The sequence below is a fragment of the Coregonus lavaretus genome, assembly GCF_964263955.1.
Source record: "Coregonus lavaretus genome assembly, chromosome: 7".
Lineage (NCBI taxonomy): Eukaryota > Metazoa > Chordata > Actinopteri > Salmoniformes > Salmonidae > Coregonus > Coregonus lavaretus.
Genome location: NC_139994.1, coordinates 34,647,794 through 34,791,029, shown reverse-complemented (window position 1 = coordinate 34,791,029; position 143,236 = coordinate 34,647,794). Strand labels below are relative to the sequence as shown.

General features: G+C 42.8%; 7 protein-coding genes across 9 annotated transcripts; 4 read left to right on the top strand and 3 right to left on the bottom strand.

Moving 5' to 3' along the window:
• Window positions 1-7,255: 7,255 nt before the first annotated feature.
• rnf115b (ring finger protein 115b) lies at window positions 7,256-16,305 on the bottom strand. Of its 2 annotated transcripts, none has more exons than XM_084165324.1 (9): window positions 16,168-16,305; window positions 15,418-15,476; window positions 15,085-15,151; window positions 14,759-14,991; window positions 9,204-9,272; window positions 9,012-9,084; window positions 8,813-8,906; window positions 8,376-8,491; window positions 7,256-8,007 (listed from the first exon to the last, which is right to left on the bottom strand). In XM_084165324.1, exons 1-9 carry the CDS (start codon window positions 16,243-16,245, stop codon window positions 7,882-7,884), a joined length of 915 nt encoding a protein of 304 aa, XP_084021450.1. In that variant the 5' UTR covers window positions 16,246-16,305; the 3' UTR covers window positions 7,256-7,881. The 2 variants fall into 2 exon arrangements, with proteins under 2 accessions (XP_084021450.1, XP_084021451.1); XM_084165325.1 differs by having other exon boundaries at window positions 15,091-15,151.
• A 1,932-nt stretch (window positions 16,306-18,237) lies between these two features.
• scamp3 (secretory carrier membrane protein 3) lies at window positions 18,238-24,373 on the bottom strand. Of its 2 annotated transcripts, none has more exons than XM_084165942.1 (9): window positions 23,751-24,373; window positions 21,727-21,807; window positions 21,405-21,527; window positions 21,011-21,131; window positions 20,740-20,868; window positions 20,141-20,300; window positions 19,918-20,019; window positions 19,609-19,726; window positions 18,238-18,860 (listed from the first exon to the last, which is right to left on the bottom strand). In XM_084165942.1, the coding sequence occupies exons 1-9, from the start codon at window positions 23,802-23,804 to the stop codon at window positions 18,708-18,710; spliced, it is 1,041 nt and encodes a 346-aa protein (XP_084022068.1). In that variant the 5' UTR covers window positions 23,805-24,373; the 3' UTR covers window positions 18,238-18,707. The 2 variants fall into 2 exon arrangements, with proteins under 2 accessions (XP_084022068.1, XP_084022069.1); XM_084165943.1 differs by having other exon boundaries at window positions 18,626-18,860; window positions 19,717-19,726; window positions 23,751-24,347.
• Window positions 24,374-42,196: 17,823 nt separating this feature from the next.
• Window positions 42,197-45,398, bottom strand: crabp2b (cellular retinoic acid binding protein 2, b; the record flags this gene model as incomplete). The annotated part of the gene is made up of 5 exons (XM_084165786.1): window positions 42,197-42,257; window positions 43,190-43,254; window positions 43,373-43,489; window positions 43,888-44,066; window positions 45,392-45,398. 5 exons carry the CDS (start codon window positions 45,396-45,398, stop codon window positions 42,197-42,199), a joined length of 429 nt encoding a protein of 142 aa, XP_084021912.1.
• Window positions 45,399-52,638: 7,240 nt separating this feature from the next.
• mrps21 (mitochondrial ribosomal protein S21) lies at window positions 52,639-57,198 on the top strand. Its single transcript, XM_084165436.1, has 2 exons — window positions 52,639-52,738; window positions 56,581-57,198. Exons 1-2 carry the CDS (start codon window positions 52,656-52,658, stop codon window positions 56,759-56,761), a joined length of 264 nt encoding a protein of 87 aa, XP_084021562.1. The 5' UTR covers window positions 52,639-52,655; the 3' UTR covers window positions 56,762-57,198.
• Window positions 57,199-70,737: 13,539 nt separating this feature from the next.
• LOC311132259 (uncharacterized protein) lies at window positions 70,738-73,878 on the top strand. The gene is made up of 5 exons (XM_084165492.1): window positions 70,738-70,972; window positions 71,845-72,206; window positions 72,321-72,475; window positions 72,599-72,743; window positions 72,868-73,878. Exons 2-5 carry the CDS (start codon window positions 71,847-71,849, stop codon window positions 73,297-73,299), a joined length of 1,092 nt encoding a protein of 363 aa, XP_084021618.1. The 5' UTR covers window positions 70,738-70,972; window positions 71,845-71,846; the 3' UTR covers window positions 73,300-73,878.
• Window positions 73,879-81,014: 7,136 nt separating this feature from the next.
• Window positions 81,015-110,475, top strand: rprd2a (regulation of nuclear pre-mRNA domain containing 2a). The gene is made up of 10 exons (XM_084166258.1): window positions 81,015-81,218; window positions 91,017-91,146; window positions 93,294-93,442; window positions 93,666-93,718; window positions 94,003-94,129; window positions 94,448-94,623; window positions 96,556-96,901; window positions 97,250-97,480; window positions 104,964-105,143; window positions 107,359-110,475. Exons 1-10 carry the CDS (start codon window positions 81,026-81,028, stop codon window positions 109,212-109,214), a joined length of 3,441 nt encoding a protein of 1,146 aa, XP_084022384.1. The 5' UTR covers window positions 81,015-81,025; the 3' UTR covers window positions 109,215-110,475.
• Window positions 110,476-119,617: 9,142 nt separating this feature from the next.
• On the top strand, window positions 119,618-135,963 carry celf3a (cugbp, Elav-like family member 3a; the record flags this gene model as incomplete). The annotated part of the gene is made up of 11 exons (XM_084165785.1): window positions 119,618-119,762; window positions 120,316-120,398; window positions 130,402-130,450; window positions 131,452-131,580; window positions 131,949-132,028; window positions 133,990-134,133; window positions 134,311-134,446; window positions 134,656-134,796; window positions 135,010-135,069; window positions 135,471-135,614; window positions 135,836-135,963. 11 exons carry the CDS (start codon window positions 119,618-119,620, stop codon window positions 135,961-135,963), a joined length of 1,239 nt encoding a protein of 412 aa, XP_084021911.1.
• Window positions 135,964-143,236: the final 7,273 nt, after the last annotated feature.

Genomic DNA, 143,236 nt, shown 5'->3' with positions numbered 1-143,236 from the left:
CTTTCTACCTTCTCTCTTTTACTCACTTGGAAAGCTCTAGGAACAGCGGACAAACTAGAGTCACTGTTTTCCTACTAATCAAAAACACATGTATTTCCCCACACCCTCCCCTCTCTCCTTTCCCCATGTCCTTCCTTCACTCTGTGACAATCATTTCCCTCTTTCTTCTATACTCGCTGCTTAAGTGTTAGTGTGTGTGTGTGCAAATTCATTATGTAGCTTCCGCTGATCTGAGTGCTGGTATGACAAAAATAATCTGCTGTGGTAGCAAGGGATGTAAATGGCTACTGACACAAGACTAGAGTTAACCCTGACAGTGAGTCAAAACATCTCTCCCACAGTCTAACAAGGTGTTTTGCTTGAACAGAATGACACTATGCCCGTTACCTAATTCAATATTTCCAAACATACTGACCAAAGATTGTACTTTTTTTATTTCTGCATATTAGGCCTACATCTCAATATATCAAAATGCTGATGGAGAGCAGCTTTAAAGTGTCCACGTCTGCCCCTGGTAATTCTCAAGTTAGTGGGACAGTTATTCTCAGGACAGTGAAATAATGTGTTAGCCTACTACTCTAGAGATACAATTAACATTCAGAGAGAGTACTCCTGAGGTTACAGAAGGAAACATCACATTATTTCTATTTCAATGTAGAGCCAATGTCATATGTACATAGAGGTTTAGTAAAGTCATGTGGGGAATATCCCTACTCAATAAAAGGAGAAGTTGGAGATCAAATAATCGTTTCCAAACAGGAAACAGCAGGCGACAAGACGGCAATGGGGAATAACAGAATTTGCGGGAGTAACGCTTGATAGAATGACAACGACCAAGGAATACCGTGAAATGGGAACATTGTAAACAACTTGGCGAGCCCCCTCCACTCTCCCCAACTCCCTCCCCCCTCACTTTTGCACACGTTGTTCATAACTTCTTATTTCCCAATGGCCAATGGAGTAGTATTTAAAGCAGCCTCGATAGCATACTCAGGACAGGAGGACCACTCTCTAAACGTTTTCATTTTCAAACCATCATTGGCCGCTGACTCAGTCAACTATTGTACATCTTTTCAAACTGTTATTAGCATCAGTTATTACAATAAATGAGACCAAAGCCTCAACCGCAGGTGAATCCATCTTTACCCATGTGTTGTTGATAATAGATGGAGTAGCTAGACTGCTTACTTCCTAAATTCACAACAAACGCTACGACTAATGATCGACTTGACAAAATCAAATAGGCTAGAGTTTCTGATTTGTCTGAAGAACCACGATAAATCAGGGTCCCAAACAGCTGTAATGCCCTAACTTAAAGGCCAACTCCACCACTTTTCAACCTCATTTTCTTTATCTCCACCACAATACCAGTGGAAACATGTGGAAACGGCACATTTCTATATTTTGTAGCAAAAAATATCAAGTTAAGTTCTAACCGATAACATAATCAAAAGTTAAAACATTTTTTAAACAGTGCAAACACAGATTTGCGGTGATGTGGGGAGCAAGAAAATACCCTCCCTTGGGCTACAAACTCGTTGCAGGTTTTGAAAATCACTTTACTTTTAATCCTACCCTGTGTTGTAACAGAAGCATTCTTTTTTACCTTTCTTCTTGTCTTTAACCACAGACCATAGATTCCAGCTGTTTTCACATACACTATATATACACAAAAGTATGTGGACACGGCAATTTTAGCCTCAACCGTTGCTGACAGGTGTATAAAATTGAGCACATAGACATGCAATCTCCATAGACAATCATTGGCCTTACTGAAGAGATCAGTGACTTTCAACGTGGCACCGTCATAGGATGCCACCTTTCCAACAAGTTAGTTCGTCAGATTTCTGCCCTGCTAGAGCTGCCCCGGTTAACTGTAAGTGCTGTTATTGTGAAGTGGAAATGTCTAGGAGCAACAACGGCTCAGCCGCGAAGTGGTATGCCACACAAGCTCACAGAACAGGACCGCTGAGTGCTGAAGCGCGTAAAAATCGCCTGTCCTCGGTTGCAACACTCACTACGGAGTTCCAAACTGCCTCTGGAAGCAACGTCAGCACAATAACTAATCTTCGGGAGCTTAATGAAAATGGCTTGCCATGGCCGAGCAGCTGCACACAAGCCTAAGATCACCATACGCAATGCCAAGCGTCGGCTGGAGTAGTGTAAAGCTCGCCGCCATTGGACTCTGGAACAGTGAAAACGTGTTCTCTGGAGTGATTAATCACGCTTCACCATCTGGCAGTCCGACGGACGAATCTGGGTTTGGCGGATGCCAGGAGAACACTACCTGCCCGAATGCATAGTGCCAACAGTAAAGTTTGGTAGAGGAGGAATAATGGTCTGGGGCTCTTTTTCATGGTTCGGGCTAGGCCCCTTAGTTTCAGTGAAGGGAAATCTTAACGCTACAGCATACAATGACATTCTACACGATTCTGTGCTTACAACTTTGTGACAACAGTTTGGGGAAGGCCCTTTCCTGTTTCAGAATGACAATGCCCCTGCGCACAAAACGAGGTCCATAACGAAATGGTTTGTTGAGATCAGTGTGGAAGAAGTTGACTGGCCTGCACAGAGCCCTGACATCAACCCCATCGAACACCTTTGGGATGAATTGGAACACCGACCGCGAGCCAGGCCTAATCGCCCAACATCAGTGTCCGACCTCACTAATGCTCGTGGCTGAATAGAAGAAAGTCCCTGCAGCAATGTTCCAACATCTAGTGGAAAGCCTTCCCAGAAGAGTGGAGGCTATTATAGCAGCAAAGGGGGGACCAACTCCATATTAATGCCCATGATTTTCGAATGAAATGTTCGACGAGCAGGTGTCCACATACTTTTGGTTATGTAGTGTATGTAGACACTGGTTTGGTGCTGGAGATGATAAAGTTGAGGTTGAGAAGTGGCGGAATTGTCCTTAAACCTACTAGTAAAATATAGCCTTGCTACACATAGTCATGGAGTTAAAATTATTAGATTGCCCGTTTTCAACATTGCTTGGCCATATCATCACATCCTCATTGCAAAGGGTCCTTGCTATCCGGGATCCTTCAGACTTCCCTACCCCCTTCATGTTGAAATGGTTAAGGTTAGGTAAGGGTTATGGTTAAGGTTTATTTAGGATAGCACTAACCCATCTCAAATGTAGCCTATTATGGTTTCAAAACATATCCGTTTGACGATTTCCGGGGAAAATATAATAAATATATTTTATGAAAAAGGGCAGAACATCTCTTTACAATATCAAATCACCTCGTGCGAGAACGTTTGATCGTCATGCGTTGTAACGATGGGTGCTGCAGGGCATTGTGAGCACAAGAGATATACATCAAAAGATATATTTCATAATAAAGAATGACCATAAGGATTGACAATGTCAACAGCTACAATAGTCCGTAAATCTTTCAGATTATGCATCCACTCACCTCCGAAGGATTCCAATAACAGTGTTCACATTATGTGGATCGAAATCCCCCCTTCGTATGTATCAACATGGTCGCCACAGTATATGCCCCACTGCTGGTTTGCCAAAAACGCAAAGATTAGAGAAATTTAAAAATTATACATCCATTCCGATTTTGGGAGATCAATTATGAATTCTGACATGTCCCAAAAATGTTCCCATTTCAAAATAATTTGCATCAACTGACTATTTGACTTGATAATAGTACTGTTGTTCTAAGCAGTGGTCAGCTATGGCTAAACTGCTAATTCTTATTCTAGTTATAGCTTAGTAGTGACCCCAACCGACGTCCTAACACATGAGAATATTGCTTACGAGAGAAATATAACAAAAATCAGAAAGTTATTATACAGACGCCAAAAGGCGGTAAATTCTTACATTGTTGCCAATTCTAGAATGACAATTTTTGGAAAAAGGCAACAAAATATCGCGCGTGCGGTAGCGACTACATATAATGTACTCATTCGTAGAAGGACAATGTTTATTTTGTAACAAGCTATGGGTCGTCCAATAATAACCTACGCTACATTGTATCAATGGTGCTCGCTAGCATGCCATCATCTGTGCTGCCTTGCTATGATAACTTGGATTCCAGCAACGTGGCCGTACTTGTGGGAAATGTATCCATCTGACAGCTTTACATAATTTGATAGTCTCCGTTTAGTTACATAAAGTTCACAAATAAGGAAATACAAACTAAACCAAATAACGGAATAACCTGTCATTTTAGCGTAGCGACTCCTGCTAGCTTTGTAGCTAAAGCTAAACTATGACGGCTAACGATGCAATATTATTCAGCTAGCAAGATAGACTATTCTAAGTCATGGCTGACTCTATATCGAAGAAGTAAAGACAAATGCAACAGCAAAACAGCTAACAATATTTAAAGAAGCAGATAGATTTAAATAAAATAGATGCAGCGCTGTGCACGTTATTAAAAAAAGACGAACTGTCAACAAAATGGCGGCTGCGTTGAATCAACAGAGACCCGAAATGGATCTCCCTCAATTTCTTATCCCTCGCCCTGTTTTTTTTCCTCACAGCAATTGGTATCCTTGATATCTCCAAACACGACTGAACTCTTCTCCAAGACAACGTTAGCTGAGCCGAGGCGTGTCGGAATGGGCCTAGGTCATTAATCGGGCCTCCATGTCTGCTAAGCCCGTATAGTCTGTCAGTACAACACGGGCATTCTCAGTCACACACAGTGAGGGAGGGGAGGAACGGGGGGGGGGGGGGGGGGGGGGGGGGGGGGGGGGGGGGGGGGCGGCGGCGGCAGTTATAAACCCCGCCTATAAAAATACATTCCTACAATTTATCTTCTTAAAATCTGATTTTAACCCTAACCTTAAATTTAGACCAAAAATATAATTGTTGTTTTCATGAATTTTTACAACAGACAATTTTGACTTTGTTATCTAGTGGGAGCCCGGGGGGAGGAGGCAGATGTCGTATGTCTCCTGTAAGTCGCTCTGGATAAGAGCGTCTGCTAAATGACTAAAATGTAAATGTAAATGTATGAAAATGTGTATGCACTCACTAACTGTAAGTCGCTCTGGATAAGAGCGTCTGCTAAATGACTAAAATGTAAATGTGTGGTATGCTACTGGACACTCACTCCAGTCGGTGTTACAAAAAATGCCCCTATCATTATCTTATTTTTGTGTTTTGATAGTGAAAGTGAAATGAAAAACTGCTGCAACAACGGCGTGGCATTGCACTACATGAACTGGCAGAAGAGGTTACACTTTCATGCTCTCTGTGTAACAGCCTATTATTATGCATAATTGACAACCTTGAACAAGAAAACGAATGTGTTTGTGTGCGATCGTGGCTATGTTTACCCACAGTGAAGGATCTAGACTCCCGTGGGAATAAAATTGAGAGGCGGGATGTCAATATGTCTGTTTAGAATTATAATCCAATCGCCTTTGTTCAAAATTCAGGAAACGTTTGTAACTCGAATTGAATTTGTCAATTTAGTTCTACCATGCAAACTCTTGCATATCATTGGTCATTGTCTTAAAATAGGCGGGAATGGTAGATAGCCCTTATGAAGTATTGGGCAAATCTATCCTGTCTATCTCTTGAATGTACAGTATGTCTGTAAATGAGTACATGAGCAGAAAGTTGGCAGAAGATCAAATGGCCAAGGATGCAGGGTTAATGTGTCTCAAATGGCACCCTATTCCCTATATGGATCCTGGTCAAAAGTAGTGCACTGTGTAGGAAATAGGGTGCCATTTGGGACACACACAGGGACATTTTGGCATTCAATGACACTGCTTTTCACTTGTGCTTTATGAATTTGACCATTTTTATTATTATTGTCAATCTTATCACCTCATTGCCAATCAGATGTATTCGTTAACAAACATATACATGTATATACACATCTATACATATATACATAACAATACATATACAGTTGAAGTCGGAAGTTTACATACATTTAGGTTGGAGTCATTAAAACTAGTTTTTCAACCACTCCACAAATTTCTTGTTAACAAACTATAGTTTTGGCTAGTCAGTTAGGACATCTACTTTGTGCATGACACAAGTAATTTTTCCAACAATTGTTTATAGACAGATTATTTCACTTATAATTCACTGTATCACAATTCCAGTGGGTCAGAAGTTTACATACACTAAGTTGACTGTGCCTTTAAACAGCTTGGAAATTTCCAGAAAATGATGTCATGGCTTTAGAAGCTTCTGATAGGCTAATTGACATAATTTGAGTCAATTGCAGGTGTACCTGTGGATGTATTTCAAGGCCTACCTTCAAACTCAGTGCCTCTTTGCTTGACATCATGGGAAAATCAAAAGAAATCAGCCAAGACCTCAGAAAAAAAATTGTAGACCTCCACAAGTCTGGTTCATCCTTGGGAGCGATTTCCAAACACCTGAAGGTACCACGTTCATCTGTACAAACAATAGTACGCAAGTATAAACACCATGGGACCATGCAGCCGTCATACCGCTCAGGAAGGAGACGCGTTCTGTCTCCTAGGGATGAACATACTTTGGTGCGAAAAGTGCAAATCAATCCCATAACAACAGCAAAGGACCTTGTGAAGATGCTGGAGGAAACAGGTACAAACTTATCTATATCCACAGTAAAACGAGTCCTATATCGACATAACCTGAAAGGCCGCTCAGCAAGGAAGAAGCCACTGCTCCAAAACCACCATAAAAAAGCCAGGCTACGGTTTGCAACTGCACATGGGGACAAAGATCGTACTCCAAATGGACAATGACCCCAAGCATACTTCCAAAGTTGTGGCAAAATGGCTTAAGGACAACAAAGTCAAGGTATTGGAGTGGCCATAACAAAGCCCTGACCTCAATCCTATAGAACATTTGTGGGCAGAACTGAAAAAGCATATGCGAGCAAGGAGGCCTACAAACCTGACTCATTTACACCAGCTCTGTCAGGAGGAATGGGCCAAAATTCACCCAATTTATTGTGGGAGGCTTATGGAAGGCTACCTGAAACGTTTGACCCAAGTTAAACAATTGAAAGGCAATGCTACCAAATACTAATTGAGTGTATGTAAACTTCTGACCCACTGGGAATGTGATGAAAGAAATAAAAGCTGAAATAAATCATTCTCTCTACTATTATAAGTGGTGATTCTAAGTGACCTAAGACAGGGATATTTTACTAGGATTAAATGTCAGGAATTGTGAAAAACTGAGTTTAAATGTATTTGGCTAATGTGTATGTAAACTTCCGACTTCAACTGTATAGGCCCATCATAATATATTAAATATTAAAAACATGTTTTTTTTGCTGTGACTTGTACTTATTATTACAAATAAAACGATAGAAAGAGGTAAAAGACTAATGCATTAGGAAAGTGCATAATGTTAGAACAGGAAGGTGGTGGATAGTTTTAAGAACACAGCATTAGGCTTTAATAGGGGACATAAAGATAGGTGGACATTATTAACGAATACTGCTCTGTGAGATTAAGAGGAAGCGGGAGACAGGGGAGAATTTCAATTGCATACTCCTCGCGTCCTCTCTCCTCGCCTCCTTCTCAAAACCCATTGGATGAGAAAGCCAGAGGTCCCACCCCTCTGATCTTCTCCTCCAATGGATTTTGAGGAGAGAGGATGCAAGTAGCAATTGAGATTCTCCCTGTGCTTGCGTTCCAATAACCTCTCCTTCCTCCAGAAGTGTACATTCGTTCACTACTCTAAGAAATGTATAGGGATCTGTGGGTGAAAACGTTGTCAGGTGAATTTTAGAAGAGAGTAGAATTTTGACAATGAGGCACAGTTTAATTGAAATCTGTCTCTTCAATAAATGCGTGGTCAGGATGACGAGGCATGAGGATAGAGGTGAGCCTCGTTCAGGAGAAAAAAAGGGAAGAAGATATGCCAGAGGGGTAGAAGAGAGGGAGACCTAAACCTCAAATAGCCTGTCTCTCCTCCTGAGGGTCTGTCCTGATGGAGGGGGGCTCTGGGGGTTCTGGTGGGGGCTGGATAGTCTGGTCGACGCCGTCAAGACTTTTACGACACACAGGACAGGTATCATGCTGTGGGAGAGATACACAAACATGTGAGACGTGACAAAACATGCTTAACATTACACGTTAAGTCTCAATACTTCTGGGCACTGTTGGCCGGTTTCCCAGACCCAGATTAAGCCTAGTACTGGACTAACAAGTGCTTTCAATGGAGATTTTCTATTGATCTTGCTTTTTAGTCCAGGATTAGGCTTAATCTGTGTCCAGCAAACCGCCCCTGTGTGTGGCACAAGGTTACCTCCAGAGCAATATAACCAAATACTCTACCTCAAGTCAGGATATGTGACCCCAATTACACACTAACTAACCTTCCTTGACAAATGAAATAGTGGTGTTGTAACCCCTATTGACCGCCAGCCAACACTCCCCCTGCTTACCAGTTCGAGCCATGGCACTATACAGTCACAGTGGAAATAATGGAGGCAGGGCAGCTGTTTGACAGACTCTCCCACGGAGTACTCCTCCCTACATACTGGACACCCCAGTCTGCTGTCTGTGAAAGAGGTACGGGGGAGGGGGGGGGGGGGGGGGGGGTTCATTAAATTGTGTACATTTTAGAATAAAGAGAGAGAACATTGACTAGTAGTGCCCACATAGGTGCCTGATCTGGGTAAAGAACATCTTAGGGGGAAAAAATGTAAGCCATCACATTTTATTTTTCAGAATGAAACAAAAATATTGTCACCATTTTGAGAATCTATTTGACAGGTGGTATACTGCACACTACTACTGAGCAAGATCCACACCCTCTACTCCCATAGATGCTGTGAGTGTTAGCCTATGGGTTTGTTGTTGCAGCTTGGTTGGAACCCACCTGTCTGTTCTTGAGAGACGCTGACTGAGGGGAGGGTTGAGATCATCTCCTTCTCTGCAGGAGGTGGACCTGTGCTCTCAAATTGACCTAACAACTAGAGGAGTGGAGGAAATTGAGAAATTAAAAAACAGAGATGGCTTTAATCATGGCAGCACGCTGAGTCACAATCTAAGATTTTGCGCCTGGTGACATCACTGACCTCTGTGATAACTGCGTCTAGACCTCCCTGACCCCAGGCATAGTCCCCTGGATTTGAATGGAGCATGCCAGACCTGAGAGTGAGTGAGTGAGTGAGTGAGAGAGAGAGAGAGAGCGAGAGATGTTTAGAATGCCTTAAAAGAGGCAAAGTAATGAAAACAATAATTATGAGGTTAAAAAAATACTTATTTACAGTGCAGCTGGTGCGACGCCTGGATTTCCATTGTTGGCAAACAGACCAGCCAAAAACTGTTGCACAATACTAAAGAAAAAGGTAAAGCAATTCAATCTTTTTTGCACACACAGTGCCTTCAGAAAGTATTCACACCCCTTCACTTTTTCCACATTTTGTGTTAAAGCCTTAACATTTAAAATTGATTACATTTAGATTTTGTGTCACTGGCCTACACACAATACCCCATAATGTCAAAGGGGAATTATGTTTTTAGAAATGTTTAGAAATGAATAAAAAATGAAAAGCTTTAATGTCTTGAATCAATAAGTATCCAACCCCTTTGTTATGGCAAGCCTAAATAAGTTCAGAAGTAAAAATGTGCTTAACAAGTCACATAATAAGTTGCATGGACTCATTCTGTGTGCAATAATAGTGTTTAACATGATTTTTTAACGACTACCTCATCTCTGGACAAATCCAACAACACATCACTGAGTACCACTATTCATATTTTCAAGCATGGTGGTGGCTGCATCATGTTATGGGTATGCTTGTCATCGGCAAGGGAGTTTTTAGGATAAAAATAAACAAAATAGAGCTAAGCACAGGCATAATCCTAGACGGAAACCTGGTTCAGTCTGCTTTCCAGCATACACTGGGAGACAAATTCACCTTTTAGCAAGACAATAACCTAAACACAAGGCCAAATATACACTGGAGTTGCTTACCAAGACAACATTTAACGTTCCTGAGTGGCCTAGTTACAGTTTTGACTTAAAATCGGCATGAAAATCTATGGCAAGATTGAAAATGGCTGTCTAGCAATGATCAACAATCAACTTGACAGAGCTTGAATAATTTTTTTAATAATAATGTGCAAATATTGTACAATCCAGGTGTGGAAAGCTCTTAGAGACTTACCCAGAAATACTCACAGCTGTAATCGACGCCAAAGGTGATTCTAACATGTATTGACAGGGGTGTGAATACTTATGTAAATTAGATATTTCTGTATTTCATTTACAATAAATTTGAAAAATGTTCTAAAAACATGTTTTCACTTTGTCATTTGGGGTATTGTGTGTAGATGGGTGAGAAAAAAACATATATTTAATCCATTTTGAATTCAGGCTGTAACACAACAAAATGTGTAATAAGTCAAGGGGTATGAATACTTTCTGAAGGCACTATAGACAGAGAATACCTATTGGAGTTTAATAACAATGTAATATCATGTAACAGAACTTTGTAATTCAGCGGTTCCCAAACTAGGGGTCGCCTGATATGAAAATGGGGTTGTGGGAATCCTGGAGAAAAAAGAAAAATACAAAAAAAAAAATGTATATCGTCTTTGTATCTCAAAATCATTGTAATGTGGATAACCTTAAAAAATCTAAATGAAAATTATTGAAATTTACCGTTGCACTTTTTATTTTTTTAACTAGGCAAGTCAGTTAAGAACACATTCTTATTTACAATGACAGCCTACCCCGGCCAAACCCGGACGACGCTTGGCCAATTGCCCTATGGGACTCCCAATCACGGCTGGATTGTGATACAGCCTGGAATCGAACCAGGGTCTGTAGTGACGCCTCTAGCACTGAGATGCAGTGCCTTAGACCGCTTCGCCACTCGGGAGCCCTTGAATCCTTCCCACGGTCAATGGCTAGGCCGGCTAAGCTATGAAACCACACACTATTGCAGAGATTTTATATATTACCGACTGCAACTGATATGGTGAAAACAATGTGTGGGGAGGCAGAAGCACAGAAACTCACATCAATACTTTTGGCAGATAACACTGAGAATATACAGCTCTGGGAAAAAAACAAAAAAACATTTGCAGTGGTCTCTTAATTTTTTCCAGAGCTGTATGCTATTGCTAGCAATCAAGAGGAATCTGACTGAACGACTCAAAAACTCCCCAACTTATGCTCTCCAAATGGACGTTAGCTGTGAGGGCCGAGATGCCCATGCATTGACTTTTGTTCGCTATACATGTCGGGGGATGCTATTCACAATGACATACTGTTATGTCTCACAATTCCCAAGCATGAAACGGCACAGGGGATGTTCAGTGAAAAACAGATTCCATGTGATCAAATGGTGGGCTTTTGCATAGACGGCGGGACGGCGGGCAGGCCTCTGCACTCTAGTTATGAAATGTCTCCCTCTGACATATGGACGCATTGTATGATACACCGAGAGCAACTGGCGGCAAAAGAGCTGAGCACAGATCTTGAAGATATAATGCAGCAGGTAGGTCTAACTTCGATTGTAAACTACCTGTGGCAACCCGTCGTTCAGGGCAGGTAGGGCAGAGCCACCTGTTTAGCGAAATTATTATTCTTATTTTTTTGTTGCCTGTTTTGCATGTTATTTTTGCATTAATACATGTCACATATCAGTTTGCAACCAATGTAAAAAAATAATAATAATAATTGAGTTAATAAAGCCGCATACAAACGTGGTCTCTTTTTTGCTTTCTTGAGTAAGGCATCTCCAAAATGCAGGTGTTTCAGCCTAGCTCAGTGCTTGCTGTGGTGGTGGGGCAGCCAGCAGGAAAATACGGAGCATAGGTGTTGGTAATGTTCTCTAGTTGCGCCGTGATGGGCTCAGTGTTCTGTCACTCATGGGGACACTACGTCACCGCCAAGTCTAAGGGTAGAGCTCGAAAATTCAAGCCCCTTGGGTGCTGCCATAGTTACATTAGAAGTGCCCATCCAAGAAGGTTCAAGGACATTGGCCACAGACAAAATGACGTCAAATCACGTTATAATCACGTAGCTTTGATTGGAATGATAATGTCAACATCATACTTTCAAAATCTTAGCTAGCAGTCATCATCATGAATCAATTCAACAATCTACTGGCAAATCCTTTTCAATCCTTGTCATATGAAGAGAAATTATAGATAAAACGTATCAGTGCTCATCGGCCATTAACATTACACAACAAGTTGGAAATCGCAAATTCAACAATGAGTGGTTTGGAAGGAATCAGAGGCAAACAGCAAGCATTGCAAAGCAATCACTAGCCTGCTATTCAGTGGAGTGGGTGTGTGGTCCAAGTCTGCGTTTAAGGGTCTCTTTTCCAAGCTTAAAAGGATAAACATTCAACATTGGCCATGCTGTCAATCCAGCATGACTTCTGCCGCGTTCAAAACAACTGGAAACTTGGAACTGGGAAATCTCAGACTTCAGTGAGTTCAGTGAGACAACTGGGAACTCTGGCAAAGAAGATTATTTTAAACGGTCATCCAACTCGGAATTCAGAGAATGCCAGACTTTGATGACAGAATTTGCCACGAAGGACCGCCGCGCCACCTTCCTGTTCAAGTGAGCACAGCACAACAAGGTGAGTCCAAAAATGTATTGCATGCTGCTGCATAAATGATGTAATATGCCAGGGAGATATGTATACTGTAGCTATGGAAAGTAATACTAAATGTATGTTGTGTAGTAAGCTGTTAGTAGCCCATGTGCCTCACCCTAATAATTTGCTCCCTTTCCCCCTCATAATTTAGCCTACTGTTCTGACTTGGTGGTGCACATTTAGCCTATAGCCTGTTTTAGATAGCCAGGTATAGCAATGGTAAAGTGTTGGGACTCTGCTGTTGGGACAGCTTTCTGTAGGCCCTAACAGTTTGTGGGCACCGTTTGTCACCGTTATAGTGCAATGAATGTATTGTTTAGTGTTGTGTAGTGGCTTTGCTGGCATGCATCTAAAACATTTTTTTTAAAGTTTGCCCCACCAAGATTTACATGCTAAAATCACCACTGTAAACTACATCAAACCACATCCACTGCGTGCATGCCTGTTTGCAAAACTATGTGGAGATATGGGATCAGAGGATGACAATATTCTATTTCAATACCGAGGCTTGATGGTTATCGAGGGGGAGTGTTGGAAAGACTTGACTTTCTGTGTAATGAAAAGGAAATGTGTCTCCTTGCCTATGCAACTGACATATTTTGGAAGCTGAACGAACTGAACGCAAGCATGCAGGGGAAATACAAAAACATTCTACAGATGAGTGACTGAATCAGTGGATTCAGAAGAAATAATTATTATTGGAGAGAGAGTCTTTCAAAAGAAACCATGCCCCCTTCCCTCGACTGTGCATGTTTCTAAACAGAAAACAGCATCAGTAAGTGTCCCACACGAGTGATGACTGCTCACCTCCAACGCTTGGAAGAGCACTTTGGGAACTATTTCCCAATCCATTTGACTGTGATCCTGGCTCAGTTGACATGCCGGTAAGTGAAATTGAGCTGTCATGTGACCGAATGCCTTCACGGGTCACTATGGAGGAGTTTTGGTTCCAGACTTAAAGGGAATACCCTGCCGTCTCCCTCTGAGCATTAATGCCGTGTTCAAAACAATTGGGAACTCGGAAATCTCCGACTTCCGAGCGTTCAAGACAACTGGGAACTCTGGAAAAAAATGAGCTCCGACAAAGAAAATTATTTTAAACAGTAATCCAACTCGGGAACTCGGGCCTCTTTCCGACCTGAAGATCACTGACGTCATGATTTGACCTCGTATTTTTCAGAGTTTCCAGTTCTGTTGAAAGCATCATAAAACTTGTGGTACCCTTCGCCAGCTCATATCTATGTGAAGCTGGATTCAGTACTCTCGTCTGCATTAAAACCAAATATCGATCCAGGTTGGATGTGACTGCAGAGATGATGTGTGCACTGTCAACATGCATCAAGCACACCCATCTCATTAAGGGTGGTGAGATAAGATACATTATGTCAGACTAATTTTCAATTGACTGTCATAGCCCCACATTAAAAGTATGTGACAGTGAGTTAAGAAGACAATCAGAAATACTGTTCGAATGTTTTTCAATTGACTGCCATAGCCCCAAATTAAAAAACATTGGCTGTTAATTACATACTTATTTTTCACATGATTGGGGTCGTGAGAATTTTCTGATATCAAAATGGGGTCGTGGGCCAAATAAGTTTGGGAACCCCTGAAGTAATTACAGTGTAGTAATAACTTTTAGGACCAAATAGTATAATAGTGATTGAAATACATTATATTGCTGTTAATATGTGATAAATATGTGGTCCTCTGTAGCTCAATTGGTAGAGCATGGCGCTTGTAACGCCAGGGTAGTGGGTTCGATCCCCGGGACCACCCATACGTAAAAATGTATGCACACATGACTGTAAGTCGCTTTGGATAAAAGTGTCTGCTAAATGGCATATTATTATAATTATAAACTGATGGGAAAGATTACATTTTGGACAACTTTGATTATATAACACCATTCGTGTAATCGTGTTTTTATACAACAGTACAAGGACTCAATATCAATACAGACTCTTGAGTAGAGTGAGAATAGCTTCCTAAAAACTGGCATGGAAAGGAAGATTACTGTGCAAAATCAGCGGTCGTTGCCACTAAGGTGGCTTTAGGTCCAACTGAAATAAAAGCCATCAGCTATACCTGCCTGGCACTTGTAGCATGGGGCAAAACCATGATAGAGAGTGAGTGGATAAAGATAATAACGTTACACCGTAGACAGATCAAGATCAGTGATGGGCATCTCCACTAACCCCTCCACTGCTGGCGCACGGGACTGTCGCCTCCCCTGGCTAGGCGGGCGAGAGGGGCGTTCCGGTTCCGGCTCCAAAGGCTCTGTGCCTCCCACAGGGTCCACAGAAGGGCCCTCCAGCTCTTCCTCCACTGCATCACTGGCTGTGGCAGCCTGTAGAAGGCTCTGGTCAGACTCAGAGGCGGAGGGGTCCGAGAGAAGGGCAGAGCGTTCCATAAACAGCAGCTGCCACAGCTTGGAGGAAGGAGAGCAGACCAGTAAATTCAGATTAAAGTTTGAGACTGGGAAAAGGATAGAAAAAGACAAAGAGAACTTGGGAGGACATACAGGTACCTCTGAAAAGAGTGTGCCTGCATCATCATTGACCTCTGCAGTGCTGCTGTTCTCCAAGAGACTGAAGGACAAAGACAAAATGTATATCATAAACGTAGTTATTTAATTTATTGTAAATTAACACATTAAGAGAAATGCAAATACAATATTTTTTAATTGAAACATGTATTTTAATTGAATATATCTAATGTATATTATATCAGATGTATCAGCAACTGCACATAATACTATACCTAAAATACTCCAGCTATGATATTGCAATTCCAGTATAGGCCCACTATAAGCAGAAAAGCATGCAAACAAACAGCACAGATTTAAACATCTTACCTGGAGTCTTCTGTCAACTCCTCAATGAAATCGGACTCACACCTGGGGCACGTGAATTCCTTGAGGAAAGTAAATAAATGTATATTTCAAATCATGATGACATAACATGAAAATACAAAGGAACACACTTGCCGCAGTATCAAGTCCCCTAACTTCAAGATGCGCGTTAATGTCAATGTAAAAAAAAAAAAAGCTGCTCGTCAAACGCGCTGGTGCGCCTGGTGGTGTGCGGACAAGGGACACCCTGCCACAGCACCCATCCCCTTTTTATGCATATGCCGCGTTCATATGCTAGTCGGAACTAGGAAACTCTGATATTTCCCACTTGCTAACTGGTTGTAGTAGGCTACACGTTCCGCGTTCAACCAGTACCAAGTCGATAGTTTTACGTGTTTCCTAGTTCCCACTAGCACTTGAATGGGGCAATAATGTTTGTCACGTGCAGTTGGCGACACCGTAGTGCTTCTAAATATGGCAAAGACGCAAACTCGAAAACTTGGTTCACCAGATTTCTTCGCAACAACGAATCTAACGGCGCGCTCTCCATGCAATGACACTTATAACGTCTTATTCTAATAACGACAATATTCTATTCTATCAGTCACATTCAGTTTCAGATTAAAATGTTTGTATATTTTCTTATAACGAATTTCGGAAGGCGTAGCTACCTAGCCCTACTACTGATTAAAAAAAACGTCGGTCCAGAACCGGACGGGAAAGGAAGGAAGAAAGGCACTTGAGCCAACTCACCGGGAGTTTAGGGTCGATTTCACCTTTACAGCAGTGACAGAAAAAACGGTGTTGTGGTGCCGCCGTTGCCTCCGCCATCTTCACGGTAGCATACAGTCAATGACGTCGGTATGGTAGCTCAAGCCAACGGAAGGCGTAGGGGCGTTTGTCTAAAGGGTAATGTAAGTCCATAGGCTATAGGCTACTTTTGACTTTAAATAAGAAAAACATTTATTCAAGATATGTTCCCGATTTTAAAATAACTTATTTGCTAGTGAACAAATTGTTCTTATTGCTCTAATCATAATTCACCGAGGTTATAAATGCATTACTACTCCAATTTCAACCAAGCGCTGCTGTTAGAAGATCGCTGCAGTAATATAACATAGCAACACTTAGTTGAAATTGGAGTAGTAGCCTATACATAGGACTAGGATTCCCTGTCAAAATGTACATGACTAATGTAACAAGTAAATAGCACAATAGGCTTAGTGCCTTACTGTGTAAACTGAACCGATTTCAGTTGTTGCACAAATGACCAAAAGGCTGAATCTATAAATAAATAGTTGAAGCAAAATCTGCAATTGTAACAATGAGACTAACCAAAACAACAGAATATACTGGTAATCTAAAAACTGGTTTTACTGGTCACAGATTAAGCCTAGTAGTCCTGGCCTAAAAAACTATTTAAATGGAGATTGTCCATTGAGCATGCTCTTTAGTCCAGTATTAGGCATCAGGTAAACTGTTGTATTAAACACACAAATTACAGTAATAACAGAAGCATGCTAAAGTGATGACTAAAAGGACAGCAAGAATTGCATCATGGATGTAGTTTCCCAGGAGTCTCCCGAGTGGCGCAGTGGTCTAAGGCACTGCATCGCAGCTAGCTGTGCCACTAGAGATCCTGGTTCGCATCCAGGCTCTGTCGTAGCCGGCCGCGACCGGGAGACCCATGCGACGGCGCACAATTGGCCCAGCGTCGTCCAGGGTAGGGAATGGCCGGCAGGGATGTAGCTCAGTTGGTAGAGCATGGCGTTTGCAACGCCAGGGTTGTGGGTTCGATTCCCACGGGGGGCCAGTATGAAAAAAATATATTTAAAAAATAATGAATGCACTCACTAACTGTAAGTCGCTCTGGATAAGAGCGTCTGCTAAATGACTAATTTTTTTATTTTTTTTATGTAAATGATCTATAGGAAAGACTACAGTACGTTTTACGTTTACGTTTTTACGTTTTAGTCATTTAGCAGACGCTCTTATCCAGAGCGACTTACAGTTAAGTGAGTGCATACATTTTCATACTGCCCCCCCCCCCCCCCGTGGGAAACGAACCCACAACCCTGGCGCTGCAAGCTCCACGCTCTACCAACTGAGCTACAGGGGACATAATGTTCAAAATGCCTGTATCGCAAGAATCAAGTTGTTTTTAATTAGCATTTGACTTTTTGGTCTTCACCACACTGACACCAGGCCTCTCACCCTGCCACTCACAGATGAAAGATCACTTCTTCCTCTGACAAGCAGTTTCAACTCATTATTTGCATCTAAGGTTTGGTCCAACCAAGGTTATTATAGTAAACTAAAACTAAAATCATAAAAACCAATTTAGTAAACAGAAATAAAATTAACAAATAGTTGAAAAACTAAAGACTATCGTCGACTCCAAACCGAAATAAAATAAAAACCATGAATTATGTTCAGCTTTAGTTTCTTTCCTTCAATTTTGGGCAAAGATTTGAATGGAGTTTAAGCTTTTTCCCCCCCCCCGAATGGGGTTTTCAAGCTTCTGAATCTGGCACGTTGAGATTGACTTGAATTTAAAAGAACGTAGACTCAGCGAGATGACGTTGCCACGAGCAGCAAGTCGAGTTCCCCTGCTCAGATGTTGCATGCATCAACCAACAGTACATCTTATTCAGTCCAGTGAAGAGGTCATTGTCAGAAACGGTACATTGTATACAAAGCTGAATAACATGCTTTGTCTATATTAGTTTTATAAGTAATAGGCCTACAATATTTTAGGTTAGGCTACTGACATGACTAATGATACTCTATTGGTGAGGTGACCAAAGGGAGGTTGAAAATATGGAGCATATCAACTGATTTTATTAAAACCAAAAAAGAACAACAATGACGATCATGACAACCACATACAGCATCAACATAACATAATAATAGCAATAATATTACAACCCAAAACAAAGTGTTTTTCTCATTTAAAGTTATAATTTTGGCAAAGATAGTGTGTAAATAGGTAGGCATTCTCATTTGGGATATCAAAACAAATGACTTGTTAGTGCTCACTTTAGCAAACATGATAGCATCGGCAACAGATAATTGAACCGTTCAGCTGTTAATTTAGTGTTAAATATGCAGCATCACTTCAGTGCATCCATCACAAACTCAAGTCCCACCCCTTTCCAGAACTTTCACTTACTTTAATGTAACAATTCAACAAAACACCCAAATCTTGCATACTTATTTTGTACTGTACACCCTCATACATACCTACCCCTCTCTCCCTACCAGCTCCCTTGCCCTACTTGCCTGCCTTCCCTCTATCGAGACACCCCAGTAAAGGCCCCCTGGGCGGCAGAAGCAGTGGCGTTGGCAGCTGCCTGGCGAACAGCCTGATTGGACATCACTCCAGTGGCAAACTCAGCCTGAGCCTTCACGAAGCTGGCACCGGTCTGCCTGTACAGAGAGTGGACCTGGAGGGGAGAGGAAGAAGGCTTTGATACATGATACATATGGGCAACTCCACGATAACAGAGTGATGCCGAGACTCCGTTTTTCATTTTAAATTGTAGCTCAAACAAAAACCAATGATTGCAAAGTTAAACAAACTATGGCACTCTATGCACAAGGACTACTTTTAACAATTTCCACAGCAAACTTCACAAAAACACAAGAACAGTGCAGAATGACGGCACAAACCATCATTCTGATACCAAATGTTGCATCTGCACTGTTTTTTATTCAGTGGAAATTGATAAAAAGTAGTCCTAGTGCATAGAGTTCCATAGTTTGTTTAACTTTGCAATCATTGGTTTTTGTTTGACCTACAATTTAAAGTGAAGAATCTGAGTCGCAGTATCACTCTGTTACCATGGAATTGCTCATATCTCAACACCATACTCGCTACCAATCTGAAAACAATACAGTAAATAATACTAATAATTACTCTCTAATAATTACTCTAATTTCTGTGGACGATTCTAAATGTTAATTGACATACTGGTTCAAGATGAAAAAGATTTGAGAAGCTGAGTGTTTATGTTGTTGCCTTTTTACCCTCATCCTATTCCTTCCTCCCCCATGTTGTACTTCATTCCAAACCATTGTCTACCTACTGTAATTACTCCACAATGTCCTGATTTGCCCTAGCATACAATACCCTTTAGCCTGGTTAAACTAGGCTAAATTCCCCTCCCTCCTATGCCTTCATTTCAGGTTTACCCTTTTGAGCATGACAACCCCCATGGCAGCCTGGGCAGTAAATAGGATGGCATTGAGCATCATGATCACACCAACAGGCACACTAGTCTTCAGAGCAGCCAGACTCACAATCCAGCCGCTGAGTGGAACAGGGATCGGGAGGGAAGGAGAGAGAGAGAGAGACAGAGGGGGAGTGTGACGAAGGATAGGTGTGTGAGGAATGTACTTTATAGGAGATTTAATAGTGTAAAAGTAACGTAAATCTATGATAGTAATTGTAACAGTCATAAGATAGTCCTTGACAATGGTTGGCTTGTTTGTGGCACGTACCTGAAACCCCATCCAGGAATGCCAATGGTCATGATAACATAGACAATCACTTGGACGAAAAAAATGAAGAAGAAGGTGAAGAAGTTGAAGGAGCTGTCACTCCTGAAACGAAAAATGCATTCATCGGTTCATTGTAACCTGATATAAACAGAAGAAATCTAAATAGAGCATGTCCGTTTTGTAATGACAAGCCCCTAAACTCGAATTGTGCAATAGTACACACCTGAAGGCTTTGTACACAGGCCTGTACCAACAGACAAAGGAGCAGGGGGTGAAGAGGAGGACCCAGAGGATGGCCAGGCCCAGCCCAACACCACCAGAAGAGTCCACACAGAACAGACTCAGGCAGGAAATTAAGTTAAACGCCAGTGCGCAGGCAGTGACTGAAAGAGGGGGAGAGAAAGAAGACAAAAGGAAGAGCGTAGGATGGGTGAAGTGATGAGGAAGAGCAAGGGAGTGAGCGAAGGGAGTGAATGAGAGCATGAAAAGTGAGGGGAAGAAAGGGAATAAAGAGTAGATAAAGGGGGTAAAGAGAAAGGAGATAATAGAGGTTATAGAGATGCAGACCAGAGATGGAGGGATGGATAGGTATGTAGGCAAAATAAGAAGAGAAAGGTAAATTGGTGTAAATTAATTTGAGAAATCTCTACGTTTCAACAGTGTCATTAACTATTAGGTAACATTCTTAACAAACTGCTAAACATTTTCGTTAATCATTTAATCTGAGCATTACTACCATCATTCTTTCATGAAATTGTTCCTTGTTACAGATGACTTCACCAGACAGGCAGAAGACAGCCAGGCACAGACGGGGAAACTCACACATCCAGTAGTAATACATGATGGAGACAGTGCGTTGGAAGCTCTGGCTGATCTCCATGTTGATGTCTTGGTAGAAGCATGGTCCCACAGGGCAGAAAGTGGGCAGGGGAGGCCAGTTATTCTGACGAGCTGACAGAGAGATGAGGCAGTTAGGAACCAGTGTAAGGTAATCCTACCATCTCCGATCCTCCCTTCATTAACACAACCCCCCCCCCCCCCCTCCATCATTTCATATCAGACTATCATCACCACCACCACCCCACTCTCTTACTGGCTCCAGGGCCGAGGGCGTGAGAGTTCAGCTCCCTCTCCCTCCTCTCCAGCTCACGGGCTTTCTTCTCCAGCTCTTCCTGCTTCCTCAGGAGCTCTGCTGTGGTGGCGTTGACCGCTGTCTGCGAAAAGGACAACATCAGGCTTTAATGCAGAGCTGAATATAGCTCCATATACCTTAGTAGATACAGTAGATGAACTTGGTTTATTAGAAATGAGTCTGATAAGTTCAGGTGCTCCATGTCAAGCTAGTAAATAAACATGGGGCAATTGAATTATCACACACAGAGATATGTGTTGCTTGTCTATGAGTATTATTTCTAGCTGTATAGGGTTTGTTCTATAACCTGCACAGGTGACTCCTGACAATTGTGTAATACATATAGAACAAGTACCTGGGGGGTGAAGGAGGTGCCATAGTTGCGGGGCTCTGTAGGCGTAATCCTGCTGGGTGGGGTTGTTGCAGGAACAGGTTGGGGGGCAGATGGGGAGGTGGCTGCATAGGCTGGTGGTGGGGGCTAGAGAGTGCATGACAATAATCAACCTATATCATTACCAATAACGTTTATAATGATCACAAACAAAGTGGCTATCCTGGCATGTTACCATGTCCAATTGCTTGGAATGTAGTGGCATTCCTGCTACTCTGCCAAAGCACATACTGCATATTATACTGAATCTCCAAAGCATTCATATTCTGAAAAACACATCTCTTACCCCATTTTTATTGTCAAATGGGTTGTAAAGATCCAGCGTGGCATACTCAGTGTTGCTGCTGTGTTGGGTCACTGCAGGGTCCTGACATAGACAAGATAAACATCACCAACAGAACATCATAAAAGCAATCACTCTTGGGCTACGTCATAGAGATCCTCTTAAATTACTATTAATAAACTCAGCAAAAAAAAAGAAACATCCTCTCACTGTCAACTGCATTTATTTTCAACAAACTTAACATGTGTAAATATTTGTATGAACATAAGATTCAACAACTGAGACATAAACTGAACAAGTTCCACAGACATGTGACTAACAGAAATGCAATAATGTGTCCATGAACAAAGGGGGGGTCAAAATCAGAAGTCTGTTTCTGGTGTGGCCACCAGTTGCATTAAGTACTGCAGTGCATCTCCTCCTCATGGACTGCACCAGATGTGCCAGTTCTTGCTGTGAGATGTTACCCCACTCTTCCACCAAGGCACCTGCAAGTTCCCGGACATTTCTGGGGGGAATGGCCCTAGCCCTCACCCTCCGATCCAACAGGTCCCAGACGTGCTCAATGGGATTGAGATCCGGGCTCTTGATTGGCCATGGCAGACCACTGACATTCCTGTCTTGCAGGAAATCACACACAGAACGAGCAGTATGGCTGGTGGCATTGTCATGCTGGAGGGTCATGTCAGGATGAGCCTGCAGGAAGGGTACCACATGAGTGAGGAGGATGTCTTCCCTGTAACGCACCGCGTTGAGATTGCCTGCAATGACAACAAGCTCAGTCCGATGATGCTGTGACACACGGCCCCAGACCATGACGGACCCTCCACCTCCAAATTGATCCCGCTCCAGAGTATAGGCATCGGTGTAACGCTCATTCCTTCTACGATAAACGCAAATCCGACCATCACCCCTGGTGAGACAAAACCGTGACTCGTCAGTGAAGAGCATTTTTTGCCAGTCCTGTCTGGTCCAGTGACGGTGGGTTTGTGCCCATAGGCGACGTTGTTGCCGGTGATGTCTGGTGAGGACCTGCCTTACAACAGGCCTACAAGCCCTCAGTCCAGCCTCTCTCAGCCTATTGCGGACAGTCTGAGCACTGATGGAGGGATTGTGCGTTCCTGGTGTAACTCTGGCAGTTGTTGTTGCCATCCTGTACCTGTCCCGCAAGTGTGATGTTCGGATGTACCGATCCTGTGCAGGTGTTGTTACACGTGGTCTGCCACTGCTAGGACGATCAGCTGTCCGTTCTGTCTCCCTGTAGCGCTGTCTTAGACGTCTCACAGTACGGACATTGCAATTTATTGCCCTGGCCACATCTGCAGTCTTCATGCCTCCTTGCAGCATGCCTAAGGCACGTTCACGACCCTGGGCATCTTTCTTTTGTTGTTTTTCAGAGTCAGTAGAAAGGCCTCTTTAGTGTCCTAAGTTTTCATAACTGTGACCTTAATTGCCTACCGTCTGTAAGCGGTTAGTGTCTTAACGACCGTTGAATAAGCATGGGAAACAGTGTTTAAACCCTTTACAATGAAGATCTGTGAAGTTATTTTGATTTTTGCAAATTATCTTTGAATGACAGGGTCCTGAAAAAGGGATGTTTCTTTTTTTGCTGAGTTTATATAATCCTATTAAATTATTGTAATTGCTCATTCTATGAGTTACGTCCTAAATGGCACCCTATTCCCTATATGGTTCAGTACTTTGGACTGTAGATTCAAATATATATAGTGCCCTTTGTAGGGAATATGGGCCCATTTGGGACTTAACATTGATCCCATAAGTATCAATATGGCAGCTTTCATTCAATGAGCCCTTTGGAACATGTTTTAATGTACAACTACTAGATATATTCTTAGAATAGCCTGGGTTAGAGCAGGGAGAGAGTAGCATCACATGTCATAAGTAACAGCACGTCTGCTATTACGCTAGTGCAACAGGCAAAACATCAAACACCTTTTTCATCAACATTGTAGCTAAATAAATAAAATAACAGTAGCTAAATATTTGCCGTTTGCATTTCATATCACCTGGAATGGGTTGTGGTCGTCGCCTGGTTCAGGAAAACTTGTGTATTTTGACATTTTTTACAGCAATTGTGTATGCCCTACTCCGTTCAAATAGAAAACCTATCTACTGACACTACGCTAACAGTTAGCTAGCTAGCCAACAACCTGTTTCACGTTATTTGAGGCTATACAGCTGGCTATATTCTGCTGACTTGGTTAGCTAGCTAACTAGCTAGTAGTAGCAAGCTACAGCAGCTCCCTAGCTTAAAAACAAAACAAAAAAACAGTTAAGATATCGTATCGAGATAGTCATCGTCTAACTAACCGGTTATTAATAGATTTTTGTTGAAGATTTATTGCCAAATATAACACAACTGTAACCTAACTAGCAAACTAACAACATAGCTAGATAACGTTAGCTAGCCAGGACAGCTATCTGTTATCGACCGAAGACGTTGCCGCAATCTGTCAAGATATTGCCGAAATGTGCATCTATTGATTTAATTGACTTGGCTAGCTATATCCTTATATATTAGTTAACGCCGTTTCTCCTTCAATCGTATTTCTTTTGGCAGATTCCCTTTGTTATTGCCTGCAAAAATTGGCCACTGCACACACAAACGTGATCCAGGAAGTAATATCATGTGACCATGGCGACAGAAGAAGCACGTGCGCAGTGAGGGGGGCGTATGCTTTTGTGCGTGGCCAAAGTCAATCATATCCAACTAATTTTCGAACGCTTTTAAAACACAGAAGCCAAACGCGTAATATCATAATTCATATGCGCGCCACTAGAAGTCCCTACATTAGCATGTTTCTGTTGGCTGATATACAGCGCATTGGGAAAATATTCAGACCCCTTACAAAAAAAGATTGCCGTTTTGAAACTGCAGTAAAAGTGCAGCAACTGCAGTCGACTGTGGTATTTTGGACGCAGTAATTGCAGAATAACTGCAGTTATACTCTACTCTGACTACAATCTTTTTTTTGTAAGGGACCCCTTGACTTTTTCCACATTTTGTTACTTTACAGCCTTATTCTAAAATGGATTAAATAAATAAAAATTCCCCATTAATCTACACACAATACCCCATAATGACAAAGCGAAAAACTGTTTTTAATTTTTTGTTTTAATTTTGTTAAAAAATACACAACAGAAATACCTTATTTACATAAATATTCAGACCTTTTGCTATGAGACTCGAAATTGAGCTCAGGTGCATCCTGTTTCCATTGATCATCCTTGAGATGTTTCTACAACTTGATTGGAGTCCACCTGTAGTAAATTCAATTTATTGGACATGATTTGGAAAGGCACACACCTGTCTATATAAGGTCCCACAGTTGACAGTGAACCTGTCAGAGCAAAAACCAAGCCATGAGGTCGAAGGAATTGTCCGTAGAGCTCAGAGACAGGATTGTGTCTAGGCACAGATCTGGGGAAGGGTACCAAAATATTTCTGCAGCATTGAAGGTCCCCAAGAACACAGTGCCCTCCATCATTCTTAAATGGAAGATGTTTGGAACCACCAAGACTCTTCCTAGAGCTGGCCGTCCGGCCAAACTGAGCAATCGGGGGAGAAGGGCCTTGGTCAGGGAGATGACCAAGAACCTGATGGTCACTCTGACAGAGCTCCAGAGTTCCTCTGTGGAGATGGGAGACCCTTCCAGAAGGACAACCATCTCTGCAGAACCCCACCAATCAGGCCTTTATGGTAGAGTAGCCAGACGGAAGCCACTCCTCAGTAAAAGGCACATGACAGCCCGCTTGGAGTTTGCCAAAAGGCACCTAAAGGACTCAGGCCATGAGAAACAAGATTCTCTGGTCTGATGAAACCAAGATTGAACTCTTTGGCCTGAATGCCAAGCGTCACATCTGGAGGAAACCTGGCACCATCCCTGCGGTGAAGCATGGTGGTGGGCTGTGGGGTTGGTTTTCAGCGGCAGGGACTGGGAGACTAGTCAGGATCGAGGGAAAGATGAACGGAGCAAAATACAGAGAGATCCTTGATGAAAACCTGCTCCAGAGCGCTCAAGACCTCAGACTGGGGCAAAGGTTCACCTTCCAACAGGACAACGACCCTAAGCACACAGCCAAGACAACGCAGGAGTGGCTTTGGGACAAGTCTCTGAATGGCCTTGAGTGGCCCAGCCAGAGCCCGAACTTGAACCCGATCGAACATCTCTGGAGAGACCTGAAAATAGCAGTGCAGCGACACTCCCCATCCAACCTGAAAGAGCTTGAGAGGATCTGCAGAGAAGAATGAGAGATACTCCCCAAATACAGGTGTGCCAAGCTTGTAGTGTCATACCCAAGAAGACTCGAGGCTGTAATTGCTGCCAAAGGTGCTTCAACAAAGTACTGAGTAAAAAGTCTGAATATTTATGTAAATGTCATATTTCAGTTTTTTATTTTTTATAAATGTGCAAACATTTCTAAACCTGTTTTTGCTTTGTCATTATGGGGTATTTTGTGTATATTGATGAGGGGGAAAACAATCCATTTGAGAATAAGGTTGTAACGTAACAGAATGTGGAAAAAGTCAAGGGGTCTGAATACTTTCCAAATGCACTGTTTCATGACAAAATATTGCTGATGCTAAGTATTGGCCGTTGAGGGCTTTGAAGCCTCCGGTCGGCCATATTGGCACTCCCCAGTAGGAGTAGTCCTCCATAGGAATGAATGGAATTCTACTGTATTTCAATTAAATGTTTGTAGGACAAAATTACATGTATTTAAGTATTTATGTTGTTGTAGTGGGAACAGTAACATCAGTTTTTGTATATATGTTTTATGTTTAGCTCACATCATATAATTTAAAAGTATGCATTAAGGTGTCTGTAATATAATAAATGTGGCAAAAACGAATGTAGACATTAATAAATGCATTTCTATAGCTTCCTAAATATGTTTTACGACGGTGGGGGAGTGCCAAGATGGAGGCACGGTGGCTTCAACACGGCGTCTCCTATTAGTCATCTAGTGTATATGTAAACGATTGGTCAAAACCCCTCTTGACTGCTGCAGGACACATCTATATTTTTTGATTCTGCAATCAATTTTATGAAATCCATGCCACTTCATCACGAAAATGTTGTTTCCCCCCGCTTTTAATTATGCCCAATGTGGAAGCCACACATGGGGGTAGCATACCTGAACTAGGCCATCCTTTCCTCCCCTCTCTGTATGACACACAACTACTTATTATCTAGTTTGAATCATGATAGTGGAAAGGGAGAAATATGCAATGTAAAATGAGAAAAGAGGTTCCATTCAGGACAAATTAAGAAAAAGTCTGACCACCACAGGGTGTCACTGTCGCTCCTAAAATTATTAGGCCAGTTCTTGCCTTGGCCCTGGGACAAAAGGAAACCACAGTGGATTCACTCAGATTCGGTGTTTAAATTGAGCTGGAGCTACCTGGAGCCGGGCTCCTGCACCTTGGGTCAAAGAGGACTAGGATAGAAAGTAGGATAAAAGTACTAACCTTAATCCTAGAATTGTAATCAGTGCTTGACTTGGACTGAAATAGGTGCCGGTACTCATGTTGGGTGCCGGTATGGTGATATTGCTGGCGACCCTAGAACAAGACGTTACGAACGCAGATTTCAAAGAGCGCTCGGGAAATCACGCCCCAGTGGGCGGAGCAGAGGCATTTTCTTAATCGTGCACTGGGTCACATTTTAATAGTGATATAGGCCTCTCATTTTCCACTAGTCTGCGGTTGTTCTCTGTAGTTATGCTAATATATTTCAGACAAGTTTATTGCAGTAAATGTTATCTATGACCTAATAAGTAAGATACAGTATCTTTGAGTACAGCCAGCCAGGGAAACGAGTCCCACTTCTTAATAGAACACATTCTGCCTGAGGGTGGCGTTGTTTACCTGGTGTCACTGGATTATCTAGTGACCAGAGTCACAGATTATCCATTATATTGACCAGATACTCAACTGGCTGCTCTAACAATGAAAATAAATGTTTATATGTACATATTACCTCAACTAGCCGGTGCCCCGCACATTGACTCTGCAACGGTACCCCCTGTATATATAGCCCCCCTACTGTTATTTTATTTTACTTCTGCTCTTTTTTTTCTCAACACTTTTTTTGTTGTTGGTTTATTTTTACTTTTTTTGTTAAAAATAAATGCACTGTTGGTTAAGGGCTGTAAGTAAGCATTTCACTGTAATGTCTGCACCTGTTGTATTCGGCGCATGTGACCAATACAATTTGATTTGATTTGATTTGAAATGTAATAAGAAATGGAAGGCGTTCGGGAGGAGGAAAGATCAGGTGGGACAATTCTAGCCAATGACAGAGTACAACCGATATAAAGTGTTTTTTCTCAAAGTTGTCACGTGTCCAATTTATATTAGTACACACGTAACAACCTAAGCATAACGAAACTTCTATTCGATCAAATAAACCACACGTAGCAAATAAGACGTACATTTTCTGTTAACCAAATTCGACACTCTCATTGACCTCCATACAAAAATACCTTGCTTCATGAGCGAAAAAATACTTTACAAACGCCACCTGCTGGTGAAGAGATTTTAGGCCCAGTTATCACTCTCGCTTCGCCGCTTCCTCTCTGCCAAAGTACATAACATGAAGCAATCTAGATCTACTCAGGCTCCAGTTAGCTTCACATTCCACCTCAGGTTTAATCATACATCATGAAATCAAAAATATATTGCAAATTCAGCAGGCTATGGTGTGAAATAGGCTATTAGAAGTGCCTTTCTTTTATTACTTATCAATAATGCTGTCTTTAACGTGCTTATCAATGCAAGGTGTCACGTAAAAATCGTCCCAGCGTGAAATAGTTCCCAATCGTTCTGATGTGTTGTGATTGTGATGTCATGTTGTAAAATGTCTCGGTCCAATAATTGCACCTGGGTCTCTTTATGTGGATGGCTGAGCTCGTGCGGATGTTTGTCACACCCTCCCGACCGCTCAAATTTTTGTAATCGCAAAAATTCTCTCCTCACATCAACCCTCAGCACCTTGACGCACGAGTCCGGGGTGTTCATATACTGACCTCACGCCTAACAAACAGATCACCAACCATTTCGAATCACACCGTACATGCAATCCGGTTTCCGAGCTGGTCATGGGTGCACCTCAGCCACGCTCAAGGTCCTAAACGATATTATAACCGCGATCGATAATAGACAGTACTGTGCAGCCGTCTTCATCGACCTGGCCAAGGCTTTCGACTCTGTCAACCACCGCATTCTTATTGGCAGACTAAATAGCCTTGGTTTCTCAAATGACTGCCTCGCCTGGTTCACCAACTACTTCTCAGATAGAGTTCAATGTGTCAAATCGGAGGGCCTGTTGTCTGGACCTATGGCAGTCTCTATGGGGGTGCCACAGGGTTCAATTCTTGGGCCGACTCTTTTCTCCGTGTATATCAATGATGTCGCTCTTGCTGCTGGTGACTCTCAGATCCCCCTCTACGCAGACGACACCATTTTGTATACATCTGGCCCTTCATTGGACACTGTGTTAACAAACCTCCAAACGAGCTTCAATGCCATACAACACTCCTTCAGTAGCCTCCAACTGCTCTTAAACACTAGTAAAACTAAATGCATGCTCTTCAATCAAACGCTGCCGGCACCCGCCCACCCGACTAGAATCACTACTCTCGACGGGTCTGACCTAGAGTATGTGGACAACTACAAATACCTAGGTGTCTGGTTAGACTGTAAACTCTCCTTCCAGACTCACATTAAGAATCTCCAATCCAAAGTTAAATCTAGAATCGGCTTCCTATTTCGCAACAAAGCCTCCTTCACTCATGCTGCCAAACATGCCCTCGTAAAACTGACTATCCTACCGATCCTTGACTTCGGCGATGTCATTTACAAAATAGCCTCCAACACTCTACTCACCAAATTGGATGTAGTCTATCACAGTGCCATCCGTTTTGTCTCCAAAGCCCCATACACTACCCACCACTGTGACCTGTACGCTCTTGTTGGCTGGTCCTCACTACATGTTCGTCGTCAAACCCACTGGCTCCAGGCCATCTATAAATCACTGCTAGGCAAATCCCCGCCTTATCTTAGCTCATTGGTCACCATAGCAGCACCCACCCGTAGTCTGCGCTCCAGCAGGTATATCTCACTGGTCATTCCCAAAGCCAACACCTCCTTTGGCCGCCATTCCTTCCAGTTCTCTGCTGCCAATGACTGGAACGAATTGCAAAAATCTCTGAAGCTGGAGACTCTTATCTCCCTCACTAACTTTAAGCATCAGTTGTCAGAGCACCTTACCGATCACTGCACCTGTACACAGCCCATCTGAAATTAGCCCACCCAACTACCTCATCCCTATATTGTTATTTATTTTGCTCTTTTGCACCCCAGTATCTCTATTTGCACATAATCTCTTGCACATCTAGCATTCCAGTGTTAATACTAATTGTAATTATTTTGCACTATAGCCTATTTATTGCCTTACCTCCAGAACTTGCTACATTTGCACACACTGTATATATATTTTCTGTTGTATTTTTTGACTTTATGTTTTTTTACCCCATATGTAACTCTGTGTTGTTGTTTTTATCGCACTGCTATGCTTTATCTTGGCCAGGTCGCAGTTGTAAATGAGAACTTGTTCTCAACTGGCTTACCTGGTTAAATAAAGGTTAAATAAAATAAATAAAAAACAAGCTTCTGATTGTTCAGTGTCAATACTCCTGGCCACCATTGATTAGCAGATGTGTAAGCAAATGCGCGTGCCCACAGAACAGTTTTTCGAGGAAGGGGTGTGAGAGAAACATCCGCACGAGCTCAGCCATCCACATAAAGAGCTGCGCGTGCAATTGTTAACTGGGCACATTTTCAAGCTGTAAGAAATGTTACAGCATGACGTCACAATCACAACACAATCAGAATGATTGGAAACTATTTCAGGCTGGGAAGATTTTTACATGACACAAGGCACCTTTTTTCCCACTCCTACCGATAAAATAATTATATAAAGTCATACAAAAGTTTTACTGTGCGTGAAATTTCAAATGCATCCTGTCATTGCTAAATGTGTAATGTGATTGGTATTTTTACACAAAAACATTTGATTAATAAACAAATTATTCGGATGTCTTCCTCAAATTAAGACGATGATGATGCAATCTTTGCAAGAGGGAGGGTTTTCATTTGTCCTCAACCCACGGCTCAGTCATTTAATTCAGGGAAAGTGGAGTTAAACCTGTCGCATGCTTCCCAGTCAAAACAGTTCACAAATACTGTATATTCTGATGAAATTGTAGAAAAGGGTGCAATTGCTGCCCACAATTCAGGGTGTTCCTGTATGTGGGCATTCCCGCATCTGCAGGACCCCTCTTTATACTTCTATTTAAGTTAGTAACAGGTGCTCCAGTACAGTAGGTGGCGTTAATATACAATAACATTGGATGCTAGCCGCCGATAAACCCAACAGAAGAAGGGGCGGGGGAGACAACGGTAGCTAGCTAGCCATAATTCAAGCCCCTTGGGTGCTGCCATAAATTTACATCAGAAGTTCCCATCCAAGAAGGCTCAAGGTCATTGGCCACAGATAAAATGACGTCAAATCACGTTATATCTACCGTAGCTTTGATTGGACTGATCATGTCAACATCATGTTCAACATTTTGTTCCAAGATGGCATAGCAGTGCGGTCGTGTACTCTGTGTGTGTCTGTGTAAATAGCCTGTTTTTTAGTATTTTTTTTTGTATTTTTCGTACATATTTGCCTATCACACTTTTCATCCTTCTACTAAAATGTACTTTCCTGCAACCTGCCTCACTCAATGTGGAACGGATTCTATTATTGACTTACCTTTTATCTAGAATCTACAGTTGAAACTAGCTAGCCAGCTAACTAGCTACTTGCTATTAGCCACTGTTAGCGGTTTTCACCCAGAACATCGGATTTTCTGCTGGAATAACTGAATCACTGGACATTAACACCGGATCGCAACTAGCTAGCCGCAACCGAATGGATGTCGCTGTAGGCTAATCACCACTGCCCCCGAAGCAATCACCAGTTAGCCTTGAGCTAGCCTCGAGCCAGGCCCATATCCCGGCTATCTACCTCTCTGTCTACCGGACGGGAGTAGCCAGCTAACTAGCTACTTGCTATTAACCACCGTTAGCAGTTTTTCACCATTGTCCGTGGCCTGCACTACCTACCAGCCAGCTCTAGCCTGGACTATTATCGGCCAGTCTGCACTGTCTGCACAGCGCGTCATCGACCCAGAACATATCGGTTTTTCTGCCGGAATCACTGAATCACTGGACCTTTAACACTGGATCATCGCAACTAGCTAGCTGCAACCAAATGGATGTTGTTGTTGGCTAATTAGCCTTGAGCTAGCCTCGAGTCAGGCCCATCTCCCGGCTATCTACCTCTCTGTCAACCGGACCTCCTAGAGTCGACACGGAGCCCCGCCGATCCATCATGACTGGTCTGCCGACGTAATCGTCTGTGGTTTCAACAGGCTTCCCGTTGCGACGACCACGAAGATCCATCTGCTAGCCCCAGCCCGCTAGCACATGCAAATAACAGCCGTGCTTCCTGCTAGCCTGTGCTGTAGCACCAATTCAAACTGCTCTCGGACTCACATATTGCTGTTCACTGGACCTTATGATCACTCAGCTGCACAGCTGATGTCTGCTGGACTGTTCCTTTACACGGTACCCTTTGTTCCACCCCCCATACACGCAGAGACCGGCTCAATCGGTACCTCCAGTGATGCTATCTCTTTCATTGTTACCCAACGCTTAGGTTTACCTCCACTGTACTCATATCCTCCGATATCCTTGTCTGTACATAATGCCCTGAATCTATTCTACAAAGCCTGGAAATCTGCCCCCTTTATTCTCTGTACCCAACGCACTAGAAGACCAGTTCTTAAAGCCAAGTTAACAAACAGAACACCGACCATTTCGAATCACACCGTACCTTCTCCGCTATGCAATCCGGTTTCCGAGCTGGTCATGGGTGCACCTCAGCCACGCTCAAGGTCCTAAACGATATTATAACCGCGATCGATAATAGACAGTACTGTGCAGCCGTCTTCATCGACCTGGCCAAGGCTTTCGACTCTGTCAACCACCGCATTCTTATTGGCAGACTAAAAAGCCTTGGTTTCTCAAATGACTGCCTCGCCTGGTTCACCAACTACTTCTCAGATAGAGTTCAATGTGTCAAATCGGAGGGCCTGTTGTCTGGACCTATGGCAGTCTCTATGGGGGTGCCACAGGATTGGCTGTCTTGATTGTAATTTGTATTGAATACAATTGACACATTGAAAAAACATTAGCCCTCTTTATTCACCATGCATTTCAATAAGTAAAGGGTAACTATTAGTTTCCCATTCAGTTATAAATCAAAGGTTAGTGGACCAAGCCTAGGGGATACCACAATTTCCAACTGGCACCAGTGGTTTCTTTGAATAGTACAAAGTGTGCCTCAACGTGTGTCTCTGTACACAATGTACAGACACAGGATAATGGTCAATGACAATAATGTGAATGTCTACCAGGTCTGTCTTGTCAGCTGGCACAATTTATTTCAAGCACTTGTGACTAGATAATCAAAAGAAACCATGTAAACAACACCCCCCTCAGGAAGAAAATGTTATATTGGGATTCCTTGTTTCCCTGGCTGCTACTCAAAGATATCTTACTAATTAGGTCATAGATACAATTCTCAAATATTCGGAAGGTATTCAGACCCCTTGACTTTTTCCACATTTTGTTACGTTACAGCCTTTTTCTAAAATTGATTAAATTGTATTTCACCCTCATCAATCTACACACTATACCCCATAATGACCAAGCAAAAACAGGTTTTTAGAAATTTTTGCAAACAAATATCACATTTACATAAGTATTAAGACTCTTTACTCAGTACTTTGTTGAAGCACCTTTGGTAGCGATTACAGCCTCAAGTCTTCTTGGGTATGATGCTACAAGCTTGGCACACCTGTATTTGGGGAGTTTCTCCCATTCTTCTCTGCAGATCCTCTCAAGCTCTGTCAGGTTGGATGGGGAGCGTCGCTGAACAGCTATTTTCAGATCTCTCCAGAGATGTTCGATTAGGTTCAAGTCCGGGCTCTGGCTGGGCCACTCAAGGACATTAAGAGACTTGTCCCGAAGCCACTCCTGTGTTGTATTGGCTGTGTGCTTAGGGTCATTGTCATGTTGGAAGGTAAACCTTCACCCCAGTCTGAGGTCCTAAATGCTCTGGAGCAGGTTTTCATCAAGGATCTCTCTGTACTTTACTCCGTTCATCTTTCCCTCGATCCTGACTAGTCTCCCAGTCCCTGCTGCTGAAAAACATCCACACAGCATGATGCTGCCACCACCATGCTTCACCGTAGGGATGGTGCCAGGTTTGACGTGACGCTTGACATTCAGGCCAAAGAGTTCAATCTTGGTTTCATCAGACCAGATAATCTTGTTTCTTATAGTTTGAGAGTCTTTATGTGCCTTTAGGTGCCTTTTGGCAAACTCCAAGCGGGCTGTCATGTGCCTTTTACTGAGGAGTGGCTTCCGTCTGGCCACTCTACCATAAAGGCCTGATTGGTGGAGTGCTGCAAAGATGGTTGTCCTTCTGGAAAGTTCTCCCATCTCCACAGAGGAACTCTGGAGCTCTGTCAGTGACCATCGGGTTCTTGGTCACCTCCCTGACAAAGGCCCTTCTCCCCCGATTGCTCAGTTTGGTTGGGCGGCCAGCTCCAGGAAGAGTCTTGGTGGTTCCAAACTTCTTCCATTTAAGAATGAGGCCACTGTGTTCTTGGGGACCTTCAATACTGCAGACATTTTTTGGTACCCTTCCCCAGATCTGTGCCTCGACACAATCCTGTCTCGGAGCTTTGCGGACAATTCCTTCGACCTCATGGCTTGGTTTTTGCAAATAGTCTGGGTAGCCATTTGATTAGATGTTCAGGAGTCTTATGGCTTGGGAGTAGAAGCTGTTTAGAAGCCTCTTGGACCTAGACTTGGCACTCCGGTACCACTTGCCGTGCGGTAGCAGAGAGAACAGTCTATGACTAGGGTGGCTGGAGTCTTTGACAATTTTTAGGGCCTTCCTCTGACACCACCTGGTATAGAGGTCCTGGATGCACTGGGCCGTACGCACTACCCTCTGTAGTGCCTTGCGGTCAGAGGCCGAGCAGTTGCCATACGGTGCAGCTGTAGAACCTTTTGAGGATCTGAGGACCCATGCCAAATCTTTTCACTCTCCTTAAGGGGAATAGGTTTTGTTGTGCCCTCTTCACAACTGTCTTGGTGTGCTTGGACCATGTTAGTTTGTTGGTGATGTGGACACCAAGGAACTTGAAGCTCTCAACCTGCTCCACTACAGCCCCGTCAATGAGAATGGGGGCGTGCTCGGTCCTCTTCTTTTTCGTGTAGTCCACAATCATCTCCTTTGTCTTGATCACGTTGAGGGAGAGGTTGTTGTCCTGGCACCACACGGCCACGTCTCTGACCTCCTCCCTATAGGCTGTCTCGTCGTTGTCGGTGATCAGGCCTACCACTGTTGTGTCATCGGCAAACTTAATGATGGTGTTGGATTCGTGCCTGGCCATGCAGTCATGAGTGAAAAGGGAGTACAGGAGGGGACTGAGCACGCACCCCTGTGGGGCCCCCGTGTTGAGGATCAGCGTGGCAGATTTGTTGTTACCTACCCTTACCACCTGGGGGCGGCCCGTCAGGAAGTCCAGGATCCAGTTGCAGAGGGAGGTGTTTAGTCCCAGGGTCCTTAGCTTATTGATGAGCTTTGAGGGCACTATGGTGTTGAACGCTGAGCTGTAGTCAATGAATAGCATTCTCACACAGGTGTTCCTTTTGTCCAGGTGTGAAAGGGCAGTGTGGAGTGCAATAGAGATTGCATCATCTGTGGATCTGTTGGGGCAGATTGCATCATCTGTGGATCTGTTTAAAAGAAACTAAATATACTTCTCTGCATCTCTGCTCAAATCTGGGTAAAAGATTGAAAGGAATGTGAGTCTTATTCAGTAGATGTAATTATTGCTTGCTTTTCTTAAGTCTACCAATGTTGTCAGCAGGCATGCCAGCTAAAATAGTTATACAAGTTAGCTACTCTAACTTGGTAGCTACACTGAACAAAAATATAAATGCAACATCCAAAGTGTTGGTCCCATGTTTCATGAGCTGAAATAAAAGATCCCAGAAATGTTCCATATGCACAAAAAGCGTATTTCTCTCAAATGTGTTTACATCCCTGTTCGTGAGCATTTCTCCTTTGCCAAGATAATCCATCCACCTGACAGGTGTGACATATCAAGAAGCTGATTAAACAGCATGATCATTACACAGGTGCACCTTGTGCTGGGGACAATAAAAGGCCACTCTAAAATGTGCAGTTTTGTCACACAACACAATGCCAGAGATATCTCAAGTTTTGAGGGAGCATGCAATTGGCTTGCTGACTGCAGGAATGTCCACCAGAGCTGTTGCCAGAGAATTGAATGTTCATTTCTCTTGCATAAGCCGCCTCCAACGTCATTTTAGAGAATTTGGTAGTACGTCCAACCGGCCTCACAATCGCAGACCACGTGTAACCACCCCAGCCCAGGACCTCCACATCCGGCTTCTTCACTGCGGGATCGTCTGACGAAACTGTGGGTTTGCACAACCGAAGAATTTCTGCACAAACTGTCAGAACCGTCTCAGGGAAGCTCATCTGTGTGCTCGTTGTCCTCACCAGGGTCTTGACCTGACTGCAGTTTGGCGTCGTAACCGACTTCAGTTGGCAAATGCTCACCTTTGATGGCTACTGGCACGCTGGATAAGTGTGCTCTTCACGGATTAATCCCGGTTTCAACTGTACTGGGCAGATGGCAGACAGCGTGTATGGCATCCTTTGGGCGAGCGGTTTGCTGATATCAACGTTGTGAACAGAGTGCCCCAAGGTGGCGGTGGGGTTATGGTATGAGCAGGCGTAAGCTACAGACAATGAACACAATTGCATTTTATCGATGGCAATTTGAATGCACAGAGATACCGTGACGAGATCCTGTGGCCCATTGTCATGCCATTCATCCGCTGCCATCACCTCATGTTTCAGCATGATAATGAACAGCCCCATGTTGCAAGGATCTGTACACAATTCCTGGAAGCTGAAAATGTCCCAGTTCTTCCATGCCCTGCATACGCACAAGACATGTTACCCATTGTGCATGTTTGGGATGCTCTGGATCAACGTGTATGACAGCGTGGTCCAGTTCCCGCCAATATCCAGCAACTTCGTACAGCCATTGAAGAGGAGTGGGACAATATTCCACAGGCCACAATCAACAGCCTGATCAACTCTATGTGAAGGAGATGTGATCAAATGGTGGTCACACCAGATACTGACAGGTTTTCTGATCCACGCCCCTACCTTTTTTTTAAGGTATCCGCGACCAACAGATGCATATCTGTATTCCCAGTCATGTGAAATCCATAGATTAGGGCCTAATTTATTTATTTCAATTGACTGATTTCCTTATATAAACCATAACTCAGTAAAATATTTGAAATTATTGCATGTTGCGTTTATATTTTTGTTCAGTGTAGTTATGAGGTTGGGAGATTGGGAACCTATCTGGGCTAGCTAAAGCCAACTTCATAAAATTGCTAGGTGGCTAGTAGTATTACAGAGAAACAATAACAGGACAAATCTGGCGGGGCACGTGCCCCTGTGCCCCCTATGGGCATGACGCAGTGCATTCAGAAAGTATTCAGACCTCTTGACTTTTTCCACATTTTGTTACGTTAAAGCCTTATTCTAAAATTGATTAAATAAAAAAAGTCCTCATTTTTCTACACACAATACCCCATAATGACAAAGCGAAAACAGGTTTTTAGAATTTTTTGGAAATTTATTAAAAATAAAAAACTGAAATACCTTATTAACATAAGTAGTCAAACCCTTTGCTATGAGACTCAAAATTGAGCTCAGCTGTATCCTGTTTCCATTGATCATCCTTGAGATGTTTCTACAACTTGATTGGAGTCCACCTGGAAACGCACACACCTGTTTATATAAGGTCCCACAGTTGACAGTGCATGTCAGAGTGAAAACCAAGCCATGAGGTCGAAGGAATTGTCCGTAGAGCCCCAGGACAGGATTGTGTCGGGACACAGATCTGGGGAAGGGTTCCAAAATATGTCTGCAGCATTGAAGGTCCCCAAGAACACAGTGGCCTCCATCATTCTTAAATGGAAGAAGTTTGGAACCACCAATACTCTTCCTAGAGCTGGCCGCCTGGCCAAACTAAGCAATCAGGGGAGAAGGGCCTTGGTCAGGGAGGTGACCAAGAACCCGATGGTCACTCTGACAGAGCTCCAGAGGTCCTCTGTGGAGATGGGACAACCTTCCAGAAGGACAACCATCTCTGCAGCACTCCACCAATCAGGCCTTTATGGTAGAGGGGCCAGACGGAAGCCACTCCTCACAAAAGGCACCTAAAGGACTGCCAGACCATGAGAAACAAGATCCTCTGGTCTGATGAAACCAAGATTGAACTCTTTGGCCTGAATGCCAAGCGTCACATCTGGAGGAAACCTGACACCATCCCTACGGTGAAGTATGTAGTGGAAGCATCATGCTGTGGGGATGTTTTTCAGAGGCAGCGACTTGGAGACTCGTCAGGATCGAGGGAAAGATTAACGGAGCAAAGTACAGAGATCCTTGATGAAAACTGCTCCTGAGCGCTCAGGACCTCAGACTAGGGCGAAGGTTCACCTTCCAACAGGACAACGACCCTAAGCACACAGACTCCTGAGTGGCGCAGTGGTCTAAGGCACTGCATCGCAGTGCTAACTGTGCCACTAGATCCTGGTTCGAATCCAGGCTCTGTCGCAGCCGGCCGCGACCGGGAGACTCATGGGCGGCGCACAATTGGCCCAGCGTCGTCCAGGGTAGGGGAGGGAATGGCCGGCAGGGATGTAGCTCAGTTGATAGAGCATGGCGTTTGCAACGCCAGGGTTGTGGGTTCGATTCCCACGGGGGGCCAGTATTTAAAAAAATATGTATTCACCAACTGTAAGTCGCTCTGGATAAGAGCATCTACTAAAATGTAAAATGTAAATGTAAGAAAACACAGGAGTGGCTTTGGGACAAGTCTCTTAATGTCCTTGAGTGGCCCAGCCAGAACCCGGACTTGAACCCGATCGAACATCTCTGGAGAGACCTGAAAATAGCTGCGCAGCGACTCTCCCCATCCAACTTGACAGAGCATGAGAGGATCTGCAGAGAAGAATGGGAGAAACTCCCCAAATACAGGTGTGCCAAGCTTGTAGCGTCATACCCAAGAAGACTCAAGGCTGTAAAAAAAAGAAGTCAACGGGTCTGAATACTTTCTGAATGCACTGTATCTCTCTATTATGCATTGGAATACTTTGTAACAGATTTCCAAAATTAAGATCACTTGGAGCTGATGTGCTGGTGTTTTTACAATATTTTATGTCCCTCCCAAAAAATAAAAAATAACAAAAGTTTATATATTTTATTTTCCAGAAAACTTGAGGGGCCAAATAAAATCACCTGTGGGCCAAATTTGCCAGTTGGGGAACCCTGCCCTATATATAGTGCAATACTTTTGACCAGGGACAGAAGGAATAGGGTGCCATTTGGGACGCAGACTAGGAGTCGGGTGCCTCCCGTCCGGTCCTAAAACCTCTGCATTCCATGGCCTATCAAGCAATGTGCGGTCCCATGACATCATCGCCTGTGGAATGAGCTGACATAATCACTGTGTTGAAAGTGACCTCAGTAACGTGGAAAGATTGAGTGAACTGGGCACTTTCTGTGGTTTTAACTGTCCCTATAAACACAACAATCATTTATCAAAGTTGACATTCGATCCGAATTAGACTTGAGATACTGTATGTGTGTCTTTCTGTGACCTTGTGGAGCTTTATTGAGCAAACATCCTCCTATTTTCCACAGTTAAGTTCCTTTCAGACCAGAGCGGAAGGACTGCGTTTAAAAAAAAACACATCTACGCATATATACACTACCAGTCATAAGTTTTTACACAATTACTCATTCAAGGGTTTTTCTTCATTTTTAAAAACTATTTTCTACATTGTAGAATAACAATGAAGACATCAAACTATGAAATAACACATATGGAATCATGTAGTAACCAAAAAAGTGTTAAACAAATCCAAATATATTTTATATTTGAGATTCTTCAAATAGCCACCCTTTGCCTTGATGACAGCTTTGCACACTCTTGGCATTCTCTCAACCAGCTTCATGAGGTAGTCACCTGGAATGCATTTCAATTAACAGGTGTGCCTTCTTAAAAGTTAATTTGTTTAATTTATTTCCTTCTTAATGCGTTTGAGCCAATCAGTTGTGTTGTGACAAGGTAGGGAGGGTATACAGAAGATAGCCCTATTTGGTAAAAGACCAAGTCCAAATTATGGCAAGAACAGCTCAAATAAGCAAAGAGAAACGGCAGTCCATCATTACTTTAAGACATGAAGGTCAGTCAATACGGAACATTTCAAGAACTTTGAAAGTTTCTTCAAGTGTAGTTGCAAAAACCATCAAGCGCTATGATGAAACTGGCTTTCATGAGGACCGCCACAGGAATGGAAGACCCAGAGTTACCTCTGCTGCAGAGGATAAGTTCATTAAAGTTACCAGCCTCAGAAATTGCAGCCCAAATAAATGCTTCACAGAGTTCAAGTAAACAGACACATCTCAACATCAACTGTTCAGAGAGGACTGTGTAAATCAGGCCTTCATGGTCGAATTGCTGCAAAGAAACCACTACTAAAGGACACCAATAAGAAGAAGAGACCTGCTTGGGCCAAGAAACACGAGCAATGGACATCAGACAGGTGGAAATTTGTCCTTTGGTCTGGAGTCCAAATTGGAGATTTTGGGTTCAAACCACCGTGTCTTTGTGAGACGCGGTGTGGGTGAATGGATGATCTCTGCATGTGTAGTTCCCATTGTAAAGCATGGAGGAGGAGGTGTTATGGTGTGGGGGTGCTTTGCTGGTGACACTGTCTGTGATTTATTTAGAATTCAAGGCACACTTAACCAGCGTGGCTACCATAGCATTCTGCAGCGATATGTCATCCCATCTGGTTTGGGCTTGGTGGGACTATCATTTGTTTTTCAACAGGACACTGACCCAACACACCTCCAGGCTGTGTAAGGGCTATTTTACCAAGAAGGAGAGTGATGGAGTGCTGCATCAGATGACCTGGCCTCAACAATCCCCCGACCTCAACCCAATTGAGATGGTTTGGGATGAGTCGGACGGCAAAGTGAAGGAAAAGCAGCCAACGAGTGCTCAGCATATGTGGGAACTCCTTCAAGACTGTTGGAAAAGCATTCCAGGTGAAGCTGGTTGAGAGAATGCCAAGAGTGTGCAAAGCTGTCATCAAGGCAAAGGGTGGCTGTTTGAAGAATCTCAAATATAAAATATATTTTGATTTGTTTAATATTAACAATTATTATTATTGTTATTATTATTATTATTTAACACTTTTTTGGTTACTACATGATTCCATATGTGCTATTTATGTGTGTTATTTCATAGGTTTTTATGTCTTCACTATTATTCTACAATGTGAAAAATAGTAAAAATAAAGAAAAAGCCTTGAATGAGTAGGTGTGTCCAAACTTTTGACTGGTACTGTATACACATATCAGTTACAGTATGGATTAATGAAGTTTGGATGAATGCATAAAAACACTTTTGGCTGAACTCTCTGTTTGAAACGGGAGCTATGCACCTGAGGTTACATAACCCACGCTCACTTTCATTCATTCACTCACTCACTTACCCAGTGAGTTTATTGAGAGAACACATCGTTTGGAGAAATGAAGCCCAGGAAGCCTGATGCTGGCTCAGCACAGAGTGAGTAAATCTGAGGTGGACCTCAGAGGAGGGCTTGGCTGCGTTCAAAATGGCACTCTATTCCCTACATAGTGCACTACTTATGACCAGAGCCCTATATAGGCAATAGGATGCCATTTGGGACTCTTGGCAAACCATCTGCAAATCTGGAAAAACCATTACTGCCTTTTTTTCAGTCATTTTTAGCAGACACTCTTATCCAGAGCAACTTACAGTTAGTGAGTGCATACATTTTTCATACTGGCCCCCAATGGGAAACGAACCCACAACCCTGGCGTTGCAAGCACCATGCTCTACAAACAGAGCTACAGGGGACCTTGGATAGAGCAAGCATTCTCTCTCCTCAGGAAGTGCATGGGAGACCCTGCACTGTTCAATCCATTCTTCAATCCATTATTTTCGAAGAACTGATCATTCCTCCCAAGTTTGTGTTAATGTAGGTGTGACTGTATTTTGTTTTGGCTGTCCAGTTCAGAGGTGTGTGGGAGAGTGGGAGAGCAGCTACAAGCTTCTTCACACAAATCAGAGGCAGTCATTTTACCCTTTGTAACTGGGTGTGGGCCTAGTCCAGGGAAGAGGGGGTGGGGAACCTTTTATTGAGCTCATACTGTAAGTAGGTGCAGCTGGGAAGGAGAGCGGAGGGAATAGTACCGTTTTCAATATGAAATTATTTTCAATATGAAATTATTTTCTTGGTCCCTCACTCTCTCACACTTTCCCTACCACTCCCAGTTTTTCCCCTTTTCTTGCCAAATGTCTCTCAGACACGGTGTTGTTCATAAAATATGGATTATCTTTGGGAGTTTAAAAACTCTAAATTAACACATGGTGAGGGCACATAGAGGAAAGGGTGTGGAAGAAGAAGGGCACCTGGGGAGCAGTTGTTGTTGGGGGTTAACTGCCTTGCTCAAGCGCAGAACAGCTGCTTTTTTCCACATTGCCGGCTCAGGGGTTCGAACCAGCAACCTTTCGGTTGCTAGCCCAACGCACTTAACCGCTAGGCTACTTGCGGAAAAGGGCAAGTAGCAGGGAAGTGGCAGGGAGGGATGGAAAACAAGTGAGGGATGCATACAAAGATCTTAGGCAGGGGGACAGGAGAAGTAGAAAGGAGGTGGTATGGAGAGAGAAAGTTAGAACAGCGGTGATGGACAAGGTCTTGGTTTAAATCAGTTTGTTTCAGAAAGCTAATAAAATCAGGTTTTGGAAATACATTATACATTTGTAATTCTTTTAACAACAGTTTGAGGATGGTTTACAGTTGCTTTGGTAAAACATTTTGAACAAAAATACGGATAGGGTTTTCATGCGGTATACTGAGAATAAATACAGCTTTGGTTGTGTAGGAACAATGATACCATTACAAGCTAATACGAGAACATTATACATTAAAATAAACTGACACAAGGCTTTCACAACAGTCAAACTCTGTCTGACAAAACACACACAACTGAAGTCTTGTTAACCACAATCTGAATGACTGGAAGATTAAATAAGCAAACGGAACAGGTAGATATTAAGAAATGTGAAAAAAGAGGCACAAAATGAAATGTTTGACAGTCTTGAAAGTTTCCATTCTCGTTGATACACTCTGGTGCACACGACGTCCCCAGCACTCATTATCTGAAAGAAAATTATAACAGAATTAATACAAAACTCAAATATATCAAACAGATACTTTGTCCCCAAACACAGTTAAAGACAAACATGTCAATACAGGAATAGGATTACCGTTTGTAGGCAAAACCAGTTCGCCATCATTGGTCACTTCACGGGTCCAGGCAGTCTTAGGGCCCTCCCCTTTCTGCAAAATCTGCTCACAGCTGATCTTGCTATCTGTCTCCCAGCGAGGGGTACTCTGGAGGTCATAGGAGGAAGGCCATGCAAGGATTTAGTAGATAAATGACACTGCATGTTGCAGTGAAGTGGTTAGATAGAAAGACACAGTAGATCTGTGTGTGACCCTGAGGCTTCTCATTTGGTAGTCAGTACTGTTGCAGCATGTTACTGCTTCCTCAAGTATGTTAGATGTTATGTTTGCTGCCCTCTACAAACCATAGAGAATATTTGAATACTAAAACATCACCAAGACCAACTATCAAGTTACACACTGATTATTTCCACATGCTTATACAGACCTCTGATTTTATACACAGAGTCCTGGCAAAATATGCACGTATAGTAACAAAAATATTTTCTGCAACATATGTGGAGATGAAGATGATGAAGATGAAGAGTGTGGAAATTGAGTATTACTGTGCAGAGGCGTCCATCCACTGTGGTCTCATTGAAGGACTGTCCCACGGCGAAGGAGACATGGGTGGTGCGTACACTGGTGAAGGTCTGAATGGAGAGGCTCTCGCCCTGCTGGGTGTTCTCTACTGCAGGCCTGGAGGCTGCAGCCACAGCTATCTTCCTGACAAACACGTTCACACCTGGTCATAGGGGACCAATAAGGTATCACAGGAGTAGATGGAGACATTGGATGCATCCTAAATGGCTCCCTATTCATTACATAGTGCACTACTTTTGACCAGGGCCCTATGGGGCTTTTGAAAAGTTGTGCATTATATAGGGAATACAGTGCTATTTGGGATGCATCCATTGTGATGAAAAGCCATATCACAGCCATCATTCATAACCATTTATTTATGGGTAGTGGGAAAGACATCAGACAGAGCTCTCATTCATTCAACTTCAAGGGATGATTAGCATAGATGTCATACAAATAACAGGATGTTACTCAACTGAATGAATGAAATATCAGACTGACTTTCATTCCTCTCGGATATATAAAGTAACATTCTTATCCCTGAATAAAAATCAGACAAACCTTCTCATTGGAAAGTTTATTTTTGCCAGGAGCAAAATTGCTCTTTGGAGGGATATATTGCTGTTACCCACAGAGAAACCCCCGGAGCGAGTTAGTTGAGGAGTCCCAGGGTACTGAGGTAATGTCAGTCTCAGTACTCGCTGACTGAGGGGGGCCATTTGAGAGAGCCCATTTCAGAGCATAGTTCCATTTACACTGGCTTTAATTTCAATCTCATGAGGACTTGGTTTGAAACTAGGTAAAATATAACATTCCTCCACAGGCTATTTGTCTATACATTTTAATGGATGCCACTGACTGGCCCTCCTCTGACCTTTCTGTGCGTGTGTGCGTGTGCGTGTGTGTGTGTGTGTGTGAATGGGTGTGTAGGTGGAAGGGTGCCTCAAAATATAACCAAGTACTTTTAAAACAATAAATAAAGCAAGAAAATTATTATAAATACTATGGATAGCTCATAATTCCCCATAAAACCAAACACATGCACAGAGGAGAAGAACACTTGAGTGGTGTGTGTGGCCACAGACCAAGCTGGTTTAACATTTCACCCCATAGCCCAGAGTGGGATGCTGCTCAGGTTGCTTTGGTCATTTCGTGCCTTTGCTCCTTTTTGCCAAATTTCTGACACATTCTTGACATATGCCTGACAAAGGCTTGGGCTCCATAGATTGAGAAAAGCTCATTGCAATTGCATAAATAAGTGCAACAGTGATTTGTAGAATTTGTGATAATCTGAGACTACATCAAAGTGTCGATACATTTACAGACATGTCTACTACAAATATATTTATAGATAGGGTGCATTAAGACATTCGAATGTTCGTTATGATAACCAAAAGGCTCCGTGCATGTTCAAATAGTATGAAAATACTCACCCAACGTTTTCAGAAGTCTTTATTTTCCACATCCCAGAGAAGTCTGCAATTTTACAGTCCATTTCCGATGTAATTGTTTGTTATAGTAGTCGATAACTATAGAAAAAGATAGACAATGTTACTATTCAGTTCTCTGCTGACCCTGTTAAAATAAAATGTATGCCGCTCCTCTGATTTTCCTTTGCGTCTCTCAGGTTGGGTACCGTTACTTGGTCCTCTCTCTCTCTCGCTCTTTCAATTTCAATTTCAATTTCAATTTAAGGGCTTTGTTGGCATGGGAAACGTATATTAACATTGCCAAAGCAAGTGAAGTAGATAGTAAACAAAAGTGAAATAAACAATCAATATTAACAGGAAACATTACACTCAGAAATTCCAAAAGAATAAAGACATTTCAAATGTCATATTATGTATATATACAGTGTTGTAACAATGTGCAAATAGTTTAAGTACAAATGGGAAAATAAATAAACATAAATATGGGTTGTATTTACAATGGTGTTTGTTCTTCACTGGATGCCCTTTTCTTGTGGCAACAGGTCACAAATCTTGCTGCTGTGATGGCACACTGTGGTTTTTCACCCAGTAGATAAGGGAGTTTATCCAAATTGGGTTTGTTTTCGAATTCTTTGTGCATCTCTGAAATCTGAGGGAAATATGTGTCTCTAATATGGTCATACATTTGGCAGGTTCTGGGCAGTGTGCACATAGCCTGTCTTCTCTTGAGAGCCAGGTCTGCCTACGGCGGCCTTTCTCAATAGCAATGCTCACTGAGTCTGTACATAGTCAAAGCTTTCCTTAAATTTGGGTCAGTCACAGTGGTCAGGTATTCTGCCTCTGTGTACTCTCTGTTTAGAGCCAAATAGCATTCGTAATGAATAGCAAGAATCCATCATGGAACCAAAGAGCACGCTCCACCCAGGTGCCTGTTCCTCTTCTCGAGCATTGGTGGAAGAATCAAGAATTGTTTACTGTATATTCACGTTAAATAGCCTACTGAGATATCTAGACCCTAGATATATCTATTACAGTATATAATATTGCGTTTTGTAAGCTAGGCTACATACATTTTTATTAGGTTACAATGTAACCTTTTATATAGTGCCAGTTCTATCGAGTGGGCTTTTATTGCCAAACAAACTGCAAGAACATAACCCCTAATTAAGAAAGTATGCTTGCACTTTGAAGTTGAATGGCGCCAGCGCGATAAATCTGGTTGTGGACCTCAGAACAAGAATTTGGGCAAGTGAGTGATGGGATAAGAAAGGGGTTTCATCGGTCCTATTGAAAACGTAAAGTTTGTTAACCTTTTAAATGTAATTTGGGGACCCTATTAGATTGTTTTATTCAATTCAGTCTGGTATGAGAACTGTAGCCCCAATCTACAAAAGCAGGGTGTCTGCGGAAAGCTGAGTATCTTGGCTATTGATCTGTGCCTTAAAGTCTTTGGTGTGACTTACTACCAAATATGGGCATACGAATGTATAAAGGCAGGCTGAGCCGATGACCTTATTTCAAGATGGCTGCTACCTACATTCTGGTTAGCGTTGTTAAGCATAAAGGAAATAAACACGGAATACGTCGATACACACCTAAAGCCGGGACTCCACAGATGATGAGGATGTCTTATTTGTCTGCCTGTGACCTACTGTTATTGACTACTGTGGGGATCTATTTTCTTACAACTAGATGTGATGCCTAGCTTAGAAAGAATACATTAATGATTAAACATAATAGGTTTGTGCTGTACTGATATAGATTGTTTAACATAACAAGCTGTGATTAATGTGAGGAACTGTTAGGGGGTAGGCTGAGACAGGCTTGTGACTCACACACACTGCCTCTTTTGTTAAACCGCTCAAGGACATGTGTTCTGCTACAAAGAAGAACAAACTATGTCTGAGGTTGCTGACTCGAGACAAGTTGTAAAGATAACAACTAATGCCCGGCAACAGTGAAGCGCCAAGGGGCTGGGACCAGCCTGTGCACCATCGATAGGTTGGGTAAGTTTAAACCACACCCAGCCTCTACTCTGACAGGCCCAGCAGGGAGCGGGAACTATCTCTGTCAGAGTATTTAAAGAACTTATAACAAAAGCTCAGTTCTCTGACTGCCCTGCATGGTTTTTCAGTGGGCCCGTATATACGAACATCGTATTTACCATTCAAGTGTTTGCATTAATTAAAATACTAGTCTATTTTAGAAGATGTGTATTGACCTCTTTTTGTTCCTATACCAGATTTGAATTGACGCAACTTGACACTACCAGCCCCGAGAGTCAAAATGTGTATTTTACGCAACGTTTTCACCGAACATCTTACAAGGTAAGCTTCGATTTGGTCTGTGTTTGAGCTATAACTACATGGGGGGTATGACATTAATCCTTAGGTTGGTAGGAACAAATCTAGCCTATTGCCAATGTTATCTGATGATGTATGACTGAATGGAAACATCGAATGTCCACGGAGTGACTATCTTTGTGCATAACAAATATGACGTTGCCTGCTTAAGCGCTGAAGGCATCCATACACAGGGGATTGGCTACTATGGCACCTTGACAGTCTTATAGCCAATGAGATACATTTTCCAGGGATATGCAGTTGACCTAGGTGGACAAAGCAAGGCCTAGAACCTTTTATGCGTAATGCGAACTATTGCTACCTGCCTCAGAGACGCACCAAGCACGCTACATTACATTGTAAACAGATTTCAACGCTTTATTAAATTGCTTTAGCATAAAAGATGGCTTCTCAAAGGGGGGTAACTAAGAATATCGAACAAGAAGCTAAAAATAAGGCAGCTATGAATAAGTATACCGACATAGAAACTTTTAATAAAGTACTGGTCGGACTCGGATCAGGGGAGCGATTTTGACAACATGTAGTTAGACGAAGATTGCTTTCTACAAGGATTGGATCTCTAAGTAACATATTTTCATGAATTTAAATTGCTAATTTACTTTATGTATTTCGTTTTTTACAAGTTGTCTGCTTTTTGTGCTTTGGATTTAGTTAACGTAGGCCTATGTAACAACTAATTTCAATGTTATATAATTCCAAAGTAGTTCTTGTCTGCTTCATATTAGTTCACTGTTTGCTGTTCTAAGTTTCATCCTTGTAACTTTGGAGAGGCCACTGAACTCTCATGTCCATTGTTTATTTGTGGTTCTCACCTCTGCCTTTGTCTCCAAAGTGTTACAGTGTGTGTGCTTCACACCTTCTATGTGAATCACTGTACAGATAAAGTTTAGGCTTGGTGTTTTTACTTTACAGTAATGTCGTTTTGTAAATGTTGTCAAATGTAATTCTGTGTGTCTTAAAACAATATATCCCTTTATTTTTTTCACCACTGAGTGGAGGATGCAGAGGATTTGGATGATGACATTTGGGAGCCACCCGTCCCCAGCAAGCGCCCCCGCCGGTCAAGGTCTTCACCCCCCACTGCTATGTCAATCACCCCATCTGATGGTTATACATCCACTTTTCATAGACCTCTTGAAAATGAAAATAGGGGCTTGTGGCACCATTTGTTTACATTTTAGTCATTTAGCAGACGCTCTTATCCAGAGCGACTTACAGTTAGTGCATACATTTTATTTTCATACTGGCCCCCCGTGGGAATCGAATTTGTTCTAACAGAATCGGTTTTCCCAAGACCAAGGTAAAAGACATGACAAAGACAGCGGAGAGGGGGACCATACGTTGTATCAGGACTAACACTTTTTGTGAAATGGAAGGACACTAGGGAAGTAACCATGCTCACCACACAGCATAAGGCATTCAATAACAACCATGTCTCATGGAGGGTGAAAAAGGAAGAATGTCCACATTCCTGTTTCTGTGAAGGACTACAATGCCAGCATGGGGGGGGGGGGTTCGACCTATCTGATGTTCTGATAGGCTACTACCAGGTCCTCCACAAGACCAGGAAGTGGTATAAGACTTTTTTTTGTACCACTTTGTGGACATTGCTACAGTAAATGCTTTCATTCTCCACAAGCAGATGGCCAAAGCAAAAGGTCAAACCCCTCTCTCCCATTTGGCCTTCCGATAGCAGCTGGTGTTGGAAATGGCGGAATTGGGGGCCCAAAGCAACCTCACAACCATCACAAGACCTCCCACTCAAGGTGAGCGCCACTATCCAACACACATGCAAAAAGACAAAAGGAAGAACTGCAAGCATTTCACAAAAAGGGGGGGGGGTGAATTGCCAGATTTTCTGTCCGAAATGCCAGTTCGCTTTTTGTTTCCTGGCAGAGAGGGACTGCTTCAAAGACTATCACGACATGCACAAGCTACGGTGAAAGTGAAATCTAATCATCTACACCTGGGATCTAAAATGAACACGAATGCCATTTGTAAATTGTTCAGCTTATTTCTATTTTTGCACCTTTTTTAGTGAAGGACACGTGTGTAACCAAGTTTGTGTTTGATAAGACATTTTTATATATTTTTATGTATATCTGTTGCTTTTTATATTGTTTTTTTAACAGTTCATTTGTATGTGGGACCAATACATTGGATATGCCTAGGCTAAACGTTCAGGCACTTTGGAGAGGTTGAAAAAACACTTGGATATCCCCTGTATGTCCCCCGACACCACCACAATGTTTGAGGGAGGTTGGTGTTGTACAAATTTAGTTTTTATAGTGAACAATAATTTTAAGGCACATCCAGTGTGCAAAAACAATGCAGTTACCACATTCAGACACTTTGGAGAGGTTGAAAGGACACTTGAATGTACCCTGGATACCCCATAACACCACCACAATGTTTGAGTGAGGTTGATATTGTAGAAATTGTGTTTTTATACTGAACAAATAGCATTTAGGGATTGCAAATATGTAATAGCACTGGAATTATCTAATTTACAGACATATGCCACTTTGGAGAGGTTTAGGGACACTTGGAAACGTCCCGTGATCACACCTGACACCACTTACTAAAACATCTACCCATTTCTAGTTGTTAGGTCTATCAATCCCATTTTTTCCCCTGATATTGTTCACATGTTGTGGAAGCCATCTGATGTGTTTCCAGCTCTGGGAATCAATAATTCACTTATAGCTTGTCAATGAAAGATGACTTCCAAAATAAATAAAAAACTGTTATTTTGTGTGTGCTTGATCTTGTGTTTTCTGAACTATGTAACTCCTATCGATCTTCTGATCATTTCCTCATCTCCCAGATGTCTTATTTCCAAATATACCAGGTTTTGTCATGTCAGAATCCTGTAATTACACATGAATAGCAGTTACTTTTGGGTATGTCTATTTAGGTGGAAATCTAAATTTTGCCATTACGTTTAAGAGGTTAAAGAGGAACCCATCCTAAAGAAGATTAAGATTTTGGAATGTGAAATCAGATAGGTTGGGTTAGCTCCTGTAGAAAGAGGAGAGAAGGAAGTGCAGAGGGCAATGAGATGAGATGACACCAAGATAAGTGGAGTGAGGTGATGTCAGTCAATGACCCATGGCAATCATCTATATGAGGATATTTCCTATCATGGGCTGGCTCTTATCAATGAGCACATTAGAAAATTGCATATTGCCAAAATATCAATAAATAAATCAAAACATAATATTCCCCAAAGAGTTCATACAATATAGGGCCAATGGGGTACAAGTCCTTCACTCCCTTTTACTGATTTAAATAGAAATAAATATTAATAAATATTTGTAATCATGCCTAATTACATTCACCAATTGATTAAATAATATATATATAATACTATATTTCATATAGTAATAAGGAAATCTAAGGGAAAGTGAGCATATGAGTTTGCGACCATACAATTTGTCAACCTTTAAAGGTGTTGCATATTTAACAGAGTGAGAGATCAAAGTCAAATGGACCCCAGCAACAGAGAGGAGACGGGGTGAGGGTGTTCAATATCAATTCAAAGGGCTTTATTGGCATAAGAAACATATGTTTACATTGCCAAAGCAAGTGAAATAGCCCCTCTCTCCCCCCTCTATCGCTCACCCCCTTTTCTCTCTATCCCTATCCAAATGTCCAGAGGTAATTATGAGACGCCCATCTCTCTCTCCCTCTCTCTCCAAATGTCAAGAGGTAATTACCAACCAATTCTGTCCCACTGGTTCCGTCTCCTCCACAGCCTCTTACAATCCCCCTCCCTCTCCTCTTCTCTTCCTCTCCCTCCTGCCAAGAACATTTCAACAAGTCTGGATCAGAACTAATACCCCTGGAAACCTAATACTGTGTATTCTACCAACCAAAACAATTAAACCCAAAACATTTATCTATGTTGTTTGCTAAATAATCTAGTGGTAAACATCCCCCCCCCCCCCCCCCCCCCATCCCCCCCCCAGCTCAATAACATACTTCATAATTTGAATGAGATGTACAGTCCTGCACGCACTGTTGGCTCACCTCACCCCCTTTTATCTCTCCCTGAAGAATATGTTGAGTCTGAAATCGAACCCTATGCCCTACATAGTGCACTACTTTTGACCAGAGCCCTTTTAAAAAGGAGTGCACTAAATAGATAATAGGGTGCCATTTGGACATAACCTATGAGGCTAAGAGGCCCAGCTGAGGACTGAGTTAGAGAAAGGAGAGGAAAAGGTCCTCTGAAAAAAATGTGAGGATATCTAGTCCCTGTTGTTATGATGACCGGTATCCTTTCAAATCTCTTGATTTTTCATGTTTCCCCTGAATGCATTCTCATTTTACAGGACATAATCACAGAGGAGCAATTGAGGGTAACAGTCATTCCCAATGTATGAATGTGTGTTTCTGTCTTCATAGGGGTCAATTCCATTTCAATTCAGATGATGTGATGATTAACATTCAATTCAATAATTATATATTTTTTAACAAAAATACAAATATTATTTTCATGATTTTTATTTTTATTAATGGATGACCTGAACTGATGGAGTTAAAACGAAGCTGAGTGTAATGAATTTTGCTACATTAATTATGCACTCCATATGGCCATTTTGTGTTGAGAAAATGTGACTGTCTGTGGTGGAAACAGGGAAGAAATGTAATGGAATAAAAACAACAAGACTAGTACCAACATATTGATATGGCTTTTATAAAACAAAGCTACCTGGTTAGTAGTAATTCAATATTTATTGACATGATTATGAAATATGAATCTTATTCTGTCCAATTTAATAAAATGTATTTATGTTGAGTGCATGATAAAAGGAAAGCTTCATCACAGGATAGGATGTTGATGTAGCGCCATCTAGTGTTGAATGCGATTTTCTGATTACAATTTCCTACTAGTGCGGAACATAAGATTTTCTAGTGTTTCGCTTCCACCCGGACGACTGCATCAGTCACAACATGGCGAACCACCTTCGTTTCGTTGCCCGGACGGTGATGGTCCAAGAGGGCAATGTCGATGCAGCTTACAAGGCTCTAAACAGGTATCGTATTTCCACATGTATTTTTAAGTTACTGATATAGCTAGCTATTGTGAGTCTGCTTATTATTTGAACATCGTCGTTCAAACGTAGCTAGCTTGCTCAATGTCATTCCGACATGACTTCCGGTGTAGACAGACACTTTTGTTGTTGAACCAGAATCTGGGTTTACAGTAGACGTTGAATATGGCGATTGTCGGTATGTACTTCCAAAACAGCTCTAAATAAAAAGTTGCATGCAACAGAAAAAATGCCTCTGGAAAGAATCAACGAATTGTTTTTGACTAAGTGAAAATCCTCTTCTGCAGCTCCAATAAAATCCCTCATTACTGCTACGCACAGGTCGGCGGATCCAACAGCAGGAAAGGTCATTGATTTCATCGCCTAGAACAGTGTATGAACGTCATATAAATGTTTTCACCCGCGCTACACGGAATGCAATAATATGTAATGTAAGTAAATTAGGTATACAATAGGGTACGTCTTTACAGTGATTGTACATTTCTAGATACGCTTTATTTAGTGTATTTTATTGCAGGAGGTGGAGAATAGTTGTATTTGGCGCATGCGCACTTGGTCAAAAACAAGCATTTCGGTTGTAAACTTTTTATTTAGACCTTTTTTGGAGGTACATACTGGCCGTAATGGGAGTAATGACGACGGCTGAACAGTGAAACTCCATTCGTTGCTATGTACCGAACGTATTTTTACATTATTCAGCTTAAAAAGCTGGTGAATGGCAAGTTGAATGACTGCTTCCTGGGTTTAAAGGAGAATCGCCACATTCAACGTATCCTGTAAACCCATATTCTTGGTAGTTGTCATACAAGTAGCTAGCACAGATGAATATGGGCTGTCCAGTGCTTAATTTGTAAATTGAAAGGTGCCGGAACAAAAAGCGATCCGAGAGGGGGGTGTCCTAGGGGGCTTTGAGGTTTAAAAAAATAATAATGTAAAAATGTACCGGAATGCATGAAGAAGAAGAAAACAGCCGTTATAATAAGCATTGCATGCATTATCATTCCTTTTGGGTGCTGGTATAGAGCTGTAGATTAGAGGCGCTTGCAAAAGTTGCACAAATGGGGATTTATTTTTTTGAAGCCTAGGGTCTGGGAAAATGTTGGCCTTTTAGAAACGCATTTCATGCAATTCTATATCATTTTAGACTTTAGCAGAATCTTTTTTAATACTTCACAAATTATCGAAATGACAGGCTACTTTGACACTGACAAACTGAGATCAATAAAAACGACCTTGTCTTCAATCCATCAATCCTTTAGGTATGTGGAGACACATTGTACAATATGAGGATGAAATTATAGTCCTAAAAAAGCTTTCCAGTTTCACTGACTCGCCCAATGATGCGCAACTCACTCACTGGCGATAGCCGACGTGCTCGTGCTAAAAGCCTGTCTCTCTTGTTTTACTTTCTAAAAACAATGCTCTTCACTCAATAGGCCTATTTGGAAGTTGATAACATACACTATGTGGACACCCCTTCAAATTAGTGCATTCAGCTATTTCTGCCACACTCGTTGCTGACAGGTGTATAAAATCGAGCACACAGCCATGCAGTCGCCATAGACAAACATTGGCAGTAGAATGGCCCGTACTGAAGAGCTCAGTGACTTTCAACGTGGCACCATCATAGGATGTTACCTTTCCAACAAGTCAGTTCATCAGATTAATGCCCTGCTAGAGCTGCCCCGGTCAACTGTTAGTGTTGTTCTTGTGAAGTGGAAACGTCTAGGAGCAACAACGGCTCAGCCGCGAAGTGGTAGGCCACACAAGCTCACAGAACGGGACCACCGAGTGCTGAAGCGCGTAGCGCGTAAAAATCATCTGATCTCGGTTGCAACACTCACTACGGAGTTCCAAACTGCCTCTGGAAGCAACGTCAGCACAAGACCTGTTCGCCGGGAGCATCATGAAATGGATTTCCATGGCCGAGCAGCCGCACACAAGCCTAAGATCACCATGCGCAATGCCAAGCGTCGGCTGGAGTGGTGTAAAGCTCGCCATCATTGGACTCTGGAGCAGTGGAAACCCATTCTCTGGAGTGATGAATCACGCTTCACCATCTGGCAGTCCGACGGACTAATCTGGGTTTGGTGGAGGAGGAATAATGATCTGGGGATGTTTTTCAGGGTTTGGGCTAGGCCCCTTAGTTCCAGTGAAGGAAAATCTTAACACTACAGCATACAATGAAATTCTAGACGATTCTGTGCTTCCAACTTTGTGGCAACAGTTTGGGGAAGGCCTTTTCCTGTTTCAGCATGACAATGCCCCTGTGCACAAAGCGAGGTCCATACAGTAATGGTTTGTCGAGATCAGTGTGGAAGAACTTGACTGGCCTACACACAGCCCTGACCTCAACCCCATTGAACACCTTTGGGATGAATTGGAACGCCGACTGCGAAGCCAGACCTAATCGCCCAACATCCATCCGCGACCTCACTAATGCTCTTGTGACTGAATGGAAGCAAGTCCCCGCAGCAATGTTCCATCATCTAGTGGAACGTATTCCCAGAAGAGTGGAGGCTTTTCTAGCAGCAAAGGTGGGGACCAACTCCATATTAATGCCCATGATTTTGGAATGAGATGTTTGACGAGCAGGTGTCCACATACTTTTGCTTATGTAGTGTATTTGTTAGCCTACAGACAGATATTAGTCTTCACTTTTCAGCAGGAGCCATTTTCTGTCCAATCTGTGCTTCCCCGCGATTGTCTGAAACCTCCTGAATGTGACCCCCCCTCTGTTTCATCTCCGAACTGCCTCTACTCTAGCCTTCACCCTGGCGCTGACTTTTTTTTGCTACTTCCTCGTTATGCAGACATAAGCACTGACACCATCGAGGTGTGGATGTTTACTTTCTACACAAGTTGTTATTTTTCAGTTTCGTCCTAAGAACAGATTGAGTGGTAAAATGAAAAGGTATACATTTGTTGGTGCCATTTAGGCTAAATGGAATATTAAGCATAATCCCAGTCAAAATAGGCGCTGCGAACGTTCGATTAAAATTCATTTGCTGTGGGTTTGCGCTTGTGTACCAGCTGAGCCAACGTTCTATTGTCGTTTTTCAGCCTTGGGTGAATTTTGACTCGTTCTATTGTCCAGCCTACTACAATGTTGCGCAAACATAAACCCCCAACACGAATAAAACAATTTTAATAACAGGAACGTTTTCACATTAGGGGGCAATATAATTACAGAGGAGGCAACTTGAATAACTCTGATTGTTTGCAATGCAACATTTTAAATAAAAGCAGTCACAATTATTTTTCATGTCACGAGAGGTACCGGATCCTGGCAAATGGGTTCCGGAACGAAACAGTCCAAAACTGAGCAGTGCCGGATCCTGTTCTCAAATTAGCGAACTGAAGATTTAGCTTGCTACAGTGTTTACGCTCACCAAATCAGTATCACCCAAAATTGCTATGATCGGGGATGGGCTGTTTCTCCTGCTTTTCTGCTTGGTTGCCTACCTTTCCCTAAGCCTCTCCATTCCCTCTTATCTGACTGCATATTAGAAATTCTGATTATACCTAAAGCCTGCAGGTTTAAAGTTCTGATACATTGCAAATTTAAGACTAGTTAAGTCATATGATGACCCCCTTATGTCTTATTAGTGCATAATGATGCTGACTAGAAAACAGCCATTTGGAGATGGATTAATATTTCCTACTACTCAGAGACATAATATTATAAGCCTTTTAATAAGACTGTATAATGGTTAACACATCCTCATATGAAATAATACAATATTTTACATGTAAGGTATACAGGTATAGGCCTACTTCTCCTAACCCACTTCTCTCTGCTCTCTCATTTTACACCATTTAAGAGTGCTGTCTGTGGATGGAATTATCGAAACAGTGAAACGAAAGCGCTACTACGAGAAGCCCTGTCGGCGCAGGCAGCGAGAGAACTATGAGAACTGCAAGAGGATCTACCATTCTGAAATGGCCAGGAAGATCTCCTTCATCTCCCGGACGCACAGACAAGACCCCTGGGTCGGCTCCTAGATGGAGGGCTTTGTTCCGTCTGTACATAGGACAGTTAGGAGTAAGAGCTCACTGAGTGAGCACTACCTGGCTGGAAGATGGAAGGGGAAAGAAAAGTCCTCTGAAGGGAACTTCAATAAACCGGATCAAGCAAGATTTCTATTCCACAATCCAAAGGGTTAGGGTTAGTGACTGACAATTGCAAAAATTGTTTATCATTGAAATTATGTCTTCTGTTTTGAATGGTCATTTTCCCTGTTCATAATAGCACAGTTTGCAAGAGGCAAGCAAGTCTAAGTCTTGTTTGAGAAATGAAACCTTCATTCTTATTTGAAACATGACAGTAACTATTAACATCAAACTATTATTAACATTATAGACACATAGCCAAATTGATGTTTCGCACCTGGATAAAATGTTGTAATACTGAAGTTAAATAAATTGTCTCATATTGTGTACATTTGTTTCTAGTACGTTTGCTTCTGAGATTGAATTAACCAATGATTAATTTTGCTTGCACCCACCACTTTTATTTTCGATAGTTTTGTGCCATATTGCACAATTTGAGGTAAGCCAAGTTCCATAAATGAAAACATACTTTTTACAAAACTCATTTTAGAGTATTGTAAAAAAAAGAATGGCATTTGCTGTGGAATGAACAAACAATGTATCGCTAATAATTGAATTTAGAGATTAGGTTGCAAATTGATAACAATATATTCATTTTATTTATCATGCAGTAGCCTATACTTGTTTTTGCAGTAACCTATTTAAAAGGAGAATTTCAACAACAGTGTAATTATGCATGACAGCAGGATATCAGTCTCCTAAGACCTTGGCCACATCCCAAATTGTACCCTATTCCCTATATAGTGCACCCCTTAAAGGTCCATTCTTTGCCAGAGATGCATCAACTACGGATGGGTTGTCACACCCACTGGTTTCTCAAAAAGGTGACCCCCCAATGTGAGCTTGTGCTCTTGCTCCCATAAAAGCATCAGCACTTGCTGCCCTGCAGAGGATGCTGGCCAGGTCAAGTTGATATCCTGTCCTCCAGTGTTTTGAGTCAGAGGCTTTGTGGGGGGGCTAAATCATCTTGGCATTGTGGAGTAGGGCAATACATGACCTATTGGATGGATATGAACGTTTTTCGGATGGCGGCTGACCACCTCCAATAGAGAAATGGCGTAAGTCAGAATTACATTTTAGTCATTTAGCAGACGCTCTTATCCAGAGCGACTTACAGTTAGTGAGTGCATACATTTTTCATACTGGCCCCCCGTGGGAAACGAACCCACAACTCTGGCGTTGCAAGCGCCATGCTCTACCAACTGAGCTACAGGGGACTATATGATCAATGTAGTCCCCTGTCAATGATCAATGATTTTGGAAAGCGGGCTATATAAATTGTGGAGACCGTTTAAAGGTAAATCTACAACATTTTGGCAACTCATTTCAAGCAATGTCTCATGATACACTGGTCTCAAGAAATTGCCTGAAATTATGATATTCTTCTTGTTTCAAATAAAATTTTATTGCTCCGTTCATCTTTCCCTCGATCCTGACTAGTCTCCCAGTCCCTGCTGCTGAATAACATCCCCACAGCAAGATGCTGCCACCACCATGCTTCACCGTAGGGATGGTGCCAGGTTTCCTCCAGATGTGAAGCTTGGCATTCAGGCCAAAGAGTTCAATCTTGGTTTCATCAGACCAGAGAATCTTGTTTCTCATGGTCTGTGAGTCTTTAGGTGCCTTTTGGCAAACGCCAAGCGGGCTGTCATGTGCCTTTTACTGAGGAGTGGCTTCCGTCTGGCCACTCTACCATAAAGGCCTGATTGGTGGAGTGCTGCAGAGATGATTGTCCTTCTGGAAGGTTCTCCCATCTCCACAGAGGAACTCTGGAGCTCTGTCAGAGTGACCACCAGGTTCTTGGTCACCTCCCTGACCAAGGCCCTTCTCCCCCGATTGCTCAGTTTGGCCGGGTGGCCAGCTCTAGGAAGAGTCTTGGTGGTTCCAAACATGTTCCATTTAAGAATGATGGAGGGCACTGTGTTCTTGGGGACCTTCAATGCTGCAGAAATGTTTTGGTACCCTTTCCCAGATCTGTGCTTCGACACCATCCTGTCTCGGAGCTCTACGGACAATTCCTTCGACCTCATGGCTTGGTTTTTGCTCTGACCTGCACTGTCAACTGTGGGACCTTATGTAGACAGGTGTGTGCCTTTCCAAATCATGTCCAATCAATTTAATTTACCACAAGTGGACTCCAATCAAGTTGTAGAAACATCTAAAGGATGATCAATGGAAACAGGATGCACCTGAGCTCAATTTCGAGTCTCATAGCAAAGGCGCTGAATACTTATGTAAATAAGGTATTTTTTTATATATATATTTGCTAACATTTCTACAAACCTGTTTTCGCTTTGTCATGATGGGGTATTGTGTGTAGATAGCTGAGGGATAAAAAAAATAAAATCCATTTTAGAATAAGGCTGTAACGTAACAATGTGAAAGAAGTCAAGCGGTCTGAATACTTTCCGAAGGCACTGTATATGTGTATAGACATTATGGACAGTATATGAATAGAAAAGGTGTGTACAGCAGTAGTTATGTAGGATGAGCCTTAACTAGAATACAGTATATACATATGAAGTGGGTAAAACGGTGTGTAAAATTATATTGTAGTAACCAGTGGTCAATGCCTATGTACATACAGCAGCAGTCTCTAAGGTGCAGGGTTGAGTATCGGGTGGTAGCCAGCTAGTAACAGTGACTAAGTTCAGGGCAGTGTACTGGGCGGAGGCCGGCTAATGGTGACTATTTAACAGTCTGTTGGCCTGGAGATAAAGCAGTTTTTCAGTCTCTCTGTCCCAGCTTTGATTCACCTGTATGGTCTCTGCCTTATAGATGGTAGCGGGGTGAACAGGCCGTGGCTCGGGTGGGTGAGGTCCTTGATGATCTTCTTGGCCTTCCTGTGACACCGGGTGCTGTAGATGTCCTGGAGGGCAGGCAGTGTGCCCCCGGTGATGCGTTGGGATGACCGCACCACCCCTGCAGAGCCCTGCAGTTGCGGGTGGTGCAGTTGCCATAACAGGCAGTGATAAAGCCCGACAGGATGCTCTCAATGGTGCCTTCTTCACCACACTGTCTGTGTGTATGGACCATTTCAGGTTGTCAATGATGTGGACGCAGAGGAACTTGAAGCTTTTAAACCTCTCCACTGCGGCCCCATCGATGTGTTTCGGGGAGTGCTCCCTCTGCTGTCTCCTGAAGTCCACGATCAGCTCCTTCGTTTTGTTAACATTGAGGGAGAGGTTATTTTCCTGGTACCACTCTGCCTGGGCCCTCACCTCCTCCCTCAAGGCTGTCTCGTAATCAGGCCTACCACAGTTGTGTCGTCATCCATTTTAGAAGAATCTAATCAAATTGTATTTGTCACATGCGCCGAATACAACAGGTACAACCTTACTGTGAAATGCTTACTTACAAGCCCTTAACCAACAATGCAATTTGAAGAAAGAATACAAAAAAAATACATTAAAATGCAAATAGTCTGCGTAGCCATTTGATTAGATGTTCAGGAGTCTTATGGCTTGGGGGTAGAAGCGGTTTAGAAGCCTCTTGGACCTAGACTTGGCGCTCCGGTACCGCTTGCCGTGCGGTAGCAGAGAGAACAGTCTATGACAAGGGTGGCTGGAGTCTGACAATTTTTAGGGCCTTCCTCTGACACTGCCTTGGATAGAGGTCCTGGATGGCAGGAAGCTTGGCCCCAGTGATGTACTGGGCCGTACACACTACCCTCTGTAGTGCCTTGCGGTCGGAGGCCGAGCAGTTGCCATACCAGGCAGTGATGAAACAGTCAGGATGCTCTCGATGGTGCAGCTGTAGAACCTTTTCAGGATCTGAGGACCCATGCCAAATCTTTTCACTCTCCTTAGGGGGAATAGGTTTTGTCGTGCCCTCTTCACGACTGTCTTGGTGTGCTTGGACCATGTTAGTTTGTTGGTGATGTGGACACCAAGGAACTTGAAGCTCTCAACCTGCTCCACTACAGCCCCGTCGATGAGAATGGGGGCGTGCTCGGTCCTCTTCTTTTTCCTGTAGTCCATAATCATCTCCTTTGTCTTGATCACGTTGAGGGAGAGGTTGTTGTCCTGGCACCACATGGCCAGATCTCTGACCTCCTCCCTACAGGCTGTTTCGTTGTTGTCTGTGATCAGGCCTACCACTGTTGTGTCATCGGCAAACTTAATGGCCATGCAGTCATGAGTGAAAAGGGAGTACAGGAGGGGATGAGCACGCACCCCTGAGGGGCCCCCGTGTTGAGGATCAGCGTGGCGGATGTGTTGTTACCTACCCTTACCACCTGGGGGCGAACCGTCAGGAAGTCCAGGATCCAGTTGCAGAGGGAGGTGTTTAGTCCCAGGGTCCTTAGCTTATTGATGAGCTTTGAGGGCACTATGGTGTTGAACGCTGAGCTGTAGTTAATGAATAGCATTCTCACATAGGTGTTCCTTTTGTCCAGGTGTGAAAGGTCAGTGTGGAGCGCAATAGAGATTGCATCATCTGTTGATCTGTTGGGGCGGTATGCAAATTGGAGTGGGTCTAGGGTTTCTGGGATAATGGTGTTGTGAGCCATGACCAACCTTTCAAAGCACTTCATGGCTACAGACGTGAGTGCTACGGGTCGGTAGTCATTTAGGCAGGTTACCTTCGTGTTCTTGGGCACAGGGACTATGGTGGTCTGCTTGAAACATGTTGGTATTACAGACTCAGACAGGGAGAGGTTGAAAATGTCAGTGAAGACACTTGCCAGTTGGTCAGCGCATGCTCGGAGTACAAGTCCTGGTAATCCGTCTGGCCCTGCGGCCTTGTGAATGTTGACCTGTTTTAAGGTCTTACTCACATCGGCTACGGAGAGAGTGATCACACAGTCGTCCGGAACACCTGATGCTCTCATGCATGTTTCAGTGTTACTTGTCTCGAAGGCTGTGCTTCCCTTTGTAGTCTGTAATAGTTTGCAAGCCCTGCCACATCCGACGAGCGTCGGAGCCGGTGTTAGTCCTGTATTGACGCTTTGCCTGTTTTGATGGTTCGTCGGATGGCATAGCGGCATTTCTAATAAGCTTCCGGGTTGGAGTCCCGCTCCTTGAAAGCGGTAGCTCTACCCTTTAGCTCAGTGCGGATGTTGCCTGTAATCCATGGCTTCTGGTTGCACCCCCCTGTTTGCACATTTAACATGCTGGTAGAAATTTGGTAAAACAGATTTAAGTTTCCCTGCATTAAAGTCCCCGGCCACTAGGAGTGCTGCCTCTGGATGAGCGTTTTCCTGTTTGCTTATGGCCGTATACAGTTCACTGAGTGCGGTCTTAGTGCCAGCATCGGTTTATGGTGGTAAATAGACAGCTACGAAGAATATAGATAAACTCTCTTGGTAGATAGTGTGGTCTACAGCTTATCATGACATACTCTACCTCAGGGGAGCAAAACCTCGAGACTTCCTTAGATATCGTGCACCAGCTGTTGTTTACAAATATACATAGACCACCACCCCTTGTCTTACCAGAGGCTGCTGTTCTATCCTGCCGATAGTGAATAACCCGCCAGCTGCATGTTATTCATGTCGTCGTTCAGCCAAAACTGAAATATAAGATATTACAGTTTTTAATGTCCCGTTGGTAGGATATACGTGCTTCTAGTTCGTCCACTTAATTATCAAGCGATTGTACGTTGGCCAATAGTATCGATGGCAAAGGCAGATTAGCCATTCGTCGCCGGCTCCTTACCAGGCACCCCGATCTTCTTCCGCGATATCTTATTAAATAAAGAAATTCGTCCAGTTCAAGGTGAGTAATCGCTGTTCTGATGTCCAGAAGCTCCTTTCGGTCATAAGAGACGGTAGCAGCATCATTATGTACAAAATAAGTTACAAACAATGCGAAAAAACCCAGAGCCCCGAGCTTAGTGATGAGCTTGGAGGGCATTATGGTGTAGAAAGCTGAGCTGTAGTCGATGAACAGCATTCTTACATAGGTATTCCTTTTGTCCATATGGAATAGGGCAGTGAGATGGCGATTGCTTCATCCGTGGATCTGTTGGGGCGGTATGCAAATTGTAGGGGGTCTAGGGCACAGGTGTCAAACTCATTCCACGGAGGGCCGAGTGTCTGCAGGTTTTCGCTACTCCCTTGTACTTGATTGATGAATTAAGGTCGCTAATTAGTAAGGAACTCCACACCTGGTTGTCTAGGGCTTAAATGAAGGAAAAAAACTAAAACATGCAGACACTAGGCCCTCCATGGAATGAGTTTGACACCCCTAGTCTAGGGTGTCGGGTAAGGTGGATGTGATATGATATGATCCTTAACTAGCCTCTCAAAGCACTCCATGATGACAGAAGTGAGTGCTACAGGGCGAGGTGATAGTCATTTAGTTCAGTTACCTTCACTTTCTTGGGTACAGGAACAATGGTGTGCATCTTGAAGCAAGTGGTGACAACAGACTGGGATAGAGAGAGATTGAATATGTCTGTAAACATGCCATAAGAACATTGTGGAAGGACCTCCAAATGTAGTTGCTTGATTAATTAGGCCTGTTCATTTATAGATCAAATGATACATGTTTTAGGAATGGTTGGATCATCCAAAAAATTTTAATGGCTATTATAGGGTATCTACACTAATTAAAGGTGCACTATGCAAAAATTGCTCCTCAATTTCCTGGTTGCTAAAATTCTAATAGTTCGCCTAATTTCAGTTTGTGACAAAACAAGCAAGTATAGTGTAGAGAATCATTGTACTGTCTAAACCGCTGTGAGATATATTTTCCATAACCAAAAATATTGTATTTTCAACTGTTTGAAGCTGGTGTACAAAACCGAAAGTAAAAGACACAAAAACAAAACATAAGAATGGGAAGCATAGAAATATAAGCATATAGAACAGATCTACCACTTCTTAGACTTGCTTTCAATGAGAATGACATATCTACAACTAAAATGTGTATGTGAATTTGGTCGGGTTGACCAAAACGTTACATATTGAAGCTTTAACAAAGATGCATTAAATGGGGAGTAATACATGCATGGCAGTTTTGGACAAATCCAGAATATGCATGCCTACCCCACTAGAACAAGATGTTATTAACTGTCTACTAGTTGGTAGCCAACCGAACTCAACCATAATCCAATTATTAATTGCCCCAGCCTCTGGTGCATCATCATCAGGCTTGGACATCAAGATGGCGTAGCAGTGCGGTCGTGTTCTCTTGTGTGTCCATGTAAAAAGCCTGTTTTTTGTATTCTTTTTATATTTCACGTATATATTTCCCTATCACACTTTTCATCCTTCTACTAAATATACTTTCCTGCAACCCGCCTCACTCAATGTGGAACGGATTCTATTATTTACTCACCTTTATCTAGAATCTCCAGTTGAAACTAGCCAGCCAGCTAACTAGCTACTTGCTATTAGCCACCGTTAGCGGTTTTCACCCAGAACATCAGATTTATTGCCGGAATAACTGAATCACTGAACCTTAACACCGGATCGCAACTAGCTAGCCGCAACCGAATGGATGTCGAATGGATGTTGCTGTAGGCTAATCACCACTGCCCCCGAAGCAAGCACCAGTTAGCCTTGAGCTAGCCTCGAGCAGGCCCATATCCCGGCTATCTACCTCTGTCTACCGGACGGGAGTAGCCAGCTAACCAGCTAACTAGCTACTTGCTATTAGCCACCGTTAGCGGTTTTTCACCATTGTCCGTGGCCTGAACTACCTACCAGCCAGCTCTAGCCTGGACTATTATCGGCCAGTCTGCACTGTCTGCACAGCGCGTTATCGACCCAGAACCTATCTGATTTTCTGCCGGAATCACTGAATCACTGGACCTTTAACACTGGATAATCGCAACTAGCTAGCTGCAACCAAATTAACGTTGTTGTTGGCTAATCAGCCTTGAGCTAGCCTTGAGTCAGGCACATCACCCGGCTATCTACCTCTCTGTCAACCGGATGGAACCTCCTAGAGTCGACACGCCGATCCATCACGACTGGTCTGCCGACGTAATCGTCTGTGGTTTCAACAGGCTTCCCGTTGCGCCACAGAGATCCATCTGCTAGCCCCGGCCCGCTAGCACATGCAAACAACAGCCGTGCTTCCTGCTCGCTGTGCTGTAGCACCAATTCGAACTGCTCTCGGACTCACATATTGCTGTTCACTGGACCTTATGATCACTCAGCTGCACAGCTGATGCCTGCTGGACTGTTCCTTTACACAGTACCCTGTCCTGTTTATCCGTTTAGCCTCAGCCCAAACTTTCATCGCCATTACCAGTTGTTGTCTTAGCTCTCTCTAATAACACCTGTGATTGCTTTATGCCTCTCTCCCATGTCAATATGCCTTGCCTATTGCTGTTCCAGTTAGTTTTTATTATACAATTTCACTGTAGAACCCCAAGTCCCTCTCAAACTGCCTCAAATAGTTCCTTTGTTCCACCCCCCATACACGCCGAAACCGGCTCAATCAGTGCCTCCAGTGATGCTATCTCTTTCATTGTTACCCAACGCTTAGGTTTACCTCCACTGTACTCATATCCTTCCATATCATTGTCTATACATAATGCCCTAAATCTATTCTACAACGCCCGGAAATCTGCCCCCTTTATTCTCTGTACCCAACGCACTAGAAGACCAGTTCTTAAAGCCTTTAGCTGTATCCTTATTCTAGTCCTCCTCTGTTCCTCTGGTGATGTAGAGGCTAACCCAGGCCCTGCAGCCCCCAGTATCACTCCTACTCCCCAGGAGCTATCATTTGTTGACTTCTGTAACCGTAAAAGACTTGGTTTTCTGCACGTTAACATCAGAAGCCTCCTTCCTAAATTTGAGTTATTCACTGCGTTAGCACACTCCGCCAACCCTGATGTTCTAGCAGTGTCTGAATCCTGGCTTAGGAAGGCCACCGAAAATTCTGAAATGTCCATCCCCAACTACAACATTTTCTGTAGAGATAGCCTGCAGAGCTCTATCATACTATCAGGTCTGTGCCCAAACAGTTTGAGCTTCTACTTCTAAAAATCCACCTTTCCAGAAATAAGTCTCTCACTGTTGCCGCTTGCTACAGACCCCCCTCAGCCCCCAGCTGTGCCCTGGACACCATATGTGAATTGATTGCCCCCCCCCATCTACAGTGGGGGAAAAAAGTATTTAGTCAGCCACCAATTGTGTAAGTTCTCCCACTTAAAAAGATGAGAGAGGCCTGTAATTTTCATCATAGGTACACGTCAACTATGACAGACAAATTGAGAGAAAAAAAATCCAGAGAATCACATTGTAGGATTTTTAATGAATTTATTTGCAAATTATGGTGGAAAATAAGTGTTTGGTCACCTACAAACAAGCAAGATTTCTGGCTCTCACAGACCTGTAACAACTTCTTTAAGAGGCTCCTCTGTCCTCCACTCGTTACCTGTATTAATGGCACCTGTTTGAACTTGTTATCAGTATAAAAGACACCTGTCCACAACCTCAAACAGTCACACTCCAAACTCCACTATGGCCAAGACCAAAGAGCTGTCAAAGGACACCAGAAACAAAATTGTAGACCTGCACCAGGCTGGGAAGACTGAATCTGCAATAGGTAAGCAGCTTGGTTTGAAGAAATCAACTGTGGGAGCAATTATTAGGAAATGGAAGACATACAAGACCACTGATAATCTCCCTCGATCTGGGGCTCCACGCAAGATCTCACCCCGTGGGGTCAAAATGATCACAAGAACGGTGAGCAAAAATCCCAGAACCACACGGGGGGACCTAGTGAATGACCTGCAGAGAGCTGGGACCAAAGTAACAAAGCCTACCATCAGTAACACACTACGCCGCCAGGGAATCCTGCAGTGCCAGACGTGTCCCCCTGCTTAAGCCAGTACATGTCCAGGCCCGTCTGAAGTTTGCTAGAGTGCATTTGGATGATCCAGAAGAGGATTGGGAGAATGTCATATGGTCAGATGAAACCAAAATATAACTTTTTGGTAAAAACTCAACTCGTCGTGTTTGGAGGACAAAGAATGCTGAGTTGCATCCAAAGAACACCATACCTACTGTGAAGCATGGGGGTGGAAACATCATGCTTTGGGGCTGTTTTTCTGCAAAGGGACCAGGACGACTGATCCGTGTAAAGGTAAGAATGAATGGGGCCATGTATCGTGAGATTTTGAGTGAAAACCTCCTTCCATCAGCAAGGGCATTGAAGATGAAACGTGGCTGGGTCTTTCAGCATGACAATGATCCCAAACACACCGCCCGGGCAACGAAGGAGTGGCTTCGTAAGAAGCATTTCAAGGTCCTGGAATGGCCTAGCCAGTCTCCAGATCTCAACCCCATAGAAAATCTTTGGAGGGAGTTGAAAGTCGGTGTTGCCCAGCGACAGCCCCAAAACATCACTGCTCTAGAGGAGATCTGCATGGAGGAATGGGCCAAAATACCAGCAACAGTGTGTGAAAACCTTGTGAAGACTTACAGAAAACGTTTGACCTGTGTCATTGCCAACAAAGGGTATATAACAAAGTATTGAGAAACTTTTGTTATTGACCAAATACTTATTTTCCACCATAATTTGCAAATAAATTCAGAAAAAATCCTACAATGTGATTTTCTGGATTTTTTTTCTCATTTTGTCTGTCATAGTTGACGTGTACCTATGATGAAAATTACAGGCCTCTCTCATCTTTTTAAGTGGGAGAACTTGCACAATTGGTGGCTGACTAAATACTTTTTCCCCCCACTGTATCCTCAGAGTTCGTACTGCTAACACCCCGGCCATCCTACAATCCAAACTAGATGCCCTCAATCTCACACAAATTATCAACAAACCTACCAGGTACAACCCTAAATCCGTAAACATGGGCACCCTCATAGATATCATCCTGACTAACTTACCCTCTAAATACACCTCCGCTGTCTTCAACCAGGATCTCAGCGATCACTGCCTTATTGCCTGCGTCCGTAACGGGTCCGCGGTCAAACGACCACCCCTCATCACTGTCAAACGCTCCCTAAAACACTTTAGCAAGCAGGCCTTCCTAATTGACCTGGACCAGGTATCCTGGATGGATATCGATCTAATTCCGTCAGTAGAGGATGCCTGGTTGTTCTTTAAAAGTAATTTCCTCTCAATCTTAAATAAACATGCCCCATTCAAAAAATACAGAACTAAAAACAGATATAGCCCCTGGTTCTCCTCAGACTTGACTGCCCTTGACCAGCACAAAAACATCCTGTGGCGTACTGCATTAGCATCGAATAGCCCCCGCGATATGCAACTTTTCAGGGAAGTTAGGAACCAATATACACAAGCAGTTAGGAAAGCAAAGGCTAGCTTTTTCAAACAGAAATTTGCATCCTGTAGCACTAACTCCAAAAAGTTTTGGGACACTGTAAAGTCCATGGAGAATAAGAGCACCTCCTCCCAGCTACCCACTGCACTGAGGCTAGGAAACACTATCTCACCACCGATATTTCTACAATAATAGAGAATTTCAACAAGCATTTTGCTACGGCTGGCCATGCTTTCCACCTGGCTACCACTACCCGGCCACCAGCTCTGCACCCTCCGCTGCAACTTGCCCATGCCCCCCCCCCCCCCCCCCCCCCGCTTCTCCTTCACACAAATTCAGACAGCTGATGTTCTGAAAGAGCTGCAAAATCTGGACCCCTACAAATCATCTGGGCTAGACAATGTGGACCCTTTCTTTCTAAAACTAGCCACCGAAATTGTCGCAACCCCTACTACTAGCCTGTTCAACCTCTCTTTCGTAACGTCTGAGATCCCCAGAGATTGGATAGCTGCCGCGGTCATCCCCCTCTTCAAAGGGGGTGACACTCTAGATCCAAACAGTTACAGACCTATATCCATCCTGCCCTGTTGAAAGCCAAGTTAACAAACAGATCACCAACCATTTCGAATCCCAACGTACCTTCTCCGCTATGCAATCCGGTTTCCAAGCTGGTCATGGGTGCACCTCAGCCACGCTCAAGGTCCTAAACGATATTATAACCGCGATCGATAATAGACAGTACTGTGCAGCCGTCTTCATCGACCTGGCTAAGGCTTTCGACTCTGTAAACCACTGCATTCTTATTGGCAGCCTTATTAGCCTTGGTTTCTCAAATGACTGCCTCGCCTGGTTCACCAACTACTTCTCAGATAGAGTTCAATGTGTCAAATCGGAGGGCCTGTTGTCTGGACCTATGGCAGTCTCTATGGGGGTGCCACAGGGTTCAATTCTTGGGCCGACTCTTTTCTCTGTGTATGTCAATGATGTCGCTCTTGCTGCTGGTGACTTTCAGATCCACCTCTACGCAGACGACACCATTTTGTATACATCTGGCCCTTCATTGGACACTGTGTTAACAAACCTCCAAACGAGTTTCAATGCCATACAACACTCCTTCAGTAGCCTCCAACTGCTCTTAAACACTAGTAAAACTAAATGCATGCTCTTCAATCGAACGCTGCTGGCACCCGCCCACCCGACTAGAATCATTACTCTCGACGGGTCTGACCTAGAGTATGTGGACAACTACAAATAACTAGGTGTCTGGTTAGACTGTAAACTCTCCTTCCAGACTCACATTAAGCATCTCCAATCCAAAGTTAAATCTAGAATCGGCTTCCTATTTCGCAACAAAGCCTCCTTCACTCATGCTGCCAAACATGCCCTCGTAAAACTGACTATCCTACCGATCCTTGACTTCGGCGATGTCATTTACAAAATAGCCTCCAACACTCTACTCAGCAAATTGGATGTAGTCTATCACAGTGCCATCCGTTTTGTCACCAAAGCCCCATATACTACCCACCACTGTGACCTGTACGCTCTTGTTGGCTGGTCCTCACTACATATTTGTCGCCAAACCCACTGGCTCCAGGCCATCTATAAATCACTGCTAGGTAAATCCCTGCCTTATCTTAGCTCATTGGTCACCATAGCAACACCCACCCGTAGTATGCGCTCCAGCAGGTATATCTCACTGGTCATCCCCAAAGCCAACACCTCCTTTGGCCGCCATTCCTTCCAGTTCTCTGCTGCCAATGACTGGAACGAATTGCAAAAATCTCTGAAGCTGGAGACTTATCTCCCTCACTAACTTTAAGCATCAGTTGTCAGAGCACCTTACCGATCACTGTAACTGTACACAGCCCATCTGAAATTAGCCCACCCAACTACCTCATCCCCATATTGTTATTTATTTTGCTCATTTGCACCCCAGTATCTCTATTTGCACATCATCTCTTGCACATCTATCATTCCAGTGTTAATACTAATTGTAATTATTTTGCACTATGGCCTATTTATTGGCTTACCTCCATAACTTGCTACATTTGCACACACTGTATATATATTTTCTGTTGTATTTTTGACTTTATGTTTTGTTTTACCCCATATGTAACTGTGTTGTTGTTTTTATCGCACTGTTTTGCTTTATCTTGGCCAGGTCGCAGTTGTAAATAAAGGTGAAATAAATAACAATAAAAAGGCTGATCCATAGCCGATGACATCAGTTGTAAATGATGTATGCACTCACTAACTGTAAGTCGCTCTGGATAAGAGCGTCTGCTAAATGACTAAAATGTAAAATGTAAATGTTGTTGTCCGGTGGTCTACACGTGGAGTCCGAAACCGTTAGTACCTTCTAATGACTAGCCCTACATTACGATAATGCAGGACAGACACCTCAGCCGTGTGATTACTGCCTCGTGTTTTTCCTTGTTGACTACTGTAGTATTCAGCCACAGCCCTCCACACGTCTGACACGTGCAGTGAGAGCGAGAGGCATGACAAGAAAGTTACTGGCCAATTAGCATTTAGGGAGTCACTGAATGGTTATATTCTCGACCAATGAGAGCATTTTATACCAAGTGCTAACCAATCATGGCCGAGCACACAGTTCAGCACGTGTAGCGCATGGTTGCAATTCACATGTTGCCCCTCGCTGTACTGAGGACTGAAAGGTAAACTGAATCTGAACAGAGGCAAAGTAGGAAACAGTATTGAGACGTTGAGAACAGAGGACTCTTACAACTATAGCGCGCAATCAACATCAGTGTTTGTCATTGTTTAAAAAAAATACGATATTCTCAGATTTGCAATTGGAGAAGGAAATAGCAGTTATTCCACTAGTTATCAATTGTACTGTTTTATTGAATTGTCTTGGTATCAGCTTCATCCTGAAAGGTAAGAGATATATCGGCTATAGCATACTGTGCCTTGTGTTTTTCTTTAGAGATGTGTTTCCCCAGTCCTACTTTAACTCGCATTGAACTGTCAAACGTGCGCTGTTGGTTACAATAATTAAGCAAAAAGTCTAATCATTATTGGTTGTGCCTGAAGTATGCGCTGGTTCAGGATCAGCTTTCCCAGCTCTAGCCCAAACCTTTTCTGTGATTAACGCCTCAAACCGACCTGAAATCAGTTTATGGTTTTAGTTATCTCTATGTATGTAATCTATATATTATGTAAGAGCTTAATATAGTATATACTAATTGAAAGAAAAAGCATAGGGAATTTATGAGACGCGTTCAATGAACATTGACAACTTTATAATGCGTGAAACAATGTAGTGTATAATGCAGCCTCTGTCCTTTTGTTTCAGTATAGTTTGACGTTACAATGGTCAGATGTTTGAGATGTAAATAATAACTGACATAAAATCCTAGAGCGATACAGCCAAATCCCACTGGACATTGTGCTTAACACAGCACACGATCACATGTATAGATAGCAACGCAACAGCTCGTGGAGTTTGTACCAACATCAGTGACTAGCAGCATTCCTTCTTGGAATATTTATTAGGGGACACGCCTACTAGTATTCTGGAACAATTTGAGTTTTTTATTTGTTATAGTTTATTTATTTTTTCGTTTTTTAAATTTTAATTGTGATATAGATATGTCTATGACTGTCATTTTGTTAAAGGGGGGTTTACTACATGCAGCACTTGTTCTAATGTCTAGGTCACCATTAACTCTACATCAGTTACTCTGAGGTATGTCTGATTGTAATATTCCTTGTGACTGACCTGGTCTGTTCTCTCTCTCTCTCTCCAGGGATGCATTTGTTGAGCATGTCCACCAAATGGCCGTCCTATGACTCCCGCTCCTCCACCCCCAGCTTCCTCCTCAGCGAGAGCGACGTGACGGAGGACGAGGCAGACATCGATGTCTTCACCTCCGAAAGCGAGGGAGATAGTTCAGGGGGTGGCAAGACCTGCTCAGTACCCTTCTCCCTGGCTGGGGGTGGCGAGGCAGCCCCTAGGTTACACTGGTCCATGGCTAGGAGTGGACAAGCGGAATGCTTTCCCCACACCACCATCTACCCATCCATGGTGGCTTCCCCTGGCAGTGCTGCATTAAGCACAAAGGAAAGCACAGAGGAGACCATGCAAGGAGACCTGGCCTTTGCTCAGAAAGTGAGTTTTGTTTTTTAAAGATTGATTTTAACATACTTTGCTACTGATTTCCGAACCCAGGTACATTATCAGACAGTAGATATTGATGTTTTCTGTTTCCCTTCTCTCTCCTAGTGTTCAGAGCTGCAAAAGTTTATCAAACCTCTGTTGGAGCTTCTGAATGGACTCAAGACGGGGAGATTTGAGAGAGGTCTTAGCAATTTCCAGTCAAGCATTGCCATTGACAGACTCCAGAGGATCCTGGGTATTCTTCAGAAACCTGACATGGGGTAAGCAAACCATCTTGTGTATAGCTAGCAAGCAAACAGTAACTTATGGTGTAGTTACACATTTACTTTAAATGTTTCATGTCGTAACATGTTATTAATGACAGTACTCCTCTTTTTCCACAGAGAAAAATTCCTCCGCACCCTCCTGCAGGTAGAGATGATGCTGAAGATGTGGTTCCCCCATGTGACCCCTGTCGCTGCCACCCAGAACCCCACACCCAGTCTTCCTCCACGATGGCACCAAAATCAGCTGTGTATGCCAGTCAAGGTGGGTCTCTTACTGCTCTACCTATCACTGTTTCATATGTAATTGTCATAATGATTCCCACAGCAATCTATAATATGTAAGACTTGTATCTAATTTATGTTTTTCTTCACTCTTGCTCCATCAGAAGCGCAAGCTTAGCTGGTTGGACTCTGATTTCCCCAGTGCCGCCCCACCCAGCTGTAAGTGCATGCAGTACGAGGACAACTACCAGGAAGTGACCTCACGAGACTCTAGCCCTTTGAGCACAGACACCTATAACCCGTCACGTCTGACTGTCAGCAGGAAAAGAAAGGGAAATAAGAGGCTTGACATTTCCCCTTGCTCTGCATGTGGCAGCCAAGCCACACAAGACAGCCGTGTCTCCTCCACCCTCCTGGTCTTTCACTCACATCAGCTCTCCCTCCATGGACATCAGCCACGGAGATGCCACAGCGGGCCTGGCACAGTGAAGACACAGACAGATATTACATCAGTGGGAATCCAAAGGAGGAGTCAGTCTATCCCCACATTACTAAGGTCTATGAAACAAGAGCTGGAGTGGAGCACAGGCACATAAAAGTGGACATAAAACTGAACTCTGAACTCATTGCACATTTTGACCATCTTTCATCCACTTTTGTCTGTGTTAATTTTTTTTAACTGACATTTACCTGGGAATATTTTTTTAAATGGTTGATATGATAAGGCAGTGTTTATAATGATTAATTTGTATTTTATTTGAGACTTATCAACAAAAATAGACATGCAGTCCAATCACATGAAATACACTATGCAGAAATATTAAAAGAAAATAACATGGCTCAAGATTGATGGAATACCTCTAACCTAACATCAACTCACAGTTATGATAAAGTTATCAATAGTAGTAAAGCTTAAAACATGGACAATACAATGAAAAGCAATACAATAACCTGTTAATCCTTTAGCTGATGCAGCACAGGGAACTGTGAAAAAGGCAGCTGAATGTATATGGCTTGCTATACCACTTCATTGATTGTAAACCACTGCCAACAAGTGGCAACAAAACCATTGCTTTATTACACACAGTTTAATGTATCTTGACTAAATCCACCTCTGTAAATACTAACTACCCCAATAGCATACAACTGGAATGACATCAACCATTAAGAACTACAAGAGAAGAGAAATAACAACTGTTAGATTTATGGTATTACTCATAAAATAGGTCTGTTTGAAAGGGTCTGTTCTTGAAAACCCTGGATGCAGACTAGAGCCAGGGATTCCCTATTACATTCTAATTGGCTTAATGCTTTATAACTTTATTTATTTTATACTATACATTTATCATCCTTTACTGTTTGATACATTTGATGTCAGGTTTTTTCTTCTATGGTGTGAAAAGAAAAATATTTTGAGTAATACGTCATTGCCCAAAAACTATTTGCACATGAGTATTTTACATTCTATAACAAAGGAAATTGCACATTATTGATCAATGTTACTATTGTGACGACGCAAAACACCTCATTTTGAATCTTCTAGGAGGGTTTCTATTGGATTGGGAGAAAATCCGTAAAAATCTTTCATTGGGTATTTGAACTACAATGTTTTTGCTTAGCAAATATCATTCATGTTGAATGACACTTTATCCCTAGCCACTTTCAGAGATTCTAGATGGGAGTAGCCAGGAAACCAATAATAGCTGGATACTGACTTGATCTACCGACTTAAATAACATTTTGGGCAAGAAACGAATACAGGACAACTGAAACGTCACATGATTACCATACTGGTAGTATGTGTTATTGATCCTAACCATGCCAGGGAAGGCCCAGGTCGAGGACAGCATAGGAGAGAGATCACTGCAGCAGTAAATACAGTTAACTGTTGAGGCAATGCACAACCCTTCCTAAAAGCTGGTCAATCGCTTCTCAGCCGATTGTGGAGTTGTTTATTTAGATATTTCCCTTAAGGAAATATTGCAATTTCATGTGATGTTTTTGGTGTATGTAGCCTAATACTCCTGCTTAATTAATAGTGTCCCGTGTGGCTCAGTTGGTAGAGCATGGCTCTTGCAACGCCTTGAGAAGCGTGTCTGCTAAATGACTAAAATGTTTAAAATATATATATAAATAAAATGTACATTTCCAAACAAAATAGGGCGTATGTTTTGCACTTTTCTCTGTTTATCAAAATAGGACAAATGGTTAGGCTGAGAAGGATACTTCACTGTTTTATATTATCTTCCTTTATTCAAGTCATTTCCTTTGCCTCCTTCCTACCTTTTACCCAACACCCTCCATCACATTTTTGGGTTGGACATAATTTTGTTTTGGTTACACACAATGTACTTGTGCTTCATATTTTATATATAATTGTTTGAGACCTACATTGTTTTTGATCAATGGTACCCTTTTTGCTCAAATAAAGTAACTCTTTGGTTCATCAGAACTTGATGTCTGCCATATACATTCTAATTATTTCCCTGAACATCTGAGCTGATGTAAAATTTACTGTGTCCCTGCTACATGAGAGTTCAGGTAGGCCTCCGCGCTAGAGCAAGAAAGTAGAAGGGGTGCTCGACAACAATGACAAAAATCCAACAAAATGGCTTCCCAAGAAAAACTTCCAAAAGGACTACCGGTAATTTGAGGCAGAAAGGAGTCAACACTCAACAAAAAAGGCAGAGATACATGTCTTATTTGCTCAAGCTTTATTTCATTGTTAGGATGAGTACAGTTGACTGATGTCAAGCTGTCAGTCACCTGTACTCGTCCTACTTCTTTCAGAGGAAGACGTCAGTTTGGCGTTGAAACGTCAGTCACCTGTACTCGTCTTAACAAAGGATTAAAGCAGCAATCTGCAGATGCTACATTTATTTTGGGATTTATAAATTAATGATATATACCCATTGATTCTTGAACAATATAACTTTTAAATGCCTCATGGGCTTAGTTCAATTGTTACACCCCATCAAAACATAAAATATAAGCTTGTTTTAATCCAATGATTTCTCCAATGTTTACTCCAATGTTTGTACGCCAGTATATTACTCCAGTATATTGTGGATAGGCCCTTTAAAGCCTGAGCAAATCTATAGTATCCAGCTGCAGTCCCGCACCATGGCTTGTCACTAAAACTGGCCTGTCACTATAAGTGTCTTTTCACTAAAAACCTATACTATTAACTATCCTAGCTTCTTTTCCTTATCTCCTTTCCTAGCTCATTTTCTTTCCTCCTTTCCTAGCTATTTTCCTTTCATCCTTTCTTAGCTTACTTTCCTTGGTCCCTTTTCTTCTTTCCTTTCCTAGCTCCCTTTTCTCCTTTCCTAGCCCCCTTTCCTCCTTTCCTACATCCCATCCCTTATCTCCACTCCGTTCTAGATCCCTTTCCTCCTTTCCTAGCTTCCTTTCCTCTTCTCCTAGCCCCCTTTCATCTTTCCTTTCGTAGTTCCCTTTCCTACTTTCATTTAATTTCCTCCTTTCCTAGTTCCCTTTCCTCATTCCTTTCCTAGCTCCCTTTCCTTTCCTCGTTTTCTAGCTCCCTTATCTTTCCTCCTTTCCTAGCTTCCTTTCCTCCTTTCCTAGCTCCCTTTACTTCTTTCCTTTCCTAGGTTTCTGATTTGATTTGATTTTAAATACAATACAACCACACGTGGATACAGTACAATGCCATTAAAATCATCGACGATGACACAAAAACTTGTATTTCCATTGTGGTCCTCTTGAAAATACACAAGACTATAACATAAAAACAAAATAATAAAGAGAGAAAAAGAGCTAGGAAAAGAGGAAAGGAAGCTAGTAATGGAAGAAGTAAAAGGGAGTTGGGAAAGGATATGCGGGAAGGGAGCTAGGAAAGTAAAGGAGGGGAGGAAAGGAAGGAAAGGGATCAAGGTAAGAATGCTAGGAAAGAAGGAAAATACATTAAGAAAAGGAGGAAAGGAAGATAGGAAAGGAAAAAATTAAGCTAGGATAGGCGGAAAGGAAAGGGAGTTAGGAAAGGAGGAAAGGGAGCTAGGAATGCAAAGAAGGGGAGGAAAGGAAGCTAGGAAAGAAGGAAAGGAAGATAGGAAAAGCGGAAAGGAAAGTGAGCTAGGAAAGGATGGGAGGAAAGCAAATGAAGGGAGGAAAAAGTAAAGGGGTAAGAAACGGGAGATAGGAAAGAAGGAAATAAAAGGAAGCTAAGAAAGGAGGAAAAGAAAGGGAGTTTACAAAAGATTATAGCCTTTTCTCATTTGGGCAAAAGTCCGTCCTCCACCCTCTCTCCTCCGTCCTCTCTCTCCTTGGTGACCTAGCATATTATAAACACGAGGTGCCCCCCCCCAGATAGCATTTGAACACATCAGTTGAGGCCCCTCCAGATAGCACATGGCAAAATGTGTAGAATAGCATGAGATTAGCTACAAAACTGCAAATGTTTCTGTCTGTCCATGGCAAATTTGTAGAATTGAAGGTAGGTTCCCTGGGGCCCCAGCTGTGCTAGTCCGGCCATGTGGAGAAGGAGAGTCTAATTTCATAGAATAGTGCCCTTGTACTGTCTTTTTACAGGGTCTGAAACCTAGGCCCATAGGCAAAATGACCATCACCAAGCCCACCAAAAACGCATGGCAGAAGAAGGGATTAGGTGAGTATTCCCTAATAGCCAGTATAGTAGGTAGTAGCTGGTCATGTCCAATTACACTTTGACTATATAACATTTCAGGTGCTTTCAAGTACATTGTTTAGATTGGCTAACCACAGTGGCTGCTTTGCTTTGCAGAAGTACACTCTACAGCGGCCTTCTTGGACCTCTCCCTGACCTCTCAGTTCTCCAGATAGAAGAGGCATACAAGAACTTTGACTCTCTATCCAAGCCATTGATCTGCAGCATGGGGATGTCTGCTGAAAAGCTTTTAGTCGACTCCCACTTTGGAAAGGTACAGGTGGGGAGCCTCCTGTCTTACCAGCAGCCTCCAATCACATCGCAACACATAGTTCACCATAAGGAGACACCACCATTCCCTTCACTGCCCCTGGATGGCTACAGACTGGAGAGCAACTTTCAAGGCTGCACATTTGAGCTCAGTGAAGAAGACCAGCTTCACATAGTCTCTTCAGGTGAGCTTCGCAACAGCCCATAAAATAGAGGAAGCTACTAGAGAACAGAGTGCTGTCTCCGACTGGCAGGTGCTCCGGAAACCAAGACTGAACTCGTCATGGTTCCGAGAGTCTTGCCATGTGAGAGGGCTGACATCCGCAGGCAATGTAGCTGAAAGGATCCTCAAAGGCACAGCACCAACAGCTGACATGAAGAGGGGACTGGAGTTGGAGATGGAGATGGAAGCAGCCAGTGGCCTCATCATACATCCTGACGTCCCTTGGCTTGCCTCTTCTCCTGATGGCCTGGTGTACAACCCTCTCGAGCATCCACCTTTTGGCCTAGTTGAGATTAAGAACCCGAACGTAAAGGGTTTTGTGGATTGTAAGTACATTCACATGCACAACGGTGAACCTTCCCCAAAGAGGCAGCATACATCACTGGGTTGGAGTGGTGTGACTTTGTTGTCTGTGCACATGACGACATTCTGGTCGAGAGAATACATAGAGACCCAGTGGTGTTCTCACTAATTAGAGAGAAGGGTGACTGGTACTACTTACAGTACCTTGCAAAAGTATTCATCCCCTTGGCGTTTTTCCTATTTTGTTGCATTACAACCTGTAATTTAAATTGATTTTTATTTGGATTTCATGTAATGGACATACACAAAATAGTCCAAATTGGTGAAGTGAAATGAAAAAAATAACTTATTTCAAAAAATTCTAAAAAAATAAATTACGGAAAAGTGGTGCCTGCATATGTATTCACCCCCTTTGCTATGAAGCCCCTAAATAAGATCTGGTGCAACCAATTACCTTCAGAAGTCACATAATTAGTTAAATAAAGTCCACCTGTGTGCAATCTAAGTGTCACATGATCTGTCACATGATCTCAGTATATATACGCCTGTTCTGAAAGGCCCCAAAGTCTGCAACACCACTAAGCAAGGGGCACCACCAAGCAAGTGGCACCATGAAGACCAAGGAGCTCTCCAAACAGGTCAGGGACAAAGTTGTGGAGAAGTACAGATCAGGGTTGGGTTATAAAAAAATATCTGAAACTTTGAACATCCCACGGAGCACCATTAAATCCATTATTAAAAAATTGAAAGAATATGGCACCACAACAAACCTTCCAAGAGAGGGCCGCCCACCAAAACTCACAGACCAGGCAAGGAGGGCATTAATCCGAGAGGCAACAAAGAGACCAAAGATAACCCTGAAGGAGCTGCAAGGCTCCACAGCGGAGATTGGAGTATCTGTCCATAGGACCACTTTAAGCCGTACACTCCACAGAGCTGGGCTTTACGGAAGAGTGGCCAGAAAAAAGCCATTGATTTTAAAAAAAAAATAAGGAAACACGTTCGCCAAAAGGCATGTGGGAGACTCCCCAAACATATGGAAGAAGGTACTCTGGTCAGATGAGACTAAAATTGAGCTTTTTGGCCATCAAGGAAAACGCTATGTCTGGCGCAAACCCAACACCTCTCATCACCCCGAGAACACCATCCCCACAGTGAAGCATGGTGGTGGCAGCGTCATGCTGTGGGGATGTTTTTCATCGGCAGGGACTGGGAAACTGGTCAGAATTGAAGGAATGATTGATGCCGCTAAATACAGGGAAATTCATGAGGGAAACCTGTTTCAGTCTTCCAGAGATTTGAAGAAGAAGAAGAAGGGAGTGCACTGCTAACAGCTCGTAAATGGCGTCCCTTGAGAAAGCAAGAAACAGATGTGTGTCAGGAGAAGTGAGTGACTCTAAGGATCTCCTTTATTCTATAGAGATTGTTAACTCTGTTAGTGAAGAATTCAATCGGTCTTGTTGTGAAGATTTATCCATTATGGACATCCAATATGGGGTTGCTCAATAAAAAAATAACAAGTCTCCAGGTTGTGATGGATTAACCTCTGAATTTTACAAAACCTTCTCTGAAGAAATAGCACAATTCTTACTTGAAACCTTTAAAGAGGCAATAAAGAAGGGAGAACTACTTGTCTCTCTGAAACAAGGGGTTATTACTCTTATACCTAAACCACAAAAGGATCTCTTAATTATTGATAATTGGCGTCCAATCACACTCCTAAATAACGACTACAAAATTATAGCCTCAATCTTTGCGAAAAGGTTAAAGTTGTGCTTGAATGATCTGATTGATGAATGTCAATCTGGGTTTATGAAAGGGCGCCATATATCTAATAATGTGAGGCTGGTGTTAGATTTGGTTGAGTATTGTGATCTATTGGATGACTCCCCTGTTATCTTATTTTTGGATTTTCAGAAAGCATTTGATAACGTAAATCACAATTGTATCTTTGATCATCAAATACATTAGAAGTTTGGTAATTTTTTTGTTGATGCTATTAGAACTCTGTATAATGGTAGCAATAGCTGTATCAAACTCTGTCATGGAACATCCTCAAGGTTTAACATTTATAAAGGAATACGACAAGGTTGTCCAATCTCACCTTTTTTATATTTGTTAGTTTCTCAAACCTTATGCTCATTAGTTTATCAAAGTCAATTTGAAGGCATTACATTCCAGGCCAGAGAGATCAATATATCCCAACTGGTGGATGACACCTCACTTAAAAAAAAAAAATGTGTCACAAGTTAGATTAGCATTGGATATTGTGAAGCAGTTCTCCAAAATCTGAGGTTTGGTATTAAATATTTCCAAATGTGAGATGTTTGTTCTGAAAGGAGCTGTCAATCCAGCAGATTGTAACATCTCTGAAAAAGTGGGCGTTGCTACGTTGTGCAAAAGGTCTATACCCCCTGGCTGTTCTGTTTTTTGTGTTTTACATGTAACTGTTAAATAAATAAATTTAAAAATAATAATAATAATAACAACAACAACAAAAACAATGTATCGGGAAGGAAGTTGAGCGGAAGAGGGCGTTGCTACATTGTGCAAAAGGTCTAGTCCCCCTTCCACTTTAAAAAAGAACTTTGGCAAAGGGTAAAGTCAACAACACGCAGTCCCGCTCTGTTTGTTACAGATTATAGTTTTGGAAACAGAAAACTGTATGGAGATGAAATGTTTCATCGATGACAAAATTAGCAGAATTTCGGCCAAAATCAATCTCGTGCCATCTTCTCCCACTGCCGGACACTGGGTTTCCTCTCATCACCATATTTGGTAGTGAGTGGAACGACGCCAACTGGATGCTTCACATTTATACATCCGCTGAAATATCTGCCTCATTGTTTTATCTGTGGCTTGGCAGTGCAAGGCCTGGAAGATGGCTGCAGGATCAGGCGCGTCAAGCGGCCAAAGTCGTGGTTCGTCTGTGGCCCTGGAGTCAACTTTGGACCGACGGTTTCAAGGAGTGTCAAACACAATGGAATCAATTCAAGGACTATCAAATTGGTGCATTGAGAACAAGAAATACCACAGCCTTATCGTGCGTTACTGGATGAAATGGTTGAGGAAATGTGAGTTGCTAATGTTAGCTAGCTAACGTTAGCTGGTTTGCCTGGCTTCTTAGCGCTCGTTGCCTTGCTAGGTTAGTTAACTTTAGCTAGGTAACTGTTAGGTAGCTACTTATGTTAACGTGTGCATCTATGGTTAGCGAATGTTAACAATATATAATTAGCTAGTTCGTGACATCGGTGAACATCACAGGAATGTCATGTGAAACTAAATAATGTAATTTATCTTGTAGTTAGAGTAATTATAGCTAGCTTGTTAGTTAACGTTAACTAACGCGGGACTGCGCATATGGAGCTAGTTAGCGAACTTGTTAGCAAGTTAGCTAATGCTGCCTTGTTAACTAGGACTTGGAGTTTCAGCCAGATAATGCTATCACTACTAGTTGTTGATGTCTAGCAAATGTTTGTTATAACGTGTCTGGTCAGTTGTTGACAAACAATGGCGTTAGTGAGCGATTATTCTCCGCATAGAAGTAACGTTAGTGTAAAGTTGTTAGCTAACGCGTTAGCTATTCTCCTGTTCAGACTATTACATTCCTTGAAGCCATTGCCATCCATGGTTTAACACCCTAAATCAGTTTGACGTAGTAGTGTCCAAAACAGAAACATAATCGAGATACATGTTAACTAACTAGAGAAATAGCTAACTAGTTAGTAACTTTTCTAAACATGTAGGCTGTTATTGAACTTATTGTTACTGTAACTTACTGTTAACTACATAGTAGTTATTGCACACAAAAAATAGGAACTACCTCATTTTTGGCGCTTCAGTTGTAGGCCTATAGGGAGTGTATAATGATTGTGTACGATAATGCCGAGAATTGAAGATGCATGAATGTATTGTGTTCAGTTCTCCCGGAGACCGGAAACATGCTGTGCTGCTCTCCTCTACTTTTTTGTTAGTGACAGTGAAGCTTTGGTAGTCCATATTGATAATGTCATTTACATTACATTTACATTTTAGTCATTATGTGTTGTGTTTTAGAAACCGTATGTGATTTATTTTTTACGAGTGTAGTACTAGTAAAGTATGCCGAACTGTAAATTACTGTTTGATGCTGCTCATATTTAGTCTTTAAAGCGGCAATCAGCAGTTGAAACAATAGTAACCACTCTCAAATTCATAGACAAAGCTATGGATGCAAGGACTGACCATCCATAATATCTAAATTATTGTTTCAACCATGTTTTGAAGATATATAGCTTGTTTATGGCCTCCCGAGTGGCACACTGGTCTAAGGCACTGCATTGCAGTGCTAGCTGTGCCACTAGAGATCCTGGTTCGAATCCAGGCTCTGTAGTAGCCGGCCGCGACCGGGAGACCCATGGGGCGGCGCACAATTGGCCCAGCGTCGTCCAGGGTAGGGGAGGGAATGGCTGGCAGGGATGTAGCTCAGTTGGTAGAGCATGGTGTTTGTAACGCCAGGGTTGTGGGTTCGATTCCCACGGGGGGTATGAAAATAAAAAATAATAATAATGTATGCACTCACTACCTGTAAGTCGCTCTGGATAAGAGCGTCTGCTAAATGACAAAAAAGTAAAAAGTTTACATTTACAAACATTGGAGCTTATATTTTGGGTTGTAATGGGGTATGACAGTTGAACTAAGCCCATGGGGCATTTTATAGGTTATATTATTCAAGAATCAATGGGTAGGCATACATATCATGAATTTATGTCCCAAAATGGATGTAGCTTTTTAAGGTCATTTGTGAGTGAAAAATTATTTGATTGTGTTGCGAGAGAGGGGATTGTGAGCGTGAAGAAAGTACTGCTTGTGAAAGCCTGGGGGGGGTGAACGATTACACCTCATAATATTGAAACATGATGATGATGGTGGTTGTGAAGGATCCAATGGATGGATTGGTTCATTGTGCTTAATATTCGTCCACATTACTGTACCTCGGTCAATGCTTTTATGCTTTTTATTAATTCACAGGACTACACATGCACTGTATTCAAGCATCACTCAAATTCAATGATTGAATATTAAGTCAGGCGGCAGGCCCTGTGTTTGCAGTGCCAGGTGTGAACAGCAGTCCCTCCCTGACATTCATTGCTGTGTTATAGCCTAATTAGGCTTATTCTGTGTGCGTTGTTGTAAGACAAATGCTGATAGAACCTGAATCAACAGTGATGTGCTTTTATTACTCTGAGCGATTATTCATAGGCTACACTGAAGGGCCAAGCCACAGCCGAGATGTGCTAAAGGTGTATTGCCATGCAACTTGGTGAAGTGGTCCTTTTGCATGCCTTTATGGACCTAGTTTAGGAACAAGTGATTGTTCTCTCACTCTAATGCGTAGCCTGCTAATTACACCTGTTGGTTTATACCTATTGCCTGAGGAAGAAGACAATGTTGGGTTGGTATGCCTGGTCTTACTTGTTACTACAGCAGGGAATCAAATCTGTTCACCCAGGCTTAGATGAGTACCAGGAAGTTGTTGTGATTGCCTTGGAGCATCCTCTGTAGCTCAGTTGGTAGAGCATGGCGCTTGTAACGCCAGGGTAGTGGGTTCGATCCCCGGGACCACCCATATGTAAAAATGTATGCACACATGACTGTAAGTCGCTTTGGATAAAAGCGTCTGCTAAATGGCTTATTATTATTATTGGAGGCGGAGCTCTGAGTTTTTCAGTAAACATTTACATTTTTACATTTTAGTCATTTAGCAGACACTCTTATCCAGAGCGACATACTTAGTGAGTGCATACATTTTTCAAACATGACTGTTTGCTGTTGCTCCTGCCTTTCAGCACCATAAGCTGATGTAGGCAATGCTTAAAAATGGTATGATGTAGGCCTAAAATATCTACTCTTAAAGGGCGAGTTTGTTTTGCATGGACCGGTGCCCTGGGTTGGTGGAGATTTCACTTAAGCCCCGTTTCCATTGGCACGTTGAAGTCAACCCAGGTTGGGCTGGCCTTGGTGGGCTAGCTCAAATTGCGTTTCCGCTGCCTCCAGATAATTAGAAATTATGTCATGTTGCTAGGTAGCCAATATGTGACTGCAGCAAGCCTCACCATACTGTAACTAACATTACCTCATACTCCTGCCAGTGCCAGCCAGACTCAGAGCCATGTATTTAGCTTGCTGACGTTAGCTAGCTAGCTAAATGGTTAGCGTCGTCGCTAGCATAACCTGTTAGCTAGCTTAATTCCTACCTTGCTTGCAATGACATTGGCTATTAGCGATCTAGCTAACCAAGCAAACCAGACGACAGGTTTGATATGATGTAGCTAGCTAGCTTTAAATACGACCTGGCAAGCTAAAATTAATGCTGCTAGCTCACGTTAGCTAGCTAGCTAGCTAGCTTGTTTTAACTCTGATTTGCTAGCTAATGTTAGGTAGCTAGCTAGCATTCGAGGGCTGCCTGTTCTCATAAAAGTTTGTGTCAGCATCCAGCAGTGATCAGCTTGGTGGTTGCATAGTAACGGGGTCACCAGCCCAAATTCTAATCAGTTGTGAAATTGGGAAGCGCTCGAGTTTGGCCCTCATTTTAAGTGGCAGTTGAAATTGGGCTTTAGTGTCTGCTAGGACTGGGTGATGTTGCCTACAAATCCTACCTAGATTTTTTTTTTCAAATTTATGGGCGATTCACGATATGTCTAAAAAGTGTTTTAAAAAGTTTTCTCTAAATAAGCGTTGTATAATTAAAGGTCAAATACACTGCATTTCAAAAAGTCAGCAATAATCTAATTCAGGGCTTGTGAAGTTATACCAAGGATAAATATAAGCCTTCCACAACCAAAATACCCACTAATAATTGTATTATTTTATCAAAATAGTTTACCCTGCTTTTTTTTGCAGTAATCACTGATCTGGAAAATGCAATTTTCTGTTACAAATGTAACTAGAACCATGCATAATGCACATTCACTAATAATGACTAACTTCTTGTAGCAGGCATAAGGCTATAGAAAATTCATCAACAATCTCAAGCCCACGTGCTAGTGATTAGCCAGCTAATCTTTTATATTTCACGTTTAGCCAACTTGGATCTATTTGCTAGCTAACAAGGTTGAACAGTTTAATTGTTATGAACACACGCTTCTGTCTGTTACCTTATTTCTCAGAATGAAAACGGGTTTCCAACTCCTTATATAATTGTGTTGTATGCTTATTGCACATTTATAAAACACAGACTAGACAGCTAGTATAACAGTCTTTGGCTACAAACTGAGCATTCATTTTCCAGAATCAATGTTCATTGATACTCTTGTTTTAGTAGTGTCTGCTCTGCACGCAATTTGAGTAGTTGAGACATAAAAAGGGTATCGTTAGAAAAGTTAACTCCTCTATTACAGTCAAATAATGTCTCAATGTGTTGGACCAAACCTCAAATACAAATAGAGAGTTGAAACCGCTTGTCAGAGTGGAAGATGTGATCTCAACTTTGTTGGCGTGAGAGGCAGGGGCAGGGGCTTGCTGAGTGTGTAAACCATAGAGGTTTACACACACTAAAATATGTCCAAAATAAACCCAATGCGTTTCTATGGGCTTATTTTGGATGTAAGCTTGTCGCTTGGCTTTCCGACATTGGGTCAATGACTGTTTCTCATTGTTAGGGCGGAGAGGTGCATCTCGTCATTATATACAGATATCTGGTGTAAATGGGAAGGTGCACACAGCACAGAGGAGCGAAGGAGACGAGACCAAAAATGCAACAGGAGAACAAGTGGAAATAAACGCTCATAAAAACGAAAAATAACAAAACATAGATTCTTGCGATACATGCATTTGGAATATCGAGAAAAAACATAAATTCGAATTCATTTGATACATTGCCCAGCCCTAGTGTCTGCCTTTTATGGTGTGACAGAATAACCGTGTTGATGATGTAGGCTAATAGGGGTTAACTGCCTACCTCTTTAGCCTATATGCCATCAGAACACCCGTGTTGATGATCTTATAGTGGCTTAGTGCCTTGCCTGGCTTTATGTGACATCAGAATAATAATAATAATAATATGCCATTTAGCAGACGCTTTTATCCAAAGCGACTTACAGTCATGCGTGCATACATTTTTGTGTATGGGTGGTCCCGGGGATCGAACCCACTACCTTGGCGTTACAAGCGCCGTGCTCTACCAGTTGAGCTACAGAGGACCACGAATAACAGTGTTGATGATGTCATAGTGGCTAATAGGGCTGGGAATTGCCAGGGACCTCACGATACAATATTATCATGATACTTAGGTGCAACTCAATGTTTTGTACACTCAATGTATGTCTGCTGCAGAGAGACGAGAGAGAGCATTGTTTGATGCCACAACCCATTCGAGATGCACCGTTTCAGTTTCAATGACTCAATATTTAGAACGAAAACGGATGACTAACTAAGGCTGGGAATGGCTGGCAAAAAAAACAAAAACATTTTAAGTCGAAATGTTACAACATAGCTACGTTTTTGTTATTTGGAGTTATTAAATACTTTTTGATTAGGGTCGCAGCATATTATGCATAGCAGCAAAGGCTGGATAAATATTATTTATCTCTTTTGTTTTAATATGTTAAAATGCTATATACAGCATCCTAAATGGACATTATAAAGTGCAATATTTTTTAATAATAAAACAACAGCCAGTTTGGGTCATAGTTGCATGTTTTTTTTTGTAAAACAAATAGGCTCTGTCTGGCCCGCGAATTCGTTTTTTCAATATGGTCCGTGCGCTGATTTGAGTTTGACACCCCTGGGCTAGCGTATCTATTTATGTGGCTATTTATTTAGCAAGCTAAAAACACTGAGCCTAACGTTAGCTAGCTAGCTGCTGGGAGAATGTCATGCGATTTGGAAGAGTGGGTGAGTGACCAACTTTTCCCCCTCATATCATTTTTCGTTGGCTACAGCAAGAGATGCTGCAGGTGTCGTTTGGTTAACTGGCAAGACATGTAAATTGCTTCGCTAGCTAACCAGCTCGCTATGCTGAAAGTGAACAACTGTTATCCACAGTTAGCATGTCTCTTAGTTGTCAATTAAATGTATTTGGCATCGATCAAGTGGGCGGGCAGGCAAGTTCCCATTGTTGTCAAAACTTGGGTTGGGCCAAGCATGCATTGGTGGGCAAGCTGCAGAAGGACTAGCAGGCTACTATCCCCCATTTATCAGTGCAATTTTGACAACCAACTAGTTGAACATTTTTGAGAGGGTTTATCTAATGTTCCGTCGTTATATTTGAGCTCATCTTGCTCTGGCTAGCATTAGTTGTTGATCTTGTTGTTAATGTGCATAGGCAACTGATGGCGAGATAGCCTACCTTTTCATGGTGGTTTGTTCAATAAATAGGATTTTGAAGTTCCCAAATGTATGACTCCCGTGGTATTTACATATTTGCAGAAATCCAGTCAGGTGTATTTTGTGGCTTTTGGCGAATGCGTTCTAATGATCTAAAGTCGCGCTGTTGCTACAGCCTGTTAACACACAGTCCAGTTCAAAGTGAATGATGGCTGGCCCATGTGGCAAATGGCTCATTTGCGTATAGGCCTACTGTAGCTCTGATTGGCTATGGCGCACCGGTTTGGGTAGACTGCGATTCTGAACGGGACAGATGTTTTTGTTCGGTTTTATTTACTTCTGTGTCTATTAATTGTCCAAACGCACGGCTGCTTTCCCACTCTATATTGCTATAGAATTTTCACAAAAGCCTTACTATACATAATTACCAAACATTCTATTAATTTATGAAAACTTGAAAATCACTATCTAATTGCTCGCTTGTCAGAAGATGTAAGAAAGGTGTCATATTCTTCCTGGGGGTTTATATGAACAGATTTCATGTTGCTAAAATGCTGTCAGTTCCACTTTAACATGATCTTTGAATGACTACCTCATCTCTGTACCTCACACAAGGTCCCTCAGTCGAGCAGTGAATTTCAAACACAGATTCAACCGCAAAGATCAGGGAGGTTTTCCAATGCCTTGCAAAGAAGGGCACCTATTGGTAGATGGGTCAAAATAAAAAAGTAGACACTGAATATCCTTTTGAGCATGGTGACATTATTAATTAAACTTTAGATGGTGTATCAATACACCCAGTCACTACAAAGATACAGGCGTCCTTCCTAACTCAGTTGCCGGAGAGGAAGGAAACCACTTAGGAATTTCACCATGAGGCCAATGGTGACTTTAAAACAGTTACAGAGTTTAATGGTTGTGATATCAGAACTTAGGATGGATCAACAACATTGTAGGTACTCCACAATGCTAACCTAATTGACAGAGTGAAAAGAAGGAAGCCTGTACAGAATAAAAATATTCCAAAACATGCTTCCTGTTTGCAACAAGGCACTAAAGTAATAATGCAAAGAATGTGGCAAACCAATTAACTTTTTGTCCTGAATACAAAGTGTTATGTTTGGGGCAAATCCAAAACAACACATTACTGAGTGCCACTCTCCATATTTTCAAGCATAGTGGTGGCTGCATCATGTTATGAGTATGCTTGAAAATAATAATGGGCAAATGTTGCACAACCCAGGTGTGGAAAGCTCTTAGACTTAACCAGAAAGACTCACAGCTGTAATCACTGCCAAAGGTGCTTCTACGAATGTTGATCATTATGGAGTATTGTGTGTAGATGGGTGAGAAAACAAATACATTTAACCCATTTTGAATTAGGGCTGTAACCTCAAATTTTGGAATAAGTCAAGGGGCATAAATACTTTCTGAAGGCACTGTAGCTTTTATTTAGGTTATTGTTAGTTCTCAGATTATATTGTTAAAAAATATATCGGTCCATTATCTTTTTCTACATACTTTATATTTGTTTTCAGTCGTTTTTAAGTTTACACTGAAAGTGTTTTTCCAGAGAAAAAAGGGTTTATATGGCAGAAAACCCCCTGACATCTATACAGAAAAACTATCATAAACAATCGCAGCTAGTTTAACACTGCCATGATGAGCTGAGCCTTGCTATTGGAAAACCACTACAGTGTCCAACTTTCGTCTGTCGCAGATGCACGTCCCTCGACTTCGCTCGCCAACTTTCATCTACAATCGGCTTCGTTAGGCTTAACTATACACACCCGCTGACTGGTTTCTTCATAAGACCTAGCCTAGTTGAGGCTCCTGAGGATAGAGCTGTGAAATGATGACCTACTCGCTGACCTACCAGCTGCTTGCATTCACTTTTTAACAAAATAAACACACAAATCAAATGTTTTAACCAAATGCAATGGGATATCAGGCGTATTTGTTAAACCGCTTTCGGAGTCTGATTTAATAATAGCGTGGCTAATTGTCATGTTAGCTTATTGAATGCTGGTTTGTTCCGAACGCAGGTGAAGTCTTTCAAAACTCAGATTTTTGGATGGTTTGCAGATCTTCGAATGCTAATGTGACCCTTGAATAAATGTGTTCTTGTGTAAAAAATGTGGCATTGGAATCATATACAGTTTGGTTTGGATTTGTCTGGTATTTGCACTGCTTTGTCTTGGTATTATATACAACCATAACAGTATCGGTGACAATGATGCAGTCATCACCTGCTAAAGGTATTGAGAAGATGGGATTAGTTTGACGAGAGGAAAGTGAGGAAAATAAGCATTATGTTTTGTCTTATTTTGTTGTTTTTAATTATTCAGGTCTGTTTTTAGGCTTTTCTAATTTTAATGTTTTTGAGTGGCTCCAATGGCCCTTTGAGGTGTCTGCCTAGGCCCAGAGCCTACTTGGCCTTGGGCAAAGCTTTGTGTCACAGCCTTTGAAAGTGGAACCCCAGACTATCGCCCTAGGCCAGGGTATCTTGGGCCAGGGTATCTTGGACCCGGTGCAAGGCAAGGCTTCAGGCCTGTATCTGTGTTAAACCTCCCAAAACATGGCGTCAATCCATGCAGGACAGGATGAAGAGTAGCCTAGTTTGTACGAAACACAAGGAAGTTACCCTTAGGTTACGAGAAGGCAATGTGTCCAGCAATGTACAGGTAACTGACAAAATTAAGGAAAGACTTGAGTATATGAGGGATATAAAGTATATTGAAAGCAGGTGTGGTGTATTGTCCTGGCAACATTTAGGTCCACTCAACCCCTTAGAGGGCAAGGTAAACGCCAATAAATACGCAGCCATTCTGAGTGATCACCTTCAACCTATGGTGAAGCATTTCTACCCTGATGGAGTGATCCCCGGGACCACCCATACACAAAAAAAAATAATTTATGCACGCATGACTGTAAGTCGCTTTGGATAAAAGCGTCTGCTAAATGGCATTATTATTATTATTATTATTATTATTATTATTATTATTATTATTATTATCTCTTCTAGGATGATAATGCCCACATCCACAGGACACGAGGTGTCACTGAATGGTTTGATGAGCGTGAAAACGATTTAAACCATATGCCATGGCTGTCTCAGTCAGCAGATCTCAACCCAATTGAACACTTATGGGAGATTCAGGAGTGGTGCCTGAGACTGCATTTTCCACCACCATCAACAAAACACAAAATTATGGAATTTCTCATGGAAGAAGGGTGTTGCATCCCTCCAATAGAGTTCCAGACACTTGTAGAAAATATGACGAGGCGCATTGAAGCTGTTCTGGCGGCTCGTGGTGGCCCAATGCATATTAAGACACTTTATGTTGGTGTTTCTTTTATTTTGGCACTTACCTGTATAAGCCTAATGCTGTAGTAGTGGCAGTGTCGGGTACTGCAAGGCTAGACAAATATGAAGTTGTTTGGTATTTATTTTGTGTGTAACACTTGTCATGCTCACTATGTGTACAGTCCCACCACTGTGGTTTAAAATTCAACAATTTTCTCTCTTTCCCTCCCTCTTTTTCCCTGCTCTTTTCTCCTGGCAGCTGAGGCTTCTCACCGGCTCAATTTGTTCTACCTCGCCAATGATGTAATTCAGAACTGTAAGAGGAGAAATGCCATCGTCTACCGTACTGCCTTCGCCGACGTGCTCCCTGAGGCCTTCCAGCTGGTCAAGTGAGTAAAACCACACACAGTTTTAGTTGAAGTGGCCCCTAGATGCTGATCATGGGTCGGTTTTGCATTTTCCCCACTAATGGTTAAGGTTAGAATTGGGGGAGAGGGAGCAGATCATAGATCTGTACCAGTGTTTCCTCTGGAAACACAGTGAATATAATGTAGGCCTACCTGTTAGGGTAACTTGGTGTCTGTACTTATCACAGAACCCACTTAATGTTGTCACTACTCTTTCTCAACTAAAAATGTAATCTGTCTCATCACAATTTTAGTTCTCCCCCAAAAATGATTTTGAGGTAGGGTGGGGTTTTACCCCAAGTTACTCTACAACTGACGTGTTACATTTAGCCCCACTCTCCCCTATGCACTCACAGCCAATTGCAGAGCTCCAGGTTTAAAATGGTGCAGTTCGAGGATATTTAGGAGTTGAGAAATAAAGTAGGAATGGAAAGCTGTTTTCCCTGCGACAGCAATAATTGTTGTGCATTGAATGTTTGTCAGAATGCCTGTTTCCCTCCCTATGGCAGTTGTAACTTGAATGCGTTTGGAATAATTTGTCTCGCATAGAACACACAACAACAAGCCAACTAGGTAAATAGATAAATCAGACTACCCCATAGTAGAATAGTTTTTCTATTCATTACTTGTTTTGTTTGCGGAGGAAAAGTAAATATGGTCTGTTCTAGTATCTTCAAAGTGCACCTCGGCAGAAATATAATTTCATGTTCCATATTTGTTGGGCGCAGCGCCACATTTTAAATGACTGCAGAGGAAACACTGATCCTGTACCTATGGGAAACATCAGCCCGGCGCAAACCACGCGGTCAGGGGCAGAGCTAACGTCTACAATGTTTTTGTTTATCCACAATACAGTCGATGTCTGTGTCCCAAATGGCATCCTATTCCCTTAATAGTACACTACTTTTACCCAGGGCCCATAGAGCTCTGGTCAAAAGTAGTGCACTATACACACTGTTTATTAGGGACACCACCCCGTTCACGAAAATGAATAGCTCCTACAGAAACCGTGAGTCACGTGGCCGTGGCTTTCTATATAAAGCAGGCAGACAAGCATTGAGGCATTCATTTACTGTTCGATTGAACGTTAGAACGTTACAATGGGCAAAACGAGTGATCTAAGTGACTTTGAGCGTGGTATGATTGTCGGTGCCAGGCGCGCAGGATACAGTATCTCAAACGGCCGCCCTCCTGGGCTTTTCGCGCACGACAGTGTCTTGGGTTTACCGAGAATGGTGTGACAAACAAAAAAACATCCAGTCAGCGGCAGTTCTGTGGGCAAAAACATTGTTGATGTGAGAAGTCGAAGGAGAATAGCAAGAATCGTGCACGCTAACAGGCGGGCCACAAACAGACAAATAACAGTGCAGTACAACAGAACGGCATCACGGAACGCACAACTCGTCGATCCTTGTCACAGATGAGCTATTGCAGCAGACGACCACACCGGGTTCCACTTCTATCAGCTAAAAACAAGAAGAAGCGGCTCCCGTGGGCACGCGATCACCAACACTGGACAATTGAGGAGTGGAAAAACATTGCCTGGTCCGGCGAATCCCAGTTGCTGTTGTGTCATGCAGATGGCAGAGTCAGGATTTGGCATAAGCAGCATGAGTCCATGGACCCATCCAGCCTGGTGTCATTGGTACAGGCTGGTGGCAGTGGTGTACTGTGGTGGGGAATGTTTTCCTGGCACACGTTAGGTCTCTTGATACCAATTGAGCAACGATTGAACGCCACAGCGTATCTCAACATTGTCGCTGACCAAACCCAATAGAGCATCTTTGGGATGAGATGGAACAGGCTGTTTGCAGCATGAGTGTACCACCGTTCAATCTGCCGCAACAGTATGATGCTATCTTTTCCGACACTTGTAGAATCCATTCCCCGGAGAATTCGGGCTGTTCTGGAGGCAAAGGGTGGTCCGACCCGGTACTAGATGGGTGTACCTACTACCTAATAAACTGACCACTGAGTAAATAGGAAAAAAGGTACCATTTGGGATGCAACCACTGTGTTGCTCGTTGTTGAAATAAGGGGAGTTTGATCTTCTGGTCAGGGCTACTCTGTCACTTTACACATCAGTGCAATGTCAGTGATGAACATTTCTGTCTCCTTCTGTCCTGCAGTAATGTTGGAGACTCTAAGGTGATGAAGTCAGTGGACAGGATATTAACCATCTGGGAGGAGAGGAGTGTATACACAGATGAGCTTCTAGCTGAGCTGAGGGCCAGTCTGGTCAAAGAGGAGTCACCTGCTGCTGTAGAGACACCTAAAGGTGAGTGAATCTGTGCCAACCATGTACCACCACCAGTAGAGTTCACTGTGATATACTGCATGTTTTAAATATCATGGGAAGTATCGTTTTCGAAATTGCACAAATGTCAACATTAATTAGGCATCATGTTTGTTGTACTTCACTTTTAATTGTATGGCATTTGAGCTGTGCAGTTCAATGCCTGTGTGTTGTGTTAAGAAATGACTAAGTTATGTAATTTCAGCTCCAGTCAACCCTAAGGCTGCTCTTCAATCTAAGATTGTAGCCGAATTTGTCGTAAGTGTCCACGACCCACTGTTTAGGATAGATGATATTTTCTGCTCTGAGTTTCTTATTTTATTTCTTATTTTTAAATCTCAATTGTGTATTCAGAACATTTCAACTGCATATCCTCTTGATAAATGACCAAAACATACCAAATTAACTAACTACTGTACAATGAGATCTGTAAATACTTAAAGTGAATGCTTGTACTACAAAGCTAGCATGTTGAGTTGAACTTGACCCTAACTATTGCCATGTCCTGTGGTGTGACTCTCTGACTGTGTCCTGTCATGCAGCCCCAGGCGTTCATCGATCACCTCTCTAAGCACCACAGCTCTGTGGAGGAGGTGGAGCTGAAGGAGAAACAGCTGGCAGCCATGAGGGTGGACGTCTGCAGCACCGAGGCCCTCAAGAGATTGAAAGGTAACAAGATACATTTTTAAGTTTTTGTCTAACACACAAGCTCCTGCAAAGTTGTCCATGAGCATTGACCCTGTCAGTGTCCCAAATTGCACCCTATTCCCTATATAGTGCACACATCCTCCTGCAATGTTGTCAATGAGCATTGGCCCAGTAACTGGAAAAGCCATGAGGCATCTCTTACGGCTCTGAAAGAAAAAAAACCTTGAGCCCTGTCTGGCCCCTCTAGTCTAGGAGGAGATAACAGTTGTTTTTAGACTGACCAAGGTTGTGTGTTTGTCTTCTCTCTTATTTCTTTCTCCAAATCAACTACCCCTTCAGATAAGGCAGGAGGAAAGAGGCACTCCAAGGACTTTGAGGATGGCAGTGCGAAGCTAAAGGAGTTTGTTGCCTTCCTTGACCGGCAGATCAAAGGAGGGCCCCCTCTGTTGGATGCTCTTGGCAACGCAGACATTTTCTACGAGATGCAGTATAAGGAGGTCAAGATAGTCGCCAATGTGAGTAGCTGAATCAAATCAGATTGATTTATAAAGCCCTTTTTACATCAGCAGAAGTCTCATAGTGCTTATACAGAAACCCAGCCTAAAACACCAAACAGCAAGCAATGCAGATGTAGAAGCACAGTGGCTAGGAAAAACTCCCTAGAAAGGTAGGAACCTAGAGAAGATCCTGGCTCTGAGGGGTGGCCAGTCCTCTTCTGGCTGTGCCAGGTGGAGATTATAAGAGTACATGGCCATTTCGTGCAAATCCTTCTTCAAGATTTTCAGATGTTCATAGATGACCAGCAGGGTCAAATAATAATCACAGTGGTTGTAGAGGGTGCAACAGGTCAGCACCTCAGGAGTAAATGTCTGTTGGCTTTTCATAGCCGAAACGTTGAGAGAGGGAGGGAGAGGTCGAGAGAGGGGGGGAGAGAGAGAGCTTAAGTTCACACAGGACACCAGATAAGACAGGAGAATTTCACCAGATAGGACAGACTGACCCAAGCCCCCCGGTACAGAGACTATTGCAGCATAGACACTGGAGGCTGAGACGGGGGGGTGGGGACGGGGGGGGGGGACACACACACACTGTGGCCCTGTCCGACAATACCCCCGGACAGGGCCAACCAGGCAGGGTATAACCCCACCCACTTTGCCCCACAACACTAGAGGGATATCACCAGACCACCAACTTATTACCTTGAGACAAGGCTGAGTATAGTCCACGAAGATCTCATCCACCGCATGAGCCCGAGGGGGCACAAAACAGGACAGGAAGATCGTCAGTGACTCAACCCACTCAAGTAAAGTATAGCAAAAAAAAGCCTGGCACGACGTGACGCATCCCTCCTAGGGACGACATGGAAGAGCACGAGTAAGCTAGTGACTCAGTCCCCATAATAGGGTCAGAGGCAGAGAATCCCAGTGAAGAGAGGGGAGCCGGCCAGGCAGAGACAGCAAGGGTGGTTCATCACTCCAGTGCCTTGCCGTTCACCTTCGCACCCCTGGGCCAGACTACACTCAATCATAGGACATACTGAAGAGATGAGTCTTCTGTAAAGACTTAAAGGTCGAGACGGAGTCTGTCTGTCTCTCTCACATGGATAGGCAGACCGTTCCATAAAAAGCTGTTTGCTTAGAAATTCTAGGGACAATAAGGAGGCCTGTGTCTTGTGACCGTAGCATTAGTGTAGGTATTTACTGCAGGACCAAATCGGAGAGATGGGTAGCAGCAAGTCCATGTAAAGCTTTGTAGGTTAGCAGTAAAACCTTGAAATTAGCCCAAGCCTTCACAGGAAGCCAGTGTAGAGAGGCTAGCACTGGAGTAATATGATCAAATACTTTGGTTCTAATCAAGATTCTAGCAGCCGTATTTAGCACTAACTGAAGTTTATTTAGTGCTTTATCTGGGTAGCCGGAGAGTAGAGCATTGCAGTAGTCTAATCTAGAAGTGACAAAAGCATGGATTAGCTTTTCTGCATCATTTTTGGACAACAAGTTCCTGATTTTTGCAGTATTACAAAGATGGGGAAAAAAGCTGCCCGTATTCTTGATATGTTCGTCAAAAGAGAGATCATGGTCCAGAGTAACGTCGAGGTCCTTCACAGTTTTATTTGAGACTACTGTCCAACCATCAAGATTAATTGTCAGATCTCTTTGTTTCTTGGGACCTAGAACTAGCGTCTCTGTTTTGTCTGAGTTTGAAAGTAAAACATTTGCCGCCATCCACTTCCTTATGTCTGAAACACAGGCTTCCAGGTAGGCAATTTTGGGGCTTCACCATGTTTCATTGAAATGTACTAGATGGTGTCCTTAATGCCTTTGCATCTGTTGTTGTGAAAGGTTGAAAGCGGTTCTCTTTGGTTTTAGTGGGGGGCTTTGGTAGTAAGACTTGAGTTGCATATATTTTTTGTGTTTGATTATTTATTTATTTTACTTCTCCTTAAGGCCTACAAGACGTTTGCCAACCGGGTGTCCCACCTCAAGCGTAAGCTGGACGGCCTCAAAGCCACCTTACCAGACCTGGATGAGTCGCCCATCCCCTCGCCCTCGATGGACGCCCCCTCCCCGAATGGCTCAGAGTCCCCGTTCCATGGCCTGGCCGACCCAGACTCCGACCTGGATGGCCTGGCCATGGATGATGAGGCAGACATCACTCTGGGGGAAGCACCCAGCCCCCTGTCCTCCCCTGGTGGCTCCCCCAAGCAGGGCTTCACTGTCGGGGAGTCAGACAACCGCGACGTGGAGGACATGGAGCTCTCGGATGAGGAGGCAGAGAGCGTCGGTATCATAGGTGAGGGGAGTGACATGCGATGCGGAGCATAGATGGGGTGCAGGGGGTTAAAGGACAGGATCTATACTGAACACAAATATAAACGCAACATGCAACAATTTGAAAGATTTTACTGAGTTACAGTTCATAGAAGGAAATCAGTCAATTAAAATAAATAAATTAGGCCCTAATCTTTTTTTGCGTATGGAACATTTCTGGCATCTTTTATTTCAGCTCATGGAACAAAACTTTACTTGTTGGGTTTATATTTTTGTTCAGTATAGTACTTTTATGTGAGTCATTTATACCTGTAAGGCTCTATTGAATTGCAACTTAGCTGTTTCGATTGAACATTTCCTCTGTTTTCAGTTGAGGAGCGAGTTGAAAGTCCCATCCCATCTCCAGTCCCCATTCCTATGTCTGTTGTCACACAGCCGCCACTGGCCACAGAGGCAAAGCCTGTTCCACAGGCCACACCCTCCCCAGCTCTCGTGACCCCATTGACCCCTACAACCAACCTATCGGGCAACCTCGCCAATGTGGACCTGGGTAAAATTAGCTCTATTCTCAGCAGCATCACCTCTGTCATGAAGAAACCAGGTGAGAAACTTCAGCTATTGTAACATCATAAAGGCACTACATGCAGGCAGCCACTGTTGCATCATCAACACTTTTATTCTGATGGCACATCATAAAGGCACCATTACATCATCAGCACTGTTATTCTGATGTTGCATCATAAAGGAGGTAGTCCAGGGTTGGGGTCAATTCAGAATTTAATTCAAATCAACCCTTTGATTTAAAATTCCAGTATGAATAAGGCACCCCACTGGAAGCAGAATTGTAATTTAATTTGAATTAGAAGTAGAATTGAATTCAAAGAAATTCAAAGAAATTCAACTGAGACATGAAACATGAAACTCTCATTCCTTTGACAAATCTTTTACCAAAAGCATCTCACTTAATACTTAAGTACAGATTCCATTTCAAATATTAGCTTGATTATAACTCATAGATGTCAAACAGTATTTTTGTCATGAGATATTAGGTTGTTCTGGAGTGTTTGATTTGATCTAATGCATTCTTGGGACATAAAAAAAAAAAAAAAAAAAGATATTTAATAACATCTAAGTGAAATATGAATAATTGAAGACAACCTACAAAATGATTTCAGAATATTTCTTGTTTTTGGAGAATGAGATAAAGCTGCATTATTTAACTTTTTGGGCGACCCCACCAAATTCACAGAGATGTTAGTTATAGATCTGTCATTCTCATTGAAAGCAAGTCTAAGAAGCGCTAGATCTGTTCAATCTGCGCTATTTCTATGCTTTCCGTTCTTAAGATACATTTTTGCGTATTTTACTTTCGGAAATGTACACCAGCTTCAAACAGCTAACAAAATACAGTATTTTTGGTTATTTAAAATATATTTCACAGTGGATTAAATGGTACAATGATTCTCTACATTATATGTGCTTGTTTTGTCACATAAACTGACATTAGGTGAATTATTAGACTTTTTAGCAACCTGGGAATGGCGGAAAGATATCTGCATATTGCACCTTTTTAAAAATGAAATGTTTCAACCATATGTTATACATAGTATTGGTTACCATACATTATGTATAGTGATTTATGTACACATAAATAATAGCCATTTAAATAGCCATTACACCTTTGAATTTCATTGAATTTAATTCAAATTGTTTTTTGTGGGGTGGTAATTTCAAATTTAATACAATAATTGGAATTAAAGGGCAATTCAGATCCCAACCCTGAGGCAGTTGGCCACATCAACACTGTTATTCTTATGGCACTTGTAGCCTAGTATTGTTCCTTTAGCTACTGTTACATCCTCAAAACATCCTGTTGATTGTGACACAACCATAACATGCTTATAGGTAGTTATCAATAAACCATCACAATAAGGTGCAGCGCGTTCGATTTGCCTGCTGGGTGGCAAGGAGATCCCCAGCTCCGCTAAAACCATTGACAACTGCGTGTTAAATAAATGTTAACTATTTGGTTATAATATCATCACCTCTTAAAGAGCATAGTCAGAACTACAAATGTCAGATTATTCCATGCAAAACAATTGCACACATTTAGCTCTATCATCACAGTTCTACAGCAAGTAACTGCATGCTTTTCATGATCAGTAAACATCAATTGATCATGAGGGTAGCCTCATGATATCTCTCAATATTGGCCACCATTAATTGGATATTTGAGTGATATAAAATAAGTGAACTATAGCCTTCAGTCACGTCTTTGGCCACGTTCGGGTGGGTCAAACAATGCAGTCTAATTTATATTTGTTGTTTTAAAGTCCTCAGCTGCATGGTTGTAGAATCTCAGGGTCGTTACTTTATTCTAAAACCTTTCACTGTTGTTTCACCGGTCCAGTTTGTTTTGGGGGGGGGATCCTGAGTCAAAGCGCCAAAATAACAGAAGCCATGCCAATGAGGCGTATTTGTTATACGGTGCCTTCGGAAAGTATTCAAACCCCTTGACTTTATCCACATTTTGTTACATTACAGCCTTATTCTAAAATGGATTAAATAAATACAAATCCTCAGCAATCTACACACAATACCCCATAATGACAAAGTGAAAACAGGTTTTCAGAAATTTTTGCAAATGTACATAAGTATTCAGACCCTTTGCTATGACACTCAAAATTGACCTCAGGTGCATTCTGTTTCCATTGATCATCCTTGAGATGTTTCTACAACTTGATTGGAGTCCACCTGTGGTCAATTCAATTGATTGGACATGATTTGGAAAGGCACACACCTGTCTATATAAGGTCCCACAGTTGACCGTGCATGTCAGAGCAAAAACCAAGCCATGAGGTTGAAGGAATTGTCCGTAGAGCTCCGAGACAGGATTGTGTCGAGGCACAGATCTGGGGAAGGGTACCAAAAAATGTCTGCAGCATTGAAGGTCCCCAAGAACACAGTGGCCTCCATCATTCTTAAATGAAATATGTTTGGAACCACCAAGACTCTTCCTAGAGCTGGCCAAACTGAGCAATCGGGGGAGAAGGGCCTTGGTCAGGGAGGTGACCAAGAACCTGATGGTCACTCTGACAGAGCTCCAGAGTTCCTCTGTGGAGATGGGAGAACCTTGCAGAAGAACAACAATCTCTGCAGCACACCACCAGTCAGGCATTTATGGTAGAGTGGCCAGACGGAAGCCACTCCTCAGTAAAAGGCACATGACAGCCCGCTTGGAGTTTGCCAAAAGGCACCTAAAGACTCTGACCATGAGAAACAAGATTCTCTGGTCTGATGAAACCAAGATTGAACTCTTTGGCCTGAATGCCAAGCGTCACGTCTGGAGGAAATCTGACACCCTCCCTATGGTGAAGCATGGTGGTGGCAGCATCATGCTGTGGGATGTTTTTCAGTGGAAGGGACTGGGAGACTAGCCAGGATCGAGGCAAAGATGAATGGAGCAAAGTACAGCGAGATCCTTGATGATAACCTGCTCGAGAGCGCTCAGGACCTCAGACTGGGGCAAAGGTTCACCTTCCAACAGGACAATGACCCTAAGCACACAGCCAAGACAACGCAGGAGTGGCTTCGGGACAAGTCTTTGAATGTCCTTGAGTGGCCCAGCCAGAGCCCGGACTTGAACACGATCGAACATCTCTGGGGAGACCTGAAAATAGCTGTGCAGCAACGCTCCCCATCCAACCTGACAGAGCTTGAGAGGATCTGCAGAGAAGAATGGCTGAAACTCCCCAAATACATGTGCCAAGCTTACATTTACATTTTAGTCATTTAGCAGACGCTCTTATCCAGAGCGACTTACAGTTAGTGAATACATATATATATATATATATATATATTATTTTTTTTATACTGGCCCCCGGTGGGAATCGAACCCACACCCCTGGCGTTGCAAACGCCATGCTCTATCAACTGAGCTACATCCCTGCCGGCCATTCCCTCCCGTACCCTGGACGACGCTGGGCCAATTGTGCGCCGCCCATGAGTCTCCCGGTCGCGGCCGGCTGCGACAGAGCCTGGATTCGAACCAGGATCTCTAGTGGCACAGTTAGCACTGCGATGCAGTGCCTTAGACCACTGCACCACTCAGGAGACAGCTTGTAGCATCATACCCAAGAAGAATCGATGCTGTAATCGCTGCCAAAGGTCCTTCAACAAAGTACTGAGTAAAGGGTCTGTTAATGTAAATGTGATATTTCTGTTTTTTATTTTATAAATTAGCAAACATTTCTAAAAACCTGTTTTTGCTTGGTCATTATGGGGTATTGTGTGTAGATTGATGAGGGGGGGAAACAATTTAATACATTTTTGAATAAGGCTGTAAAGTAACAAAATGTGGAAAAAGTCAAGGGGTCTGAATACTTTCTGAAGGCACTGTAGTGGTGCGCGGGTCAGCTGTTTGTTGACCCACACCCGCGCACAATTGCCCAACTATATGTGAAAATCTGAGGCCAGCACCCAACCCTAAGGGGAAAATATAGAAAATGGGCTATAGGCTACAGTCAAAGACTGCAGAACGATTTGTTTTGACAGGGTGCCGGATTGTTTTGCCTGATATGTTAGATATGTTTCTGCTTATAATTTCTGAGATTTTGGTAGGTTATTTGTTAGTAAACTTGTCTATAATTAGATACATGTAGCTTCTCTTTTGTCATTATATGTTGCCCTAGAAGACTAAATTAACCATTGCTCAACAGAATGTAATAGATCGATAGAATGAATGCTTCAATCTAGTTGACATCGGTAAGGTTTTCTGTAGTCTTTCCCGGAGCAAAGACGTTTTGGGACTGGGGAGAAAATACAATAAAGCAACAACAAATTGATAAGATTTACTTTGCAAAATCAGTTTGACCGGTTGTAAGGAAAAAGAAAGCTGTAAAAACGACCCAACTTGTTTCTGATAAGATTTCAGTTTGGCTTTGATGCATATTTTATGGGGTGGAATACTATCAGCTTTTATGATGAAGACTGCACCGCTACAGATCGTATTTAACTGAGGATTGCATTCTCTCAAGATGCAGAAAGAAATCAAAATTCTCCACTCCTGTCCAAATCTTGCCTACATTTGGTGTATAATTTTACTGCAAGAAATGCTTAAATCTGCATGAGTTATTATTAAGGCTATAGCCCTATTTGCACGGGACTAGTATTACTAGAGAACGTTGGTTATGTATTTATTACCCCAGAATGTCCGTTATTCTAGAGGACGATTCGGACGGGATACGTTCTTTCCAAACTGCCCCCAGTAATTATTTCTCTTTTTTATTTCTCTTTTTCTTTATTGACTGTTATGACGGAAGCCTGGAGTTTTTTTTATTCTAGGTGTGAAGATGTTTCAAGTCCAGGCGATAACAGGCTACACTGATAACTCGTGCGTGGTTCCCGAGTTTCTAAAACATATCAAACCATCTTTGGTATAGTGTCGCCATAATATTTGAATTGAGGAGGTGTGATCATAATCATTAGGATATTTTAGTGATCCGCTGTAGAAGACATCCTAAATGCCCCCCAGCCTTCAGATGTGAGCTAAACAGCTAACTTGGACTTGATATGCGTTTTTAGGCTATGGATGAGAAAGTGAACTTTTTCCAAACGTTGAGCTCAGTTGTATGCTGCTTTGCGATCTATTAACAGCAAGGGTTGCATTAAATAGGCGCAATATTTTTTAGTGATTCATTTGGCGATGTTAAATTCATTCAGCACAAAACGTATAAACGAAAGCATTCACCGTGAAAGTTGATACATGTATACCCTTCATATATTGGCTATGCGCAGAACTTCGTTCAATTGAACGAATCAGTTACTGTTTTCTGGCTCAAACCGCATGCATCACCGGTAAAACGCAGACATTTTTCTCAAAACACAGAGATGTCGATTTGCACGGGACTCGTATTATCAGAGGACTTTAGAGTTTGCCAAAAAGCAGTTGGTTATTCTGGTTAGTCAATGTCCAGATTTTAGTTTCCATTTAACCCATCTAAATAGTAGGCTACAGTTTCCTTGACATGCATAGGCCTATTTGAAGTCCCGTCTTTTGGCGGTCAAATTTGTATAGCGCCTCACGATCATCACACATAACATAGTTAGTTTTACCACTTCACCAAATCTTTTCCAAACATTACTTTTCTGGTCCCCCCCCATCCATTTATTTTCAACTCTGCTTTCGCAGCTTTTGTCTTATTGAATTAAACTTTGACAATGTCATTTCTGCCTCCAAGAATTTATGTTAACTTTTTCTGCCAGTTCCCAAAAGCATTATAAGGCGATTGTCTGTGTAGGGATATAACCGCGGGACTGAGTCAACCCGTGCATCACTAATGTACGGTATGAATATAAATATTAAGCCTTTGAATGGAACCACATCACATGTTTTCCAACTAAGGTCCACCTACGTTTTTTTTATTGACATTTGATTGGTAAAAACAGTAGGATAAATACACATGTAGGTAGAGTCAATTCTCGTTTTTTTCTCCTTTAGTTTTAAGAGCTTTGTCACAATGGACCAGACGGTCATTTGCATTAAATTCATTGAAAATGGTAGTCTCAACTTTCTTTGCTTTCTGTAATTTTATGATCTGCATTTTGATTGTATGATTTAAAGGTTTGAAGTTGCAAAACAAAATTAACAAAAAATAGAATCACATAATGTAGTTAGCCTACCCGCCTTGTATCTGCAAGCAGTTGGCTATAGTGAACATGCCAAGAGCCTGGTCAGTCTATGTCATGGGAAGAGCTTACACTCAGTGAATGGTGAGCAATATGTTTGGACCATGGAATCGCAAAAAAATCACAGCATTCAATCACAATACATATAGAATCGTGAGAATCGCAATGCATATCGCATCGGCACATAAGGATGATAATATTGTGAGTTCCCTGGCAATTCCCAGCCCTATTAGCCAAAATGACAACTTGAACACTGTTATTCTCATAGAGATCCTATAGGTCGTTATCAATAAAAAGCCACAAGGTGCAGAGCGTTCGATTTGCCTGCAAGGAGACCCCCAGCTCCGCTAAAACCATTGACAACCTTGTGCCATTTTCAAGGGATTGTTAAATACATCACCTCTTGAAGAGCATAGTCAGAACTATACATTTCTTATTATTCCATGCAAAACAATTGCGCACATTTAGCTCTATCATCAGTTATACAGCAAGTAATTGCATGCTTTTCATGATCAGTAAACATCAATTGATCATGTAATTTCAGATACGTGAGGGTTAGACCTATTTACTATTACATTGTTAAATAACATTTGAAATCACAGCACAGCTGAGCATAAATTGAAATAATTTTCAAATAATTCGCTTTTTTATTTTACTGGACTGATGGTACCTGTATCTGATGGTCATGGTGCTTTCAAGACAACTGGGAGCTCGGGAAAACAATGAGGTCTAATCACAACATCAGTGATCTTCAGGTCGGAAAGTCGCAGCTCTAGAAAGTTGCCCGAGTTTCCCACTTGGAATTCCGAATTGGATGCCCGTTCCAAATTATTTTTCCCAGTTGGATCTCGTTTTCCCCCCTGAGTTCCCAGTTGCCTTGAATGCACTGAAGTCGGAAGTCTGCGATTTCTGAGTTCCAAGTACCCAGTTGTTTTGAGCACGGCATTAGTCTCAGCAGAGGGAGTGAGAGAGCAGCAGAGGGTCCGCCTCTCACGGTCCCTGATTTCTCCTTCCTTGCCTCCGGTGAGACTGACCAGAGAGAGGGGACACTGTCTTCCGCCTGATAGCGAAACTCCTGGCGCACAGCATCTGCACAAATTCATGTTGTTCATATGACCAGACAAAGTGAAATATTCCTCTATTTAAATAGACACGACGAGCTGCTAATAATAATAAAAACACAGGGCTATCGATACACTTGGCTACTCATTCATTGCAGCTGCAGCGCAAGTGGAAGTAGGGAGAAGCGCGTTTTATGTTTTGAGTAAAAAGTGTTGACAGTGCTGAATAAACTTAGACATGAACTCACTCATAACAGCAGCTCTTTGCTGTATTCTTTGACAGTCTCTCTCTGGTCATGGTTTTAATGAGTTAAAATCTGTCTTTTCCTCTCCTAGGAGTGAGTCCAGGTGGTTCTTTGGCCTCCCCCTCCTCTCCAGCCAAGACCACCCTTCCTGCCCCAGTAGCCCCCCAGGTAGCCATCCCTCTGGCCAGCATCCTGTCCAAAGTGGACATGACTTCTGAGGCGCTCCTCAGTGCACTCTCCAAAACCCAGGGACAGGCCGGCGGGCTACAGGGTGAGAAACCGTGTGGTAGAGCAAATGTTAAAACTCATCTATTTCCCATGTGTTTTTTCTTTTGCTCATTAAGAAAAACAAGATTTCAGTCTTGGTGGTGTGGTTCGATGTGAGTGTGTTATCGTACCCTGTCAGTTACTGATGTTTGTCGCTCTTGAGACACTGTAGCAACAACAGCTATTAGCCCACCACTTCTTCGAAATAGTCAGAAGAAAGAAATGTGTAATTAAGTTGGACTTTTTTGCAGGGGAGGTTTTAGTCACACAATTTTACATCTAGCTAAGGTTTTTGGTGTTTTGCTATTTCTGAAGTAATTTTTTTTGAATGAAAACTAGTAGAGTGTACATCAGACTATCGAGTCTGCTGCTACTGTCTATTACCAGAGTATTGGTCTGTCTGGCACTGTTTCATAGTGAATCATGTTACAAAACAGGGTGTGGCGGGACACAAGATGCTTGCGAATGGGTTCAGAATCTTCGAATTTTGAATAATAATGGCAGTTACAGTTTAAGTCGGAAGTTTACATACACTTAGGTTGGAGTCATTAAAACTTGTTTTTCAACCACTCCACAAATTTCTCGTTAACAAACTATAGTTTTGGCAAGTCGGTGAGGGCATCTACTTTGTGCATGACACAAGTAATTTTTCCAACAATTGTTTACAGACAGATCATTTCACTTATAATTCACTGTATCACAATTCCAGTGGGTCCGAAGTTTACATACACTAAGTTGACTGTGCCTTTAAACAGCTTGGAAAATTCCAGAAAAGGATGTCATGGCTTTAGAAGCTTCTGATAGGCTAACTAACATCATTTGAGTCAAACTCAGTGCCTCTTTGCTTGACATCATGGGAAAATTTTAAATAAATCAGCTAAATATTGTAGACCTCCACAAGTCTGGTTCATCCTTGGGAGAAATGTCCAAATGCCTGAAGGTACCACGTTCATCTGTACAAACAATAGTATGCAAGTATAAACACCATGGGACCACGCAGCCGTCATACCACTCAGGAAGTTGACGCATTCTTGCTCCTTGAGATTTTTGAGATGAACATACTTTGGTGCGAAAAGTGCAAATCAATCCCAGAACAACAGCAAAGGACCTTGTGAAGGTACTGGAGGAAACAGGTACAAAAGTATCTATATCCACAGTAAAAAGAGTCCTATATCGACATAACCTGAAAGGCCGCTCAGCAAGGAAGAAGCCACTGCTCCAAAACCGCCATAAAAAAGCCAGACTATGGTTTGCAACTGCACATGGGGACAAATATTGTATTTTTTGGAGAAATGTCCTCTGGTCTGATGAAACAAAAATAGAACTGTTTGGCCATAATGACCATCGTTATGTTTGGAGGAAAAAGGGGGACGCTTGCAAGCCGAAGAACACCATCCCAACTGTGAAGCACGGGGGTGGCAGCATCATGCAGTGGGGGTGCTTTGCTGCAGGAGGGACTGGTGCACTTCACAAAATAGATGGCATCATGAGGAAGGAAATATGTGGATATATTGAAGCAACATCTCAAGACATCAGTCAGGAAGTTAAAGCTTGGTCACAAATGGGTCTTCCAAATGGACAATGACCCCAAGCATACTTCCAAAGTTGTGGCAAAATGGCTTAAGGACAACAAAGTCAAGGTATTGGAGTGGCCATCACAAAGCCCTGACCTCAATCCTATAGAAAATGTGTGGGCAGAACTGAAAAAGCGTGTGCGAGCAAGGAGGCCTACAAACCTGACACTGATACACCAGCTCTGTCAGGAGGAATGGGCAAAAATTCACCCAACTTATTGTGGGAAGCTTGTGGAAGACTACCCAAAATGTTTGACCCAAGTGAAACAATTTAAAGGCAATGCTACCAAATACTAATTGAGTGTATGTAAACTTCTGACCCACTGGGAATGTGATGAAAGAAATAAAAGCTTAAATCAATCAATCTCTCTACAATTATTCTGACATTTCACATTCTTAAAATAAAGTGGTGATCTAGACATTTTTACAAGGATTAAATGTCAGGAATTGTGAAAAACTGAGTTTAAATGTAGTTGGCTAAGTTGTATGTAAACTTCCGACTAAAACTGTACATCTCTACTCTGTTATCACTTATTTTATTGTACTGTGCGAGAATCATTCAGATTTGTACAATTGAGGTCGCCGTTCATAGTTGTCATGTATTTTAACACATTTCCTTTTCTCTTTTTTCTGTCTCCTTCTTAGGTCTCTCCACTCTTCTGAACAGCCCAGCGGGAAACCTCTCCTCAAACTCCCCCAGTACAGGCAAGCTCCCTCCCTCCACCCCTACAGTACCCTCTCGAGGCCTTCCTCTCGCCGCCTCTATGCTCGAGCTAACACCATCAGCCCCTGCAGTGGGGAACACCACCACCGTCCCTCAAGCAGTGTCCCTTCCCCAGCCCACACTGCCTCTAGCCATCGGCCCTCATAGAGGGCTGGTCCTGGAGCAGGAGAAGGAGAAGGAAGAAAAGCCTTCCGCTTCCAGCCTGGAGTCCAAGATCCACAGCTTTCTGCAGGGTAACCCTGGCTTTAATGCCTTTAACCTGGGCTTGACTAGCGAGGCCGTCCAAGCGGGAGGCCGTGACCTCAGCCCCTTAGCGGGGACAGAGACCCAGGAGGGCACCCCGGTACGGGATGAGGCCGGAGGAGGCACCCCCACCCTGGATGAGATCATGGACACTCCGGGGGAAGCAGAGCCCTTCCTGGCCAAGCAAGGTCAGGTCTCCACTGGGGGAGTTCCTAAACCAACAGATGGCAACCTGTCTCTGTCTCCAACTGCCTGCCACAACCAAGCCTGGCAGGGTCCCAACAACACTCAAGTCCATTTAGGACTACATCCAGGTGCTCCGAATGGGCAGGGGTACCCCCAGTTGCCTTATGAAGGGAAGGAAGAGATGCATGGAATAGCTCCTTCCCTCAGAGAGTCTGGATTGGCCCATTACCAGCCCATCACAACACAGGTGTCAGCCCCAACCCTCGGGGAGGGGTTACCCAGTAACACACCAGGAGGGCCTCAGGCAAGACCAAGCGCCAGTGTGAGTGAAGGAGGATGGTATGGTAATCCCTACCCAGAGGGACAGGCCCTGCATCCCAGCAACCACAACATGGCTGCCTCAGGGGCTGGAGATGGTAAAACCCCCATGTCAGGACCGTATGCATACCAGGGGGAGGGGCAGACGCAACCCTATCAAACAAAGGATCCTCATGCTCTGCCTTTCCAACAGGGGGCCAACCCCTCAAGCTTCCTCACCAGCCCTCTGCCCCCCATTCCCCAGCTGCCCCCACCGCCCTTTCCTGGGATACCAGCCCCACCACAGGACTACCAGGGCCCGCCCGCGTCTGTGATGGTGGGTGGTTTGATGGTGGAGCGACCCTCACCAAACCCTGAGATGGAGGATGACAGGGCGGGCATTAGTGCACTGGGCGGTCCGGGGATTATCAGTGACCCCTATCACCCTGATGACTTTCGCCGCCACCCAGATGTCCTTCATCGCCACGCCGATGACCCATATCACCCTGACGATTTCCGTCGTCACCCCGATGACCTCCACCGCTATTCCGATGATCTACGCCGTCAGCCTGACAACCTGCATCACCTTGACAACTTCCGTCACCATCCCGACGACCTACGTCACCCAGACGATCGCTATTATCACCCAGACGATTTCCAAAATCTACCTGTAGACGATCCTCATTATCCTTATAGAGTCAGAGAGCGCCTCACTCCCCCTCCCTCTCCCTCAGAAGACCCTTATTACTATAACTACCCCCCGCGCAGCCCTTCCCCTCCATATGGTCACAGACGCCCCCTTCCCCCTCACATGAACCTGCACCACCATGACCACATGCCCCTGCCTCCCCATCCTCCACACAGTCTTCTCCGCCCAGCTCAACATCCACACCTGAGAGGCCTCCCACGGGGTCCCCCACGCCCGCCTCTCCGTAGCCCCATGCTCAGGGGGAAACGGCCTGGGCCTCCTTTCGGTGGACACCCCAGAGGTGGGGGACCAGGTGGTCCGTTCTTTCCCCCCAAAAGACCACACCTACCTCCGCGGTTCTGACTTGTAAACTGACTTAGGTCACATCAAATGACAGTGCGTAGTCTACCGAAATGTCATTGTGGCAGTGGGCGTGACACATGGAGGGTAGAAGAGGAGGAGGAGGAGAAGAGATGAGTTGGGAAAGAAGTTGAATACTTTAGTTGTACTTTTAAACCAAGAAGGGGAGCGGCGAAGAGGCCTGAGAGGAAGAGGGGGATAGATGAGTACAATTTGAAGGAGAAGTGGAGGAGTAAATTGGGAGGATCTTAAGGAATCGAACGAAGAGCGGATGAGTGAAGACATGGATACATGGATCTGGAGAAAGAGGGAATGGAGAGGTCGGCCTGAACAACGGAGACGCAGCAGAATAAAAGAAAATAAGAGGTGGATATATAATTCAGTTTGATATTTGTTCGAATATAAAACATTGCATTAAATCTCTAATTCATATTCCCCTCTGAATTAGCTCTAAGCATGCATATGTAATTGTGTGCATGCGTTAGCGTGAGTGAGTTAAATCTAAAACTACTGTTCATTATTTAAACTGCATTTTAAGACGTTATTCTTTTTGCAAAGTAGGCCTAAGTGTCAGAGAAGAGTAGTTACTGCTATGTTTCTCTTCTTGTAATTTTTCAATTAAAAGTTGAGGCCCGCTTTCCCATTGCAAAGACCTAACCATAATCCCGACAGCTGAGATAATTGCTCCTATGTAGTCTCTTTTTGTTTACACTACATTTTATGTAAGTAGACACAAAGAGAATGTAAACTTAATATTATCTTTCCTTCAACAATATCCGTTTGTGTAGCTGGGGGGGAAATGATGATAAATTCCATAAATGTTATGACTTTGAATATTATTTATATTTGTTAAGCAACACTTTGTTCAGTGTACATAGTGCGAATGATTGAACCCTTTACTGGCTGTGTCATCACTTCTCATTTCTCAGAGAAGGATGACACCAGCACAGGGGAAATAGAGTAAAACAGGGCTTTGGGTGGCGGGGGGGGGGGGGGGTATTTTTGTTGTCCCTAAACGACAAAGAAGACAAGAAGTTCATTTTGGAGTTGGATCAAGAAACTCCACTTTCCGCCTTCAACTACCTTTTACTTGTACTGACTTTAATAAAAACCTGAGTTTGAAAACAGCAGTGGGAGGTTACTTACTTTATTTCTCAGCCTTGGGAAATGCCTCTTGCCTGAGATGTTTGCCTTTAATTCTTCCACCACGGTTCCTTCCCATCATCACCACTTCCACAATAACGTTGATGCCCATCGGGGTTGTGGTCAATTCAAGATGTAAACTGATGTAACAATAAAAATAAAAATGCATTATTGAGTATTTATTTTTAATGACTTCTCTATGTTGAAAGGGAGACGGTATATGTTACAAAAATATTTATTTTGGGATTTTAAATTCAAATCAGTTCCTGGATTCACTGACTTCTATTCTAATTGACCCCAACCCTGATGCCCATGCACTAAACGAAAATCTAATAGAGAAATGTAAGTGTGCAGTCATCTGGTGTGCTGTAGGAAGCAAATAACCTAAGTGATTCACATCTGTTGCCATGCAACGTGCTGCGTAATTAATTTACTTAGAATGGGAGGTTTAGAAAATAGATTTGATGAGCTCGTGGCCATGTATGAGTTCAGCCAACAAGTTCATACCTTGATCAGATTAGAAACACTTGGGGCCTACATCTTATGACGCAAGACTTAGCAAGTGTGTTAGAGGCATATTATTACATGTCAACAGTAAACAACAAAGGAATAAAACGCGTTTATTCAACTTTTGTCAGACCTGGCATGTTTTTGCAAGTCATTTACTCTGTATGCAGGAACTTTATTTCAGACTGGGCCTGTATTGATAAAGCGTCTCAGAGTAGGTGTGCTGATCTAGGATCAGTTTGGCCTTTTTAGTTAAAAATCAATAAGACTACATGGACAGGTGGGGAACTGATCCTAGATCAGCACTCCTACTCAGATAAGCTTTATGAATACTGGCACAGGTCAATACGATTTTGCTAACCGTTTCGTCAGATCGATAATGACTCAGTTCTGAAGTACTGGTTTTAATGGGGGAGGACCATAGCCCGCTGGTGCCTGATACAAAATGGTTGAGAAACACTGTATTCTGTGACCACAGTGCAAACCTCCACTGACCTGTAACTAAGATATATATATATATATATATATATATATATATATATATATATATATATATATATATATATATATATATATATATATATATATATATATATATAGTTATAGTGCCCTCTGGAATTATTGGGACAGTGAAGAATTTATTCTTTTTTCTCAGTTCTCCAGCACTTTGTGTTTGAAAATATACAATGACTATGAGGTTAAAGTGCAGACTGTCAGCTTTAATTCTTTATCCATATCAGGTGAACCATTTAGGAATTACAGCACATTTTGTACCTAGTCCCCCCATTTTAGGGGACCAAAAGTATTGGGACAAATCCACACATATGTGTGTGTTAAAGTAGTCCTAAGTTTGGTATTTGGTCCCTTATTCCTAGCACGCAATGATTACATCAAGCTTGTGACCCTACAAACTTGTTGGATGCATTTGTTGTTTGTTTTGGTGGTTACTGATTATTTTCTGCCCAATAGGAATGAATGGTAAATAATGTATTGTGTCATTTTGGAGTCACATTTATTATAATGAATATAATGTTTCTAAACACTTCTACATTCATGTGGACACTACCATGATTACGGATAGTTAGATGCACAAATATCATCCAACAAGTTTGTAGAGTCACAAGCTCGGTGTAATCATTGCTTGATAGGAATATGGGGCCAAATACTAAACTTTTGACTACTTTAATACACAAGTGAATTTGTCCCAATACTTTTGGTGCCCTAAAATGGGGGAGGGACTATGTACAAAAAAGTGCTGTAATTTCTAAATGGTTCACCCGATATGGATGAAACCTCAAATGAAAGCTGACGGTATGCACTTTAACCTCATAGTCATTGTTTGATTTCAAATCCAAACTTTTGGAGTATAGAGCTGAAGAAGGGAAAAATGCTAATTACGGAGGGCAATGTAAAACAAGTGATACAGAATGTTAGTACAAGATTGGTTAGATTGACTGGTTGATGGGCTTTTAGATCAGGGGCCTTATTCATAAAGCATCTCAGAGTAGGAGTGCAGATTTAGGATCAGTTTTGCCCTTTTGATCACAATAAATAAGATTTTATGGACAGTTTACCTGATTCTAGATCAGCACTCCTACTCTGAGACGCTTAATACATATGGAACCAGGTTTAATTTAATTGAATGGTCTCATTCAATTTAGACAGTAAAAGTGCATCCAAAAACACCTGGATCTGCTGTTGATTGACTTTTGTGAACAATAACTTATGTTAAATAATGAATGGTTAGTGAAGGACCTTAATTAAGGTTACCTGAACATTAGGACTAGACTATGCCCTGCCTTCGGTCAAAGTTTTCGCTGCCAGTGCTCACTATTAAGAGATAAAGCCCATCTCCCATAGCCTGCATCACTATGCTTCCTTAAATACTTTCAACCTACAGTTGTGGAAAAACAGTACTTAAAGGCCTGGGGTCATATGTATCAAGCTACCCAGAGAAGGAGTGCTTAGAATCAGTTTAGATTACAGGAATGGACCTGGGGCAACTGATCCTAGATTAGCACCACTACTCTTAACACGATTTATGAATACAGGCCCAGATCCTCAGTAATGTTGCGGTTGCCTTATGCTTTACTAAAAAGATGAGCTTTGATCAATTTTGTAATTTAAATTAATTGCAGCCAGTTCTGCAGTGCTAGTTTGTTTAAATTCTGGCCTTGCCCATGACTTCAATAGAATCCATTATCTATGTGATTCTTTACAATACTAGAATACCAAAATAAACGAAACACTTAAATGCTGTCAGAGAAAATATTTCTCAGAGTAGGTTTTGAATATGTAATGAGGGAACCTGTGGTGTAAAAAGTACTCAATTGTCATACTTGAGTAAAAGTAAAGATACCTTAATAGAAAATGACTCAAGTAAAAGTGAGTCACCCAGTAAAATACTACTTGAGTAAAAGTCTAAAAGTATTTGGTTTTAAATATACTTATGTATCAAAAGTAAATGTAATTGCTAAAATATACTTAAGTATCAAAAGTAAAAGTATAAATCATTTCAAATGTTTTATATTAAACAAACCAGACAGCACCATTCTTGTTTTTTTAATTTACAGATAGCCAGGGGCACACTCAATCACTCAGATATAATTTACAAATGAAGCATGTGTCTAGTGAGTCTGCCAGACCAGAGGCAGTAGGGAAGACCAGGGATGTTCTCTTGATAAGTGTGTGAATTTTTACATATTGCAAAATGCATCCCCGTGTGTCGACCCTGACCACTATGTGAAAACGGTTTTCTCCGTTCGCTATAAGTAAAAATGGGGATCACATAGGCCTATATAAAAATAGAATCAAAACTTTTGTGTAGGGTAATATTAGACATACTGTAGATGTGCATGTTTCATGCATGCATACATATAAACGTGGGCAATGTTCAGTACTCGGGCGCTAGATGTCAGTAAAGGCTCTCATAGGCATTTGTCTCGCAGTAGGAACATACGTTAATCGAAAGAACAGTCGGATAACATCTGAGCAATTTGAGACACGTAGGCTAGTGTTTAATTGGAAAAGTAAAGTTAAACAAAGTGCACCGCGTTTGTTACTTTGTATCGCACGGTCATGGTTTACGTGTAGCGTAATGTTGCCTATTCATAAGTGCCTCCTCGCCTAACGAGAGCATGGGACGTTTCCCCGCTCATCGTTAGAGCCCCGCACTGTGATTTGATGGTCTTGACGGATGTTTTAAATTGTGGACAGTCAGTGCGCGTTTTCGAACTGTGCAGTGTGCAGGCCAGGGGCGTGTTCAGCAGGACGCAACGTTTTGTAACGTTCAGATAAAAATATGCTATGTTGGACAGACATGCTTAAAATCCAACATGTAGAATAAGGAATCAAGACGGCCCTATTCATTGAATTTATATCTGCAACGTTCAAAAACGTTTTGCAACTGAACGTGGCCCAGGTGCTGGCACATTCAGGAAAGGGATTGACCAACAAAGATGAGAAATATAGGATACATGTAGGTACAGGATAATATCCGACAAAATAGTGACGTTGTTACGAATGTTGAATGGAAAACTATAGAGTTAACATGGAGTAAAGAAATTGATTTTTGAATATTATAGCCACACTAAGTGCATACCATCAGATAACAAAAATGTTAACAAAGGAGCAAATACATCCCTCTGACGTTTTCATGTGCAAATAGCACTTAATTTAGTCCTTTATCTGTGTAGTGCTCAAGGAAGGGCATTCCTTGAGAACAACATTACTTTTTAAAAAAACATGACTTGCAGCTTTAGCCTACCAAGGTGTCATTTGACAGAAAAACTAAACAATAGAGTAGGTAGCCCTACAGATTGTTAAAAGGTGTAACCCTTGTGGGATTTTGTTTTCATAAAACAACTGTGAAGTGATGTCTATCTCTGATCTGAGCATAGCCCTTACTAGGATCATGGTTAGCCTAATTTATTGTGAATTGTTCTATTTTAGGTGCTTTATTGATTGATTTCCCTCACCTTATCTTACCTTGTTCTAATACCGATGTTCTTTCCATCCTTCCTTTCTCCTGTTAATAGTAAACTGGATGACTCTGATATGGTGATCTGTGTAAGGAGTGGGAAACTGCTGGCGTGAGTGACAATACAACAAGGACTGATATTATCTCCTCAACGTCTACTAACCACGGTAAGAAAACGTTTAACACCGCCGAAGAAGTACTGAATACAGGGCAGTTTCTCTGACACAGATTAATCCTTGTCATTGTCTAAAATGTAATTGCTAATTTGCTACGTGAGGCTTATTTTATCTAATATAAGTTTAGTAATGGTTAGGTTGTTATGAATGCACCGATATAAGTGGACGCACGTGGCATTTCCGCAACTTTGAAAAAAAGTACTTGTTGTCATAGAGATAGGTGACTTATCATGGACATAACCCGTTTTAACATGGACACTGCTCTCACCGTTTTAACATGGACACCGCCATTGAGGGCTTCCACCATTCCATCATGGGTGGGGATTCCTTTGAGTTAGGAGCAATCAGCCAATAAAGAAGATGAAAATGGACTACTTTAAAATTGAGAGAGCCTCAATGGCACTGCCCATGCTGTCACAGACTCTATAATGGCACAGATACAAAGATGAGTCCTCTATCTAGCTCTATGGCCTGTTCACACTTATCTCAATTTTCATTGGCTAGAATGATCACACCTGATCTCGCCTGTCTTCCATCTTTGAGGACATGTATTTCCATTGTTGGAGTGGTCAATCTACTATCTTGTCAATATAATATACAATCTTTGGTTGTATCGGCCCGATGTCTTGGCAATAAAGAGATTGTGTTTGTAACTCTTATTGGGATAGTCCCCACCATGCGCGACACACATCGACCACATATTTTAATGGTGTAGGCGTTATTTTCAGTGAAGCCATTGGCTGGCTAGCTAGCTAGCTATGTTCTTTGCTAATTAGCTAGCTGGAAGTTGTGTTTTTGCTAGCACACTGGCACAAGTGGGGTCATGCCTCCAGTTGGAGCCACGCCTCGCGGTTGTGTGATTTGCTAAAGTTAAATGATGACAAATACTTTACTCAATAAGTCACTCCCATAGAATTCTATGATCACTCACACTAGGCCTATTTTGCATCGTTGACATCCCAGGTTCATATGCGCTGTGCGCAATAGCCTGGGAACGACGTTACTATAAAGGGAATAGGGTGCCATTGGGGTTGCAACCTAATGCATACCTACTAAGCTCAGCTGGCCAACTGGCTGTATTGTTATGACTGATTTGCTGTGTGTAACTTTGTCCTGTCTGTCTTTGAATGTCTCTTGAGAAGAGAGGTGAGGGCTGTGAGAGTGAGGAGGAGAACCAGAGGGGAGCAGAGTGGTTCAGAGATGGCTGAAGGACATGCCACTGCCACTTAGTCAGGGACAGTAAGTACAGCCAGAATGAATGAGCATGGTGCTGCAAACATGAGGCCAGACAGGTTAATCTCTCTGTTTGACACACACACACAGTATTCTACTTTGGAAGATTCTGTACATTTAAACCATGTATTTTACTTAACAGATTTGATTAAAATAAAAGTAATAACATGTTTGCTTCTCTTTACACAATAAAATATTTATATTGTCATAACAAACAGATTTTATTGCTCAGTTACTTGTATCTTTTGCATTAACTTTAGACTGACATCATATCCATTGTTGATGCATTATGAGGCACAGTGAGTGACAGTCTAGATACTCCCAACTGTGTTGATAGGATCATCATATTAATATTTGTTGGATAGATTACATTTTTACAGAAAGTGTTCTATCTTGAAAATGTCACCGCTGACATGCACACTTTTTTGGACTGTATTAACAGCAGACAAATTAGCAAAATATGTTTTCCCGGAGTAAAATATCCCTTTGTGATTTTAATATAATGATAAACTACAATCTGTAGTTCTCTCAGGCTTCTCTGTCATCAACAGTGAAATAATAAAATTTGACAAAGAGATAATAATTATGTGCATAAGCCATTGTAGAAATGGTTGCCAGATGTCGTTGGTCAGCTAGCCTAACCAGTGCTTGACTTGGACTGAAATAGGTTCCGGTACTCATTTTGGATGCTGATACTATTTATATTTAGGTGCAGGAGCGCCACAATACTTTTGAGATAATATTTTAAAAGAGGAACAGGAGCTCAAGCAGTAGAAAATGTGAGGTGCAGGTGAGCCCCTGCCCAAGTCAAGCACTGAACCTAACTTTTTTCTTTTCTTCTTGTCAATTGAAATGCACCATCTGAAATAATCACCTGCCAATTTCAACAATTTTCTAAATGTCAGCCAACTCGAAAGGTAGTCTTAAGTTCTTAGTCCTTTTATCCATGCATGTGGATAAGCTCGCATCTCCTACAAGACCATGGTGCTTGCCTACGGAGCTGTGAGGGGAACGGCACCTCCTTACCTTCAGGCTCTGATCCTACACCCAAACGAGGGCACTACGTTCATCCACCTCTGGCCTGTTAGCCCTCCTACCTCTACGGAAGCACAGTTCCTGCTCAGCCCAGTCAAAGCTATTCGCTGCTCTGGCACCCCAATGGTGGAACAAGCTCCCCCACGACGCCAGGACAGCGGAGTCACTGACCACCTTCCGGAGACACTTGAAACCCTACCTCTTTAAGGAATACCTGGAATAGTATAAAAGTAATCCTTCTACCCCCCCCCCCCCCCCCCCCCCCCCCCATAAAAAAAAAGTGGTTGTCCCATTGGCTATCATAAGTTGAATGCACCAATTTGTAAGTCACTCTGGATAAGAGCGTCTGCTAAATGATGTAAATATAATGTGCGCTGGGATGTAAGTGGGGATAGGATTTAAAGACGGATGGTAGTCTCACCATTCGAGGCACATTTAAGAAGTGGTTTGGGTTGGGTACAATATTGAGTAGAAAAAAAAGATGAACACCACTGGCTATTTAAAACTGGGATAAACCCAATGTGGTTTTCGGCAAGAGCTCATACAAGTATGTTATTCATTGTGAGAACGTTGTACAGTGTATGTACGGTACGTGATTATTTGAAGTGCCATGATTAGGTATGTGAATGCTGTCATGTGGGCCTATTGTTTACATGTTCACTCCTTGAGGGTAAAGTGGGTGTGTGCAGCAGAACCATTCAAATGACTTATTATGAATTATGTCAAATCTAAACAGATATTTTGACAGGAAAAAAAATAGGCAACTGAAAACAATCGGAGTTTCAGTCAGCGACCGCATCTACAACAATTTCAGCACCGCGGTCAGCTCTCACTACTAGAACAAAAGACAGATTTGCGTCCCTTGATGTCAGGCACCGTCAACAAGTGCATGGCTAAAATGAAGGACGAAAACATGTCAAAACCAAAAATCCCTCTCATGCTGTTATAATATATCATTTACGTCCAATAAATGTTAAATATTATAAGATTAAGTCATCCATTTTGTGTCATTATGTTGTCTTATACTGCACAGTCAAAAAAAAATCAGAGAATGGAGGAAGTGTCTTCTTATGACCAGTCCTGGTAGAATTCTTAGACGCTTCCTACCGGCAGACATCACGGCTTGTTACAACCCAAGGGAACATATAGATCGACAGGGAGGGAGACACCGGTTTACGACGTCAAAGGCAACGGAGTACACAGACTGAGAGCCAGCCAACGCGGGAGCGAGCGGCAGCAATAGTCTACAATTTCCTGTGTTGGATCATAGGGAGCCTATCATTATAACCACAAACCGCTTGAATAATCCCAGAGAGGTTGTCATTCTTTTTTATAAAATCCTAATTTGTGTGTATTTAGAGTGGGAAAGCGGGTTTGTACACAAATAACACATACAACTACGAGAAAAAGCATCACACGCTCATGTTTATGGATAAAGGACGTCGTCGCTCGGATTTGTTAGGTGCGCTCTTTTGGGGGTAACTTGTCAAGGCACGGATTCAGAGGGGTCCTACATTACAGACAAATGAATTGAACAGGAGAATAGACAAAACCGAAAATAAACCATATTTGACAAGGGACAGAGGAGAAAGGGGGATTCAGCTCTCAACGAACCGTGAGACGAAGGAAAGAGGATCAAAGAGGAATAGTAGGTGACGATTTTGTTCTCTTAACGTGTGTAAAATTATGTTCAAGTCATTGTTATCGTCACCCCATCTTGACAAAGGGACCAAACAGGCACAACGTGACAGTATAGCCTATGGGTTTACACCAGCAGTTTAGACCCATCGAGGGTTGAACAAAGGAGTACTTCGATGTCTGTTTATTTACATTAATGTACAAATTTAAACAACGATGTATAAAGCAGTCAGAACCTAATAATAGGTTAATATCAGCTCATCAATTTCCTTTTTTTGGGGGGGGGGGGGAGATTACAAACAATTACAGGCAAAACCATTGCAATTCATTATAATTGCAACATTCCAAGATTTCTGCATGGCTATACCAACTGGTGACCGTGATGTTTTTGTTAGTCAGCCAACACCAGATAGCTCCTGCTCTTCAAAAAATGTAAAGAAAATGAAAGTTGATATACATTGAAGAATGCATTAATAGTTTAGACTAGATCTCTTCTTCTCATCTGTTCCTCTATCGTTGTGTTCTAAACCCCTTCCCTCTCTCTCCTCGTCTCCAGGACCGAGTTGAAACCTTTGCCCGTCATCTCCACCTCGTCCGAAGATCTATAGGTCCTCCCCGCTCCCTCTGACCACCTTTCCGACCACCTTTCCAGTGTCCATCCTCGGTGCGCAGCGGGTTGCTCCCACACCGTCTCAATGAAGGAGGCCGACGCAATCAAGCTCTTCATCGGGCAGATACCCCGAAATCTTGAGGAGAAGGACTTGAAACCGATCTTCGAACAGTTCGGGAAAATCTATGAGTTGACGGTGATAAAGGACAAATACACGGGGATGCACAAAGGTAAGGGGGGAGGAAACATCACTATAGGCTTTAGAGCGCACATAAATACTTAGTTACAATACATAGTCATGCTGTCGGGCATTAGACATTGTTTAGGCTATATGACTGAGCATATTTATGTAACAGGTGCATGGCCACTGGCAGATAAGGCTTTTCTGGCCAGCCTACAAAATACATGTATTTCATCAGTGCACCTCCCAGCTTGTCTTTGTGGTTGTACCAGCTGAAGCAATGGGTACATCTCAAATGGCATCCTATTCCGTATGTAGTGCACTACTTTTGTCCAGGGCCCATAGGGCTCTGGTTAAAAGTAGTGTTCTATAGAGGGAATAGAGTGTCATTGTAGAAAATATGTCACTTCTCCCTTCCATAGGCATATTAGCCTATATACATTTATTTTCTACAACAGAATATTAAAGTCACAGTGCAACCTGCTGCAATTTCTCTCAGCCCATTGTTGCATCACGGTATACTAATACTTCCCACATATAGACCTAGTATTATGCACCTATCTTTGTTGAATGGTAAAATAAACCCTCAATCCTCCCACCAGGCTGTGCCTTCCTAACATACTGCGAACGAGAGTCTGCCCTCAAAGCCCAGAATGCACTGCACGAGCAGAAGACGCTACCAGGGGTGAGTGCTCTCTCTGACGTTCAACAGCACATACTGAGTCCCAGTTCCCTATGTTGTGCACTATTGGCTAGAGCCTTATGGGCCCTGGTCAAAATTAGTGCACTAGTACTACATAGGAAAATCTGGTCCCATTTGGGACGCAACCACTCCCATGAGCACAAGGTGGAACAAGTGGCAGTCTACCTCACTGCACTACACACACAGACACAACAGTGTGCCACAGAAAAAATAACTCACTCTGACATGTGAGCTCCACTTCCCTTTGAGTTGATTTGCCCAAGAGGAAGGTCAGAGGCGGCTTTCCTATATTTCCCCATACATGACGCATCCAGTCAGCGCCTTAGTCATCCTCCTACAACGTCTTGGTGGGTTGGGAGTGACGGCTTAGGGGCATGCCGGAGTTACTTTGCCCTCAAAGTTAGAGCAGCTTGATTAGCATAACCAGGCAGCAGGTGTGCTGCCAAGTGACATTTATGGAGCAGAATGTGATGTGACAGGCGTTCTCTCTCTGCAGTCTCTATAGAAACAGACTAGTATTGCATTCCGAATGCTATTGCCTACAGTGCCTTCAGAAAGTATTTATACCTCTTGACTTATGCCACATTTAGTTGTTACAGCCTGCATTCAAAATGCACATCTGGATTTGGGGATTTTCTCCCATTCTTTCTTGCAGATTTTCTCATGCTCTTAAGTTAGATGAGGAGCGGCAGTGAACAGCAATCTTCAAGTCTTTCCACAGATTTTCAATGGGATTCAAGTCTGGTCTTTGGCTGGGCCACTCAATGACTTTCACATTATTGTTCTGAAGCCATTCCAGCTTTGCTTTGGCTATATGCTTGGGGTCATTGTCCTGTTGGAACGTAAATCTTCGCCCTAGTCTAAGGTCGTTTGCACTCTCTGAAGCGGGTTCTCATCAAGGATTTGCCTGTATTTGGCTCCATTCATTGTTCCCTCTATCCTTACCAGTCTCCCAGTCCCTGCTGCTGAAAAGCATCCCCATAGCATGATGCTGCCACCACCTTGCTTCACGGTAGGGATGGTGTTAGACAGGTGATGAGCTCTGTCTGGTTTTCTCCAGACATAGCGCTTTGCATTCAGACCAAAGTGTTAAATGTTTGTCTCATCAGACCACATAATCATTTGCCTTTTGGTAAACTCCAGGTGTGCTGTCGTGCCTTTTTCTAAGGAGTGCCATCCATCTGGCCACTCTCCCATAAAGCCCAGATTGCTAAAGTGCTGTAGAGACTGTTGTCCTTCTGGCAGGTTCTCCCGTCTCAGCCAAGGAACTCTGTAGTTCTGTCAGAGTGGTTATTGGGTTCTTGGTCACCTCCCTGACCAAGGTCCTTCTTGCCCGGTTGCTCAGTTTGGTTGGACTGCCAGCTCTAGGCAGTCTGGTTAGTTCCATATTTTTGTCATTTACCAATGATGGAGACCACTGTGCTCTTGGAAATTGTTTTATACCCTTCCCCAGATATATGCCTCATCACAATTCTATCTCGGAGAGCTATGGACAGTTCCTTGGACTGTATGGTATAGTTTCTGCTCTGACATGAACTGTCCAAACAATTGAATTGGCCACAGGTGGACTCCAATCAAGTTGTAGTGACATCTCAAGGATGTTCAAAGGAAATTGTATGCACCTGAGCTCAAATTGGAGTGTCATAGCAAAGGGGTGTGAATACTTATTTAAATGAGAGATTTCTGTATTTAATTTGAAATAAATTAGCAAACATTTCTAAAAACATGTTTTCACCTTGTCATTATGGGATATTGTGTGTAGATGGGTGAGAAAAAAAATCAATGTAATCCATTTTGAATTCAGGCTGTAAAACAACAAAATGTGTATGGTGTATGAATACTTTCTGTAGGCACTGTATATAGTGCACTACTTTTGACCAGGGCCCATAGGGTTCTGGTCAAAAGTTGTGCACTATATAGGGAATAGAGGGCACCATTTGGGACTCTAAATAGGCTATATGCAACACGGCTAGGAATTATTATTGGACAAGCCTGCTTTCTTCCTTCACTCTGCCTCCTCTCAATATTGCCCTCTTCTTTTTATTAAGGTTTACAGAGTTGTATTCTTTGTTGGGTTTTATTACCAGTATTCCCATTTTAAGATAGTAGTAGGCCAAATAAAAGTTTATTTGTCATACGCACAGGACACAGCGTAGTGATAACGGTACAATGAAATGCTTACTCGCAAGCTGAGACAGTGAGGGAGTATGGATTTTAGTAGGGGCGTTTGGGAGCCAGAGAGGTAGAGTTAGCACTAGTAGCAATATACTGTAAATCCTATTATTAGCATGACAGTAGTCTGGCCTTCATGACCTCTCAGAGGGGATCAGCAGGCAGGTTCCCCGTCGCTAAACCCTGTCTCCCCAGTGACTCCCTTCCCAGACCTCCTCACCTAAGCCTTGTACAACCGTCCGAGAACAATCTCCCCCTCGTGTCCCCCATCCCAACCCCCGCAATGATGAAAACCACCTTATTAGCTACACACTGACTACCACCCCCTGGACAAGTAGTACCCCACCCCCACTACCAGCTGTGGTGTAATCATTATCTAATAGCACCTGCACTGCCAGAGAATAATTAACTTCACCATCCCCTTGTCGGGGACGCTATAAAGAAATAACATGAAAGTAATTGTAAGATACATATACACCAATGTGCTTCTGAATACAGAAAGCTGAAGCATGTCATTATCTCTCTCCTTGTGCATTTATATTCAACATCCCTCTGTCTCTGGTGAGCTATATGCTGCCTGCCATGGTGGAAAATGTTAGCGCTTTTAATTGTCCTCACAAAACTCAAGCTACGGCCAAAAAGTATATATAGAAGGAGAGGAAAAAGAAAGTGGAGGGAGGGCAGGATGAACAGATGGTCTGATCTGAGTGGCACCTGGCCTTGTGTTTAATTTCAGGTGAGAGACAGTCCGTCTCACCGACATGGAGGCTGAGGATAGTGTCAAAACACATACGGAGGAAGAGAAAGGTTGTGGACAGGGAGGGAAAAAGACACAAAAAGGAGAATCTGCTGCTGCTGTTCTCTCTCTTTCTCCTCCCCCAGTCTTGTACTCATGTCCTCTTGTCTCCTCTGTCTCTCCATCTCCCCGCTGCTATCTCTTGCTGTCTGAATTGCCATCCCATTGTGTCTGGTCAGCTTCTCTACTACAGCTGCTGGAGACGGTGAAACTCTGGGCAGATAAACATGACTTCACAGACACGACATGGACCAACTCACAAATTGAATATAAAAAGAATATAACCTATATATCGCCTTTCCTCTATCCCCCCTTTATCTGAGTTTTAGATCCAGATCATATGTGCTTTCACAATGGTCATCCCCACTGGTAAGGGTCAAATGCTTGTTTCAGTGCTTTATTATGATAATGTATCACTGCTTCACTGAAATCAGAACCAGACATTGCCCTTCATTAGCAAGAAATTACCAGGTGACGATGGATTTAGTAAAGTCTGCCTGTGAATGATATTCCAATATTTTAGAACCAATTTTGAATAATGAAATGTACATAGGTTTCATTTTTTTGTGCAGATTGCTGGGGCATGTCTCCAGAGATGGAATGAGTGTGTATGTAAGACACAGTGAGATTGTACATGTGTGAGTAGGATGTAAGCTGTATGTTTGTGTGTGTGTGTGTGTAGTGGGGGAGGGCAGGTGTTCAGACTGACATGGTTTGCTGAAGGGGGGATGGAGTGTGTATGCCAGGGAAGAAAACATCCAGAGATCTGGAATGGAGTTGGAGATTTTTAGATCTTCATGAAGGGAAAAACAACGTACACACTGCTCTTGTCAGTATCAATAGTTTATTCAGCTTTGTCATAGCTTTTTTTTAAAAAAGATCTTCATAAAGAAAAGACGCTCTCCCTAAAAAATATTTTGTTGGAACATCTGACTAAGCTTGACATTTTACTCAGCCATGAGTCAGACAGATGCATTATTTTGTGAATAGTCTGAAAATGAATTCATTTGTATGACTAACAATTGAGCATACACACAGTGCGTATATATACAGTATGCCTGTGGGGGTAGCCTATTTGTTCTGTGTGCTATGTGTCCATGTGTGGGAAGCACAAAAAGCGTTGAGTAGTCTGAGCAGGGATGATTATTATAATGAGTGCATATCTGAGCACACGTGTCTGATTGATCGATTTAAAGTGTGTGTGTACATTTGCATATAATTATGGGCTGATATCAATGTGTGCAAGTCAAGGGATGGTACAGATCTCGTGCACACTCACCTCGCTGTAGAAAGGCTCAACAGCTGTCACTTGGAGACTGTAGTGATGAATGTAGAATAGATTCAATTTATGAGGAGGATAAATGGGTGTGAATTGAAGAGAAATTGGATGAATGGCGGGGGGTGGGGAAGGGGGTAAGAAATTAATGAAAGTTTGACATAATGAGCAGCGGGTAGCGGTGGGGGCGGGGCAGTGGGGGTTGTGGGACGAGGGTGCATTGAGGCAGTACGTTTATCAGCTTAAATACAGACATCTGTTACAGAGAAAGATCGTGTTTTTTTCGGGGGATGTTGGTACAAGTGTGTGGAGTGGAAAGGGGCTCTTATGATAAAACTCATCAGGCTATGTGAACTCAGGCACACAGAGCAGGGCCAGCGTTTAATCTGATGGAAATGCATCTATATATATATTGCACTTTGGTGGAATTAAACTGACAAAAAATAATAATAATAGGATACAGCGCTATGAAAACATAAGTCCAGCTCCCACAAGTTGTTTTTTACCCCTGTACAATAAAGAATATGGACAAACATAACATATGGTTAACATATACACTACCGGTCAAAAGTTTTAGAACACCTACTCATTCAAGGGTTTTTCTTGATTTTTACTATTTTCTACATTATAGAATAATAGTGAAGACATCAAAACTATGAAATAACACATATGGAATCATGTAGTAACCAGAAAAGTGTTAAACAAATGAAAATATATTTGAGATTCTTCAAATAGCCACCCTTTGCCTTGATGACAGCTTTGCACACTCTTGGCATTCTCTCAACCAGCTTCACCTGGAATGCTTTTCCAACAGTCTTGAAGGAGTTCCCCACATATGCTGAGCACTTGTTGGCTGTTTTTCCTTCACTCTGCCGTCCGACTCATCCCAAACCATCTCAATTTGGTTGTGGTCTGGGGATTGTGGATGCCAGGTCATCTGATGCATCACTCTCCTTCTTGGTAAAATAGCCCTTACACAGCCTGGAGGTGTGTTTTGGGTCATTGTCCTGTTGAAAAACAAAAGATAGTCCCACCATGCTGGTTAACACCTCCTCCTCCATGCTTTACGGTGGGAAATACACATGCGGAGATCATCCATTCAGCCACACCGCGTCTCACAAAGACACGGCGGTTGGAACCAAAAATCTCCAATTTGGACTCCAGACCAAAGGACAAATTTCCACCGGTCTTATGTGGTCCTCTGTAGCTCAATTGGGAGAGCATGGCGCTTGTAACGCCAGGGTAGTGGGTTTGATCCCCGGGACCACCCATACGTAAAAATGTATGCGCACATGACTGTAAGTCGCTTTGGATAAAAGCGTCTGCTAAATGGCTTATTATTATTATTATTATTATTATTATTATTATTATTATTATTTCCATTGCTCATGTTTCTAGGCCCAAGCAAGTCTCTTCTTCTTATTGGTGTCCTTTAGTAGTGGTTTCTTTGCAGCAATTCGACCATGAAGGCCTGATTCACACAGTCTCCTCTGAACAGTTGATGTCTGTTACTTGAACTCTGTGAAGCGTTTATTTGGGCTGCAATTTCTGAGGCTGGAAACTTTAATGAACTTATCCTCTGCAGCAGAGGTAACTCTGGGTCTTCCTTTCCTGTGGCGATCCTCATGAGAGCCAGTTTCATCATAGCGCTTGATGGTTTTTGTGACTGCACTTAAAGAAACGTTCAAAGTTCTTGAAATGTTCCGTATTGACTGACCTTCATGTCTTAAAGTAATGATGGATTGTCGTTTCTCTTTGCTTATTTGAGCTGTTCTTGCCATAATATGGACTTGGTCTTTTACCAAATAGGGCTATCTTCTGTATACCCCACTTACCTTGTCACAACACAACTGATTGGCTCAAACGCATTAAGGAAAGAAATTCCACAAATTAACTTTTAAGAAGGCCCACCTGTTAATTGAAATGCATTCCAGGTGACTACCTCATGAAGTTGGTTGAGAGAATGCCAAGAGTGTGCAAAGCTGTCATCAAGGCAAAGGGTGGCTACTTTGAAGAATCTAAAATCTAAAATATATTTTGATTTGTTTAACACTTTTTTGGTTACTTCTTGATTCCATATGTGTTATTTCATAGTTTTGATGTCTTCACTATTATTCTACAATGTAGAAAATAGTAAAAATCAAGAAAAACCCTTGAAAGAGTAGGTGTTCTAAAACTTTTGACCAGTAGTGTACTTCCAACAATTCACACAGAGAAAATGGTCAATGATTCAGAATCAACTCACCTCTGACTGTACTATACTGTACCTACTCCCGTATATCTCCACTTTTAGAGATATACTGTGCATCTTCGGACGAAGAAAAGCAGCTAGAGGAAAGAGTAACATAAATAATTGTGGTACTTCTCTCTTTTCCTCAAATAAATAGAATTGCGTAGTAATTCTACAATGGTGATTCTGTTTCCATGTATGACCGCACCCTAGAGAGCGTTGAATGTATAGACAGGCCGAGCATGACTAGCAGTGACATACTGAAGACAGGCTTGCTCATTGATTACAGATTGTTGACGTATGCGTGCAGGCATGTGTATAGGGAGATTTCCCGTTTGTGATTGTACCTCTGTTTCTGTGCCTGCCTTTGTTGCTTTGTTTATCTCTTTGGGCACCTGAGTCTTTCAATGTCTGTGATTTTCTCTTTGTTTGCATCTGCGAATAGAGATATAGCCTATATTTCCACCTGTGTGCTTTCTGTGCTCTGTAATTCTCTGTACATGTTCAGATGTGGCGTCCTGGTGTATTTGTGTGATGTGAAGGGAGAGATGAGGGAGCGGAGAGGAGAGGGGGGGATGGGGTGGCAGGTTGATTATAGTCGCAGGTCTCGTTGCCAGGAGACGGCAGGGACGAGGGATGCCAGGTTGCTAGGTAACCGGCACGATGCAATGACCAGCGCTGTGTGATGGAGCGGAGGGAGGCGGAAGGCAAAATTGTCTTTGTGCGCCCCCACCTCCCTCTTCCCTCCCTCCCTGTAAACACTCCTGAAAGAGACAGAGATGGTATCCACTGATATATTTACCGTTCAGTCACTGCTTTTCGGGCAGACAGGCAGAATGTATTTAAATGGGAGAGAAATGTGTCACCCTCTTTACTGCAGCCTGTTTGGGGCTTATTGATACAGTGAGTGAGTGGAGGGGACAGAGATTATGAGCTGTCCTCTGGTTTGTAAGAGGGCAAGAGAGGAGAGAAATGTGATGAAGAATGTGATTAACAGGGATATACACACCCTGTCTCTCCTATCATCTCCCATGCCACATTCACACTACTCTATAAATGCAAGTTTGAGTGTGTGTGTGTGTGCACAAGCATCTGTAGGGTGATGTGTGTCTGCATTGAGGGGATGTGGTCAGGCGTGGGGGAGGGGTCTTGCTGTGATTTGATTGGATAATCTATGGATTTAATATCTCACACTGTAATCCTAGCGAAATCCCTTTTGGCATCACGGAGGGAAATATTAACTGTGTGTGCTCATGTCAATGTGAGCAAGAGAGTGTTTACATATTAGGCTGCCATGAACAGACAGTGTATGTGTCTACAGACTGCCTATGTGGACATTTGTGTTTGTGCCATTGTGTTTGTAGAGTTTGCAAAATAATCATAATGTCTCTGTAGATTTGGATTTTAACAACGACAACATTAACATTTAGAGCTAAAATGGGTCACAGATAGGGCGGGTTTGGCCTTTGGCTGTGTTTTATCTGTGCTGTGTTTTTTTTAAATGAGCTTGTTGATTTGCAGAGAAAATATAGAAGAGAGAAAGATTAAGTGGCTCGGCTCGCACAGTGGAATAGAAGGAGACATTTTCTTGGTCCCTACAGTATCTGCCCTTGTGGCAGCAGTTAAATGCAACAGGCACCATCCCTTGTCCTTTTTGTCCCTGAAATTCCAGTTCTCCCCCAAAGCATCCTTTCTCCCTCACCACATACACATCTAATAATCCCACTGTCTCTCGACCTAGTACCACCCTTTTATTCGTTTTTTCTCTCCTTCATCCCTCTCTTTTCTTCTCCTACGCACGTTGTTCGGGGCAACCTTGTTTACCTGCTGTGGATCTCATCACAAGGATGTCATGGTGACGGCAATGCGAGATGGAGACTTTGTCAGAGGAGCAGGGCTGGTTGCCGTGCCGATGGCCTCCCCTTCTCCAAGCCCTGCTCTTGTATATTCTGATTCCATTCTCTTGTGCCATCTGCTCCTCTCCTCCTCTCCTTATCATAACCGTGGTTACCGTGGAAGCACTCAAGTCATAGATTGCGTAACCTAGCATTTATATTAAATATACTGTTTTATTCAGAGCATATTATATCCTGAAATTCGATTTGAGACTGTTCATATAAATCTATCTATCAAACAAATGTTGCGTCATGATGAGGTAGTCATTAAAGTCCAACTTTAGGCTAAAACGTGATATTTTAGTTTTGTTCTGTGTTTTTTTATACAGTAATCTTTAACCCGATGCAAATTAGGACCGCATTTACTCCGCAACTCATTTAGAGGGTGACTTTATCCAAGGTGTCTTTGTTGAACATTTTAGGCGTGTAGAAAAACATCACCTCTGAGAAGAAAATTATATTATATTTACTGACTGCCGGGAATATTCATGACGTACACATGCATTTTAATTACTGCTTTCAATTCTCCCTGGTAAACAGGTGCTTCTCAATCCACATGGTCATCGAATTAATTGTCGTAATCAATGGCTCATTCTCCATTAGAAAACACAAGGCCTGCTGGTGATGGTGTTTGTGCATGCAGGTGGCAAGGGCCCAGCCAGCACTTATCAATACTGTCTCTCGGTGACCGATCACAGCTGATCAATCAGTGACAGGGATCAGTGACTGGCTAAAATGTCACCAGCTCCATAATTAAGACCTTCATTAAGCCACAGTTAACACACTGTCAGTCTGCCCCGCTCCTCTCTGCTCGCCAGTCCCAGTCCTCTCTACACCCTCCATCCGCTCTCCTTCTCACTGCACCACCACACATTTGAAAGAGAGCATTGAAGTGCCTAGCTAGGCCTACATCATTATAAGGATTGTGTCAATGGTCCACAACTGTTGTGAAGTAATTTTTGTGGATTTGGTTTTGATGACGTGTGAAAGGTCTGTTTCCTCCTTTTGTTTAGTTGCTCTCTCCTCACTCTGGTCTGATTCTGTCCATTCCTCTACAGCTCCTTCCCCCGCTCTCTCTGTTCAGAATCTTTCACCATTCTAATCCAGCATGCTTCGGTAATCCAGATTAGCCGGCGAGCATTCTTAATCTTATCACTTGCCCAATCCCGCGTGGGTGTGTGCTTTTCCTGTTTTTTTGTGTGATAGGGAGAGAAGGAACGATAGAGGACAGGATTAGATAAGGGCATTTCAGAGAGAGAGTGAGAGGGAGGGGGACAAAAAAAGAGAATGAGATATCTGGAACAGTGTTACTGACTCTGGGAGGGAATATAATTGATAGGGAATGAGAGAGGAGAGGAAAAGGAGAGCAGTAAGCCAGGAGGGTGATGGGTAGAGGCAGGGCAGGTCTTCATCAGAAGCCCAGGGAGTGGGAGCTCAGAGGGAGTGGCCAGCTCACATTCCAGCCCTTTCTTGTGTTCTACATACATATACACAATATGCATATGCATGTATGTACAGTACATATGCAAATAAACAAGCATCTGCATAATTATGGATGTGCCTTGGGATAAGAGCAACTTACTTACTGACCATGTAATGTGGGCTTTCTATTTCAGATGAACCGGCCCATTCAAGTGAAGCCAGCAGACAGCGAGGGCAGAGGGGGTAAGAGACATCCGTCCATAGCAACACCTGTTCAAACAACACCTGAAAAGAATTGCAACTGTTCAAACAACACCTCTCCAAAACACCTGTCTAACATATTACCTTTTTGAAACAACACTCCATTTCAAACAAACTACAGTGTTTCAAGACAAAACCCTGAAACAGCTTCAGCCCAGCTTCAACAAAAATACCCACTCATCACTGCTTCTAAGCAACATCTGCTTCTAAATAATACCTCTAGAAATATTAGTAACTCTCTTTCCCATCCTCCTAACCCTCCCCAAATATTCAAATAGTAGCATTCTTAAGTGCCTGACTACAGAAAGTAATTATAATAACAATTTCAACTGCTTATTTCATGACCTCAAAGACATTAAGTCACCAAGCATACAGAATAGTGGATGACGAAGGAGCATTCCAGTCATAGCCGGATCATTCTCTTTGTACAGCAGGTTTCTTTGACACTGCACTCTGGTGGCCTTTTCCATATATAGCAGGGTTATAGCACAATAGTCACAGACATCAATATACTGTATGTTGTAACATCCTACATGAATGTGGTCCTCTCTAGCTCAATTGGTAGAGCATGGCGCTTGTAACGCCAGGGTAGTGGGTTCGATCCCCGGGACCACCCATACGTAAAAATGTATGCACACATGATTGTAAGTCGCTTTGGATAGAAGCGTCTGCTAAATGGCATATTATTATATTATGCCTAACAATTTAGCTGAAAGATTAACACAAATTGGGTTTATAAAGCAAAGTAAACCATTCCTGAGCATGTTCTTGTGTTGTATGATAATAACTTTTTTCTCTTGACCTACATTTGATCATTGTTTTCTCTCTCAATCATTAAATCATTCCATTTCAATCCATGCCCTTTGCCTCTACCTATTCTTGCCCTCAACCAACCACTCTCTCTGCTCTTCCCTCCATCACTCTCTGTCCATATTCCTCTCTCTTCGTTCCTGTCTTGGCCCTTCACCTCACCTTCCCCTTAGAAGACAGGAAGCTGTTTGTGGGCATGCTGGGGAAACAGCAGTCAGATGTGGACGTGAGGAAAATGTTTGAGGCGTTTGGGAGCATTGAAGAGTGCACAGTGCTCCGCGGGCCTGACGGCACTAGCAAAGGTAGCTAACACTATTACTGCAACAATGACAGCTACAACGCCTTTCATCAACAGCATTAATATTACCATTAAGGTCAGGAATCAGTCACATCTAAACTCGTGACACTACAAACATAGATGCTTAATTTTCTGTGTTTGTTGTTTGAGGCATGACTAATGATCCAATATGTTTTATAGGTCATAGTTAATGATGCGCAACACAGTTTATGGGCTATGATTGATGAAGCAATGAATGTTTTGTGGACCACGGTTAATGACGCGGCTATAACTGATGAAGTGCCGAATGTGCGATGCATTTTATAGGTCGTAGCCTGACATATGTTGTCACGTGAGGGGGGCCAGGGTTTGACGATGTGTCATGTTTTGTAGGCTGTGCCTTCGTGAAGTACCAGAACAACGCAGAGGCTGCGGCAGCCATCAGCACTCTGCATGGGAGCCGCACTCTACCGGTCTGTCACTCACACACTCACACACACACACACACACACACACACACACACACACTCTCCAAAGCAGTCATTTAGACATTTAACATAGCGACTCATCAACAGTTAAACACTGCTACTGTCAGACCTCCTCCTACACAAACACAGCCTACTGTAGTTCATAGGAGTGGAGAAAATGTTTGTGGAATGTCCTTCTCAGTCCTCATTTTACAGTGATATACGTAATTTGGTACAGTGATGTGTCATTTTCACTACAGACAATCCAGGCATAGCCTACTGTAGTTTATACAGTGAGGGGAAAAAAGTATTTGATCCCCTGCTGATTTTGTACGTTTGCCCACTGACAAAGAAATGATCAGTCTATAATTTTAATGGTAGGTTTATTTGAACAGTGAGAGACAGAATAACAACAACAAATTCCAGAAAAACCCATGTCAAAAATTGTATAAATTGATTTGCATTTTAATGAGGGAAATAAGTATTTGACCCCCTCTCAATCAGAAAGATTTCTGGCTCCCAGGTGTCTTTTATACAGGTAACGAGCTGAGATTAGGAGCACACTCTTAAAGGGAGTGTTCCTAATCTCAGTTTGTTACCTGTATAAAAGACACCTGTCCACAGAAGCAATCAATCAATCAGATTTCCACCATGGCCAAGACCAAAGAGCTCTCCAAGGATGTCAGGGACAAGATTGTAGACCTACACAAGGCTGGAATGGGCTACAAGACCATCGCCAAGCAGCTTGGTGAGAAGGTGACAACAGTTGGTGCGATTATTCGCAAATGGAAGAAACACAAAATAACTGTCAATCTCCCTCGGCCTGGGGCTCCATGCAAGATCTCACCTCGTGGAGTTGCAATGATCATGAGAACGGTGAGGAATCAGCCCAGAACTACACGGGAGGATCTTGTCAATGATCTCAAGGCAGCTGGGACCATAGTCACCAAGAAAACAATTGGTAACACACTATGCCCTGCCCGCAAGGTCCCCCTGCTCAAGAAAGCACATATACATGCCCGTCTGAAGTTTGCCAATGAACATCTGAATGATTCAGAGGAGAACTGGGTGAAAGTGTTGTGGTCAGATGAGACCAAAATTGAGCTCTTTGGCATCAACTCGCCGTGTTTGGAGGAGGAGGAATGCTACCTATGACCCCAAGAACACCATCCCCACCGTCAAACATGGAGGTGGAAACATTAGGCTTTGGGGGTGTTTTTCTGCTAAGGGGACAGGACAACTTCACCGCATCAAAGGGACGATGGACGGGGCCAGCTTCCCTCAGCCAGGGCATTGAAAATGGGTCGTGGATGGGTATTCCAGCATGACAATGACCCAAAACACACGGCTAAGGCAACAAAGGAGTGGCTCAAGAATAAGCACATTAAGGTCCTGGAGTGGCCTAGCCAGTCTCCAGACCTTAATCCCATAGAAAATCTGTGGAGGGAGCTGAAGGTTCAAGTTGCCAAACGTCAGCCTCGAAACCTTAATGACTTGGAGAAGATCTGCAAAGAGGAGTGGGACAAAATCCCTCCTGAGATGTGTGCAAACCTGGTGGCCAACTACAAGAAACGTCTGACCTCTGTGATTGCCAACAAGGGTTTTGCCACCAAGTACTAAGTTATGTTTTGCAGAGGGGTCAAATACTTATTTCCCTCATTAAAATGCAAATCAATTGATAACATTTTTGACATGCGTTTTTCTAGTTTTTTTTTGTTGTTATTCTGTCTCTCACTGTTCAAATAAACCCACCATTAAAATTATAGACTGATCATTTCTTTGTCAGTGGGCAAACATACAAAATCAGCAGGGGATCAAATACCTTTTTCCCTCACTGTAGGAGTGGAGAAAATATTTGTGGAATGTGCTCCTCAGTCCTTGTGTTACTGTGATATAGGTAATTTGGTACAATGACGTGTGTAATTTTCACTGTGTAATATCTGTAATATCACGCTCTCTCCCTGCAGGGTGCCTCTTCCAGCCTGGTGGTGAAGTTTGCGGACTCTGAGAAGGAGCGAGGGATAAGGCGCATGCAGCAGGTGGCGTCCCAGCTGGGGGTCATCAGTCCCATGACCTTACACCTCGGGGCTTACAATGCCTACACACAGGCAGTGAGTACTAGTAGCACTGAAACCCAAACACAGGCATTATGCAGAGATTGTAATACTCAAGCCAAATGGCACCCTATTTCTTATATGGGTCAGAAGTAGTGCACTACTATAGGGAATAGGGTGCCATTTGGGATGTATCCTGACAGTGAATGAGACGCCCTCTCTCCTTCTTTGTAGCTGGTGCAGCAGCAGGCTCTGGTGGCCCAGTCGGCGTACTTATCTCCTGTGTCCACCATCACCATGCAGCAGTTGGCTGCCCTCAACCCCAGCAGCCTCATTGCTACGCCCATCGCATCACTCACTACCACCTCAGGTACTTAATGAGAAGCTACCGTCCTCCGCCACTTCATCCCCTCCCACAGGATTCTCTGCTCGTCTCAGTTTCTCTTTATTCTTTATATATATTTCTTTTTTCTAGAGTCTTTGCTCCGTTTTTTTCTGCTTTTGATTCCATTTTATTGCATTTGTTATTGTGTTTGTTTGACCATGTCGGCCTGTCCCCTGAATGGTCGTCCTGTTCAGGTACCAGCACTCCGCCCACCATGGCAGCCACACCAGTGCCTGCTCTGCCTCCACCACTCAGCTACCCTCCAGTGCCAGCTCCACCCAATGGACAGTCAGCGTCTGAAACCCTGTACACCAATGGAGTTCATTCTTACCAAGGTATCTCACTTAATCTGATGGAAGCAAAGTCAGAGTATCATTATGAAAATGTAAGCACAATAACCTTATCTAGGATTTTGGTTTGTTTACTAAGAATGGAAGTTGTTGCACGGCACCCAATGCTATTTGGAGCATGTAAGCATCCTCCAAAAAGCATGTTTGTATAGCAATTGATAAATCATGCTGTTAATTTTCTTTGATTATCTCTCTCAGCTCAGACTCCAGTTTTGGATCCTCTTCAGCAAGCGTACGCAGGGATGCAGCACTACACAGGTGGGGCAGTAGTGAGTCCATTTGAGTCCTTAAAATTTCCTGGAGGGAATTTTAGGTTTGAAATGCCCTCTCAACAGTCCTTAATGTTTACCTATGCAAACACACCCACAGCAACCTACCCTTCTGCATATGGAATGGTGGGACAGCCATTCCCACACCAACACACAATGGTTGCACAGCAACATCAGCAGCCTCAGCAACTGCAGCAACGAGAAGGTGATTTCTACCTACTTGTCCTCCCTTCTATGAATTCTCCCTTTTGACTATTTTCAATGTTGGTTTCCCACAAAGTTTAGACTGCCTCAATCACTACCTCATCCTGATAATCTCAAGTCACGTTAGAACCCCCCAGGGAGCCTTGATGGGCTAACCTTCCACTGTATTCTTCTTCTGCTTCTCAGGGCCTGAGGGCTGTAACATCTTCATCTATCACCTGCCTCAGGAGTTCACTGACTCTGAGATGCTACAAATGTTCATCCCCTTCGGCAACGTCATCTCAGCAAAGGTCTTTGTTGACCGTGCCACCAATCAGAGCAAGTGCTTTGGTGAGTGATGATGATGACAACGAATGCGTCCCAAAAGGCACCCTATACCGTAGGCAGTGCACTACTTTTGACCAGTGCCCATAGGGAATAGTGTACCACATTGAGAACACAGTCAATGATGATAATGAGGAGGCAGTGCTGGGAAGGATTACTCCCATCTTGTAGTTTAATACTTTCACAGAATTGGCCATAACGTTTTGCTTCTGTTTGCTTCTCTTCAGGTTTTGTGAGTTTTGACAACCCGTCCAGTGCTCAGACGGCAATTCAGGCCATGAATGGTTTCCAGATTGGCATGAAGAGGCTGAAGGTGCAGCTCAAGAGGCCCAAGGATGCCAACCGACCCTACTAAATGAGGTGAGCAAGGGGGGATGAGAATGAGGGGTGAGATGGAGGGTCAGGGGGACTGACAGGCAATGAAAATTTGTGTGAAAGGTAGGTTATGGGATAAAGGGATAATTTGTTTAAATTTTGTGGAAGCTCAGTATTAAAATGATTACTTATCAACTGGGATCAAATAAGTGAACCAGATCCACACGTGAGTGAGGTGACAGTCTACTAAAAGCAGTAATTGTTTAAAACATTGAATTTAGACAAAATCATAGGACTACTTGGTTTGTTGAGATATGGCCATACCACTGCCATGACAAATGGGTTTCATTATTCAAAAGAAGATTTTAAATAGTCCAGACAAATGTTTCATTAACAAGTGTTGTATGATTAGGTTGAAGACAATAACTATTATACGTCATTAATTTATTTTTTTACTTTTTATTTATTGTTTTTGTGCTGTGTCATATGTCCTTTTCCTGAAAAAAACATCATACCACACTCAAGACTGTCCTGTCCATACATATATCGTGGAGACTACGTCGCTATGGTTGCCTAGCAACCGCTAAAACCCCCTTCCTCTCACAGCGTTGTAAGTTAATTGGCCTGTGTTGGTTGCTGTGGCAATATTGCCTGTGATGGTTGCCATTAGCTATTTTATTTTTGGCCGTTGCCTTTATTGACCATGCTCAACTGCATGGCGAGTTGCTGTGGCGACCATGAATTGTGTTTGGTGCGTTGTGAGTTTCCTCTATTATTTTGTCCTGTTTCTATCCTTGCAAACACTGATAAATTACTGTCACTGTACCTCAGATTTTGTAAGCAATTGATTATCATGACAGGCTATTATATATTTTTGTAATATAAGTATTTCATTGCCCAGAGCAATAGTAAGCATTAACCGTAAATCAAACGTATCTAAATATTTTCTTTGGATTTTGTTTTTGATTAGTTTCCTTTTTGTTGTTTGTCATGATTATCATTCTTACATATCCCCAATGTTTAGTTGGTTGTTGTTTTAGTTTCGGTGAGTGCAGGGTTTTTGTGCGGTCGTAATTGAATCCAAGTGACTTTGTGCCTGAACTTTGTTTGTTTTTGGGATGACTGATTGTGAAAAGAAGTATGTGTAGCCTACCTACAAGTTAGTGACATAATGATGCTGTGTACGTGTGTGGATCCACATGAAGTACTTGTGTGTATTAATAAAGAAAGTAGTGTGTGTGGTTTTGTGTGTGTACCAAGTGAGGGTTTTGGGTAAAACTGTATGGTTTGTCATTGTGACACGTCACACGTGCTGCTGACTGAGGAACAGCATTCCTCTGTAGGAATTCTGGGTTACTACGATATTCCAATCAAACAAAAAGCCATAGGCTACGGTCTCATGTGCAACCTTTGATATAACAGCTTATTTTAGAGGATACGTTTGAAAATCGTCCTCTGTTATCTCTTAAAATGATTTAAGGAGAATTTTGAATCTCTTGACACAATTGTTTGTTCAATGAGATGTAACATTAGACTAGAGTATTAAGAAGCGATACAAAAACAATACCGCCCAGAATTCCTATTGTGCATGTTTCGAATTTATTTATTTGCCTGCCAAAACAAGACAAAAAATATTTTAGTAAGAAATGCACACCAAAGCAGCAGTATGGTTGTCACTGTATGAGTCGCATGTACACTAGGCGTGCCTGTATAGTTAAAAACGAGACGTGATATGTGTAACCAACGTGTTTGCAGATGTTTCTCCCACACTACCAAAGAGTGTGAACATGTTCCATATAGATGCTAAACTATTTTAATATTTGTATTCGTCCTCTTTCTTTCTCTGTCTGTCTCTCTCTCTTTCCCAGGGAATGTATAAGAGTTCTATCAAGAAACTACTTGGGACGTTCCAGCCTTTTGGTTGGTTTCGCCAACCGTATAGCACAGGAGCAACAACACTTCTCGAAAAATATAAAATATATGTATCTGCAACAACAAATCTGCAACAACAAAATAACAAATGGGTGGTGGAGTACACATACCATTCCACAGCTGGATTCAGTCATATTATGTACATACTGTACTGTCAGCTACAAGGTCTACATGAAAAAGCATAACACTTATTCTAATGATCAGGGTTTTACTGTATAGTGTGGTTTGTGGTCCATAACGTAAGAGGGAAGGGCAATGTATGGGGATGGAGAAGTGGGATGGTAACCTTTATTGGAAGGAGAAAAAAAAATATTCTGTATGATTACCATTGGTCGAATTGGTATGTAGATTTAGTTTATTATTTAAAAGTAAATTAAAGAAGGGGTAATTAAACAGGAAGAAAATCAACTTCTTTTCACTGTACATATCTTTGTTTTAAATGGAGTCAAATAATTAAAATATGTGTTATTACAACCACTACTACTGGTGGAAGGGAGGGGAATTGGGTAGAATTTTTTAAACATTTTTTACTTTTAATTTATTTGTTAATGGCAATTTTTTATTTGAGAAAATAGAAGATTCCTGTGGTCTACAAGACTATGGATAAACTTATTGTAGAATGTTTAATTACATAAATGTAATTATCATAAAATCATAATTGTTTCATTATTTATTCCCTACAATTGCTGTTTTAAAACATATGTCATTAAGGAAAATAAAGTAAAAAAATTTAAATCATGTGTGCGTATGTGGATATGCATTGATGTGCAACAGAGAGCTGTGGGTTTTTAAATATATACCCTGAAAGATGTGTGTTTTCACTCTGCTCTAGGAAACTACACTGTTAGTAAAGGTTAAATATTTGATGCCTGCTTGTCATTTGAAAGCATAACCAATTAACACCACATTTATTCTAATTTGTGTTGTTTTTTTCCCCCTGTTAAGAGAAAATCCTGTGTAGCTCAGTTGGTAGAGCATGGCGCTTGCAACGCCAGGGTTGTGGGTTCGATTCCCACGGGGGGCCAGTATAAAAAATTTATAAAAATGTATGCACTCACTAACTGTAAGTCGCTCTGGATAAGAGCGTCTGCTAAATGACTAAAATGTAAATGTAAAATAATCATTAAAGTTGTTAGGTTTATGTCCCATCCTTCATCCTGATGTTACCACGTTCTGACCACTAGATGGTGCTGTTCCAGCTATAATGTAATATTTATTTAAAGCTCAATGTTAAAGGGATAGTTCACTCAAATTACAAAATGACATTGGTTTCCTAAGACAGGAACCCATGCTTTGGTTTTGTTCACCTGGCCACGGTTTCAGATGCTAATTTTTTAGTCAATGGTACCAATGTTAGCATTTCTGCGTTTCATATCCAAATCCATGGTCCTCTGTAGCTCAATTGGTAGAGCATGGTGCTTGTAACGCCAGGGTAGTGGGTTCGATCCCCGGGACCACCCATGACTGTAAGTCGCTTTGGATAAAAGCGTCTGCTAAATGGCACATTATTATTATTATTATTATTATTATTATTATAAATCATCTATAAGTAACATTGCGTTACACAATCCATTTTTAGATGCTCTAGGGTGTTTTGAACATGAAGTGTGAAAATGCTAATATACAGTGCCTTCAGAAATCCACATCCCTTTACTTTTTCCACATTCTGTTGTGTTACAGCCTGAATGTAAAATATATTAAAGTGCGATTTTTTTTGTTTTGTTACTGGGCGACACATAATACCCCATAATGCCAAAGTGGAATTATTATTATTTTTACAAATTAATAAATGTCTTGAGTCAATAAGTACTCAAGCCCTTTGTTATGGCAAGCCTAAATAAGTTCAGGAGTAAAAATACTTAATAAGTCACATAATAAGCTGCATGGACTCAGTCTTTGTGTAATAATAGTGTTTAACATGATTTTTGAATGACTACCTCATCTCTGTATCCCACACATACAATTATCTTTAAGGGCCCTCTGTCGAGCAGTGAATTTCAAGCACAGATTCAAGCACAAAGACCAAGGAGATTTTCCAATGCTTCACAAAGAAGGGCACTGTCACGACTTCGGCCGAGGCTGCCTCCCCTCCTTGTTCGGGCAGGCTTCGCCGTTCGTCGTCCCCGGAGTACTAACCACTGCCGCCCCAATCATCATCATCATCATCATCACAATTGTCTTGTCAATCACACACACCTGGTTCTAATGCCCTAATTAGTCTGTGTATAAGTGTTCCCTCTGCCCCCTTGTCCTTGTGGGTGATTGTTCATTGTGAGAGTATGTAGCTCGGTGGAGCTACTCATAACATTGTGTTGCCAGGGTAGATTTTCCCCCTGTGCCTATGTATTATTGGAGTCCGTTACAGTGTAATTGCCAGGGATGTTTGTTTCCCCTGTGCCTGTTTCGTTGATCGCTATTGGAGCGCATTTGTGTGTCAACAAAGGAATAAACTCTGTATTCGGTGATTACCCTCCTGCGCCTGACTCCTTTCACCACAGAATCACCTGCCCGCTATGGAGTCAGCGGGAGAAGAGCGCATGCCTGGAGTCGTGGCACGGGTCCAGGAGCATTCCACGATGCTGGCCAGCTTGGGGGAAGCGATGGATCGGGTTCTTCAGGTCGTCCAACGCCTGGAGAGGAGAGGACCCGATCTGTCGAGACCAGCTGGCCAACCGGATCCAGCCATCTACACCCCAGCACCCGGAGGGATCCAGATATCCCGACCACGGGCGTTTGATGGGACGGTGGCGATGTGCCAGGGATTCCTCCTCCAATTGGAGCTTTACTTCGCCAGCATCAGACCCGCGCCATCGGAGCGGGAGAAGGTGTCCGTCCTTGTTTCCTGCCTCTGTGGGAAAGCCCTGGAGTGGGCCAACGCGGTGTGGAACGAGGGAGGAGCCGCATTGGAGGACTACAGGGAGTTCGCTCGCCTCTTTCGGGCGGTCTTCGATCACCTGCCTGAGGGTCGAGAGGCGGGTGAACGGCTGGTCCACCTGAGGCAGGGGACGAGGACCGCGCAGGACTTCGCGTTGGAGTTTTGGATGCTGGCAGCGGGGCCCGGGTGGAACGAACAGGCCCTGATCGACCATTTCCGGTGCCATCTGCGGGAGGACGTCCGACGGGAGCTAGCCTGCCGGGACACCATGTTGTCCTTCGATAAACTGGTGGACATGGCCATTCGTTTGGACAACCTGCTGGCAGCCAGAGGACGTCCTGGTAGGGGTCTGCCCGTTTCCACCCCGGAAGACTCGGATCCCGAGCCGATGGAGCTGGGTGGAGCCACCGGCCGAGAGAGAGCGGAGGAGGACAGCGACAGTATACCACACGTCGTAGTCAACGTTCTTTTGGGCCGGGAGGCGGCAGGCAGGGCACTCACGCATCACCCCTGGTATCGAACACCCACACTTGTTCAGAGCCCTCTGTTGCGCACTGTACCCTACCTATCCACTTTCCCAATCACATGGTAGTTCCCCAGTGTAAGGCGCTAGTCGATTCAGGCGCAGCTGGGAACTTTATGGACAGGGCATTCGCACGCCGTCAAGGCATTTCATTGGTTCCCCTCTCCATTCCACTCCCCATCAGAGCACTCGATAGTCGACCATTAGGGTCCGGGTTTGTTACGGAAGTCACTATACCGGTCACCATTATCACCCAGGAGACTCATTGTGAGCAGGTTATTCTTTCGATTATTGAATCTCCTGCTTTCCCTGTGGTATTAGGTATCCCTTGGCTAGCACTCCACAACCCCACTTTCTCATGGCCGCAGAGGGCTCTCACGGGGTGGTCGCGTAAATGTCAGGGTAGGTGTCTAGATGTTTCCGTTGGTGCAACCACAGTGGAAAGTCAAGACGGTACCTCCACCGTGCGCATTCCCCCCGAATACCTTGATTTGGCGCACGCGTTTTCCAAGATGCGTGCTACTAAATTACCACCTCATCGGGTGGGGGATTGCGCGATAGACCTTCGGGTAGACGCTGTACCTCCCAGGAGTCATGTGTACCCCCTGTCGCAGGCTGAAACGGAGGCTATGGAAAAATACGTCTCAGAGTCCCTGGGCCAGGGGTACATACGTCCCTCCACTTCACCTGCCTCTTCGAGTTTAGTCTTTGTGAAGAAGAAAGACGGCGGTCTGTGCCCATGCATTGATTATCGATCACTGAACAAGGAGACGATTAGATTTAGTTATCCTTCCCCCTCAATCCTTCAGTGATCGAGTCAATGCATGGGGCACGCTTCTTCACAAAGCTAGATCTCAGGAGTGCGTACAACCTGGTGCGTGTTCGGGAGGGGGATGAATGGAAGACGGCATTCAGCACAACCACGGGGCATTATGAATACCTGGTGATGCCCTACGGTTTGATGAATGCTCCATCCGTCTTCCAGTCCTTTGTGAATGAGGTGTTTCGGAACATGCTTGGTCGCGGTGTAGTGGTCTACATCGATGACATCCTGGTGTATTCCGCTACTCGCGCCGAGCATGTGTCCCTGGTTCGCAAAGTGCTGGCCAGACTGTTGGAAAATGACCTTTATGCCAAGGCAGAGAAGTGTATGTTTTTCCAACAGTCAGTCTCCTTCCTCGGATACCGCATTACAACCTCAGGTGTGGAGATGGAGGGAGATCGCATTTCAGCCGTGCGTAATTGGCCGACTCCAACCACGGTTAAGGAGGTGCAGCGATTTCTTGGCTTTGCCAACTACTACCGAAGGTTTATCCGGGGCTTTGGCAAGGTCGCAGCTCCCAACACATCCCTGTCGCAGCTCCCATCACATCCCTGCTCCGCGTCCTCCTGGCCGTCCCCGAGGCCGGGGTCGGCGCACTGCTGGAGCTGCGTGTCAGGGGGAGGGTACTGTCACGACTTCGGCCGAGGCTGCCTCCCCTCCTTGTTCGGGCAGGCTTCGGCGTTCGTCGTCACCGGAGTACTAACTACTGCCGCCCCAATCATCATCACAATTGTCTTGTCAATCACACACACCTGGTTCTAATCCCCTAATTAGTCAGTGTATAAGTGTTCCCTCTGCCCCCTTGTCCTTAATTGTGAGAGTATGTAGCTCGGTGGAGCTACTCATAACATTGTGTTGCCAGGGTAGATTTCCCCCCTGTGCCTATGTATTATTGGATTCTGTTACAGTGTAATTGTCAGGGATGTTTGTTTCCCCTGTGCCTGTTTCGTTGATCGCTATTGGAGCGCATTTGTGTGTCAACGAAGGAATAAACTCTGTATTCGGTGATTACCCTCCTGCGCCTGACTCCTTTCACCACACTCACCACAGGCACCTATTGGTAGATTGGTAAAAATAAAATAAAACAGACATTGAATATCCCTTTGAGCATGGTGAAGTTATTAATTACACTTTGGATAGTGTATCAATCCACCCAGTCA

Bases quoted from the DNA above. Each gene is read 5' to 3' on its own strand.
- mrps21 (XM_084165436.1), top strand. From the start codon at position 52,656: ATGGCGAACCACCTTCGTTTCGTTGCCCGGACGGTGATGGTCCAAGAG. The intron at 52,739-56,580 runs GTATCGTATTTC...ACACCATTTAAG, and splicing joins GCTTACAAGGCTCTAAACAG to AGTGCTGTCTGTGGATGGAA.
- rprd2a (XM_084166258.1), top strand. From the start codon at position 81,026: ATGGCTGCAGGATCAGGCGCGTCAAGCGGCCAAAGTCGTGGTTCGTCT. The intron at 93,443-93,665 runs GTGAGTGAATCT...ATGTAATTTCAG, and splicing joins TGCTGTAGAGACACCTAAAG to CTCCAGTCAACCCTAAGGCT. The intron at 97,481-104,963 runs GTGAGAAACTTC...TTCCTCTCCTAG, and splicing joins CTCTGTCATGAAGAAACCAG to GAGTGAGTCCAGGTGGTTCT.
- LOC311132259 (XM_084165492.1), top strand. From the start codon at position 71,847: ATGCATTTGTTGAGCATGTCCACCAAATGGCCGTCCTATGACTCCCGC. The intron at 72,207-72,320 runs GTGAGTTTTGTT...TCTCTCTCCTAG, and splicing joins ACCTGGCCTTTGCTCAGAAA to TGTTCAGAGCTGCAAAAGTT. The intron at 72,476-72,598 runs GTAAGCAAACCA...CTTTTTCCACAG, and splicing joins CTTCAGAAACCTGACATGGG to AGAAAAATTCCTCCGCACCC.
- scamp3 (XM_084165942.1), bottom strand. From the start codon at position 23,804: ATGTCAAAATACACAAGTTTTCCTGAACCAGGCGACGACCACAACCCA. The intron at 21,528-21,726 runs GTAAGAGATGTG...TGCACTCTCTAG, and splicing joins CATTTGACAATAAAAATGGG to CCCCCACCACCAGCCTATGC. The intron at 18,861-19,608 runs GTAAACCTGAAA...TCTCCCCTCCAG, and splicing joins GGGTTGTCATGCTCAAAAGG to GTCCACTCTCTGTACAGGCA.
- rnf115b (XM_084165324.1), bottom strand. From the start codon at position 16,245: ATGGCGGAGGCAACGGCGGCACCACAACACCGTTTTTTCTGTCACTGC. The intron at 15,477-16,167 runs GTGAGTTGGCTC...ACTTTCCTCAAG, and splicing joins AAATCGACCCTAAACTCCCG to GAATTCACGTGCCCCAGGTG. The intron at 8,008-8,375 runs GTAAGCAGGGGG...TCTCTCCCACAG, and splicing joins TAGTGCCATGGCTCGAACTG to CATGATACCTGTCCTGTGTG.